The 125,436-nt window shown below is 44.3% G+C and overlaps 5 protein-coding genes across 10 annotated transcripts; 3 read left to right on the forward strand and 2 right to left on the reverse strand.

The window, feature by feature from the left end:
• Positions 1-615: 615 nt before the first annotated feature.
• RTF1 (RTF1 homolog, Paf1/RNA polymerase II complex component) lies at positions 616-49,301 on the forward strand. Its single transcript, XM_021009337.2, has 18 exons — positions 616-825; positions 12,376-12,486; positions 24,252-24,399; positions 25,119-25,323; positions 27,776-27,890; positions 30,222-30,333; positions 30,822-30,957; positions 31,918-32,095; positions 34,115-34,197; positions 41,991-42,078; positions 42,176-42,283; positions 42,891-42,968; positions 43,605-43,726; positions 43,882-43,939; positions 44,154-44,231; positions 44,651-44,746; positions 45,340-45,451; positions 46,301-49,301. The coding sequence occupies exons 1-18, from the start codon at positions 631-633 to the stop codon at positions 46,405-46,407; spliced, it is 2,130 nt and encodes a 709-aa protein (XP_020864996.1). The 5' UTR covers positions 616-630; the 3' UTR covers positions 46,408-49,301.
• A 4,967-nt stretch (positions 49,302-54,268) lies between these two features.
• On the forward strand, positions 54,269-56,368 carry LOC110223636 (carbohydrate sulfotransferase 8-like). The gene is made up of 4 exons (XM_078151641.1): positions 54,269-54,371; positions 54,510-54,629; positions 55,159-55,167; positions 55,289-56,368. The coding sequence occupies exons 1-4, from the start codon at positions 54,269-54,271 to the stop codon at positions 56,125-56,127; spliced, it is 1,071 nt and encodes a 356-aa protein (XP_078007767.1). The 3' UTR covers positions 56,128-56,368.
• A 6,244-nt stretch (positions 56,369-62,612) lies between these two features.
• On the forward strand, positions 62,613-78,097 carry ITPKA (inositol-trisphosphate 3-kinase A). 2 transcript variants are annotated; one of them, XM_078151350.1, is made up of 7 exons: positions 62,613-63,336; positions 71,996-72,092; positions 72,277-72,493; positions 72,644-72,848; positions 72,997-73,098; positions 73,235-73,306; positions 76,334-78,097. In XM_078151350.1, exons 1-7 carry the CDS (start codon positions 62,803-62,805, stop codon positions 76,358-76,360), a joined length of 1,254 nt encoding a protein of 417 aa, XP_078007476.1. In that variant the 5' UTR covers positions 62,613-62,802; the 3' UTR covers positions 76,361-78,097. The 2 variants fall into 2 exon arrangements, with proteins under 2 accessions (XP_078007476.1, XP_020865038.1); XM_021009379.2 differs by lacking the exon at positions 76,334-78,097 and adding an exon at positions 73,411-74,081 and having other exon boundaries at positions 62,623-63,336.
• LTK (leukocyte receptor tyrosine kinase) lies at positions 74,548-85,096 on the reverse strand. Its single transcript, XM_021009271.2, is given in 21 exon segments — positions 74,548-74,809; positions 74,811-75,194; positions 75,548-75,638; positions 75,749-75,883; positions 76,121-76,222; positions 76,355-76,447; positions 76,692-76,789; positions 76,992-77,121; positions 77,321-77,385; positions 77,728-77,818; positions 78,168-78,363; positions 78,564-78,662; positions 79,360-79,512; positions 80,428-80,526; positions 81,491-81,673; positions 81,779-81,935; positions 82,097-82,243; positions 82,387-82,537; positions 82,998-83,163; positions 83,505-83,651; positions 84,907-85,096. Coding segments are annotated over 21 exon segments (2,853 nt in total). The 5' UTR covers positions 84,950-85,096; the 3' UTR covers positions 74,548-74,686.
• Positions 85,097-90,053: 4,957 nt separating this feature from the next.
• RPAP1 (RNA polymerase II associated protein 1) lies at positions 90,054-119,468 on the reverse strand. 5 transcript variants are annotated; one of them, XM_021009323.2, is made up of 26 exons: positions 119,413-119,467; positions 118,726-118,943; positions 109,117-109,382; positions 108,529-108,677; positions 108,215-108,307; positions 107,864-107,984; positions 103,080-103,247; positions 102,555-102,731; positions 101,431-101,546; positions 100,956-101,057; positions 100,659-100,760; positions 100,256-100,423; positions 99,731-99,907; positions 99,420-99,554; positions 99,155-99,325; positions 97,792-97,949; positions 96,408-96,578; positions 96,021-96,222; positions 95,467-95,576; positions 93,744-93,939; positions 93,374-93,526; positions 92,933-93,075; positions 92,014-92,770; positions 91,018-91,194; positions 90,723-90,782; positions 90,054-90,591 (listed from the first exon to the last, which is right to left on the reverse strand). In XM_021009323.2, exons 3-26 carry the CDS (start codon positions 109,295-109,297, stop codon positions 90,442-90,444), a joined length of 4,137 nt encoding a protein of 1,378 aa, XP_020864982.1. In that variant the 5' UTR covers positions 109,298-109,382; positions 118,726-118,943; positions 119,413-119,467; the 3' UTR covers positions 90,054-90,441. The 5 variants fall into 5 exon arrangements, with proteins under 5 accessions (XP_020864982.1, XP_020864983.1, XP_020864984.1 ...); XM_021009324.2 differs by having other exon boundaries at positions 119,408-119,463; XM_021009325.2 differs by lacking the exon at positions 118,726-118,943 and having other exon boundaries at positions 119,413-119,468.
• Positions 119,469-125,436: the final 5,968 nt, after the last annotated feature.

Genomic DNA, 125,436 nt, shown 5'->3' on the forward strand with positions numbered 1-125,436 from the left:
GCCCACCTAGTTCCGGCCTCACCCCGCCCAACTGTGCTAACATGTGCATTCAGAAGTCAACTTTACACCCGCGACTCCGGTACACAAGTCTTCCTAGCTTTTTTCCCGAAATGTGAATTCAAAGGGGTCTCCCATGAATAAAAGACGCCTGCAGCGCGTCTGTCTTGCTATTCTCCCTAAGAGAAGCCCCGTGGATGGAGCAGCACGAGGGAGCACCGGCAGAGCTGACTCCCCACCCCGCCAGTCCCGCCCCTCGCTCTCCGCGCCTCCTCCTCCTCTCTCTCTCTTTCTCTTTCTCTCTCTCTCTCTCTCTCTCTCTCTCTCTCTCTCTCTCTCTCTCTCTCTCTCTCTCTCTCACACACACTCTCATTCTCTCTCTCTCTCTCTCTCTCTCTCTCTCTCTCTCTCTCTCTCTCTCTCGCTCTCTCTCTCTCTCTCTCTCTCTCTCTCTCTCTCTCTCTCTCTCTCTCTCTCTCTCTCTCTCTCTCTCTCTCTCTCTCTCTCTCTCCCCTCCCACCCCCGCCGCGTTCCGTCGGGTGAAGGGGGTGGATCTCACGGCGACAGTGGGGCGGGGCGAACGGCGTGCCTCGGCGGGGTGGGGGCGGGGCCTGGCGGCGGAGAGGAGCGCGCATGCGCGGTCGCCTTTGTGTGGGTCGAGCGGCGGCGGCGGCGGTGGCGGTCGCACTGGCTGGCGGGCAAGAAGGGAGTCCGGGCGGCGGCGTCCGGCGCGGGAGCCGGGGTGCCACCATGGTCAAGAAGCGGAAAGGCCGCGTCGTGATCGACTCGGACACGGAGGACAGCGGCAGTGATGAGAACCTGGATCAGGTAAAGGGGCAGGCCGCGGCGGGGGCGGGAAGGAAAGGGCTGAGCGGGGGGCGGCCGGGCCGGGGCCAGGGCCGGGCCGGGCCGGGCCGCGGGGCCTCCATCTCCGAGCGCCCGGCCCTCCCTCCCTTCTGCCGGCTTCCTCTCCCCCTACCCGCCCCAGCCCTTCCCCGGAGCTCCCGGGCCCGGAGGCGCCCGGCACGGGCCTGAAGCCGGAGTCCCCGAGTACTTGGCGCGGTGGACTTGGGTGGTGGGGCGGGGACGGGAGCGAAGCGCCCCGGGGCACCAGGGGCCGGGGGAGCTGGGGGAGGGGTCTGTGCCCGGGGTAGCGGAGGGCTGAGGGCGGCCAGCAGGCTAGAGGGGAGGCTGGCCCCCCGGATCCCTCCCTGGGGGGCTCTCTCTCTCTCCAGCCCAGAGGAGAGAGTTAGGAAGTAGCGCTGCCTCTTCCTCCCCGAGGCAGGGAGGTTTCTATGTGTGAGTGTTGTGAGTGTGAGAGTGTGTGTGTGCGTGTAGAGGATCGAGTTTGGCAGGCCGGGGACTTGGGGCACTCACGGCATACTCAAGACTGTTTCTGGGCAGGAGGTGTGTGTGGGGGGGTTCCTCTGCATGTGCCAGGTAGAGAGATGAGATGGGCTTGGTGGTGATTCCGGAGAGTTTTGGAGACCAGGGCCGTTTGTGGTTGGGAAGGCCGCCGAATGGGATGTCAAAACAAAGTTAACAGTAATGAGAGAAGGAAGCAGGTCAGATGCTGTGTACAGCCCTGGACAGTTTTGTAAGGTGGCATGGAGGGCCTGTGGCAGAGGCCTTATGGGAAGACCTTTTTACCCAGGCATCCCAGAATCCTTTCCTACTTAGGGTTTATGCAATAGACATTAAAAAACAACTTTTAGTTTAATGGCTTTGGAGTTACCTGAACTGTTTCTTTTTCTTGAAAGTGCTGTAGGGAGAAATCAGTCACTTAGGCACTTCCATTGCCAGCAGTGATGCCAGAAGTTAAGCTGTAGTAGGAAGAGTATTTTTTGTGTTTTATTAACAAAAGCTAGAAAGAAAGGGAAGCTGAAAAGTGGGCTTCCCTAGTGTATTTCCACAATGGAAGGTTGGTCTTGAAGTAGGGGTGGATAGTCTGTTTTGTCGAGGCCCAAACTCTCAGAACTAAGGAGAGGAAGCTCAGGGAATACAGGGCTATTGAAGAGAGGGAAGCAAGGACTGTTTTGGAATTGAAGGTGAAGGAATGAGAAAAAAAAAAAAGGTATTTTATTTGGAGACATAAATGGAAGGGAATCTCATATTCAAATAGAAAACAAGTCCTATTTTATTAGAAATTTTAGTGTTGTCAGCAGAAGTTTGGAAACGTTGGTAGATAGAACCTTAACTGGGTATCAGGAGGATTAAAATCTAATATATTCTCAAGTTGTAAAATAGGACTGTTTGGTTCAATGTCTGTAAAATATTCGAACCCTTTAGAGGAAACCAGCATAAAAATGAAAAAGATGGTTCTAAGACACGAAAGCCCCTTAATAAGCACTTGTTAGATACCTGTCCTTTTAGGTGAATGAACAGCACACTTGGCATGGGAAGTAAGGAGGAAGTGGCAATGATGTGGAAGTCCAGTTCTCTCTCTTTCTCTCTGTCTCTCTTTCATTTTTTTTTATTTGCAAAGTTTTGAAAAATTATATGAAAGATTCAACAATGTGGTAGTGGCACTAGTAGAGGTAAGAATTGTCCACAACATCCAGAAGATGGTCCTGAGCCACAGATAACTTCAGAGTGGACATCAATACTTAAAACTCATAGGAAGAGACCTTAGAAAGTTAACCCTAACCGCTCATTTTACAGATGAGGAAATTGAGACCCAGAGAAGTAAAATGATTTGTCCATCTGATTTAGTCTTCTGTACTTCTACCACTATTAACCTTCTCAAAAATCAGTGATCAGAATAAAATCAAAATTCCTTTCCCAGTACATGTATTCACTAACAGAGGTACTGATGATTAGTAAATCAGTAAGCATTTATTGAGTTCTTTACTGTGTACCCAGCAAAAAGCATTCATCAAAAAAGGCCTTGAGGAAGGAAAGAGTCTGAATAATCTTATTGGGAAAGTTCTATACAGTACAATTTAGAACTGTACTTGTAACAGTTTGGTACTTTACCTTATTTTGGTATCTTAGGCATTCTGGGTATTTCATTTGTTAGTGTAATACTCAGTTTAAATTTCTGTCCTGATGAACTGAACAGTTTGAGTAGCAGTTTTGTGTCCTGGTCCTTTTGGAAAAGGCAGTGAGCCATGAAGTATTACCAAGTATTTAGTGTCAAGATCAGAAATCTGTGCTTCATGAGGTAGGGCTAAGTTCTCTGGGTGAAGAATGGCTCCTTTGGGTGAATATTTCTCCAGTCATACTACTTCCACTTAATATCCTGCTTAATAAGGTCCTCCTAAGATTATCTCCAGTTTTTTTCGTCAGTACCTTGTTTGTATATAGTTGTATGTTGTTTTCCCCATTAGACTTCTTGAAGGCAGGGACTGTTTTTTACCTTCTTTGTATTCCCTGGTGCCTAGCACGGTGCCTGGAACATAGGTGCTTAATGGAATGCTTGTTGACTTGACTTTTATGAAAGGAAAGTGAATCGGGTGCTTTCTAAATTCTTTGATCTAGTTCGTGTCTTTTTGTTTGCTTATTCCGACCAGTAGGTTGAGTAGTTTTAGAAGGTTTTTGTAATCAAATTGGATTAGAAGGAAACTCATTCAACTTACTTTCTCAGCTCACATGCTTCAAGGTTGAAGGGACATCAAAGTGTGAACACTTAACCTGTAACCTGGCAAATGATGTTTACGGTTCTGTGGTTGTTGGTTCTTCTGTGACATCTCTAAGACCAGCTGAAGTCAGAGGAGGTTCTTGTTTGGGTAGAATCGAAGCATAATTGTAGGAACCATTTTTTACTTCAGATTCTTCTGTCTGTTCTATTTCAGGAGGGGGGAAGTGAAGCTTAAGTGTAGGATTAAGCCACGATAGCCTGAAAAACTTAAGATGAGGGGGGAGGTTCAGAAATCCCTGCTATATAGCTTGAAAAAACTAAGCACAGGAGCCTTAGAATCTGCCTTAGTAAGCAGTAATCAAATAGACTGCTTGTGTAGCCACATTTAAAATTAGGCAAATCTGTAAACTCTTTAGTTGGATTCTTTTCGAAGAACCTTCGCACTTTGAATAAAAACCCTTGGCCTTCTAACTTCTAGCTATACCAAAATGGTGTGCCTCCCTTTTGACTTGGCATTTTGGCTCCATGTCATTATGAAATAAATAGCATCAGAGGGGCTAGAAAAAAGAAGCCTCGGTTATTTATTTTAGAGATCAGTGCAGTTTCTGGTGGTGTTTTTATACATATGCTAAACTCTTTCCCAATATTTTTGAGTAAGAGACCTAAAATTTCACAGTTCTGAATGTACACATTCTTACACCCCTTGCACTAATTCCATGACATCTCTCCCCCACCCCTACCAGCCCTTCTAGGAGTCTGAAGCCCACAGGATGGAACCTGTCTTGTACTTTTATTTATAAATTTCTCATTTTCTTTATGGTTTTATTGCTGTTAGCCTGTTTTTCTGTACTCTTTGCTTCTGCTATGTGCCAGGCACTATTATGGGTCTACAAGATACAAAATAGACATAGGGCCTTTCCCTCAAGGAGTTTATAACTTGCTGTAGCTTCAGTTACATTTACATTTGAATACCATGAGTATTTTTAGAAAGTTTTCTTGGATACAAATACAAGAGTATTCTTGCCCTCAAGGAACTTATAACTTTATTAATTACATTTCCTTTAAGAGACTAGGCCCATAAGTATTTTTAAGAACCTGTCTTTTGGAATTATGTTAAAATTGTTACAAACTGGCCAAGAAAAAAGCCAGAAAATTTAAAAATCATATTTTTTATCAAATGTCATATTCACATTTTGAAGTGCAATGTGACCATGTTGTGTGTGAGAAGAGTCATGTTAGAGTTTTACATTTTAGTCTTAATGTTGCATTAGTGGAGCCTACTTGCTAATTTCATTTTTTTTTTCTTGAATAGCTGTGCAGGAGAAGGCTGCTTGGTTTTTGACATATAGGTATTTGGATGGTATCATGGCTGAATACAGTTTTGTTTTTAATCCATACATAGACCCTGTTTTAGTAAATGAATCCTAAACAAATGATTCTTTAATTAGGCTATATATTAGAGAAAGAAGGGTAATGAACAATGGTAGTCAATTGCTTATTTTTGTATTTTTCTCTTGGAGCTCGGTTTTCAATTTGTAGCTTCGCTGAAGAATGTTTCTGTGCAAGTTCAATTATCATATATGTTTTAAGCATCCATTATGTTAAAGATGCTGAATTAGATCCTAGCGATATAAAGGAAAAAAAATGAAAAGCCCCGTGCCTGTCTCCTGTCTGGATACAACATATGCCCCTATAAACAAATACAAATTAATTTCAAGAAAGAGAAAACACTAACAACTGGGCACTATCAGAAAAAGCAAGTAGGACAAAGCTATTACTTCTATCAGGCAGATTCTTATAAGAGGTAGTATTGTATGGGGAGGGGGATTAACCTCCAAATAAATGTATATAGTTTATAAATTCAACAACAGTTAGCTAAGTATACCCTAAAAGTCCTTTATAATCTGACACTACCTGTACTACCCATCACACTTTCAAATCAGGACAGTTTTTGTTGTCCCTAGTAAAGGAAATAATAGTCCTTCTATGTTTGCCCTGGTCAGAGCACATCTGGAAGTATTATTTTCAGATCTGAGAATGACATTTTAGGAAAGACATTGATAAGCTGGAAGACTTTCACAAGGCAAAAGCCAGGGTGGTAAGGGGCTGAAAGAAATTTAGTTAAAGGAATTGGCAGTATTTATTCTGGAGAATAGAAGACTTAAGGGGAACATAATAGTTGTCTTCAAGTACTTGAATGGTTATCTCATAGAAGAGGGATTGGATTTGTTCTGCTTGGCCTCTGATACCTCCCTCACCACTAGCACCTTCTGTATTACTATAGGGGGCAACACTATCCTTCCAGACCCTCAGTCTCACACCCACTCCTACCCCTCCCCCCATCCAATCTATTGCCAAAGTCTGTCAATTTCACTTTTGCAACATCTATGAAATCTACTGCTTTCTTTCCTTGGACACTGTTGTCAGCTCTGGTGCAGGCCCTTTATCACCTCATGCCATAATTATTGAAATAGCCTGCTGGTGGGTCTGCCTACCTCAAGTCTCTCACCATTCCCATCCATCCTCCATTTAGCCACTAAAGTGATTTTCTAAAAGTACAGGTTCAGTCATGTCACACACATCCCCACATTCCCCACCCTTCCACTCCATAAACATAAGTGGCTTCTTATTGCTTCTAGAATCAAATGCAAAATGCTCTGTTTGGTGTTCAAAACCCTTCGTAACCTAGCCCCCTCCTGTCTTTCCAGTCTTCCTATACCTGGCCTCCTGGCTATTCTCATAAAAAAAAAAATTTCCCCACCCTACCCCCCATGCCTAGAACTCTTCCCTCTTATATGCTGACTTATTTCACTGGCTTCCTTTAAAACCCAGCTAAAATCCCATCTTTTACTGGAAGCCTTCCCCAACCCCTTTTAATTCTAATGCTTTCCCACTGTTATTTCTTACTTATCCTGTATATAGCTTGCTTTGTACATATTTTTTTGCTTGTTGTCTCTCTCATTAAATTATCAGTTCCTTGAGTGCAGGGACTGTTTTTTTTTGCCTCTTTTTGTATCCCTAGCATTTAGCACAGTGCCTGGCACATAGTAGTTACTTAATAAATGTTTGTTGATTGATTGATTTTCCAATATACAAATAACAAAAAAAAGATTAGAGATGAAGCTGTAAATGTGAATACGCAAAGAAGACCAAAAAAGAATTGTGCATGAAACAATAATAAACTTCTCTTATCTATCCACAGTTTGTTAAAAGTGCATATTATATTTTACAAAGTAATAGCAAAATTTCTGTTTGATTCTGTGTCCCCTTCTGAGCTTTATTTTCTGTATATTTTTTGTCTCTCTTTTTTTTAAACATCTGTCACTTCACACTGACTCAATCCCTACTCTCTCTTATCTAACCAAATGGAACCCTCACTTAGAACAAATAAGTGTAGTTAGGCAAAACAAATAACACATTGAGTCTGTCTGAAAATATATGTTTCATTCTATCACCTTTATGCCAAGACATCCGATGAGAGGTATGCTTCACCATCAATGTCTTCTACAGCTTAGCATAGTGCCTGACAGATAGTAGGCACTTAGTAAATGCTTTTTGACTTGATTTCTGAAGTCTTTGCTACTGCTTTGAGCAGAATTCTGAAATCTTTTAAAGTTGTTAGAATTGTGGTTGCGGTATAAATTGTTCACCTGGTTTTACTTATTTTGTTCTGTATTCATTTAAGTCTTCTCAAATATCACAGAATTGTTCATATACATTATTTCTTAAAGTACTCTAATATTCCGTTACATTTGTATGCTTGTTTGGTGATTTCCCAATTGATGGGCACCTACTTTGTTTCTACTTTGTTTGCTACTACCTCTTACTTTACTAGCTCCTTTAGCCTGAATTCTTTTTTCGCTGAATTCCCATTGGTGCTTATATTCTGAATCACAATTTAACCCTTAATTATTTACTGTATTGTATTGTTATATACTTGCTTCATGTGTGTTCTTTTGACTCACCAACAAGATTGTAAATATTTGAAAGTTCACAATTTGTTGGATGTCAGGTCATGTCTAAATGTCTAAGGTAACTCCCTAAACCTGGAGCCCATAGAGGTTACGACTTGCCTAGGGTTACACCCATTTGTAACTGGGCTTTTAATATTTAAGTAGAACTTCTTTGTAGCATGGAGGTGGGATGCATTTCCATATTGCTGGCTAACCAGTAACAGAATTTTAGGATATGTTATGTTTTGGGGAAAATAGTTTGACTGGTATATACAAATCATTCAAGATCCAACAAGTGTTTCTTAAGAAACTATTGTGTGGGGGCAGCTAGGTAGCACAGTGGATAGAGCACCAGCCCTGAAGTCTAGAGGACCTGACTTCAAATCTGGCCTCAGATCAAACACTTGACACTTACTAGCTGTGTGACCCTGGGCAAGTCATTTACCCCCAATTGCCTAAAAAAAGGAAAAAAAAGACTATTGTGTGCAAAGTTCTGGGAAAAATAAAAGTTTAGATAAGATGAAGATCATCTAAATTCATCATATCTATCTGTATCATGATAGAATTTTACTATACTTGCATACCTCTTGGAAAGAATTATTTACTGGTTGCCATTTTTTCTACTTGCTTCCAAGGTTATTTGAGTTATTTCTCAGTAATATTAAAAATTACAATAATAGCTGAGAGCGATGCGCCTGGAGTCAGGAAGACCTGAGTTCAGATTCAGTCTCAGATATTTTGTGATTCTCAGCAAGTCATTTAGCCACAGCCTGCCTCAGCTTCCTCATCTGTAAAATGAGGATAATAATAGCACCTACCTCACAGGATCATTGTGATTACCAAATGAGATAATCTTTGTAAAGCCCTTTGCAGACTTTAAAGTACTGTATAGATGGTAGCTAGCAGTTATTATTTGCGGCCTTCCTGTAGAGACTGTATCCTTATACAGAATATTCTAAAGCTTTCAGGTATAGCAAAAGCCATAAACATCCTCAGACACTGCTCTGATTTTGATTTAGGTGTATAGGGATGATTTTGTGGTATGAGAAAGTGGAATATTCTTTAGGCCTGTTTCTTTCCGTGGAATTGGTATGCCAACTCTGTGATATTGTAGAGGGTAACATTTCAAGGCTTGTAGAAAAGGAAAGAGAGAGCAGGTGGTATTGACCTGAGAAGGTCATTTTATTACCTTCCTGGCCAAGAGGAAATGACCTCATAGTTAGGAGGCTACGAAGGAGGGAAAGAAATATATTGTCACAATTTATTATTTTTCATTTTATGTCACAAGATTTGACAAACAACCTGTATGGATAGCGCCAGAAGGACATATTAGTTGTGGTGAATTAATTGTAATACTCTCGGCATATCTGTGTTACATTTTTCCCTCTTTTATAGATGGATAAATTGAGGCATAAAATAGTCAATCATCTTTCTCCAACCATGAGTACAACAGAATTATATTTAAGCATGCTTTAGTAGCCTCTTTTTTGGTGCTTATGGAAGAAAGAGTAGAGAGTATGTAAGTGCTAATATCATTACCGAAAGTACCATTCCCCCAGTAAACTATATGTCTGTCACCTGAATTAAATCAGAGATATATGGTAAGAATGTTGAGGTTAGTAATAGAGTCATAGAATTTCAAAATTGAAAGAAACTTCAGAAATCATCTAATTCATCTTTTTAAAAAATATTTTTTACTGATAACTTTTTTTTTTAACATCACCTTCATTTAAAAAATCTCTTCCTCTTCTCTTGCCCATGGGGAGAACCATCTCTATTGTAACAAAAAATAAAGAAGGAGAAAAAAATAAAGCAGTTCAGCAAAACTAACCAACACATTGACTGAGCACATTATAAGTAATGTTTCATACCCGTTGTGCCCCACCTCTGCAGAAAAAGGAGGGAGGCACATTTTCTTACCTCTTTGGGCCAGGTTTGTTCATAATTAAACAGCCTTAAAGTATTTGTACTTTCCATTTTCATTGTTGTGACCATTGTATATATTATTTTCTTGGTTGTCCTTACCTCACTCTACATCAAATCACTTATCTTCTGATGCCTCTTCCAGTTCTTCATAGTTGTTGTTTTTTACCACTCAGTAATATTCCATTAATGTACCACATTTCTGTTTTACCATTATCCAGTTAATAGGTACTTGCTTTGTTCCTAGGTTTTTGCAAAAAAGGAATGCTATGGATATTTTGATATCTATGACACCTTTCTGTCTGGAATCTCTGGGTCTTCTCTCTCTCTCTTTCTCTCTCTCTGCAAATTACTTCTAGGATCCAGCTCATACTTGGAAAGAATCCCCTTTACAATACATTTAATAAATGTCTGTCTAGCCTTTGCTCAGAAAGCCCAAGTGAGAAGAAATCCATAGCTTTTAAAGGCAGCTTCGTCCATTTTGGGATAATTATTAATTGTTTGGAAATTTTTCCTCATACCAAACCTAAATTTACCTCTTTGTAACTTCTATCCATTGCTCTTTCTGCTCTCTGCAGCCAAACAGAACCAGTGTAATTCCTCTTCCAGCAGACATGCTTTCAAGTATTCTAAGACAGATATCATATATCACCTCCATTCCACCAAGCCACTCCCCTCCCCCTCCTCTCTTCTCCAGGTTAAACTTTCAGTTGATACTCAAGTGGCATGAACTTAAGGTCCAATGTCTTTGACTGTGTGGTGGCCAGAACTGAATACAAGATTCCTTATGTGGTCTGACCAGGGCAGAGTATGGTGGCATTATCACCTCCTTATTCCTGGAAGCTGTATGTCTCCTAAAGTCACTTAAGATGGGCTTAGCCTTTTTTGGCTGCTATACCATTCTTGGCACACATTGACCTTACAATCCACTAAACAACCAGGTATTTCTTAGATAAACCACTGTTTAACTTTCCCTCATCTAGTACTTGTGAATTCAGTTACTTGAACCCAAATGTAAGATTTACATGTAGGGATAGGAACTAGACCTGTGATTTCAATAGTATAGGGAACTCCCAGGGGGGAGGAAATTACCTCTACCAGTACAGGTTGGCACATTCTCACAACTTTGAGAACAATGAGAGTCTTTACATATATTCCTTTTAAATTTAATCTTATTAGAATTAGCCTAGGTTTCTAGCCTGTCAATGCCTTTTTGGAGCCTAACTCTGTTACTCATTATACTAGCCCTCCTTTCCCCCGCCTTTGTATTTCCCAGCTTTATGGTATCTGCAGATTTGATGAACTATACCATCTATGCCTTTCTCCAAATCATTGATAAAAGTATTAAATAACAGAGTCAGTCATAGGTCCCTGGGGAACACCACTGGAAAGAAACCCTGCCAGTTGACTTTGAATCATTCATGAATAATATTCGAGTTCCACCATTTAAACATGTCTAAATTCTAATTGCATTAATATCTAGCCTGTATCTCTCTTTTACACAATAATAGTATGAGATATTTTATCAAACACTTTGCTAAAATCTGGGTAAACTGTATAGCTTTCCTTTGGTCTGCCACTCTAGTAGCCTTGTCAGAAAAAAAAAAAAAAGGAAAATGGAGTTAATCTGTTCCTGATAAAGCCTTTTCTAGATATTCAGTGTCTCTTTTACATATTAGACTTTTTCCAGAAGTTAAAGTCAAGCTTACTGGCTTATTATTTGCAGTTTTCATTTTCTTCTCTTCTGTGCAAATTCATCAAGAGCAACTAAATCCTTGTTTACTATCTCCTTACTTATCTTGGGTATCAACTCCCTTTTGGCCATTTTGTTCTGTCATTTATAGTCAAAAGTCATTCTTCTTGGCAGAGAAAGCAGAAACTAAGTAAAAATTGAGTAGTCTTATACCTTTGATTCCTTTCTTTTCCTTATATATATATATACCTTACATAAGGTGTGTGTGTATATATATATATATATATATATATATATATATATATATATGTATGTATGTGTGATATAATAATATAATAATATATATATATATTATATATATATACCTTAAAATGAAACCACTACCATCACCACCCATCAAATTTCTTTTCTTACAGGATCATGCCATTTTTTATGTTTCTTCTTCTGTTTCCTGCTCTTTTATCTTCAGAAATGAACAGATCGTGAACACTGGTAAATTAGCAAATTCATCAGTTTAGTAAATACCTAGTATGTGTAATGCTGGAAAGAAGAGAATCTTGAAGTCCTGAGTCCTATGCCTCTGGTTTAATTACTACAAGATAAAGCAGCCTCAAACTTTATTAGATTTGTCAGTAAAGATAGCCCATTTGGAATAGAATTGACAAGTTATGAGCCCAGAGCATAAGATTACTATATGCCATGGGACTTTTCTGGCACAAGAAAAGAAGAATTCATCTAAAACCAAAGATCATCTTTGTGATTGTGGTTTACCAAAGTTCTAGGTTGTAATAAGATTAACAGTCGTGGAGGTCGTGGTCACTGTGCTACTTAGACTGTTGAGAACAGTTTTATGGTGAAGCTTGGTCCAATAAGATGTTGATTAACGCCATTAACTATGTGGTTCTCAGAAGAGGACATATTTGGAATAACTTCCAGCTTGGTTTCCCAACTGCTTTTTCTTTTTTAGATGTATAAGACACATATAAATATAGACATTAAGACATAAAAGACATATACAAATTGACTTAATAGAAACTTGATTGAAAGTATTTCTGTCCAATAGTTTGAAAACCTAGGAGCATGGCAACGTAGTTAGGTAGCAACTTCTAGGTGGTATTCTTGGATTAGAAGTATTTAAATATAAATAGTTCAGGTAATGCATATATTTTGCCATTTGCAGATATTTTTCTCCATTGAACAGAGCTCATTATTCTTTCTGTTCCGTCTAGGAGCTCTTGTCCCTAGCCAAACGGAAACGTAGTGACTCTGAAGAGAAGGAGCAACCTGTTAGTCAGCCTGCAGCTTCTTCAGACTCTGAAACCTCGGACAGCGATGATGAGGTAGGTTACAATGGTTATGATGCCAACGAAGTCCATTAATTTTAATAGAATCCTTACTGTCTGAGGTTCTCTTTTTTTGGTGGTCATGTAGTATATTCCTAAAATGGGAAGCATAGTCTTAGAACTAGGAGAGTGCTTTGGCAGAAAAGTTAAATGACTTGCTTATTAAACTTTTAAGCAAGCAAGGAGAAATTTGAACCTAGGTCCTCTGGCTCCAAATCTAGCAATCTTTGCAATGTAGATAACCGTCATGTCTTTTCTCCAGGTTAAACATTTCTAATTCCTTCAGCTCATCCTCCTGTGGGCTTATCTCGAGGTCATTGACTACCCTAGAATTCTTCCTCTGGACTCTCCAGTTTATTGGTGGCATCTAGTACTTAACATAGTGCTAGGAATCTTCTATAGAAAAGTGGGCCCAAGAGCTTGATAATCCTGTTCAGGATTATTCAGGCATCCAGTATATCACTAAGAAATAAATGAGAACATTTTCTAAAAATAATTTCTTTACTGAACCTCCCAGATCACTTTGGAGGAAGGAAAGGATAGAGTTGCTTAAATGATCCTCCCTATTTCCCCATGTAAAAGCTAAAGCAGTTCTTTTTATTTTAATTTTTTTGGGGAGTTGGTTTTTTGTTTGTTTGGTTTGGTTTTTTTTTTTTAGGCAATTGGGGTTAAGTGACTTTCCCAGGGTCGCACAGTTAGTAAGTGTCAAGTGTTTGGTCTGAGGCTGGATTTGAACTTGGGTCCTCTTGACTTCAGGGTTGGTGCTCTATTTACTGCGCCACCTTGCTGCCCCAGCAGTTCTTTTTATTAATTCATTCACTGGAAGCTCTGTTTCATCTCTAGGCCCCACAGATTGGGACAGTATACTTTTTTATTTTAAAAAATTCCATTAAAACAAGGTATTTTGATGTATTTGGAGTTTGTTGTAATGGGATTTTACAAATCAATCCTGTGCATATGCAAATAAAGACTACATTCTGATTAGGTGTAGTGTTCCAGTAATTTTGAATCATTTAACAAACAAAATTGCTTTTCATAGCGATGAATGTTTCCTAAACTTAAATAAGAAATAATTATATCTCTTAAATGAGCAAAATAATCCCATCTGTTAGGAAGATAATAAGGTTTGAGAAATCAGATACCATTACATTTTAATCCTCTGGCGATGTTTTTTATCTAAACTTTTGTGAGACATGTTTGAAGTCTTTTTTTTTAAAGTTATTTTTAAAAATACAGTTTAGCAAGTTGTATTACCAAAGGGGAAGGGTACCAAGGCAGGGTCTCTATGGGAACTGTGAGGGGGGCAAGGTGGAGGATCCAGCTGGTTCTCCTAACCCACCCCACAGACTCAGCTGCCACACAAATGATACCTATGTGTTCTGTTTGTGTGTTAAGTGTCTTTATTGTCCTACTGTTCTTCAAGAAGGTATGGAGTTTTGTCATTCCTATAAGCTATGGGTAAGCCAGGCAGGATAAGCAACCTGCTTTGACCTCCAGGAAAGCAGAGCTCCTGGGGAATGAAACTTCCCTTAGTGATTGAGATAGCCCTTTAGCCATATTAGGCCCCTGACTTTGCTGAGTTGTTTTTTTCTAGTAAAGGTGTTTCCTGACCTAACAGACAAACCACACCCTGCACTTTGTCGAATAAGCCCTGATCCCTTACCACCGTTACCAGTTCTGGCTGTGTTGACTTCTAGACACTCTCCTTATCCTCCCATCTCTCCATTCTCTCCTCCTCCACGCCAGTTGAGGCTTCAAGCTCTCATTTGCCTTAAGTTTCTGCAAAGTCAAGTTATTAACCATTTATTAAGTACCCGCTTTGTGCCAGGCTGTGTGCTAAGGATACAAGGGAAGGCAAAAACAGCTCTTCTCTCAAGAAACTTTCTAATCGAGGAGACTATGCAAATAACTATATACAAACAAGACATATAGAGTATGAAGGGAAGGAAATCTCAGAGAAAGCACTAGAATTAAGGGGGATGGGGAAAGGTTTCTTGCAGAAGGTGAAATTTTAGCTGAGACTTGAAAGGAAGCCAGGAGACAGCGATGAGGAGGGAGAACATTCCAGGCATTGGGGGACATCTAGTGAAAATCCATAGCTGGGAAATGGAGTGACTTGTTGGAGGAACCAGAGGGAGACCCATGTCATTAGATCATAGAACATGAGAAGGGAAGATGTAAGACTTGAAAGTGTTGGGGGAAGGGGCTAGATTATAAAGGGCTTTGAAAGACAAAGAGAGGGTTATATATTTAATGGAGTAGGCAGTAGGAAGCAACTGGAGTTTATTTGGGAGGGGGGGTGACTTAGACCTGCATCCTGTACCAAATCCCTTTTTGAAAGGTTGCTTACGCTTGGTCTATGCCATTTACCTCTGATCTAGTAACTACTGATTTAGCAAAGCGTACTTTAAAAATTGAGGATGTATCCCAGTCTCTTAAGCTATAAAGTGAGAAAGATAACTCAAGAGTTACTACTTTTAAAGCCCTTTACAACCAGTGAGGGTCTAAATGATTTTGTTAACACAAATTCTCTGCATCCTTGGAGACTTTCTGGGAGGGGAAGTTGCTTTCTGAAGGAGCCTCAAAATCTGAATCAGTATCTTGTTTGTTCCTTTCTCCCTTTTCATCCATCAATAACCATACTTTTCCATGTGGCTATGGTTGAGTCACTTAAATTCTCTGGGCCTCAGTTTCCTTATCTATAAAATGAAGAGTTTGGGTTAGATGAGCAGTGATGAAGGTTCCTTGCTAGGATAACAGTCTATGTATAGCAGAAACCTGGTTTCCAAAAGTGAAAGCATACTGAAGTTGTCATTTATACCTCTCATTTGTATATTTTAACCCATCTTCAAGACAGCTTATTAAAGCAGTTAGGTGTTAAAGGGTTAATGGATACTTTATCCTATGCTAGAGCAAGCAATCACTAGCAAATGGTTAAAATGGGCAAAGTAGGGGGAAAAACAAAAATTGTTTAACATTCTTTTCTTTAAGGATGAATAGATGCAAAGGGCATCATGTATCAGGTTTATCTAGAAAGCAAATAAGGATATCTTTCAAAAGCACATGTGTATGTATATATGTGTGTATATGTATAGATAGATGCTTGCAAAGAGGAAAGTTTGAGGATTATCATGAGTATTGTCATTAGAGAATGATAAATTTTTAAGTCTTGCTCTCTAGGCCCATTGGATTGTTTTGTTGGTTTTTTTTAAACGTACCTGAAAATACAAAATAAGAGTTCTAAGAAAGCCCTGAACCTCCTAAAATAGATGAAAGATTGAAATATTACAGCACTGTGTTTTGTATATTTGATAGAAACATTGTTTATAACTAGTAAGAGTGAGGTAGTCACAATCCTGGCAGTCACAATCACTTTATTAGGCACTTTGCTTAACTTTTTTGTGGGAAGGTTCTGTGGGGGAGTGCTTGGGAAATGACTGTGCCACAACAAAATGTATCACTAAAAAAGAAATGGCATGAGCAGCAAGGAGGAAAAGAGAATATACGCTGTTATAGCCGGAAGGAAACCTGAAGTGTTCTGATGCAGACCCCTCCCTTTCTGGAGGCTGGCAGAGGTAGGGTGACTGGCCCAAGGAGGAGCCTGCTGTTTGGTGGACTACAGTCCATGCAGCGCATTGAAACCAAATTTACTTGGTATTAAAATGCCAGCCTCTTATGACAGCAGGCTTGCAGACATCCAGCCCTTTTTTGAAGCTATGGTTATTTGCCTTGTGAGCTAAATAAGAGCCGAGCCTGGACTCTCACTCCATGCCCCTGGGACTTTCTATTAGCTGCAAAAGTTTTAGCTAAATAATGTTTAAAATGGAAAATATAAGCAGGGTGGAGTCTCTAGGCAAAATGGTTACATATATAGTCTGTCAGTGTTGATTCCCTGGGCTCCCAGCATTTTATTTTAAGGTAAAATTAATGGAAAGAGAAACTTTAATAACAGAATCCTGTAATGGAACAATCTGATCAGGTTTCTCTAATTCCTCTTCTTTTATGTCTTTGCCTCCTTGTGTCTTCCAGGCCCATTCTTTTCTCTTCTCTTATTCCTTTGGTAATTTACACTTTCTATTTCCCTCTCAATTTTACACCTCTCAGAATCTGCCTTTTCCTCCTGATTGCTCTACAGTTACTTTCCTGTTGTCCATATCTGTTCCAGGTGTCTACCAGCAATTGTCTTTGCTCAATGTTGTTGGCCTCAACATTTTTAGATTCAGTAAAGCCACAGTGATTTGACCTAATAGGGGATGGGAGTGGTGGTTGGGGGCGGGAGGGCAGCTAGTATAGAAGGTTCCATCTAAATTAATTACAATTATGAGTAATAGAACACTATTTTAGCTTTGTTATTTATTAATGATAACAATAACAATAATGTTGTTATAACATTATTGGGATAACAAAAATGTTGATGTAGGGAATAAGGCCATATGTAGTAAAAGAATCACCTAAGTACTTTTAATACCTTTATATTAACACATTGAAAGCAAATGCTGCTTCTAAAGACTTAACTCTTAATATTTTCCATTCTTCTGTTGAGTCAGCTTTTTTTTTTTAAAAGAAGTATTTACTGTAAGGTAATACCTTATTTATCCAGTTCCCATGAATTTAAACCAAATACATTTTTTTCAATAGCTGATACTCTTTTAAGTACCTAAACTTTTTTGTTTCCATAGTTTCAGGAGTAAATATTGAGACTATAAAGCTTTTTGCCCTAACCCTGAAATAGCTATGAATTGTTGTGCTTTTTGAGTTCTTACATCTAACTTTTGTGTTTTTAACTGTGTCCTGTCTCTTGTCTATTGGCATGGTTTGCTATTTATTATTAGTGTGCCTGCCTTCCCTCAAATTTGTTGTTTCTAATCTGCTTATAGTCTGAAGGAACAGATGATGAAGCTTGTTAAAAATTGTTTAAAGGTGAATAACCTCTGAGTAGGATCTGAGGGGGTCTCTCCTGAGCAAAATGTATTACCTTCTAGTAATGATAATGTAATTTGGCTCCCCATAAACCTTTTGCTTGTGGTTAGTCCCAGATAGTCAAGGTTGTGAGATAAGGGAGGTACTACTGTACCTAGATACTGACAAAATCCTATCACACATGTTTTGCATAATAAGGCTGCTTCATAGACCTTCTTACTTAATGCTGTTACTCTAGTTACAACAAATTTTAAACTACTATAGCATATTTATAATCTAGACTCTATACCAATCGGTTTAGCGTTTGATGGTATACTATCCTTTATCCTGTGGGTTTCATTTTATTAGTCTTTTTTTATCCAAGTAGGTTATAGGTGTCTTTTAAGAGCAGATATCATTACTTCTACTTTTCAGCTACCTCTGCCCTTTCTGAGCTCTGACTTATCCCTCCCAACCATTATTAAAACAATTATTAAATTGCTCTAAGTAGAATAATCATTAACACTACTTTCCTTACTTCCTCTATTTAGTTAATATCTTTGTAGGGGGTAAGTAACATTTCTCTATTACTCCTTACACCCTTCTCTAAATGACCACCCATTTCAAAGAAAGAAGAAATTTTGAAGCAGCAATAATGAACATGCAAACCCAGAACTTGAAAGAGTAAAACCCTTAGGGATGGTTATAGATAGAATTTGTTTTAAGGACTTTTCCATCTCATGAGACAGAATCGCAGTGATTTGAAGTTGCCTCACCTATAAGATGAGGAAGGTGCTTTGCAAAGCTTAAAGCACTACATAAATAGGAGTTATTAATCTCAAAAGATATGAATGAGGTGAATATAATTTTGTTTAAGAAATTCTACAGTACTCACAACATGACTAATATGGAAATATGTTTTTTATGACTGCACACATATAACCTGTATCAAATTGCATGCCATCTTAGGAAGGGAGGAGGTGAAGGAGAGAGGGAGAAAATTTGAAACTAAAATTTTTTTTAATGAATGTTAAAATTTGTCTTTACATGTAATTGAAAAAAATAAAATACTATTTTTTTTAAGAAAAAGAAATTCTGCAGTACTAGAATACACGCCTTGAAAATGGATTTTTAATCTAAAATGAACTGCCATTACACACTGCAGTTGATAAACTTAAGAGTTTTTATCCTGAGGTAGACAGTTTGAAAATATAGATATGGGGTTGAGAGAGGTAGATACATTCATTAAATAAATCCATAACATCTTATTTAAGGATTTTAGGGGTATTTGAGGAATATCCTTTTTGGTTAGGTTGTAGCAGAAGGCAGCCATGACCTCTCATAAACTTCAGTCAGTCAGTTAACATTTATTAAGGCCTTGCTGTGTTCCAAGTACTATGCTAAGCACTGGGAAGACCAAGACAATAGGTGCTCATGAGTACATACAAAACATGCAAAATGAATTCAGGGTAGTTCTGAGAGGGAGTACACTGGCAACTAGGGAGTGTAGAGAGAAAAGAGAAAAGGACCCTCCAGTTAGTAGGCATGGATAAGTGAATCAGCAAAGGACGTTAAAAAGGAGCAGTTGAACCAGGAAAGAGCCATCTCTCAAAAACCCAGAGTAGAGAAGTATTCAGGAGAAGGTGGTCAACAGTGTCCAAGTCAGCAGAGAAATCAAGGAAGATAAGGATTTCAAAGAGGCTATTGATTTTGGTGGTTACTGTCACTGATATAATGGACTTTATGTAGAATATTTGTGATATTGGTTTGTTTCAGTGTGCATTTTATCTCTTCTTATGATTAGCATCTCCTTTTCCCCCCAGTTTGGTCTGTGCTCTTCTTTTCACTTGCTCATAATGCACTATTGAGTAGGTAGACCACCTTCTGTTTCTTTCCACGTCCTTCAGACTGAGAATGCAATGCCTCTTGCCCAGTGATAGCAGGCTCCTATCTGGAGAGATTTCCTATCCTCTAACCTAAGACTATCTTAGGAAACCAAAACCTTCAAAACAGTGTTATGCCATGTGGCTTGCCTTTTCCATCAGGAGTAGAAAGGGCAGTAACCTTAATGAGTAGACAGCTGTTTAAGACTATCTCATGGTGAGTTCAGGGAGCTATTTTAATGTTCCACTCCCAATCCCAATTATGCTTTTGGATTATACCAAACACAAATGGGAGGGGGCAGGGAGAAGAAAGGACAGGAGAAGAGGGGGAAGTTGGCCTTGATAGTATGTGCACCAGTGACCCCAAACTGCTGTCTCTTTACTGTTTTCTCACATGATCCTGCAGTATTGTTGAGCCATTGTAGCTTCTATCTTTCCTGCCTTTTAATCATAGGCTGATTCTTTGAAAAACTAGTATACAGTAGCTGCCTCCGGTTCCTCATTACCACTTACTTTTAAGTCCCATGCAATTTGCCTTCCAAGACTACTGCTCTAAAACTGTTTTCTAGTGATCTCTTAAGTGCCGAACCAGGTGATCTTCCCTCCTGCTCATCCTCCTCCTTCTTCTTCTTCTTTTTTTTGGTGAGGCAGTCGGGGTTAAGTGACTTGCCCAGGGTCACACAACTAGTGAGTATCATGTGTCTGAGGTCAAATTTGAACTCAGGTCCTACTGACTTCAGGGCTAGTACTCTAGCCATTGTGCCACCCAGCTGCCCCAAATCCTCTTTTTTCTTTTTGGGTACCTTGGACCACTGTATCCTCCTCTCTTGGTTTCTGGGACACTATTCTCTGCTGGTTCTACTTTTGCCTATATGACCATTCTTTCTCAACCATCTTTGCTAAATAATAATAATGATAATAATAATAGCTAGCATTTATATAGTGTTTACCATGCGCCAGGCACTGTGCTAAGCACTTTACAATTACTATTTTATTTGGTCCTCACAACAGCCCTGGGATCTAGGTATTATTATTCCCATTTTACAGATGAGAAAACTGAGGCTAACAGTTTCAGTGATTTGCATAAGGTCACACAGTATTTGTCTGAGGCAGGATTTGAATTCTGACTTTAGGCCCAACATTTTATCCACCATGCCAACTAGTTGCCACCTAAATAAACATCCATCTCTTGCACTCTAAATGTAGGTGTTTCTCAAGGCTCTTATGAAGCCCCTTTTCTTCTCTCCTTTTACTCACTCAATTACTACCCCCCATACATCTTTGCTAGGGAAATGACTCCCAAATCTATGTACCCAGTTCTAATTGCTCTTCTGAATTTAATCTTTAATGCTACTCATTTCTAGCCAGATGTCCCATTAGCAGCTGGACCACACAACATCTCCAAAACCGAGTCATCTTTTCCCAAACTTCCATATTCCTCTTGGTGGTACCACCATCTTCCCATTTATATAATTCAGTCATCCTTGTACTTTATCTTCTCCACGCCACATTTAGTCAATCAGTCATTGCCAAATCATTCAATAATAGTTCCAGACTTTTCACTCCTGTTGCCTTCTTTTAACTTACAAGGTCATGGCCTTAGTTCAGCTCTCATCACCCGTTCCCTGGACTATTAAAATGATTTCCTGATTGGCGTCTAATCTTCCCTTTCTAACCCTTCCACAGAGTTGCCAAAGTAATCTTCTTAAGGCACAGAAATGACTGGGTAATATCGCTGCTCGGAAATCTTCAGTGGCTCCCTGTTTCCTCTAGGATAATATGTAGTTCCTTTCACTTGCATTCAAGGTCCTCCACAGGCATATCTCCAACTCTTCTATTTCAGCATTATTTTACATTGTTCCCTTCACAAACTCTGTTCTCGCTGAACTGGAGTACTAGTTGTTACCTGATCTCTACATTTCATTTCCTACAGTCTATATTATTGAAAATAACCCCCATGCTGTGGTCCACATCTCCTTCTCAGAATGTTTATCCTTCTTCAAGGATTAGCTCACATGCCAATTTCTTCCATGAAGCCCTTCATGATCCTCCCATGTAGAATCATAGAATTTAGAGTTGGGTGGGTCCTTGTTCCTCAGTCATGTCTGACCCTTCATGGACTGTAGCACACTAATACTGTTGATAGGGTTTTCTTGGCAAAGATACTGGAACAGTTTGCTATTTCCTAAGGCAAACAGAAGTTCAGTGACTTGCCCAGGGTCACACAGCTAGTAAGTGTCTGAGGCCGGATTTGAATTCAGGTCTTCCTGACTTGAGGCCCAGTACTCTAATCTACTGCACCATTTAGCTGTCTCTTAGGGTGGGTTTTTAGGTGTTGTCTAATGCAGAGGTTTGCATTTAGTGGTTCTTAGACATGTTTGAGACAATGGTCAAAGGTGTTTAATGCAAAAAAAAAAATTTTTTTAGTAGTGCCTTAAGCAACAAATAAATGGCCCAGTTATGTTATAAATATATTTTTTCTCTGTGACAAGAAGCATGTGTATGTTTTAAGCATTACAGGCGTGCTTCTGCCACAATTCAGAACTGTCATGACCATGTGCACAATGATTTTGGTGTTTATTCAGTGATTGCATCAGACTGTGATCACTTCTGACCAAGGGCAGCATGTTTTTGCAGTTTCTCAACCTGTCATCAAATTGTTTCCAAACTGCCACAGGGCTTTGACATTCAAGAGCAAACTGATTTCCAGAAGATTGTAAGATGCATATACATACTCTCATTTGTGTTCTGTATACTCCACCAGAGTATGAAATTTTATAATTGTATAATGTTAAGTTTTAATTTATCATTGTAGTTAATGTAAACACTTAATGAATAAATATGAAAAAATATTATGAGTAGTACATCAAGTTTTCCTGGGGATTTTCAATAAATTTTTTTTTGTTATTAAAAAGGTTCCACTGATCTAGTCCAAACTCCATCCTCATTTTACAGATGGTGAAACTGACACCCAGAGAGGTAGACCCACTTGCCCAAGGTCCACAGCTAATCAGTAGCAGAGCCCAGATGTGAACCCAGTTTCTCTGATTTGAAATCCTAAGCTTTTTCAGATATACTGTATTTGCCTTCAAGAGGTATCATGATATAGTAGATAGTGAACCAGCTTTGGAGTCAGAAGAATTGGCTTCAAATCCTGCCCCTGATAAGGACTAGGTGAGTCAGTTGACCTTCATGCCTCCAAGCAACTCTAAGACTGTAAACTATAAGACATTTGTAAATCTACACTGGCCTGATTCCCTAGGATTATTAAAGTCAAAGGGCAGAGTCAAAACCCCATACTTATTTACACATTGTGTCCCCAGTAGAATAGAAATTCCTTGAGTGTGAGACTGTTTGGCCCATCTTAAGCACTTAATAAATGTTTGTAGAATTAAATTCTGTATCAACTTTGAGGCAGCAGAATAAGCACCAAACTAGGACCCAGAATCAGATTCCAATTATAGCTTTGTCAGTTACTGAACTTCATTAGTAAACTTCTTTAACCCTCAGTTTTTTCATCTGCAGAATGGAGGTGATCCCTGCCTTTTAATTTTAGGGTTCTTGTGAGAATTAAATGAAGTAATGCATATGAAAGGACTATTTAAATATAAAGTTGTAGTAGTAGTAATACTATCGTTGGGGCCTTCTTCATAGAATATTAATATGGCCCAACATCTTTTGGTTTACCAGTTAAGAACCTTGCAGCCAGTCTGCTGCTTGAATTGCAGGCTTCGTGATTGTTCTTGGTATGTGCTTGTAAAACATGCCTTTTCTTGATGAATTTGGTACTCGCAAATATATATACACAGTAGGGCTGCTTATAGGAGTGCTTCATGAAAATTGTTCCCTCTCACTTTCCCAGGCTAATCCTGAGCAACCCCTATTTAATAATACTCTTTTGGGGCAGAGCCAAGATGTCAGAGTAAAAGCAGTGACTTGCTTGAGCTCTCCCCCAAGCCCCTCCAAATATCTGTAAAAAATGGCTCTAAACAAATTCTAGAGCAGCAGAACCCACAAAAAGACAGAGTGAAACAAATTTCCAGCCCAAGACAGCCTGGATGGTTGTTTGGAAAGGTCTTTTGTGCCAGGCTGGGAGAGGAACGCAGTTCATTGTGGGTGCACAGGCAAAGACTAGGCCTCAGGGGACTGAATGTTACTCTTCTCTTTTATCCCCTCCCTTTTATTTAGGGTTCAGGTACAAGCTGCACACAGTCTGATTTTTAAAAGAAATTTCACTCTCACTTTACTTAGGTTTGATGTCTTATAGATCTTATAAGTCTTCATCAGATTAGCAGTATAGGAGAATGTGTTAACGGCACAGACTATCCTAGGTAGTTTATTTCAGGATTGTTGTGACTTCTAATATCTCCTCCACAGTGAGAGGAGAAGAGCTTCCTTTCAGCCCTGTCCTAGATTCTCCAACTTCTCCACTTTGGCTGCTGTTGAATTTTGTTTCACTTCAAGTTAGCAAACTTTATCATACATTACTTCAGTTTGAGCACTCTGAAGTACAAGCTGGTCTAGCCTTGTTACTCCTCACACATGACACTCCATTTACCTTTGCATATGCTGTTCCTCATGCCTAGCATGCACTTGTGTCTCAGCCCTATCTCTTGGAATCCCTAGTTTCCTTCAGAACTCAGCTCAGGTGCCATCTTCTACACAGGGCCTTTCCTTATATCTCTCTCCTCCCTCTTTCTCTCTCGCCTTCTCTCAGCTTCCCTCTCAAAATTAGCCTGTGTTTATTTTAAAACTGTCATGCATATTTGTGTACATCATGTCTCCCCCCAGACAGTGGCAGCTTCTTGGGGGAAGGGCTTGTTTTGTTTTCTTTTTCTTGAATCCCCAGGATGTAGCACAGTGTTTGGCACACAGCAGGTATTTAATTCATGTTTCATTCTCTTGGGATAAACTACACATTTTTCTTCCTCCTTTGGAAATTTGAATCCTTCTGTCATGTTTTTCCCCTTCTCCTTGCAGTGGACAGTTGGAGGCTCAAAAAATAAGAAAAAAGGAAAAACTGGGAAGATAGAGAAGAAGGGAACCATGAAAAAACAGACAAACAAAGCTGCTTCCTCGGGTAGCTCCGACAAAGACAGCTCAGCTGAGAGTTCAGCCCCCGAAGAAGGTAAGACAAGAGTCTCCAGACCTAGCTGGAAGTTCATGTCTCCCCTTGAAAGTGCTAAAGTTGTTAAAAAGGTGAAGTTGGACCATCTATATATAGAGTAAGGTTTTATCTGTAGTTGATTAGAATTGCCATATCTTGTCATCTGCAAATACTAAGAAAATGTGTTAGCTGAGTTCCTTTTCTTGATCACTGAAGACCTGACAGAGAGGAAAAGTCCTTAAGTGACACACAAACACACATGCAGTTACTTTTAGAAATTCTTTCTTGTAAAACCAATTCCAGGAATCAGTTGTCATAACTAGATCTTCGTATGAAATTGCTAAGCTAGAATAATAAACTTTCCTTCAAAATAACTTTGCAACTTATAACTGACTTGGGCACAGACTTCATCTTGCTAAATTGCTAATTTAATTTGTGCCTTTTTTAATATCTACACTTTAGTTAATTAGATTCTCTCTTCCTTTTCCATGTGACTCTTCTCATCCTATTCGGTCTTAGTGTCTTTTAACGATGGCTCATTGAGAACTCAGGTTTGCTCTCCTGTGTTTAAACTTTCTTTTCTGTTTTTTCAATGAGCTAGAGCTGATGTTAGAGCTGTGAACCATTTTTATTTTGCATAGTAATGGACCGAAGGACAGCAAGTGGACATCCTATACATTTTGTGTGGTTTCATCAACTTCATTCATATTATACTCTTAACACCTAGGATTTTATTTCAGGTGAAGTGTCTGACTCAGACAGTAACAGTTCCTCCTCCAGCTCAGATTCGGATTCTTCTTCTGAGGATGAGGAATTCCATGATGGATATGGAGAAGACCTCATGGGAGATGAAGAAGATAGGGCCCGTTTAGAACAAATGACAGAGAAGGAGAGGGAACAGGAACTGTTTAACAGGATAGAAAAGAGAGAGGTGCTGAAGAGAAGGTAAAAGTTATGGTTATATGTCCTTTATTCTCTTTTTCTCCCTCTCTTCCCCCTCCCATCAAGCCCTACCTCCAAATAGCAACTAGTCTTGGGAAATGTGACTGTTGCTATAGAGCATTAGACTATACTTTGAATGGTAGCTATATCTCATAGGTCAGATATGGTCTGGAACCTTGTCTAAATTTCCTAACCATGTCTCTGAGAGGAAAGGCAAAGTTACGTCCTTCCTGCATGTCAGGGAATGTATTATAGCATCCTTGCTTTGTTCCTTCTCTTCTCTTCTGCTTTTCTTCGATAACAAATACTGTTCATAAAGATTCTTATACAGAAAACCAGTCTTCTGTTTAGAACAGATATTGGTGGATATATTTGATTTACTAAAGAAAGTCATGAGAAAATAATAAAACATATCTTAATTTTCAGGTATTAAAGCTTTAAAACCTAGAACTTATGAGGTGAATATGCAGGCAAGCTCATCAATGTATTCTGGGAATCTGATTGCCTTTGTGGCAATAATATATGATTTTATATTATTAATTGAAGAAAAACTTCCTATTAGGGCTGTCAAAAAATGAAATGCTTTCAGGAAATGGTAGTAGTTTGCAATAATAACAATTTTTATCAATGACTTTGAATGAAGATATAGATGGCATGCTTATCAGATTTACAGGTAACACAAATAACCAATCAGGAGTTGATCTATCAACCCACACAAGAGATCCGTGGATAGATTTCAAGAGGTTTGGGAGCTTTATGAGAGGGAAAAAATACATCTTTAATTTTCAGTAATCTCTAACTGGAATTTAGCATTCCTTTCAGTGAATATATGCAACTTACATTATCCTGAGAAGGGGTCTGTAGGCTTTACTAGACTGCTAAAAGGGATCTGTGGCACAAAAAAGGTGAAGAACCCTTGATTTAGAGGGATGCCGAACATGATAAATAACAGTGTCTAAAAAGATCTTGACAGGGTAGAGCATTAGACTGACTCTATCAAGGTGAGGTTTAATAGGAATAAATGCAAAATTGTTCACTCGGGTTCAAGAAATCAACTTCAGGTACAAACTAGGGGATATTTGGCTAGAAAATTCAGTCAAGAATGAATTGGGGCAGGCCTTTAGTGAGCTTCAAGTTCAGTATGGCAGCCCAAAAAAGCTAGTATATTCATAAGCTGCATTGAAAGGCATAGTGTCCAAGACTAAGGACATGATCCTTCTCTACAGGTTAGACCTCCATCTACTATGTTGTGTTCAGTTATGAGTACTACATTTTTAGGAAGGTTAGTGACAAGCTGGAAAATATCCAGAGAAAGGTACTAAAGAGGATGAAGAGCCTTAAGACCATGCCATATGAGAATCTGTTGATGTGATTAGGGTGTTTAACCCAGAAAAGAGAAGGGAAGACTGTTATAGCTGTCTGGGAGTAATTGGCAAAAGTTATAAAAATGCATATTTAAGCTTAATGTGAGGAAAAACTTCCTATCAGGGCTGTCAAAAAATGGAATGCTCTCAGGAAATGGTAGTAGTTTACAAGCAAAGGTTAGATGAAGATGTCAGGTTTGTTATGGAAGGGATTTGTGTTCAGGAACTAATAATGGGCAAGTGAAATCTTTTCCACCTTAGAGATTTTGTGAAATTATTTTAAAATAAGCAAAACTGTTTTCATAGCCATTTGGTTTTACAGATTGGCTTTTGAAGTGCTTGCGTTCTAAATTATAAATGTATTCTTTTCCAAAATTTAGGGGTTTAGCCCTGATGCTTGAATTAAAAGATTTGGTATTTCCCCTGTTGCTTATCTGTGGAATAGCTTACTGCCCTCCTGCCCCACTTTTCATTGTGTTTAAGAGCCAGGATGAAGTTTTTTTTTTATGTTAATTGAAAATTGATTAGCAAATGCTTAGCTGATTCCATGTCCCCATTTTTAAATTTGAAAGTATTGTCTCCTAGCAGGATTTTAAGGTAAGACTAGATTTAGATCTGGTCTTATTAATAATGGGATCATAGATTTAGAATAAATATAAGGGACTTTAGAGTTCAGTTACTTTATTTTACAGATGAGGAAACTAAAGCTCATAGGAGGTAAGGGACTTGCCCAGGGTTTTCAGTATTCCTTCTTATATGGTAATATCCTTGTCTATGACATTGAGTTGAAACTGGAAAGAACTAAGTGTTATAAAAATCTAAAGACTAGCACCTCCAGTTTCAGACTGCTTTGTTTTGTTTACTGGGATTTTTCTCTTTATTCTTCAAGTGACTTTTTTTTTTTAGTACAGCTCCCTTATTCACTAATTTGGGTAGAGTACAGGTATTTGAAACCCTTTTTTCAAAGGCCGAATGGCTTATTAGCATCACCCTCTCGTATCAAAATTTGCATTTCAGTTCATGAGCTTGTTTTATTAACCTTTATTTGTATTTCGTAGATTCTTAAAAATTCTTGAATATCTTTTTACCAGGTTTGAAATTAAGAAGAAATTAAAAACAGCCAAGAAAAAAGAAAAGAAAGAAAAAAAGAAAAAACAAGAAGAAGAACAAGAGAAGAAAAAACTCACACAGATTCAAGAATCCCAGGTAGGAAATTCATCCATTCTCTGTGTCCTCTGAAAGAGTGTCGGTATTGTCATGTAAAGACAGTTGCTGACAAACTTTTATTAAGCAAGATTAATGTTGTGCTCGTGGTATGCTCCATTTGGACCTGTTAAAGTATTTTATACCAATTCTGTCTTGAGTTTCATTTAACTCTGAGATGTTTGGGTTTTTTTCTCATTCTCATACTGTGTTAGTTCTGGCTTTGGAAGTGTCCTTTAGGATTTCCTAGGATAAATCTAGGGCTTAAGAAGGTATTATCTTTTCATTTTGGCCTTTCCTTAGAGCAAGATGGTATAAATTTTTCCCCACTTAACTTGAAAGAGTTTTGCCATCCTGGCTTAATGACAAAAAATCAGGAGTCAGCAAACTACAACTTGTAAGACAAATGTAGCCTACTGCCTGTTTTTATATGGCCTGAGAACTAAGAATGGTTTTTACATTTTTAAGTAAAGTTTTATTGGAACACAGCCACACTCACTTATTGGTTAATTGTCTGTGGCTGCTTTTGCACTGCAGTAGCAGAGTTGAGTAGTTGTGACAGATTGTATGTGGGGCTTTCATTGTATCACACTGCTGCTCAGTGCACCACAAATCCAAGTGACACAGTTGTAACTCAACTGTGTTTCAATGCCATGAGGATTGTCATTCCATGACATTTTAATTACTCATCCATACCCATCACGTCAAAACAAGAAAAGAAGCAGGGGGAACATTTTTTTTTTTAGGCACAGGTCCAAGATTGAAATTTATATGAATAGGAACCACCCTCCATCACTATCATTGAACCCTGATTTTGTAAATTATCTTTTGCTTCAGACTTGACGATGTCTCTTAATGAATTTAATCTACATGTTAACATCAAAACAGTACAGTTACCCCTTCTACATCAGGACTTTCCCCATTGCAGTTTCAATATTTCATGGATTAATATAAAAAATTAGATGGGAATTTGGGGAGTTTTGTGAAAGCTGCCAACAACACACAAAGGCCAGCAGATGGCACAGAAAAAGTTTAGAAACTCAGAAATGCATAAAATGTATGTGTGTTATTGTACAATGTCAACATATTTAATATTTTAATACCACAATAATTCAGATTTCTTCTCTGGTACAAAGGGAGGGCCAAAAATTTTTACATGAATTTTCCAGATTGTGAGGGTACCATACCCCTAGCCCCCTCAATGTGGAAGGGATAACTATACACATGCAAAATTTTTATTGAGGTAAAGTCAATTTGATGAGAACTAATATTTGGATCAAAAACAATGTTGAATTACTTTATACATTTCCCCTGCTGTTAAAAGTTAAAATAAGAACAAGCTCTCCATTCCCACAGATTATCAATGACTATATTTTCTAAGCTCAAATTACAGTTCTAGCAGCCATTTTTGAACCTCAATGCAAGTGCAAAAGAAATTTTCACATTTCAAAATCCTTTTAACTGTGTAATTGAGGATCTTTCACTCAACTTTCCATTGGAAGTTATTAATCTGAAACTTGATAAAAGGCAAATATCAAGAAAAGAATCTAACAGCATTCTATATATGCTGTTCAAATAATGAATATGGTCAATTAAAATCATATGCTTATGGGTTGATTGTCATGTATTTGACAATACCAGTCTCTGTGGAAAGATATTTTCAAAGTTGAAGTATGTAAAATCTCATTATAGATCAGCATTGGCTGATGAACTTTTGCAATCAATTTCAATGGTAGGGAATGCTGACTTTGAACCACAGTTTACTGAAAGGTTATCCCCAAGTAAAGAATTCTGTCCTCCTCATTACTACACCAGTATTACAAAAAAATTGTACATTATAATAGTAATTATTATATTTTAATTTTGTTAATAAAAACTCTGGAAATTTTTTATCTCATTATACAAGTACCTGTGTAATAACTTCAGTTTTGCCTCTTGACCTGCAAAGCCTAAAATATTAACTATCTGGCTCTTTACACATTGACTCCTGACATAGATCCATTTTTCCATTCACTTAACATTATCAGCACTCAGCAAGTCACAACTAGACTAGCTTTCTAATTCAAGTTTCTGTTTCATTCTAGAAGCTGTTTAGAAATCAGGAACAAAAAAAATGTCTTGTGAAACACAGCAGAATCTTTATTACTCTATCTTGTTTGTATATTTGGAGATGTACTTTCCATTCAGATAAATCTTAAATTTGAGAAAGAATAATAATAAACAATGATTTAAAGTAAAGGAATGTGATTGATGCTATGTATGTGGAAATTATCCAATGGGCTGCTAATTTAAAAGCAAAACACATTATGCATATTCACCCCATCAATCTCCTAGGTCATGTCCCATAACAAAGAGCGACGTTCCAAGAGGGATGAAAAACTAGACAAAAAGTCTCAGGCCATGGAAGAACTGAAAGCAGAGAGAGAAAAACGGAAGAATAGAACAGGTGAGACAAAGTCAGTGATGAGTTTGAGCCTGATTTGACTTTGTGTTAGGGATGGCATCTTTATGACTATTCCATCAGGGCATCATTTCCAAGAGCCTAGTTAATTTTCCTACTTCAGTTTCCCTAGACCCCAAAGGGGTCTTGAGACTCTTGGAATTTTTTACCTTAACTAAATTGTTGGTCAGTTTCAAGGAGAACACCAGTGTGAGATGATCAACTTATACTGCGGTGCATAGAGACTTACTAGATATTCATTAGTGTAGATAGTCCTCAGTGCCTAGCACAATACCATGGGATCCTTGCATCATATCCCGAGATGACAGAATCTGGACAGTTTTGAGAATCTGCCTCTTACTTTAATTTTGACATGCTGACCAAAACAGACATCTCCACTCCCTTCCCTGCTATGATTTTCTTGTAAGAATGAATGCTATTTCAGCCTCCAATGTCATTGAGAACCAAGCCAAAGATTCTCCTTTTCTTTGCAGCTGAGCTGCTTGCCAAAAAACAGCCATTAAAAACAAGTGAAGTCTACTCTGATGACGAAGAGGAGGAAGAGGATGATAAATCCAGTGAGAAGACTGATCGCTCATCTAGGACGACATCATCTGATGAAGAAGAGGAGTGAGTGGGCAATATCTTAATTTTATGGGCTCTGGTCAAGTGTGTCTGATCATGAGGAAGACCCAGGAGCTTCCCAGTATTGTGAAAAACCCCTTTCACCTGTAAACTTACTGTCTGAGCTTACTTAGGTTATCATTTCTGAGCTGAGGTCTCCCTCTGGTCCTGGCTAACACACCAAGCCACTTTGCCATCTGACTACTAATACATAAGAGAACAGATTCTAAATCATTTCAACAAGTTTCTGTACTTTCCTGACTCTATCAGATCATCATCTGTCTTAGAACAACCTGCTTTTTCTCTTTGTTTTGAGGCCCCCTACTGGTGCAATATGTGACAACTTGTCCTTTTTTATCCTTTCTTGTCATTTTCCTAAAGTTTGTGTTTTTACAAAGAATTGCAGGTTTCTCCTGAGTGTACATTCTATAAATTGAATTTATCTTTTAGTACTTGTTTTAACCTCTCCTATGTACTTAACATATTATAGTTTGCTTTACATTATTTATGTACTATCTAATCTCCCATTCCTTGAGGGCAAGACCTTGGCCTGTTTCAGTCTTGGGATCTCTAATGTCTAGCAGGGTGACTCAGTGGATAGAGCTCTGGACTTGGAGGCAGGAAGACCTGAGTTCAAATCCAGTGTCAGACACTCACTGGTTGTATGACCCTGGACAACTTACTTAACTTCTGCCTGCCTCATTTTCCTCATCTGTAAAATGGGGTTAATAATAAAACCAAACTTATAGTGGTGTTGTGAGGATCAAATAAGATAATATTTGTAAAGCACTTTGCAAAACTTAAAAGCGTTATGTCAATGCTAATTAGCTATTATTATTAACACAGTGTTTCACATGTAATAGGTACTTTTTTGTTTAATTAAATTTAGGGAGTTTGTGTACCTCATTACTTGTAATGCATGATCATAATGAATACTTTTATCCTATACTCCTTTATCCATCCCAGAAAGGAAGAGGTCCCTCCAAAGTCACAGCCAGTTTCTCTGCCTGAGGAGTTGAACCGGGTGCGGTTATCACGGCACAAGCTAGAACGGTGGTGTCACATGCCTTTCTTTGCTAAGACAGTCACAGGATGCTTTGTACGAATTGGCATTGGGAACCACAACAGTAAACCTGTCTATCGGGTGAGCATTTGTTTTCTTGGTTGCATGGAGTCAAGAAGCAATATCACAACATTGGAAATGGAGAGAGTTTTTTAGTCTGAAGAAAGGTGGGACATGTGCAGTGGATTAAGATGGTTGGTGACAAGTGGTATCCACATCACACAAAGGCTTTTATTTCCATCTAAACCAAATATAGGAAATGAGTTGTTGGTATTTGAATAAAGAACTGTGCAGCATTATCCCAGTGACTGCTCTTTTTGTTCAGTACTCAAAAAAAAAAAGATCAGAAGCTGTTGATACATTTGTGCCTTAGTTGGGATGGGTCATTTTATCCTTTCGTTGTAATCATAAACTAGATTTCAGAGTTGTTCTAGGCTACTATGCCTTATGTTCCCTTCTACTGCTTGACCTGACATGTGAGCACAGTAGAAGAAATTGGCTTTAGATTTATCCATAAACAAATTACAATAATAAAAAAAATTATTGGGTACTCAGGAGAGATGCCTAGAGACCTCTTTCTCTCTTGCTTGTTTAACCCATGCAGTTCATTATTATTATTAAACAATTTATTTATAAATTTTTATTTTTCAACATTCACTTCCTTAAGTTTTAGAGTTTCAAATTTTCTCCCCATTCTTCTCTTCCCCATTCCCCAAGATGTTGTGCAGTCTGATATAGGCTCTATTTATACATTCATATTAAGTATATTTTTACATTAGTCATGCTGTAAAGAATCAGAACCAATGAGAGGAACCATGAGAAAGAAGAATCAAAACAAAACAACAAAAGAAAAGGAGAGCAAATAATATACCTCCATCTACATTCAGATTCCATAGTTCTTTCTCTGGATGTGGATAGCTTTTTCCATCGTGAGTCTTTTGGAGTTGTCTTAGCATTGCTGAGAAGAGCTAAGTCTATCAAAGTCAGTCATCACTTGTGTACGGTGTTCTCCTGGTTTCGCTCTCATCACTCAGCATCAGTTCATTGAAATCTTTCCAGGTTTTTTTCTGAAAGGTGCCTGCTCATCATTTCTTATAGCACAGTGTTGTTCCATTACTTTCATATACCACAGCTTGTTCAGCCATTCTCCAGTTGATGGGCATCCCCTCAATTTCCAGTTCTTGGCCACCACAAAAAGAGCTGCTATAAATATTTTTGTATATGTGGGTCCTTTTCCCATTTTTATGATCTCTTTGGGATACAGACCTAGAAGTGATATTGATGGGTCAGAGGGTATGCACGTTTTTATAGCCCTTTGGTCTATTCCACATTGCTCTCCAGAATGGTTGCATCAGTTTACAACTCCACCAACAATCCATGACTTTAAGCCATGCAATTCTTGAGGAAATCCCTTTCTGCTAACCTAGGTACCACATATGACTCTTAGAACCCAGGGATAATTTCTTTAGAAAATGTTTCTTTTTTGTCTTCAGGGCAAGGAGGAGGTATGTCAGAAATGGGCAGTAAGGACTTTGACCATCTGAAAGGAAATAGAGATTTTTTTTTTCTTACACAAAACCACTTGGAGGAACAGTGTGCCATAATGTCTAAGAGGTTTGACTTTGGAGTCAAGAAGACCTGGGTTCAAGTGTGACCTTTAACATGTACTAACCCATCACTACCCTAGTCATCTCTTTTAAGGCTAAATTTCAGGTGAATTGGTGATCTGCATTAGTGGAGGGAGTTTCTGTACAGAGAGCTTCCTATAAAAATGAAATTGTAGGTCTAGACTCCTTTAAAATAAAATGATGAAAAATTTCCATATGATATAGACCAGATATCTGAGGCCCCGAATTAATCCCATCAGTAAAATAAAAATCACATTAGATCTGAAATACTCAAATCCCTGGAATTTGATACATTGGCATAATTAGATACATTTACCTTAAGTTTGTTTTCTATTCTTAGTAATTGAGAGATCCAACTCCATTATGTTCCTGTCAGAATGGAGTCAAGTAGCCACTTTCTTAGGTATACTATAGGAAAATTGGATATCTAGGCTTTTAAGTATATGTTTTTGGCTGATTTTTCTTCCCTTAGGTTGCTGAAATCACTGGTGTTGTGGAGACAGCCAAGGTTTACCAGCTGGGTGGCACCAGGACAAACAAAGGATTACAGCTGAGGTAAGAGAAATAGGATTCTTAAGAATTTCCCTTCTCTTGTCATGTAGTAGGTGCCTTTTGTCATTTGTTATGTTCTTCCTGTTTAATATTGGGGGTTAGAATTCAAGATAGAATAGTGGATAGTGTTCACACAGGCACACATTCATATATGGGTGTGGTAGACGACTTCTGCTTTTCCTTATCTACCTTTCTGTAAAGGTACATGAGAGAGCTCTTATTCACTGCTAGGGAAACTGAAGCATAGAGAAAAACTTGACCTATGATGGCATAGCAAGTCATTAGTAAAGATTAGAAATGACTCTTCCATTGCTTAGCTCAAAGTCTCAGTGTATTCTTGTCTTATTTCCCTGTCTGCCTAAAGAGAACTAATGTGGAGTGGGGTAAAGGAAATATAAAAGACTTTAAGGAAAATGGTGGACTGATCCACCTTAAGAGAGTCAGGCTCTTCATGAGCGGTCTCCCTATTAAAATAGCAACAGAAGTGCTGAAAAGAAGCAATTGCTAGAAATTTGTATAAGAAAATTAAAGCTCACCAGAAATATATTTAGCAAACCAAAAGAAAGCTTTGATATTTTTTAAATTATTGTTTAAGAGAGTAGAAAAGATGTCAGAAAAAATAACACTATTAGTATAAGAATAGCTTCAGCAGAAAGGAAATCCTGAGAGAGATGCTCAGATGGATAATGCAATGAAAGAATTAAGAGAAGAATCCAACTTATCCAAAGTAAATGATAAAAAGAATTAAAAGAAATGGATCCAGTTAAGAATCTTGAGAAGAGAGAGTTTGGCATTTTCATTGGGTATAACCAAAAAGCATAGGAAATTATGAAGTGGAAGAAGAAAACAAGCTCAGATAATAAGTTATCTACCAAAAGATTTAGAAACAATTCAGAAAGAAGTTAAATCTTTAAGAGAGAGATCCATGAAAGGGAACCTCAGAATTCTTGGTGTTCCAGAATACTTTTTTTTCTTAAGAGAATACTTACTATTATATATTACTATTATATTATTATATATTATAATTATATAATAATATATTATATAATTATAATATTATATTAAAAACAAATTATACTGTAGACTTTCCACAACTCATAAGGAGAGATTGAAATTGAACTTATCCAAAGTGCATTATCCTGAAACTTGAATGTAGGGATATGGCAAAAGATTCTTCAAACTGCCAGGAGTACAAAGATACTACATATCAGAAAAGATTCATCAAGATCTCACCAAAGTTAGGGGCAGCTAGGTGGCGCAGTGGATAGAGCACCGGCCCTAGAGTCAGGAGGACCTGAGTTCAAATCCAGTCTCAGACCAGACTTGACACTTACTAGCTGTGTGACCCTGGGCAAGTCACTTAACCCCAATTGCCGCGACAAAACAAAAAAAACAGCCAAGACCTCAGCAAAGTTTCTTTCAAAAAGCAGAAAATATTAAAGCATTCTTAAAATCAGAAAATGTGGGATTTGATCCTGAGATCACCTTCCCAGAAAACTTAATAATTATCCTCTTTGAAGGTAAAAGATGTACAGGTAACCCCAAAGGACTCCAAAGAATCCATGAACAAAAGTTCATACTTTAAAAGATCTGATTCAGAGACATAAGTACTTGGAACTGTTGATCCTTAATATTGATTAATCATATTTAAAAGTCTTAATGCAAGATCCTCCGTGGTAAAAAAAAATTGTTAGAAGATATTATTTTGTTTTCCAAATTACTGGACTTTGGAAGAAGAAAACTTTACAGAAAGGCTAAAGGAAATGAAATGCCTGAGAGTACAATTAGAAGTATGTCTCAGATAAAGAGACAGGCCTGGAAAAAAAGGAAATAGTATATAGGTAATCCTCAGGTGTAAATCCTATCTTTGACAAGATAGTCAAGTTTAGTTTTGAACCCAGCATCAAATAAAGGAATGTGTTTAGTTTTATTGAGTTTGGTTTGGCTATAGAAATAGAAAAATATGAAAGTTTATAATAGGAAATGAGTCAAGTCTCACCATCATAATGTAAATGGATAAACAGTAATATCAAAGGGTACGTACAGGCTTACCTGAAAATTTAAAATGATGTGTTTAACCCCCAGGTATTTTGTAATTCAGTATTCTAGTCTTGGCCATCCTCAGGCCAGTTCCTTGGTAGTTTAGATTCAACACTGGGACACTAAGAGACAGTTGTAGGTCATCCACCTGTTAACAAGAAGAGATTACTTGGTCTTAGCAGCAGAAAGACATGCAACAAGGATGGAGAGGTGGTATTGAGGATGCCTCAGTTGGTTTGGAAGAGCATATCTCCCTGGCCTGAGTTGCCCATCAGAGAATTTCTGGTGGTTCTTTGTCCTCTGTCATCAACAGCTTGAGCCTCTAGTCTCTCGAGCCAGCCGAGACTCCATGATGGTCTCAGTACTCTTTAAAGCCTAATTTAGATGAAGGATGGGGAGGAGTACGTGTTAGGCTGTTACTGCTGTTGCATTAGGCTGTTTGTAAATGAGAAAAATAAGTATTGCATGTCAGCTTCTACGGTATGCATCCAAAGAAGTACTTCAACACTTGAATTAATCCGGGTTTTTGTTAATGTAGAGGGACTGCCCTCCACTTTCCTCCCCCTCCAGTATACACACTGAGTACAGATCACAACCCATCCATGACTTCTCATCTTTTGTGTTTTTTGGCTATGTCTTGTTGTTTATCTTCAACTCGGGGTGCACATAACATGTAGGGGAACTTCCGCTACATCACATGATGATGTGCTAGGCTCTGTACTAAGTAAGGGCTGGGGATAGAGATAAAAAGAGACCCTACCTGCCCTCAAGGAGTTCCCATTCTAACAGGGTGAGATAACACATAATGGGATAGTGGTAACTAGGGAAGAGAGTCTAGGAACATCGTGAAGTTACCAATGGAGAAAGTAAACTATCAGTTATTCCTCATTTCAGCAACCATATCATCATCTTCTAGTCTTAAATATCTCTGATATTATCTTTTGTACCACTTCTGTGCACTGCAAATATGGTGCATTTTACTCATGTTCACCATGTAAACAATTGTACATGTGCCTATAGATGCTGGTTATTTACCACCAACCCTGCCCCCAGCCAAAAAAAAAAAGCTTTGTGTATTGATATTAACATAGTAATAACTAAATCATTCCGCTTGTTTCTGTGATTCCTTTTGAACTGCTTTCTTTTCTGTTTAATTACTGTTGTGGCATTTTTTTTATTCCGGTCAGTGTAGTTCTGCTCTCTTCGTGGACTTTATAACGAAGTATTGTCGTTCTTCTTTGACTTCTTCATATTCATTGCTTTTTATGGCTAAGTTATATTCTACGGCAGTCACAAGCCATAACTTGTTTAATCCTAGTTTGGGGCACTTAGTTGTTTGTCTGTTTGTCGTCAGTTTTTTCCTGTCATGGGTAGTGCTTCTAGCAGCGTTTTTGTACAGAACGAAGATAGACATAGCCGGAACAGACCAGTCTGCACAGCAGAGATCAGGGATGCCATCACTGAACTACCACGTGACAAGCCACCAAGGAAGATTGCCCAGATTCATGTGTTTTTCTATACCTTCAAAGAATAAGTCCTTTATTACGCAGACATGATAAAGATAGATGCTCCCTGTTTCTATGAGGCAAATCCTAATTATTAGTGATTTAAAATAGTAACTAAATATCCATCAGGGTACATTAAATGCTTAATTTTTTATTTTGTGTAGTTCTTATCCATGTCTTTCATAATTCTCCAAGAGGATCTGCTCAGTTGTCTAGAGGCGTTTACAAAGATCAGCCTTCTTTCCCTCCCAATTCCCTCCCCCTTAATCCCCATTGAGAACATAAGAAAAAGAAAAATACATTGCAAACTTGTAGCCAATCAAAACAAATTTCCACCTTTGGCCATTTCCTAAAAAATATTGATGTCATTCTCCACTCCTGAGTCCTTCATCTTTCTAAGGGAGGTAGATAGGATGTGTTTCACCATTAGTCCTCTGGTCATTAATGTTACTAAGAGTTCAAGCATAATAGTATTCCATCACATTTATCTACAATAACTTGTTCATCCATTCCCCAGTTTATGAGTATCCCCTCAAATTCCCAGGTATAAAATATTTTTGTACATCCTTAAAATTTGTTCTGCTTAGGGTCTAATCCTTCTCTTCATCTACTCTCCGAATATCCCACCCACCTGCCCCCCCATTTCTCTTTTAATTCCCTGTTGAGTAAAATATACTTCTGTACACCTAGAAAGTGCTCTCTCTCTCTCTCGCTCTCTCTCTCTTGCTCTCTCTTGCTCTCCTTCCTTTATTTCGACCAGTTCAGATGACAAGGAAGTTCACATGTAATTACCTACTACCCCCTCTTTATTTGTATAGATGTCTATTTCTGCATTCTGATTCTGTGAGATTATTCTCTCTAACCTTCCTTCCTTCCCTTTCCCTTCTCCTTCACTATATTCCTGTTCTTCTCTTTCCATTTTTAAGATCATCAGAGGGGCAGCTAGGTGGCACAGTTGATAGAGCACTGGCCCTGGATTCAGGAGGATCTGAGTTCAAATCTGGCCTCAGACACATAACACTTACTAGCTGTGTGACCCTGGGCAACTCACTTAACCCCACTGCCTAGACCAAAACAAACAAACAAACAAATAAAACCAAGACAAAACGAAAAAATCATCAGAATATAACACAGCCACTGCTAGGCCTTCTATCCTCTCTAACCCCCACTAAAGATTTGGTTCAGAGGGGACACATGTATCATCTTCTCATGTTTGAATATAAGTAGTTTATCCTTGTTCAGTCTCTTATTGTTCATTCATGTTTACTTTTATATGTTTCTCTTTGCTCTTGCATTTGAAATTCAGAGTTTCTCTGCAGCTATGGTCTTTTCATCAGGACTGTTAGAAGTCTTCTATTTCATTAAAGATCCATTTCTATCCCCATAATATTAAGCTCAGTTTTGATGGGTAAGTTATTCTTGGCTGTAAGCCCATATCCTTTGCCTTCTGGAATATCATAGTCAAGTTCTCTGTTCCTTTATAGTGGTGACTGCTAAATCATATGTGATCTTGTCTGTAGCTCCATGATACTTGAATTCCTTCTTTCTAGCTACTTACACTATTTTTCCTTTGACATGGAAGCTCTGGATTTTGGCTATGATGTTTTCATTTGAAGGTTTCTTTTAGGAGGCAACCAGTGGATTCTTTCTATTTCTCCTTTGCCTTCTGTTTCTAAGAGATCTGTGCAGTTTTATTTTTAAGTTTTTTTGAAATAGGATGTCTAAACTTTTTTGGATGTAGTGTTCCGTTAGTTCAATGATTCTTAATTTTTTTCCTCCTTAGTCTGTTTTATAGATCAGTTGTTTTTTTCTATGAGAGACACATTTTCTTCTGTTTTTTTGTTTTTGTTTCTTAGCCTTTTTGACTTTATTTTAATATTTTTTGTTACCTCTGGGACTCATTGACTTCCATTTGATCCTTTCTAATTTTGTTGCTTGGGCAAGGTTTTTGTGCCAAGCTACGAATTCCCTTTCCCATTCTTTCTTGCAGAGCTCTCATTTCTTTTTCAGGCTTTTTCCTCAAGCATCCTTATTCCATTTATAAAAGATCTTCTAATTCTTAAAAAAAAAAAAAACAACAACCAAAACTCTTCATCTCTCCCACGAATCCTAGTTGAGTGTGTGCTCAGTCTGTGGTTTTCTCTCATACTTTGCATGTAGATGCTTTAGAGTCATTCTCTTCTGCATTTGTGTGTTAAGCTTCCCTGCCATCATAATAGCTCATTATGATGTGGTTCTTTTTTTTTTTTTTGTCCATTCTTCCATCCTACTTCCCGGCTTTGGACTTGATGTTAGGGCCAGGCTCTGTGGAACTTCTGGAGGGAAGGTCTGAGCTGGTTCTGTCGCTGCTTTCTTGGGTTATTGAGGGTTGTGTTATTCCAGGATCTCAGGGACAGGCTGGAGAACTGAAAGATTTCAGTGCTCCCAGAGTGATCCAGTCCAGGGCAGAGTCTGATTGGTGCTCCCCTGATCTGAGCTCTGTAAGTTCCTGACTTGTGTTTGGGTCTGAGCAAGAGTAGCCTGCTGCTGGATTCATCAGCCCTTATCAGCCAGCAGGAAAGTCATGTTGGTTCACAGTGGCAGAATTATAGGCTTCCCTTTGGTCTGAGATTTCTGCCCTGGTTATTCTTCTGCAGGCAGGGCTAGATGCTGGAAGTGCTAGAAGTGCTAGAAGCCCTGCTTCTCTTGGGTCCTACGCCACACCAGCATTGCTTGCTGCAGCTGGTTTGGGATAGTGAAAAGAGGATTGGAATTGGAGTCAGAGAACCTGGCTTCCAGTCCCAGAATTGACACTTGCCACATATTGGCAGGTCATAGTCTCTGGACCTTGTTCTCCTTATCCATAAAAGGAGGGGTTGGACTTGAATGCTACTGACCCTTCCAGTTCCAAATTACCTTGGTATACATCAAATACAAAAGTTATCATTGGTAACATGCCTAAATCTACCTGTATCCACCATATGGTCTTTCCATTTTCTTTTGAGTCACCCATAATTTTGATTCTTCAAAGATTGTGTTGTTCTGTAATTCACAGCTCTGTAGTATCACCAGAAAAATAATAGATGTTAAAAAATGGATTTTTGTGTCTAGCTATATCTTATCATCAATCTAATAATAAACCCCCTTGCACTTAACTAGCTTGGTCTTCAGACACAAAAAACACATATTTCTTCACTTGTCTTGTACTTTTCCTTTTCAGATTTGTAGAACTTTCCCTGATGGCATAGGCTAAAGCCTTCAGGAAACCAAGATCACCTCTTCAGGATAAGGCATTGTGTTAGGTCTTCAGTGAAGATAAAAGAAAACTATAATAGCCTATCTCTCTTTGGCTTTATGTCTATATCTGTTTGTCTCTCTACTCAGAAATATATACATATATAATCATTCCATACTGGTTGTGGAATGAGTGAATAAACTGTAGTTTATTAATGTAGTGGGGCATTACTACACTATTAAAAATACTGGAATACTTTGATGGATCTGTGATTTCATCAAAATAGGTACTCCCTTCAGTAATGCAAATTACAATCCATCCATTTTTTTTTATCCTATACAATTCTTTATCTGTGTCCTTTTAAAAATCTTCCAATGCATGGATCCACCCAGCATGCTGAGGTGCTCCCTCTATATAATCTTGACATTTCATGAATTCCAGTGGAGCATATAGACTGTCCATTAGTTATCTTTTGTTATAGCTGTATGACCAGCCTGCTTCCTTTTTTTGCCCTTTCTTTCTCAGACTTACAGATACGAAGACTATATAAAATGTTGACGTAGTGTGAAGCAAAGAAAGCAAAACTAGAGTAATTACATTGACTAAACCACAACAAAACTTTGTGTGAATGTAAGAAATTGGGAGAAAATGCAAAGTAAATAAGTTCTTGTTCAAGGTGTTTCTTTAATGTAAATAGTTCTTTGGGTTTGATATTAAGCTTTTTTCCTCCTATTTTTATTTGTCAAGATGACCTTTTATGATAAACATTTTTTTAAAAAAAGCTGTTTTAGGCCTTACACCCAACTGTGGGTCATTTCCCATATAGTTTCCTGGGAGTCTTCACAAGAGATAGAGAACCTCTGTCCTCTCCATTGTTCATGCCACTCAGAAGGTGGATAGGTACTAAGAATGCTTGTTCTGGATTAACCAATGGAATTTATTGAAATGATGAGAATGGTATGTAACTGATATAACCATTAGGTGCCTTCCACAGTCACCATTTGTAGTTTGAATAGTGCTCAATTTTTTTGTCTTAGGCATGGCAATGACCAGCGAGTGTTCCGCCTGGAGTTTGTCTCAAACCAAGAGTTCACAGAAAGTGAATTCATGAAATGGAAAGAAGCGGTAAGTTGATAGACTTTAGGTAACTAAAGATGTAACATGGTCACATTTGGAGCCCTTCTTGACATTTTGTCTTTTTTTTTTTCGGGGGGATATTCAGATGTTTTCTGCTGGCATGCAGCTGCCTACCTTGGATGAAATCAACAAGAAGGAATTGTCCATTAAAGAAGCTTTGAATTATAAATTCAATGATCAGGATATTGAAGAGGTGAGAAGCTGATAACCCCAGGGACTGGCAGTTCATCAGGGACTGATGTCTAGTGAGGGTCAAGATTCTAGGCTCTGCTAGATTTTGAGGTCTGACACTTTTTTTTAGCTATTTTGTTTTCCTAATGAGTGGGGAAGAAGATTCCAAGAAGAAAGTTGTAGATGAAGGAAATAAACCCAGGGTTCGGGGGTTTGAGTGCCTGACTTTTCTGCCATGACTTGGTGCTTCAACGATTTTCCTTCTCCAAAGCATTTTGCTGAAGTTCATCCTCCATCTTCTGCTCCCGATAGTTCTGCAGATCTTCTATTTGTGTTCTTCAGTTTCTGTAAGTTTTCTCCTAGGCAGCAGTTAGCATTACAATCCTAGACCCAGAGGCTGCTGCAGAGCTTATTGGCATATACTGCTTTTTCAGACTGTCCCTGAAACTTCTCCATAGCTCAGTCAGCACCAGCCTATCCCTTGGAATGAACTCTTTCTGTGGGGCCTGGCTCAGCCCTAGGAAGAGAAGCTGCTTCCAGGAAGGACTTTGTTTATCTCATCTGCAAAGATATTTTTAAAATAACAAGACTCTTACCTCATTCCTGATGTCTCCTCCTCTCCGGTACAGATTGTAAAAGAGAAAGAGAGATTCAGAAAAGCTCCACCCAACTATGCCATGAAAAAAACGCAGCTTCTGAAGGAAAAGGTAAGGGATAGTCCTTAGGGCTGGGCCTCAGACTCCCCAGTGATGCTGTGTTAAGGTGATATGGAGGCAGAAACTGCTGGTGTTTTGTGGGGTGAGGGACTTGGGAAAGGCTAGGTTCCGCTTGGCCCTTTTCACTTCCACAAACTAATCGAGACTATTTTTCTTTTTACAAACAGTATTCCCTCTATTTTGCTCTCTGTTGAGATTCTGTTACTCTCAAGTTTCATGCCTATAAAACCAACCACTGAACCAGCAGGAGGTAATACTGATCATTAGACCTGGTAACATCAGTGGTATTGGCAAGCATTTTCTTTACGTTTCCCAGTGGTAACTACATATCTCTTGCTGGCATTTCATCCTTCTTAAGAATTGGCATAGGGATGTTGTTAATCGTCTCGATCACTAGGTGGCCCTGAGACGCCAAACAAGTGGGTAGGGAGGTTCATCATATTACAATAAAAATAACACTTTGCATTTTTAACAAACTTTTTCGGAGTACTTCCACTTCTGATTTTTATCTTGAGAACACCCATCCTCCAATAGGGATCGTTGTCTTGACTGTGCCTAGAGTGAGAGAATGTAATTGATCACCTGTAGTAGATGAGGACTGTCATACAGATGACTTTGTTTTTGCAGGCCATGGCAGAAGACTTGGGAGACCAAGACAAGGCCAAACAAATCCAAGATCAGCTCAATGAGCTGGAGGAAAGGGCAGAGGCCCTGGATCGGCAGCGAACAAAGAACATTTCTGCCATCAGGTGAGTTCATGAAGTAGTCACTCCACCTTCCCGTGCCCGGGCCACAGAGCTCAGAGCAAAATCAGCAAGGTGATGATGTCGTCTTCCTTCTGCCCCCTGGACTGCTGCTGTCTGGTTCCTTGCCTCTTGCTCATCATATTCTGCTTTCTCCACAGTTACATCAACCAACGAAATCGGGAATGGAACATTGTCGAGTCAGAGAAAGCCCTTGTGGTGAGTGCGGCTAAGATGATGCATTTCATTTTTGCAATGCAGGTTCTTTTTGTCACTTCTCTGACACTAAATACATTGAGTTCTGAAGTTCAGGAAAATGGGAACCTTGGAAGTGAGGGAACATAACTGATATTTCTGACTCATCTCAAACCAACACGAACTTACTGTGGGTAACAAGGAAAGGTAACAAGTGATTCATTGCTCTCTGTTTCAGGCTGAAAGTCACAACATGAAAAATCAGCAGATGGACCCCTTCACCAGGCGGCAATGCAAACCAACTATTGTCTCCAATGTAAGTGTAGGAGTCAGAGCCAAAGAAAGCTTTTCTTAGGGTTTGAGTACACCTTGGAGATTAAGGAAGAGATGGGCTCAGGAGTCAAACACTTTCCAATTTCTTTTAAGCCAAGGCCTCTGAAAGTCTGTCATAGAAGCAAAAGGGGATAGCTCTGCTGGGATTTAGTGTGCATTTCTCCCCTGTCACAGAACTAGAATGACAGCATAAGTTCTGAAAATCCTGCAGATTCAGTTACTTAGAACCTGACAGAATGTGACTTTGATAAAACCAGTGATTTCTGCCATCTTCTTCCATTGAGAAAGACTTGAGGGTGTTGGTGGTGGGTTGTTTAGGGGAAGGGAGTTAGAAAGGGGTAATCTTTCTGGCAGTTGGAGTGAGGGCTGAAGAGCCTTAAATGTAATATATTTTGTTCTCAGTCCAGAGACCCTGCGGTTCAAGCTGCCATCCTGGCTCAGCTGAATGCAAAGTATGGCTCTGGTGCATTACCAGATGCTCCAAAGGAGATGAACAAGGCAAGTACTCCCCAACCAGCCTCCTGGGCCAAGCAGCTCGCTTATGTGAATACATTTTCCCCTGCTTCACCATTTAAGTCACTACATGGAGGAAAAGTCACTCTTCTCTTGAAGCTCCAAACTTGCCCTACTAACCATTGTTTATGAAGTGAATAAATAACTTCTGTACCTCCTCATTAGGAAGAAAAGCAGCTTTTCTGCTTGAGCACCTATAAGAATTAAGTCTTATAAAGTACGTTTTTCACTCCCATTCTCAGTGCTGTCATCCAGATTGAAGGAACCCTCTCATGGAACAGTTGAAACCCTGAATGTTGAGAGGAACATACTTAAGTTCTCATGTCTGGAGTTCACTTATATCCCCCTCCTTTTGGGCTTTGGAGAAGTGACTTTCATGTCCCCCACTCTATATGCTCTTCTTGAGAATGGGTAACTATCTGGGAGAGTGTGATTAAGCAGGTTTTCTTTAGTACTTGGGTTAAAGGGAAGAATCATTACCAGAAACTGCTGCTTTTCTCCTTTTCTGTATGTCTTGCCAGGGGTTCTCAATTTTTCTTTAGCCTAGTTCAGTCTTCAGACATCTGTCTACCTTACAGGGTCAAGGAAAAGACAAAGACATCAACTCTAAGTCAGCCAGTGACCTCTCAGAGGACCTGTTCAAAGTGCATGACTTTGATGTGAAGATTGACTTGCAAGTTCCCAGTTCAGGTAGGCCAGGGTGATGAGCCTGAAGATGGTTTCTAGAAACGTCAGCAGGACTGTTTTAGGGGGCCCCTGGTGGTGTACGGATCTGGGGCAGTACTTAAAGACCGAAATGGATAGGATGATTTGAATGGGTGCAGATGGCATTCAGAAGGTAGTAAGTATACTTTTCTCATCTTAAAACTGTTTCCAAACCTGGGAAGACTTATATGATCTCATGTAAGATGAAGTGAGCAGAACCAGGAGAACATTACACACAGTAACAGCAACACTGTAAATATGATTAACTGTGAAAGACTTAGATCACTGTCTTGATTAGAGTAGCTAAGACAATTCCAAAGGAGCCATGATGAAAAACGCTGTCTACCTCCAGAGAGGGAACTGACAAACTCTGAATGCAGATTGAAGCATTTTTTTAAAAACTTTCTTTATTTTTATTATTTTATTTTGGTTTTGCTTTTTTTGGTGACCTAGTCAGGGTTAAGTGACTTGCCCAGGGTCACACAGCTAGTGTCAAGTGTCTGAGGCTGGATTTGAACTCAGGTCCTCCAGACTCCAAGGCTGGAGCACTAACCACTGCGCCACCTAGATGCCCCTATTATTTTATTTTGTTTGTGTTTTCTTCTGCAACATGGATATATGTTTTTCGTGACCTCACATGTATAATCAGAATCAAAGTGCTTGACTTCTCACAGGAGGGAAGGGTGGGAGGGAGGGGGAGAATTTGGAACTCAGAAGCTTAAAAAACGTTTTTAAAAATGTTTTCACCATGTGGCTGGGAAATATTTAATAAATAAAGGCTAAAAAAAAAACCTCCCAGTCACTCAAAATTCCCATGATGCTTTTTCCGCACAGAATCAAAGACTCTGGCCATCACCTCAAAGGCTCCCCCAGCCAAGGATGGTGCTCCAAGAAGGTCTCTGAACTTAGAAGATTATAAGAAACGACGAGGACTTATTTGAGCAAGCCCAGCCTGCTGCTTCTGACCCTGCATGCACCACGATGATGTCCCTCTTCTCCTCTTCTCCCTTGGTTTACCCTCTTTGGGCTGGAGCAGTAGGGGTGCTGGGAAGAGACTCTTTAAACTGCCAGTCATCTGTAACATAAAACCATTTCCTGTATAAATCTCCCTCATCCGCCCACCCTCCCTCCCCTCTTGCTGCCCCACACCTGTGTGGATTCAAGCTCTCTTGGCTTTTATCCATGTCTTTCTGTTTGCATTTTGCTTTTTATTTTGTCATCACCACAGATCATTGGGCCACTCTGCCTATGTTCAGTATTATAGCAGAGTCAGGATTCCTGCCAGAGCCTGTGGGTGGCAGCAGCAACCCTGGGCAAGCTTCTCCCTGTGCCACCTTGGGCATGGCCATTAGGCTTGGCACCTGGCCCATGTTGGCAGGGATGGGGACTGGTCACCTACAGTCTTCCTTCTCGACATCTTTCTCCTCTTTTTCCACCTCTGCAGAAGGGAGTGTTTGAAAACTGGTTTAGTTTCCAAAAAGCGTACATTTTAAGAGGGAGGTGCGTGTGTGTATGTGTGGGTGGGTGTGTGTACATGTGTGGGTGGGTATGCGTGTGTAAGTGTGCATATGTGTGTGTATACACACTTGTGTGTGTGGATTTTTTCCAGGTGTTTTTTTATCATTTTTAAGATGCAGTACTCTTTGTATCAGTCTGTTATGGTTCTCTACGGCTGTTTCAAATTTCTATCAGCTGTATTTGAGCATCTGAAACTACAAGAAAGAAACTTATTAAATGTGATTCTTCTTATTAAACAGGCCTGGCTACTATAGCTGTGTGACTCCCTCCCTGATTCCCTGTCACCTCTATGAACTCAGAAAAACTCCCTAGTAGATTCCTTACCCAGTGGATGGGGAAGGGTTGAGGGTGGGGGCAACAGTCCAGAGCCAGGGTTCAAGGGAGGGCAGTGAGACTTAACTCCTCACTGATCCATGGAACACAGGAAGCGGCTTCTCTGCTACAGTGTGGAGTCTCTGCCCTCGGCCTCATGCACACATCTGCTCTTTCTATGCCCTGTAACCCTAAGCTCCTAGAAATTGTTTTGCTTTTTGAGCAATTCTAAAGTTAGCTTTTTTTAAAAAAGAAAAAAAAAGAGAAATTGTTTAAGGTGAGTGTAAAGAAAGGACACAAAAAGGCAAATTGAAAATGTTACAAGCATGTGCAGTTGTGTGTGTGCATATATATATACATAAATGATATATATCAGATGTACACATATCTATATGTGTATGTACACATGCATATATATGCACATATGTGTGTATATGACTGACGTCACACATATGTGTGTGTGTATATATATCTTTATATATATAGTTGGTGCAGCTAATGTGATGCCAGCACAAAGGTGTGTGTGTCTTTATGGAATGTTTGAAAGGAGATAAGCCGACTGCTTGATAATCATTCTCAGGTGTAAAGCTCCAAATGTAAATAAAAGTGACATTTAACAAACCTTTTCAGAACAAAGTACAGCTAAGTATACTAAACCAAGAACTAAGCTAAAGGAACAACTGAGGGACTGATGATTTCTTTTGGAGGGAAGGGGAACTGGACGTTCTGCTTTGCACCTCTCTGAAGAGTCCCAGGTTGACAGCAGGGAGTTGGGGGAGAGGGGGAAGGAGAAAAGGTCAGGGTTAAGTTGTATTTAATCTTTGAAATGGAATGGATAGCTTTCCTGAGTTTATCAGATCCTCAGTGTTGTTTTAACTTAGTTTACATTTTTCCTTTAAAAAAAAAAAGCAGAGGATAATTTTAAAGAAAGAGTCCATTGCAATTGTATAAAATCAGCAAATGGACCATAAAACAGGGCTGCTGCAGCCGCAGCTCTGCTCTATTGCGTGAAGGAAATTGATGGGCTTATTAAGAAGTTTAAAAAAAAACTTATTTACTTGAATAGTCCATTAACTGAAACCCACCCTTTGTGGACTATTGTGTAAATATGGAATCACAGACTGTTAAACATTTTCTGGACTCTGTGCCTGAGTCACTGAGGCCACCGGGGCCTCTCACCTAACTATGTACTTGGACTTTTTTGTTTTTGTTTTTAAAAGAAGTGAATTTACAGAATCAACCAGAATTGCTGGAGTCATTTTGATCCACCATGTAGATCTGTATTTAGCAACATTTGGATTTGGAGAAGCGCGCCGATGATGTTACAGCTGTGTAATAAAATTTGTATTAAAAATAATTGCTATTTGCATCACAGTGTAGCTGGTTTGCCACCATCTCCCCACATACTACAGATGAAACCTTCAGCCTGAGACACTGAAGCACAGAGGGGCTCCCATTTGGACTGACTGCAATATAGTTAGAAAAAAAAAACCAACCAAAGAAGACCCAAGGGTGAACTTCACTCATCACCTGAACAGCCCACCTGTGGTTTGGCCTCCCTCCCCAAGACTGCTAACTCTTCTCCAGGCTTGTGCGAAGCAGGTGTATCACTTGGTTCCAAAAAAGTGGCATTGTCACAAAGCTGTGGTCTCTGGTGCTGTGCACAGTTGTTTCATGCCCAGAGTGAGAAGCAACAGAGTCCACTCAGCTTGCACTGTGGTGCTTCCGTGGTGATGATGGGAACATTGGCTGAGGGGCTGGTTTACACAAATTTTCTGTTTCTTCCAGGAAAGGTAACACCTTCCCTTCTGTCCATATGCTGAGCTCATGATGTACAGATCTGAATGTCTGTCGGTCTTGCTTTTCCTCTTCTGACAGGTGTGGGGTAAAGCCTCGTTTCCCTTCAGAAGGGATGATTTTATTTGCTTTTGTTTGTGTGGAGTCCTGACTTGTCACTCAAACTGTACAGAGATCTGTAAATAAACTTTATGCCCTGTTTTAACAAGGGGATCAGATTTAATCCGATGATTACATCCCAAGTGGCAAAGTGTGTCACAGGGCTGTGTCCTAAAAGCTTAAGAATTCATCTCCTTTTTCTCCTATTGCTTCACTTCCTTTTGCTCTTAGGCCAAAGGTGAGGGGCCCAGAAGCTTTCCCATTTTTCAACCCTTAAGCAACCTGGCTTCCTAAGATCCACTCCCATCATCCTTTCATTACCCTCAAAACAGTAAGGCAACTAGTTGGCTTGGAAAATAGTAAATGTCCTACCTTAGATATTCTGCAAAGGCTCTTCTCAGTATAGTGGGAGAGAACATAATACTGCTGCTTTCTTCACCAGCTGTATTGTGATGCCCCCTGACCCCCTCACACACTGCAGAGAGTATAAGCTTTGTGAGAGATGGCTCTCAAACTAAAAATTGCTGCCTTCCTCCCGTACTGTAAGATGGCTCCATTCCTCTCTCCAGTCTTACCAGCACACTGGTTTGCAGAACCTACATTTAATTAAAAGAGGAGAGTCTTTCCAGCCTTCAGCTGAGCTAAGCACCAAGAAAGCCCCGTTGGGTACCAGAGTCATCACCCATAGGCTATAGGATTATGAATCATACATTATATTCAAAGAAGGTATTAACTCGTTCCAAAGCTCTTAGAGGGAAGGACTATATAGTTCTAAGACCCAACCCTATTGTAAGGTGATAGTCCTGACGCGATTCTACAGAAATCACTTAGTCTGAATTTATCTAGGAAGTTGAGAAAATAGGTTCATTTGGACATCAGCCCTGGTGAGAGGAGATGGAGAGGTCACGGTGAGTGGCAGGTGGGACCCTGCCTAGTATTGTTTCTGCAGCCTCAAGCTATACTTGAGTTTAATGGACTGCATTTCTCGGTGTCAGGTTTTGTGAGAGAAAGTTTCCAGAGAACATCCTGTCCTGGGGGAGGGAATCCTTAATCCGGTCTGACACATACTAGCTTGGGAAGCTATGAGACTTGTTCTTTACCATGTTGCTCCAAAAAGCTGAGGCAATTTCCTAAGTTCCTGAATCCTTATTTTCCTCTTCGGAGGATTCCCTCCCTGCTTACATACACCCACAGCAGCCCAAATAGACTTATGAATATACCGGGCCTTGCACTAGCTCATTCTTACCCTCTTCTCAGTTGGTTTTTACTCCTTCAGCCCAAATGGGATAAGGAGGTTGAAGCCCATCCCTCTTCCCCTCCCTCTGCTGGAAGGGCTTGGCTCAGAAATAGGCACTGCCCCTATTGGTGGGGGAGCAGAAGCTGGCAGAGCTGGGAGCTGCAGGGTGCTTTTCCCAAGCATTGTTTTCAGCGGGGGATCTGGAAATTCCCAAGGTCAGGTTGGACCGGATCTGACTGACTTGAAGATGGGTTAGGGTTAGGGTGGTGGGTGGGATGAAGATGGGAAAGGAGGAAGGTCCTCAGGGCCATGGGGGAGCCAGCCAGGGCCCCAAAGTTAGGAGGCCAGGTATAAACAGCAAACATCCCTGCAGCCCAGACAAGAAGAGAAGACTTTGGTTCTGGACCAAACCCTCTAGATAGACAAAAGACAACCTGTGTTGCCAGCCCACACCTGGGAAGGTAACCCAGCAGTCAAATCCAAGGGACAAAGTTTTAAGGTCCCAGGGAATGTGTAAGTGGGAAAAGAAGAAAGGAGAAATAGTAAAATCAAAATAAAAAATAAAAAATCTCTGGCAAGAATTCCTGTTTCTACTATGAAGATTAGGATTCCAAGACAAAAAAGTAGTAAGAGTAAGGAAAGTCCTCTGGGTGAACAGTCTAACACGGGCTCTGAGGACCTGAAGGAACCCAAAAGTGGCTTGGGGGGTAGGAAGAAGAAATGTTGGGCTGAACATCTCAGAACAGGGTAATAGATGGAAGGGAGCTCGGAGATTATCTTGTCGGTTTGTTTGTTTTTTCCTCAGATAAATACACTGAGTTCTAGAGAAGGAAGGGCTTGCTCAAAGTCACAGAGTATAGTCACAGCTATGCCTAGAACTCAGGTGCGGGCTTTCATTTTGTTTACTGCCACATCACACTTCGTCCGTTGGCCCGGCAAAGGCCACAGGCTGAGGGTGCTAGCTAGGAAGTAAGTGGGGTCTGGGCTGAAAAGGCGTGTGGTGGTGTTGGATTCAAATGACCCATCTGGGTCGTATTCCATTTCTGCCACTTACTGTGTGGCTTGAGCAGTCATAACCTCTCTGGGCTTCTGTTTTCTCATCTATAAACGAAAAGTGTTAGGCTACAAGAGCATAGATTTGGAGCTAGAAAGGACCTTACAGGTTATATGTTCCAAACTCACCCCCTTCATTTTTACAGAGAGCGAAATGGAGGCCCAGAGAAATTAAGTGACTTGTCAAAAGTCACAGAGGGACTCAGTGGCTGAAGAGGGAGCTGAAAGCAGGTCTTCCTACTCTACTACCTCAGGCTACCCCTTTTCTCCACTTCTATAAAAAAAAATAGGCTAGATAATCTCTAAGGAGCAGCCAGAGCAGTTATGGGGTGGGGGGGGCAGGGAGCTCTGGGAGACAAGAAACATATCAAAGAAGTTTCCCTTCACATCCACATAACTTGGACTGATAAGGCTGAGGATTTGCACACACCCCCTTCCCCGAATCTGAGAGGGCAGAGCAGTGACTCTGCCTCGTCCTGCCAGAAGAGCCAGCTTGGTGGGCAGGGGAAGCAGAGGGGCTGAACCTCTAGCTAGGGAAGGTGATGTTCAGCCAGCTCCCAAGGCTGGGCTGGAGAGCCAGGGTGTGTCTGTCCAAGGTAGGGTGGGCTGTGATACAGTGTCCAGAGGAGATCCCTGCACTCGGTGGATCTCAAGACCCCTCCCAGACCTTTCTCCACATTCCCAGGGCAGGCTTCATTTTTTGATTCCTGGTCCCTTCCACTCACTTAGCCCCATCCAGGAGCTTCTTCAACTTCTCCCTTGAGAGCTTCCTGTGGCTACTCTGACATCACATTCCAGATGAGACTTGGGAATGCTCCAGAAACTCTTTCCTTGGGATACCTGAACCTAGAGCTGTGACTTGGCTTTTTTTTTTCCATCTGGGGCAAAAACATTTTTGGGGAGAGGGATGGGAAAGGAGTCTGAGTACAAAGTCTTAAACTGCCTGTGCAGCTGACTGGGAGAGAAGGCATCTTGTTCCACAATCTTCATCCTCCTCTGGTCTGAAACCTCACTCCTTTGCCCTCTCCTGAGTCTCCTTCACCCTCAAACTCCCCATCCTCTCCTTCCTCACCCACTCTCTGAGTGCAGAAGCCAAAACCTATGGATGCCTCAAGAAATGCTCCCCTCACCACCTCCATGTATCAGTCCTGGATCACAGCTCCCCCCCCTTCACTCCCCCCCCCATGATTCTGCCTAGGCCCAAGGCTATTTTGACCTCCTTCTCGTACTGCCTAGTCGGAGCCACCATTGGGGAGCCCACAAGGAGGGCACTTATGGAAAGGGAAGTTAATTAAGCCCTTAGGCTGAAACCCAGAACACAGGAGGAGTTCAGCGATTAGATTTAACCTAGCCACCACTGCAGTGCTGTTCCCAGCAGCCTGGAGGACCGGCTGTCAAGCTGGCCAAGAGTAAGGTGAAGTCCTGAGCTAGAAGTAGAGTTGAACCAGGAACTTAATTCTCCCAGGTAGAAAAGGCTTAGCAATAGCGGTGCTTTTTGTCCCCTCTGCTCAGTGTTTACTTTTCTCAGAGACAAAGCAACTCAGAGAGGTCTATGTGCAGGTACCGGGGTGCAAGTATGTATGTGCCAGAGCTTCCCAGTAAAATGTCAGCTCTTTGAGGACAGGGACTCTTCTTCCTTTGGTTCTTATATCTCCAGCACTTAGCATGTAGTAAGTGGTTTGGTTTTTTGCTTTTCACTTGTATTCCCAGGGAATAGCGTAGGGCCTGGCTGCATTCATAAATGTTTGTTGATTCATTAATCAAGGCTGGTTGGCTTGGATTGGATCCAGCTGCTGCCTTTAGAGGAGGCTCTGTTCTCTCTACTTCTCCAGGGCTAAGGGTGGTCCAAAAGCTCCTTCTATCTTCAAATCAATGGGGACAAGATTGACATTTTTCAAAAAGAGTTTTATTAGAAAGAGACAAATAGAGAGAAAGACAAAGAGACAGAAGAACAGACAGAGAGAGGAGAGGAGAGGAGGAGAGTGGAGGGGAAAGGAGAGGAGAGAAAGGGGAGAGATGTGAGGGGAGAGAGAAGAGGGAAAGGAGAAGAGAGAGGAGATAAAAGAGGAAAAAAGGAGAGAAGGTGGAAGGGGGAGGAGGAGAGAAGAGGGAGGCAGAAAAAGAGAGAAGAGAGGAGAGGAGAGGGAGAAAAGGGAGAGGAGAAGAGGAGGAAGAGGAGGAGGAGGGAGGGAGAGAGACAGAGAGATGGAGAGACAGAGATAGAGAAGATGATTTTCCAGAGCTCCAGAATTTTGTATTGTGTATTCACAGGTTGTCTTGTGGCAGCCACAGTTTAAGGAGGTTGTCCCTTTTATAATTCATCTCCCCCCCAAAAAAAACCCCTACTGCCTAAGGACCCTCTCCTCAATTCCCTCTTTCCCCCTAATAAAGTGAACCCTCAGGATAATAAACCTGTTAATAAGTGATCCTGGCTAGCTATGTGACCCGGGTCAAGTCTGTCTCAAGATTCCTCATCTGTAAAACTTGGATAACAATAGCACTTGCCTCTTACTTCCCAGAGTTGTGAGGACAGGTCCAGCCCTCAGAAAAAAAGGACAAGGGAGTGAAGTGTTTGGAGCCTGGACCAGTAGAGGAGTGCTTACTGAAGATATCTGTGCCAAGGTGGATTTGGAATCACAAGGGTTTGGGTTCAAATGCCATATCCACCATTTAGTCCCTGTGTGACCTCCAGTAAGTCTACAACTTCTCTGAGTCTCAATTTCCTTATCTCTAAAATGAGGGAAATTGGACTAGATAAGGCTCTTTCCAGTTCCCAATCTTATGAAATGCTCCCTACCACCGCCGCCGCCGCCGCCGCCGCGCCGCGAGAGAAACAAGCCCCTGGACATCAGCCTGAGTTGTTTGGCAGAAACTCTGGGGCACAAGGGAGTGGGGGAGACAGTGGAGAGGGAAGGAAAGGGCCAGGAGCAAAGCCCTGGAATCCCTGTAGCCCCGTGGGGGTAAGGAGGGAAGGAGAATGCATGGTGCTGACTCCCCATCTCTGGTCCTCCTGATTCCATTCTGTAGGTTCCCCAGAGCCCCTGAAAGTCAGGATGGGCCAACTGTCCTACAAACTGCAGTGTGTTTTTGGACTGTGTCTCCTGTTGCTCTGGATCTATTACCGCCAGCTGGAGACCCCCACAACTGGTAAGTAACTCAGGCGAAGGTTCGGTGGAGGGAAATAAGGGCCTAATCGGGTATATAGCCACATTTCTTTCCTTTCCTTTTTTTTTTTTGGAGGGTGGTAATAGAACTCCTTGTAAGGAAATCCCTTCTACTAACCAATTTATTTTCTAAGACTAAATTATAATTGCTTGAGGTCACTGAGAAGTTAATTAAGTGACTTGTCCGTCGTCACCCAGACTATGAGTCAAAAAAGGAATTTGAACCCACACCTTCCTGGCTTGACGGCTGGCTACACCCCAATGCTTCGCTAGCGAGATTGCTTATTTGTAAATTCCTTGAAAAGCAAGAGCCGTATTTGATTTCTGAGTTTCCTCTTCTGTAAAATGAGAAAATTGTGGAGTAAGCAGGCATCCCCCTAATAGTGATAGTAATATCGGTAGTAAAGTGTTTATATAGCGCTTTAAGGTTTGCAAAACGCTTTACGTATGGTTAACTCGTTTGATCGCCACAGCCCTGAGACGTAGGTGCTACTATTATCCTCATTTTACAGATGGGGAAACTAAGGCACGGAGGGGTTTAAATTACTTGCCTGGGGTCACCCAGCTAAATGACCGGGACAGCATTCGAACTCAGGACGTCCGGACTCCAGGTCCTGGGCTCTGATGCCACCCCATCCTTCCCTATCCGCACAGACACCTACAGCCCCTGGCAGCGCACGCAGCAGCTCCGCCAGGAGCATCTGAGCGCCGCCTGCAAGAAGCATGGACTCTGGAAGCCCCGCAGTCACCCCTTGCCCAAGCAAGTAGTCCGGCAGCTGCTGGTGGAGCCCAACCACCGCCTGCTGTTCTGCGAGGTGCCTAAGGCGGGCTGCTCCAACTGGAGGCGGGTGCTCCTGCTGCTCACCCTCAACCTGAGCCGCTGGGACCCGGCTGAGGTGGAGTCCGACAGCCTGCACCACACGCGCCTCCTGCAGCGGCTCAGCTCCTTCCAGCCCCGCGAGTGCGACCTCAGGTTGAAGCACTACACCCCGGTGCTGGTCACCCGCCACCCTCTGGAGCGCCTCGTCTCCGCCTACCGAGACAAGCTGCTGCACTCGGAGCCCTACTACATGCACCTGGCAGCCAGAATGCGCACGGCCGTCCGCGGGTCCCGAGACCCGGAGAACCAGCGCAACCTCACCTTCCCCGAGTTCGTGACTTTCGTGCTGCGGCAGTCGCCCGCCAAGCTGGACGTCCACTGGAAGCCCATAGAGCTGCTCTGCTCGCCTTGCAGCGTGCGCTACGGTGTGCTGATTCGGCACGAGAGCTTGAGCTCGGAGGCGGGTCACGCGCTGCGCTTCCTGGGAATCCCCGTCACGGGGCTCTTTCCCTCCATCAAGGTGCACCAGAGCGAGAAGCGCACGGACGGCCAGCTCACTCGCCACTACCTGGGTCAGCTCAGCTCCGAACAGCTAGGCGGCCTCTACACCCTCTACTTCCTCGACTTTACGCTCTTTGGGTACCATCCACTGAACCCCTGACTACTATCGTGCCCTGGATGGAAGCTGGAGGCTGACTCCTAAGAGTTAGGAGGAGTACAGAGATAAAATAAAACCAGACAGTCAGTGCCTGCCCTCAAGAAGCTTAAGTGCACCTGGGTGTAAAACAAAGATACATAGAAACGTAAATATAAGATAAATAAGAAATAAAGAAAAGGCAAATTTCGTTGGATCAAAACACTAAAAACTCGGGGTGGGGAGTGGATCTGGAAAGACCTTTGTAGGAGGCAGAATTCGAATCCTAACTATCCTTGAAGGAGTTAGGGATTCAAAGAAACAAAAAGGAAGGTGGGACTCGGGGGAAGGGCATTCCTCCTGTGGAAAGGCAAGATGTTGAGATGTGGAGTGTGATGAATGAGGGTGCCGCGAGGAGGCCAGTGTGGCTGGAACATAAAACCCATCTGAGGGTAAAGAAGTGGGATCCCAACTGGGCTTCGAAACCTCAAGGGGCTGGAGCTGCTCCCTCACGTAGGGAACTTGCTTTTCTGTGACTCAGTCAGTGAGTAACTCAGTCACACTGCAGTGGCTCGTAAATCTGCTACGGGTGGGGATAGCGAGGAGGAGTTTTACAGCCACAAACACCCAGGCACTAGATGTCAAACCACACACACCTTTCCCAAGCCCAAGTTATAACTCTGTTATACATACGTAGGAGAAAGTTTATTTACCTCCTATTACAGGAACGCCCTCTGGGAGGAGCAGAGGGTTGCTGTCAGCTTTCTTCCTGGATTAGTTCCTTGCTTCCTTTCTTCCCTCCTTCCTTCCTTCTCTCCCTCCCTCCTACTCTTTTTCCTTCCTTCCTCCCATCCTTCCCAAATCCTTGCTTTTGGGTTACCAATTATATCTGAACATTCTGTTCCTTTGGTACCTTCTCACCTGAACTTCTGCTAGGACAGCTGATTTTGCCAAAGGTTCTTTCCAGCTCCCATCTCCGTTAGGCTTCTGGGAAACTTGCACCTGAGACAGTTAGGAATTTTTTTTAACTGTGTCATAAGAATAAATGTTCTTGTTCTGCATCCACAGGAGTGGTGACACATTTTATTCATGGTAGATGAGAGTGACTTAGGGCCCTCAGGAACATAACTTTTCAGAGAGATGGATCTCCTCCAATTAAGGCGTCCTACCATCCCATCCTCACTTTATGCCCTCCTCCCATTCTATATGAAGGAGGTCCCTGGAAAACCCATGCTTCTGTTTGGGATTGGAAAGGTTAAAGTATTCCAGAGAAAAGAAAAATGGGTTTCAGTGTCAGAGCCTGAGAGACATCCTTACCTCTAAAGACAGGGAGAGGACACTCCGAGGCTAAAGAAGGGATTCTTCCTCATCTTTTGTATGTGTGTCATGGACCCTTCTGGTAGTCAAGCAAAGCGTATGGACCTCCTCCTCAGAATGCTTTTACATGCATAAAATGAAATATGTAGAATTACAAGGGAAACCAATGATATCAAATTATAGTAATTATAGTTACCTATATATATACACGCATGTACATGTTTAGGCCTTGAACTTGGACTGAAGGGGAATGGGGTGGGGACTACCAGCCAGGCTATAGAAATACCACTAAGGGCCTACAAATGTAATAGCACCATAGCACTACTGCTTTTAGCCTTTAGAAGGGTCTTGTGGTCTGATCCAGGCAACTCCCTGAATTTTTTCCAGAAAACACAGCTGCCTTGGATAAATGGATTATCAAGATTTCAATCACAGGGGATGTCCTGCATCAGTAGTAGAAATAGGCCAGTGTCTGGCACCACACAAGCAAGGCAAAGTTTACTTCTGTTTCAGAAGCCCTCCACTTACAGGTTTCCTCCAGCCTTCTCCTGGGTTAGTTTGCATCCTTCCTCCTCTCCCTCACAAAACCCTGCTTCTGGATAATCAGTTATACTCCTTTCCAGCCTCCAACTAGAATCACACTCCTAACTCAGCTTGTAAAGGGCAGGGATTACCCAAGTCTGGGGAATAGCTGAAAGTAACTATGAGGCCTGCCAGGGGTCTGGGGTCCAGCTGTATTTGGGCTATGCCTGCCCTCTGGTGGCTTTAGAGGAGATATTCAGCTCTTCGGTTGCCCACAAAAGTGCGTGCTTTGCCCCCTCTTCCTCACCCACAAAACTTAGTGGGGGCTAGGTGGCAAAATCAATAGAGCATTGGGCCTGGAGTCAGAAGGACCTGAATTCAAATCCAGTCCCAGACACTTACTAACTCTGTGATCCTGGGCATGTCACTTAACCTCTGTCTGCCTCAGTTTCCTCATCTGTAAAATGGGGATAATAATAGCAACTCTTTCACAAGGCTGTTGTGAAGATCAAATGAGATAATGCTTGTAAAGTGCTTAGCATAGTACCTGAAACATAATAGGCACTTAATAAATGTTTGTTTCTTTCCTTCCTTCTTTCTTCCCTCCATATCCTCCCTACCTGTCCCCTCATCTACAAGAGAAATCAATTTCAGAAAGGCTTAGAGACTGATAGATAGCCCATTCCTACTTGAAGCCTCTCATCCCCTATCCTAGGAATCATAGATTCAATCATTCAACAAACTTTTATAAGGACCTTGAATGTCAAGTTAAGTAATTTGGACCTTATTCTGTAGTCAACTGAGCAGTAATCAAAAGTTTCTGAGCAGTGGGTCAAATGCATTCATATTACAGCATTAAATAAATCATCCTAGTAATGGATGATAAGATGGAATGGAGGGGAAAGACTGAAGATCGGTTTGGAGGTTACTGCAATAGTTGAATGTAATAAGTGATAAGGTCCTGAAGTATGACAGATATCATGGGATGAGTGAAAAGGAGAAGGCAGAGATGATCCTAAGGCTGCAAGCAAAGATAGAGACAGGGCAGTCAGTTTTCAGATGGAAATGTTAATTCAGTTTTAGATTTTTTTTTAGCTTGAGCTAAACATACACTTGACCCTGTTTACCTTAATTTCCTCATCTGCAAAATGAGCTGGAGAAGGAAATGGCAAACCACTCCAGTATCTCTACCAAGAAAACCCAGATAGAGTCATGGAGAGTCAGACACAACTAAAAAATGACAATAACAATAAGCATACAGGTGGATATTTGTATAGAAAGTTGGAGGTGTGAATCTTTTTTTTTTCTGGTGAGGCAATTGAGGTTAAGTGACTTGCCCAGGGTCACACAGCTAGCATGTGCTATGTGTCAAGTGTCTGAGGCCGCATTTGAACTCAGGTCCTCCTGACTCCAAGGCCGGAGCTCTACCCACTGCACCACCTAGCTGCCCTTTGGAGCTGTGGATCTTGAGCTGGAGTTCTTAGCCCCCAAAGTGGTCTATGGTTAGATTTCAAGGGGTCCATGAACTTGGATGGGATGAAAACTGCATCTTTATCTTCACTGACCTCTAACTGAAATTTAGCATTTCCTTCATATGACTTCACTAGACTGCCAAAAGGGTCCATCTATCATATGCCAAAAATTGAAAAACTCTAGGTATAGAGCTTGGACGAGAGGTCTCAGATGAAGACATAGATGTGATCATTTGGGTAGAAGGAATAGTTGAAGTCATGAGAGTGAAGCCGAAGAAGAGGATGTGAAGGAAGGGGAGAAGAAATCCAATGTTAAGTCTTGTAGAAAACCTACAAGATTAGTCAGAAAGAGAATAAAATTAAGGGGGTGAGAGGACTATGTGGAGAGAAGGAGAAAGGGAGAGGTAGAATGGGATCAATTATCTCACATGAAACAGACGAGAAAAGGCTTTTACATTGGAGGGGAAATGGGGGAAGGTGAGAGGGAATGAGTGAATCTTATTCTCATCGGATTTGGCTTAAGGAGAGAATAACATACATATTCAATTGGGTATGGAAATCTATCTTACCCTACAGGAAAATAGGGGGGAAAGTGGACAAGAGAGCAGGAGGATGATAGAGGGGGAGGGCAGATTAGAGGAGAGGGTAATCAGAAGCAAACACTTCTAAGGAGGGTCAAGGTCAAAAGAGAGGATAGAATAAATTGGGGGCAGGATAGGATTAAGGGAAATATACTTAGTTTTTCACAACATGACTACTATGGAAGTGTTTTGCATGACTACACATGTATAACCTGTATCGAGGTGCTTGCCTTCTCAATGAGGGTGGGTAGGGAGGGAGGAAGGGAGAAAATTTGGAACCCAAAGTTTTAAAAACAAAAGTTAAAAAAAATTTTTTAAATTGTTTTCACACACACACACACACACACAAAAGATTAGCCAGAGACAGGAGTGCCAAGGAATAGTTAGGAAGAAGAGCCAGACGCATCATGTCCTGGAAGCTTTCTCTCTCTTCATTTCCTCCCTTTCATTCTTCTCCCTCAGTATTTCCTTTGCTTTCTCTTCCTATCAATTTCCATTTCTTTCTTTTCTTCCAATTTCCTTCCTCTTACACTCTGAGACTACATTGTTCACTTTGGTTCTATGTTGTCCCTATAAAGCTGATACAATGAGAGAACTTTCCTCTTTTTATCTTTATCAGTGTCTATCAGGTCTCTTTCCCTAATATAGAGTCTGCGTCCCTTTTATTTCCTTTAGTTCTGTCCACTTGCACAGCCAATTAATCTTTACACGTTGACTATCGGGGAAAGGGTGTGTGTGTGTGTGTGTGTGTGTGTGTAGATCAGGTAAAAGATGTGGTTTTTGCCCTTAGGGAACCTATAATTTAGATGTATTACGGGGTTAGGGTTAGTTCCTGGATCTGAGATTTCACTGGTATTGGGAACTGCCTGGTGAGGAAAGTCCCTCTATAACCAATGAAGATTGGCACCTTCTCCGCAATGGGGCGTTTCCTAGAATTCTGAGAGTTTAAGGGACTTGACCACCATCTTTATATAAATCCCTGTTGAATTTAACCTTATTAGAATTAGCCCAGTTTGGTTGTAATACACACAAGAAAAGACACAGAACACTTTCAAAGTCACAACCCCTTTCATTCCAGCTGTGTGGCCCTGAGCAAGTCACTTAACTTGCCTCAGATTCTGCATCTATAAAATGGATGATACTTGTACTTACCTCACCCAGAAAGTGATTTGTCAATAGTAAAGCTCTCCATAAATTTAAGTTGTTGTTGTTATTGTTGTTATTTTAGAGATGAAGACGCTGAGACCCAGAGAGGTTACAACCTCACTATCTTCATCTGTAAAATTGGATTCTCAAGGTCCCTTCCAGTACTCATATTCCATGACTTACTATATTTCATACAATAATAACAGCTTGAATTTATAGTCTTATACAATTGGTTTACATTTATTATCTCCATTGATCCTCATAACAATTCTGTGAGATAGGTGAGTGATCCTCATTTTATAGGTTAGGAAAAGGAGGCTCACAGAGCCTTGCCCAGTGTCACCCACGAAGTATCAGTGGCATGAACCCTGGTCTTTTTGAGGCCTGGTGTAGCTTCCTCTATCTACTACGTCAAGCATCTCCTAACATTTGCAAGGGTCTTTTAAAAGAGCTTTCATATTTTATCTTATTTTGTCTCACAACAGCTCTGTGAAGTAGATGCTGTATTTTTTTATTACAATTTATTTGTTAGATTAGGAAACTCCTTCAAGTGACTTGCCTCGGGTGACACAATTAGTTAATGGGAGATCTGGGACAAGAATATGGTGTACCCTGGGTTCCTGGGGCAAATACTGTATCTATATTGTATCTATATTGATTTAAAGATCAATCAGTGGGACCGCTTATCTGCCCTCTACAAGCCTGCCAGGGTCTCAAGCATGGGCCTATGCTCCCAGGCCACGGTGACGCTCTTGGTACCTGGGGAGGTAAGGTTTCCGCCCCCTGACCTTGTTCTATGCCAAAGGGAGGAGAAACCTAGCTGGAAAAGAGACCTTGGCTTAGGTAGCTCAGCACCTTCTCCAGGGCAGAGTCCCTTGCTTTCCTGCCCACGCCCACAGGGTGGGAGCTCTTTAAGGGAGTCGGGCGGCAGAGAACCTTGGGCAGAAAAGGGAGGGCAGCGAGGCTGCCTCGGAGCCTGGAAAAGCACTGGAGACAGTGAGGAATGGGAAACGATCTGCCCGAGGAATAGCCAAGGAATGCAAGAGATAAGGCGGGTGAAGGAATAGGTGGCCCGAGGAAGGTCTGGGCTCCTCCTCCTCCTCCGGCCCGGCCCGCCCCGCTCTCCTCGGGTACAGAAATAAAGGCACGTGGCCTTGAGCTGAGGGTTTGTGCAGGAATAAAAGCCCCCAGACCCCCCCCGCCCCCACCTCCCGGAATCGCTTCCAGCCCCGAAGCCTTGGAATGCAGTGCTAGGGACTGGGCAAGCTTCCAGGTACTCTCAGCCAAACGCCCGGAGGCGGAGACTGAGTGGCTGTGAAGTGGGCCTCTTCCCCACGGACGCCACGGAGGGCTGGGCCCCAGGTTTGGCGTCTCCTCCTGGGCCCCTCCCCCGAAGTCCCCCGCGGGGTTTCCCAGAGTCGGGGCGGAGCTGGGGCCCTAATTTCTGCCAGCCCCCCCCTCCACCCCGCGAAGAGCCCCGCCCTGCCCAGCCCGAGGGTTTCTCTGAAAATGAAAGGAGCGGGCCGGGGGTGGGGATCGTTCGGGGTGGCTCCGCCCCCACGCAGCCCCGCCCCCCGGGGCGACCGGAGCTGTGGGCGCCGAGAATCCCCAGTCCCCGCGGCGCCGCGGGCTGTGGGCTCGCCTTCTGCTGCTCCGCCCGGGACATGACACTCCCCGGTGGCCCGACGGGCATGGCGCAGCCGGGGGACCCCGGGCATGGCAGCCCAGCGCTGGCTCGGGCCCCGCGGCGGAGCGTCGGGGAGCTGCGCCTGCTCTTCGAGGCTCGGTGTGCCGCGGCCGCGGCGGCTGCAGCAGCCGGGGGCCCTCGGGCTCCCCGGGGTAAGCGGCGCGGAGGACGGGTCCCTAACGGGCTGTCGCATCCAGCCCCGGCCCCGGTCCCGGCCCCGGCCCCGGCTCCGGCCCCGGCCCCGGCCCCGGTGATGATCCCGCAGCTGACCGTGACGGCAGAGGAGCCGGATGGGGCTCCGTCGAGCCCCGGGCCGCCTGAGCCAGAGGGAGGCTGGCTCAAGACCGCGGGCTCCACGCACCTGCAGCAGCCCCGCCGCCTCTCCACCTCGTCGGTCTCCTCCACCGGTTCCTCGTCACTGCCCGAGGACTCCGAGGACGATCTGCTGAGCGACAGCGAGAGCCGGAGCCGCGGCAACGTACAGCTGGAGCAGAGCGAAGAAGTGGTCCAGGTACGGGGAGGTGGGGGAGAAGCGGCGACAGGAACCGGGGCGGGGCAGGGTCGACCTTGGGGGCGGGGTAGGGCAAGAAGAGGCGACAGCACTGGGGGCTGTTCCCGCGGGACTCATCACCTCCTTGGTAGGTGACTGGCAGAGAAAGGTCCTGGGAGTATCGGAGGGGAGACGAGGAAGCCAAGCCCTAGGGGGACCCTAAACCTGGGGTCTGGTCTACATTAGAAGGAGCCTTCAGCGCCCCTACTCTTTGGTCCCTATCCCGCTCCAGGTGCAGTCTGCTGCCCATACGCCCTAGAACTCGTGTTGGTAGAAGTAGGGGAAAATTAGAGATGGGCTCCCCAACTCAGGAGTGGGAGGGCCAGGCTAGGTGGACTAGTCCCTCTAGGTTTTGAGGGAGGACCCCAGAGCCCCTGGAAATGGGTGAAGTGACATTATGTCTCAGAAACTTCTTCAAGGGATGGGCCATCCTGGCAGCGCCTTAACTCCGGGACGGAGTATCTGGAGAATGAGTAGGTGGTCAGCAGCTTTTGCCCCAAGACTGATTCCCCGTAATATGCCTGTAGGCTCTGGGGAAAAAGAGCTTGAATTTGGAGCTACATCCTCAGTGCCTAAGCCAGGGCCTTACACCACAGTAGGCGTTTAATAAATGTTTATTACATTGAATTGAATGGGAGAAGCGTGACATAACACTCCAGTTCTGGCTCTCAGAGGAAGGGGTCTCAGGTACTGGCGAGGCTTACTTGTCCTATTCTGGCGAAGGGTTCAGGAGCTCTTGGAATGGAGGGTGCTACCTCCCCCACCCCAGGACGGCGTATTTCCCATCCTCCGCAGTTGCTACGGTTTCTTTCTCCCGAGTGGGTGTGGAGTGGCTCTCCTGGCTTCTGCTCTCAGAGCCGCCGCCGCCTGCTCTGGGCTCCCGGCAGGCATCTTGTTCCCTGACGTGGGAACAGGAGACCATTTGAGTTGGGGGAGGGCTTAGAATCTGCCCAGAGGAAAGGTGACCACCACCCCCCTTTTCCTCTCAGTCCAGGCCTTGGGACTCGACTTGCGAGAGTCGATGAAAGGGGAAGGGGTGAGGTGGGATGGTCATTCTGTAAGGAGGTAAATTGAGGCTTAGCAACTCTCCCTTGCTTCTCTTTGGCTGGAGGCTACAGGAAACGGAAAAACTCAGGAATCAAAGATTTCCCTTTCCATGGTACTGCTTGAGACACATTTAACCCTTCTCCATACCCAGGTCTTTTGTCCCTTTCTCTTTCTGATCAAAGCACCATAAAATACTTGAAATACGCGCCCATGTTTCCTGACTGAGGCCAGAATGAGAGAGCTGTTCCATCTTCGAACTTACATAAAAGCCCCATGGAGTAGAGTGTGGGGTTGGGGTGGGGAGAGAAAAGAGGAGGAGGGAAGCCAGGGGCACTCACTTAAACAAGGGAGGAGGGAGAAGTTAAGATCCTTCAGTTCAAAAGTAGCACCTTTGAACTTTTTTCTCAGTACCTGGTCTTTCTGGCTTTTCTGGACCAGGTGTCTCCTGGCCTACCCAGAGAATGGAGGGCCACCTTCTCTGGCCTCTTGGAAGCAGGAGTACACGAGCTGGGCCAAGGAATAGGACAGGGGTAGGAATAGTGGGGTGCAGTGGCGGATGACTGCTGAACCTATCCATGGAGAGGTTCCTGACTTTGCGACAAACTTGGTGTACGTAATCTCTCCGTGACTCAATTCCCCACCATCTAGAGCTAAAAATACCTGTCTCCTGGGAATTTTGAGGGGGTTAATGACAAGAGAAGGAATAAAAGTCTTCTTAGAGGGACGCGCGCGCGCATGCGCGCGCGTGCACACACACACACACACACACACACACACACACACACACACACACACACACGTGTTCCCTTTGCCAAGATGTGCCTGAGCACAAGACAGGTTGCTCTAGGGACTGAGGTAGGGCTAAAAACCTGGGAAGGCTTCAAGCTGCCTAGTCGGAATAGGAAACTAGGAGACCGAAGAAGGAATGTGTGTGGGTGGACGACCCCGGAATTGGGGCGATGGGACTCCTTAGGGCTCCTTCCCTCCTAGGCCTTAGTCTCGACTCATCTCCTCTTTCTATTCCCATCCCCCCTACTCGAAAAGCTGTAGCAGCAGTTCGGGGGCGGCCGCTGTGCCACTCAAATCCGACATCTGAGAGGCAGGCGGGGGCGCAGCTCGAGGTGTGAGGAGGGTCTCGCGGGGGCAGCTACTCGCTGCTCCCCCTCCCTCGTCTCCTGCCTCCTACCTGGACTCGATACGGTACTGGGGAGGCCTGGGTCAAGAGGGAGCAAGAGTCCTGGACTCTTTGTGGTGAAGGGGTTGCCTTTGGCTCGGGCCCTGGTTAAGTACGGACTAGGTGAAGCACAGAAAGGCCTATTATGGTCCCGGGACTTGGGAACTGTCCCCAATCTCTTACCATCCCCCAGCCTTGCAGTGGGCCTCCCCGAAGGCAAACAGCGGCGGCGGGAGATAAGCGAGCTGGGGACTGTTGACCGAAGCTGCCTGGGGGACGGGGGAGGGACACAAGCGGACTTTGCCTTCCTGCCCAGGAGTTTCGAGGCCTTTCTCCTGCCCCTGGCCTGACTCGAGACTGTGAGAATCCCTTCTGTCTTTTCTTACACCATGCCTTACCCTGGGACCCATCGACACTGAGCTCGGCTCAACATCACCCTGGCCACAGGCAGGAAGCGGCACCCGGGGAGGATGCACCTGCCAGGGGGAAGGGGCCGGATGCGCTTGGAGGCGGGGCCCACAGGTTCGGCCCGGCTTCCCCAACACCAGAAGGGCACGGGTTCCCCTGTTGACTCTAGCCCAATCTTGGTCAGGCTCCCAGAACAGCTGTACCTGCTCAGCCTGGTCCAGACTGAAGCTGGCTTTTGGCCAGTCCACTGGGCTGTGATTCAGGCAGGGGTTACCAACGACAGTCATCTCGGGTCCCCCGCCCCTTCCTTGTCCCAACTTGGGTTGTGCCAGGAAACTACTTTCAGGAGGGCGGGGAGCAGAGGCAAAGGCGAAGGCTTGCACAGGAGCAGGGGTGTAGATTTGCTTCTTTGCATATATGTGCCAGTCAAGGTGTATACCCCTACCTATACCTAAGGCCCCCGATCCTGGAAGATCCAGGAACCTGGGCATCTCTGACCTTTCAATACAATCTGGTCTGAGCGTAAAAGTTAGGATCAAGGGTGCAAAGCCAGCTTCTAACTTAGAAGAGGGGATAGTCTTTCCGAGAGTGGAATTGGGACTTGATAACTTTGGGGTCTTTTCCCAAACTTTGTTACTGTCTGGAGGCTGTGTTGAGGAACTAGGGACTGGGACTTGGATGGAGTCAGAGTAATAGATCAAGGAACAAGAGCGGGAAGGGAGATTGAAGATCACCTCCTCTAATCAACTCCTTTTATAGATGGGGAATTTAGAGGAAGTGACTTGCCCAAGGTCACATCATCGATAAATGGCAGAGCAAAGACTTGAACCCAAGTCCTCTACTCTCAGTCTTATGAACATTCCATCTCACCATGCAGTCTTGAACCTCTCTTTCCATCCCTACTTGCTTATGGGATAGCAATCAGCCTCATGAGGATACTTCAAACTCTTAGAAGTGCCTGTGTGCTTCTGTTCTGTCTTGGGTTGGGGGAGCACAGAGCTTGTGAAGAGGCAGGGAGCTTTCCAGGCTCAAAAATATCTCCTATATTCTCCCCCCCCTTTTGGGGGGGAGGTAGTTGGGCTTAAGTGACTTGCCCAGGGTCACGTAGCTAGTCTGAGGCTGAATTTAAACTCAGGTCCTCCTTACTTCAGGGCTGTACTCTATCCACTGCACCACATAGCTGCCTATGCCCCTGTTGCCCCTCCCCCCCACCTTTTTTAGGAAGGAAGCGCCCTCCCATAAATGCAGAGTGTCTTGGGGCATTAAAAGGTTAAGTGACTTGCCCAAGGTCACATCACCTTTTTGCGTCTTGGCTGGACTATAAAATTGCAGTCTTCCAGTCTCTACTGACTTTCTTAGCCTATAGACTGCCCTCAGTCTCCACACTTTTCCCACTTCCCAACAATTAAGAGATAAATCTGGATAGTCTAAAAGCTGCTTTTTTCAAATGCAAATACCCTCAAGGGAAGGTTAGGTCTGTGAAATGTGAATTACTTGATCTGATTAGGCAAATTACTTTCTCCTTACCTGTGGGAATGGAGGTTTTGATTTGATGGTGCAGTGGAAGCGCAGGTAATTTTAGAGTGGGGGGGTGGGGTGGGGAAGGGAGAGGGGGAAGGGCTGGCCCTGGTGGGGTCCTGGCTGGCCAATAAAGTTACTGGGGGAGAACCTGAACACTTAGAGGCTGCAAAGGGGAAGATATCCTGAGAGGTGGGACAGGCCTGAGACAAACTTCATCCATTTTGCTGAGGGTGGGGAGGAAATCGGGACTTGCAGTTACCTCCTTCTATGTCTGAAAATTCTCTCCAGGCAAAAGTGCAATATCTGACCCACATAATTGAGGGAACATTTAGAAGGGGTTCATTTTTATCTGATGGCAATGGAGTTAACCTAACTAGGCTTTTTCTTGCGGTATTTCTTTTGATCCCCACCCTAAGCATGTAAAATAAGTAAGGCAGGTGTGTTGTTAACCCCATTTTGCAGGTGAAGAAATCAAAGTAGTCTCTGAGAGATTGTTACTTGTGCCCAAGGTCACAGACTAGTAAATTAAAAAAATGAGGAGTAGAAGCTAAGTCTTAGGATCATAGATTCAGAGATAAGAAAGACTTCAAGAAGTAATGTAACCCAACCCCCTCATTTTACAGATGAGGAACCTCAGAGGCCTAGAGAGGATAGGAGACTTGCCCAGGGTCTCACATGGAGCAAGTGAGCTGAGTAAGAACTGGAACTCAGCTCCTCCAAACTTAAAGCTGCTCACCACGATTCCCACTGACTTCTATATGTTCTTAATATTATGCCACGCTATGTAATACTGCAAATTGAAGTGCCATCTCTGTATTTCCCAGGCTCGGAAGGCATCGCTAATCATGACAGGGAGGTTGAGGAGAGCTCCTCAAAAGGCCAAGGACTTCTATTTTCACCACACTTTAGTGGCCAGATCCCTCCCCCAAGAGTTACACAGGCAGTCAGTAAGCATTCAGTGAGTGCTTTCTACGAGCCAGGCACAGGGATAAGCACTGGAGATAGAAAGAATGACAAAAGACAGTCCTAGCCTTTGAGGAGCCCACAATCTAATGGTGAAGACATCATATAGACAAGCTATACATAAAGTAAATAGGAAATAATCGATAGAGAATTAAGCATCAGAATTGAATAATTGAGAAAAGCTTCCTATAGAACCTGGGATTTTTAGCTGGGCCTTGAAGGAAGTCAAGAAATTCTGGAGGCAGAGAAGAAGAGGGAGGCAGCTATCCAGGTGTGAGGCTCTGCCAGTGAAATTGCCCAGGGTCTTGTGTAAGGGCAGCTGGGAGGCCAGTGTCACTGGACCAAAAAGTACATGGGGTGGGGTGGTAGGGATTTGTATAAGGTGTAACAAGTGAGGAAAGGTAAGGGAGTGGGTTAGGTTATGAAAAGCTTTGAATGCCAAGGGATTTTTTTTTCAATATTTGATCCTGGGAATGATAGGGAGCTTATTGGAGTAAATTAAGCAGAGAATGGGGATTGTGACCTGGAAGTTCTTGTGCTTTAGGAAAGTCTCTGGTGGCCAAATGGAGAGAGGTTGGACTGGAATGGGGAGAGCTTTGTAGCACACATACCAACCAGCAGGCTCTTTCAGTAGCCCAGACTTGAGAAAATGAGGGCCTGAGCCAGGGTGGTGGCAGTATAAGAGGAGAGAAGGGGCTGTGTTGAGAGGATTACAAAGGTGTACTCCTCCAAGCCTTAGTTTATAGACTGTGTAGAGTGGCTAGGTTGCTAACTCTCTGAGCTAGCCTCCAGGGACTGGGTAATAGAGACCTCCCTGCCCAAAAGCGTTTTGAAACTGCTCCTTTCACCCCACACCAGCCCCTGGAGTAGCCATTCAATACTCTCCTCATTAGAAACACATTCCTATATGTTTTGCATGATTTCATATGTATACTTGCTATCATATTGCTTCTTAATGGGCAGGGGAGAAAGGGAGAGAATTTGGACTGCAAAAATTTTTAAATGAATGTTAAAAACAATACATTTACTTTTTATTTTAAAAGGAAATACTTTTCTTTAGATAAGGCAGTGATCCCTAGCCAGTAGATTGATTGTTCAACTCCCTTTGATCTCAGAGCATTATTTGATAGATCTCTGTGTGGTCTGATTGCTGATGCCATGGGATCAGCTTATTTGCTAAGATTACCACAGGAAGGGGACAGAAACTCCTCCCCTAAACACCTCACCCAGGTTCTACTTCCCACCTCCCAAAACTGACAATAATCATAGGATTTAACGCTGCATGGGACCTTAATTCCATCTCTAGTGCAACTCCATTATTTCACAGATAAGGAAACCAAGGCTCAGAAGGCTTTCTTTTAAGTGACTTACCCATGATCACACAGGTAGCAAATGGCAGAATGTGGAAAAGAACCCAGGTCCTCTGACTCCAGATAATAAATGACATTTTAAGGTTTATAAAGTACTTGAAAAAAAAAAGCATTTGGCATGATCATCTCATCTGATCTTTTCAACAGTCATGTAAGATCATTTCTTGTTCAGATAGTTCAGTGGTGTCCAACTCTCCTTGACCTCCTTTGCAGTCAACTAAGTAAAGGTTAAGTGACTTGCCCAGGGTCACACAGGTATCACGTGTCTGAGGCCGAATTTGAACTCAGGTCTTCCTGATTCTAGGCCCAAAGCCGTATCCACTGAGCCATCTAGATGCCTATAATACAGTTACTAAAGGTATATATGGTCATTGTTTCAAGGTTTATAAAGTGCTTGACATAATCATGTCAAGATTGGTTAAGTTGGGAGGAGGGGTCTGACCGCTAAGATAGTCATGTAAGATAGTGGTATTATTATTCTCATTTCACAGATGAGGAAACCAAGTTCACACAGGTAATGCCCGGAGTACAGTTCAAATTATGATCTCTCCGGGCTGCTGATCTAGCACTCCTTCCCTGTACCCCCAGGGCTGCTGATAAAGCATAGGACTCATACCTCATTTTCTTGCCCCTAGGTTCTCTGCTCTGAGGAAATGAAAGGGATGTCTCCCTCTCAAAAAGCCTGAGGATCCCTGGGTTAAGAAACTGCCCCATCCTCAGAGATTCTTTTTTAAAGGGCATAGATCGGTGGAACATGGAAACACACCATTAACCTTCAGGCCCTCTGCTTTTCGAGTTAGACCCGGCCCACTTACTATTGCTTGTAAATGACATGTCATTTTTCTTTTCCCTGTTTTTGTACTATCTATACCCCGGGCCAGGAACGCACTCCTTCCTCCCTTCTGCTCCTCAGAATCCTAGCTTCCTTCAAAAGTTAGCTCAAACGCCACCTGCATGAAGATTTTCCTAATCCTCCCAATTACTAGTGTCCACTCAATTACTACACACACACAGACACACACACACACACACACACACACACACACACACACACGCACATGCAGAGACGTCATTACATTGCAACTGTGTGACTCTGGGCCATTCAAACTCCATGATTGTCATGTGTGTATGTATATGCAAATTTTATGCTCTATATAAATGCTATTAGCCATTATCAGTACTCAGGCAACTTTCTAAGACTAAAATGAAGAGATGATATAGGAAATTCTTCCTACACCATGAAATCACAGGTCTGTCACATGTATGTGTGTTTGCATATCTATCTATATACGTGTAGTATTTACTTGTGTCTTTACTTCTTGTCCTTCCCCCCCCCCTCAAGCTCCTGGAAGGGACTATTTTTTGTCTTTCTATTCTTAGCGCCTAGCACTGTGCCTGCCGTTGTAATGTTTGTTTATTGATTAATTAGCTGATTGGATTAAATGGTTAACACCGTGCTGGGAATGTCTTTATAAATGTCCTAAGCGAACGAGACACTATATTTTTATGGAGAGAGATGTAGAGGTGTGGTGGGTGGGGTGGGGGTGGAGAAGGACGCTGATAACTAGGGTAGTAAGATCTGGGGCGGGGTGAATGGAGGGGGCAGGGGTGTTGGGGGGAGGACAAGTGAGACTGGTCAGACACTTGGGCACCGAGAGTCTGTCCCCAAACGTCCACTCTCCTTAATTTTCTGCCCCCTCTCTGATCATAATCTCATCCAGGTCTCAACCTGGGTATAGGAGGCTGGGTAGTTCGGTCTCTGTTGCTGCCCTACGGTCCCTAGCCACGTGGCAGAACCCCAATGTCCACAACTGCTGTCAGATAAGAAAGAGGCAAGGCCTTTAGCCGGGTGCTAAAGTGGGACCCAGTGCCCATGGTATAGTGCCAGGGTACTGCCTCCTTTCTAATCACCCATTGTCCCCCCCCCATGCTAAAGCTTGTAGGGCGGGTGAGACCTGTTCCTGTGTCCCGCCCCTAGCTTCAGAGCTCTCTGACTTGTGGACTGAAGGGGCCGGGAAGTTGACCCCAAGGGAAGGGACCGTGGGGCATTTCATTTAAGTGTATGAGGCTGAGAACTCCACCCTGGACAGTAAAGCTTATGAGACCCTACTTCTGTCCCCTTGTTTTTCTTCCTCAGAGAAACCCCTGGCAGAAGATCCGAACCATGGTGAACCTCCCGGTTATCAGCCCTTTCAAAAAGCGCTACGCCTGGGTGCAGCTGGCGGGTCACACGGGTAAGGAGCCTAAATGGGCCAGACGTGGGCGCTGAGTATAGAAGACCACTGGTCTCCGTCAGGGAAAGGAGAACTTCTGCCATCGAACTGGGTGCTGGAGGAGGGATGGGGAAAGTAACAATCGTCAGGGGCGGGGGGCCCTGACTGGAGCGGGGGACTGATCGATGATCCTCTCACTCTTCAGGAAGTTTCAAGGCTGCAGGAACAAACGGGATGATCCTGAAGCGCTCTTCGGAGCCCGAGCGCAGCTGCTTAGCGCGTCTGATGGGCGACGCGCTTCGAGACTGCGTGCCCACATTCCATGGCGTGGTGGAGCGAGACGGCGAAAGCTACCTGCAGCTTCAGGACCTGTTGGCCGGCTTCGACGGGCCCTGCGTGCTTGACTGCAAGATGGGTGTCAGGTGAGCGCCTTGCGGAGTGTCTGCGTGCCCCTTAGGGAGGGGAAGGGGCTGAGGGAGGCGGGCCATGTCTAGCGCCCGGGCTTAGTCTCAGACCTAGACCTGCCCACCTCCCCTCACTCCATGGTCTCCCACCCGTCGCCTTTACGACAGGACTTACCTGGAAGAAGAACTGACTAAGGCGCGAGAGCGGCCCAAGCTTCGCAAGGATATGTACAAGAAGATGGTGGCTGTGGACCCCTCTGCCCCGACCGATGAAGAACACGCGCAGCGCGCTGTTACCAAGCCACGCTACATGCAGTGGCGGGAGGGGATAAGCTCCAGCACCACGCTGGGCTTTCGCATCGAGGGCATCAAGGTGAGTGCCTTGGGCCCTCGTCTCCGGGCATCCCCTAATAGAGGGGCCAGTGCTTCTAAATAGCCATCAGAGGTACCTTTTGTCCCCTCAGCCCCCAGACTCTCCCCAGCCTGAACCCATTCACCTCTTCCTTTCCCGCTTCCTTTAGAAAGCCGATGGGTCCTGCAGCACCGACTTCAAGACGACCCGAAGCCGGGAGCAGGTAGTTCGGGTATTCGCCGAGTTTGTAGAAGAGGATGCCGAAGTGTTGGTAAGAGCCGGGGGTGGGAGTGGAAGTAGGAATGAGGATATTTAGAATCTGGAATCCCAGGTCATAACTTGGAGTGGACCCTCTGCTGTCTCCTTTCTAACCTCTTTTTAACCCTGTCTCTTTCTTTCCTGTCCAGAGGAAATATTTGAACCGACTACAACAGATCAGAGACACCCTAAGCGTGTCAGAGTTCTTCCGGAGACACGAGGTGAGGAGCATCCCGGGTAGGGTGGGCTGGGACGGGGTTGGGTGCATAGACTTTGTGGAGCACGGTCTGGTACCCTAGTGGCCGCTGAGCAAACTCCGTTTCAGGTAATCGGTAGCTCCCTTCTCTTCGTGCACGACCACAGCCGTCGCACAGGTGTGTGGCTCATTGACTTCGGCAAGACCACTCAGCTGCCTGATGGGCAGACCCTGGACCACAGGCGGCCCTGGGAAGAAGGCAACCGAGAGGATGGCTACCTACTGGGGCTGGACAATCTCATCAGCATCCTGGCGAGCTTGGCTGAGAGATGAGGCTGATCCCGTCCCCACCCCAGAGTTCCTCGGGCCACCATCGATAGGCCTTCCGGCTGCTGCTGCCCGGGTCTTGCATGCACAGGACTTAAGGAATACAGGCTTGCAATCCCGAGGATTCCAAGACAGAGACTGCAGTTCTCCCGGCCTCCACTGGGGGGGGCCTGCAGATTGACTGACGGCTAGGAGTGTACATATGCCAGAGCTCCGGCCCTCCTAAAGAGGAATGACACTAATTGAGAGGAAGGAGCAACAGTTTCATTTTTCCTCCTTTCCCTTGCCCATCCCTGGGAGAGAGGGATTGCTGCCGAGCCCTTTGGGTATGGGGAGGGGGGAGGAAGGGAGCCAATTTGGGAGTTTTATTTCCTAACTGACCTGTATGGTCTGGCCTTTCAACACTAGGGAGGAGGGGCGGGGTGCCTCTCTCCTTCCCTTCCCTCTCCAATAAAACTCACTGATGCAGGGTACTGTGTCTCCTTGCCCCATTTCCCTCCTATAGAATCCAACAATTTAGAATTTGAAAGGAACCTTCGCCATCATTGAGACCTGACCGGACCAGTATGGTGTAACACAGAGACTAATGGTGGTGGAGACATCCGGTCCATTTAGGTCTCAGACACTTGTTAGCTGTGTGACCCTGAGCAAGTTCCTTAACATCTCTGGGCTTTAGTTTCCTCATCTGTAAACTGAGGGAGGGAGCTCTGAGGTTCCATGCAACATCATCTATAATCCTATCGCCCCTTTCTCTCCCAGTCATCAGTACTATCTGTCCAAGCCCAGAAGCAAGGGTGAAGCCTTGGAAGTAAGAAAAGGATGGTAAAGTCTAAAGTCAGCCTGAAACAGCCAGATGGGGACTCAAACAACCTGTAGCCATTCACTTGGGCAGCAGCCTGGGCATCAGAGCCTACCTGATAATTTGGCTCTACCCAACCCTTCCAACACAATAACCTAGCTTTTTATTCCGGTGCACTATAGATACAAGTTCAGAGGGCAGATTCAGCAAAGGTAAAGGAACCCCCAGTTTGGAGTCTCAGGCCTGACACAACTTCAGGAAACAGGAGTTGCAGCGGGGTCAGGCTGAGATGACTGTGCTGGCATATGATGGGCTAGGTGCCTCCATGTCAGCCTGAGAGACTCCCCCTTTGTCTCCCAGCTCCCACCCTGACAAGTAGCATAACCCATCATCACATGTCAGGGAGGTGGTGAGTCAGGGGCAGGAGGGAATTGGGATTTGGGTGACCCGGGTAGCTAGGAAAGGTGGGGGAGGGACTGGGGGAGGAAGTGCTGCTCTCTTCAATGCCCGAGTCTTCACCCTCAGCCCAGGACCCATATGTGGGATTCCATAGACTCTGCCTCTTGTCCAGCAGCTGGAGCCCACCAGGCTTAGGGCGCTTAGAGCCAGGGCAACTCACTCCCCAAGTCTCAAGATTGTCAACCCGTAGCTCCTGAGGCTGGAGAGTGTTCATGCCCCCAGCAGCTAGCTGGGGGTTTGAGAGACCGCTCCCCAGCACAGAGACTCCCTCTTCTTCTTGGGCTGGCCCTAGGTCCACTGGCAGAGGTGTGGTCAGCACATCCGGGTCCTGGAATGGGAGATGCCTAACTTCACTGTTATGGAGAAATTTGGTTCAGAGGAACGGGATAAGTGTTACTCAGGGATCTGAGGAGGTCTCTCAGACCTCTCTTTTTCCAATAGTTTCCATTACATGTGACCTAAGACCTCCTCAGGAGAAGCATCATGGTATAGTGGAAAGAGCATTCATTGGCCCCAGAATCAGGAAACCTGGGTTTGAATCCCACCTGTGTGATGAACAAGTGCCACGACCTTCCTGAGTCTTGGTTTCCTTATCTGTAGTATGAAGGGGTTGGACTGAGTGGTTTCTGAGGTCCCTTCAAACTCTAAGTCTATGATCCTAGGACCCCTGTGCCATCCCACCTGGGTACAATACTGGAGCCGTTCCAGGACACTAGAAAAGTTGGGCCGGTGGTCAGGTTGATGTTGCCAGCACTGGGTCATGATCCGGTACCTGGAGTGAATCTTGGTATTACTGCCCTGGTGCAGTGCTCCCGCCCAGCGGGCCCCCTCCCCACCTCTCTGGGCACCATCATCCACTGGATGATAGCACCCATTACTCACACAGGACCAGGGCAGCTCCGAGGTGGGTCCATCCTGCCTCCTCCAGTGACAAAGTCCAGCACCTCCTGGTTGGTGCGACCAGGGTAAGGCATGTAGCCCAGTGAAAAGATCTCCCATAACAGGACCCCAAAAGACCTGTGCCATAGCCAGGAATCAGCCTGACATCACCTGGGCACAATAGCTACACCTTCAGACTTTCCTCCTCAGGCTATTGGATCCCATTGCCTCCCCCAAACCCCTCACTCCAGGTCCTGTTCAGACCCTGGACGGACAGCAGCTAGGGCTGCATTGCAATGAGCCCACCTTTGAAGCAAAGGAAAAGCCCAGCCCAGAACGCCTCTTCCCATGGTTGGGCTGATAGGATACTGTTACCAGGAGTCAGTCTTGGAGGTGAATATGCCCTCCAGGAAAGCCTCAGGGGGCATCCACTTGACAGGTAGCATAGCACGGCCTCCCTTTCGATAATAACTTGCTCTATAAAAAGGAAGCACGAAATTGGTGCCAACACAGCCTCCGCAGGACACGTGATCCCCTCTGTTCCTGCTATTCCAACATTTATAAGTACATTCTCCTTCCCTCCTTTAGGTATTATCCAACTCCTCTCACCGGTAGATGTCCCGAGCCATCCCGAAGTCACCAATCTTAGCTACTCGGCCAGGCCCACTGCAGGTCAGGAGGCAGTTCCGGGCTGCAATATCCCTGTAGAGACATTGCTTCAATTCCCAGGAAAGGAGGTACCTGACAGATATCCCCAACCTCCCTACCCATTATTGGTCCCTGGACTCAAGGACTTCTTGTCCTTCCTTCCTAAGATATTTCCTTCCTCTTTATCTGTCTTCCCCAACCTGTGATATATAAAGTTAGACTTGAAGGTTCCATGGGGCCTGGGGCTAAGGTACTGTGTCCCCTTGAGCCAATATTCCCTCCCCGTAGTCTCCCCAACCTGTGGATGAAGTGATTTTCCTCCAGGTAGTGGCAGCCCTGGGCCACATCACGGGCAAGGTGAAGTAGATCTTGCATGGCCAAAGGGGAAGGCTGGCCCTGGGAACCAAGGGAGGATGGAGGGTCACTCCATCTAAGAACCCAAAGGCCAGAGAGATAGGGACTTGGGATGGAGCCCAAGATGAGTCAGATTATTTGGGCTGGAAGGAGAATTTGGCGTCTCTAGGTGGGAGCAAGGGAGTAGTAAGGAGGTGACTCAGAAGATTTCATGGATACAGGTATTTTAGGGAAGGGTGCTCACCAGGTGAGGCCGGCTGTGCCTCAGGAAGGTCTTCATGTCCCCACCAGCCATCAACTCCAACAGGATGAGTCGAGGTGTAGCCCGGAGGCTAAGCCCAACACACCGCACAATGTTCTGGTGGCTGAACTTACTGAGGGCACACACAAACCCACACACAAGTGTGCAAACCAACACAACATAGCCAGACACAAAAATACAGTCACAGAGAGAGATGTGCATACTATCGCACATGCACGTACCCACATGTGCCAGTGTGCAACTTTCTAAGTCTTAGAAAAGATGGAGTGAGGGATGCCCCCTCTGTTTATCCCCCAAGCCCTAAAGGATACCTGATGATGAGAGCTTCCATCAGGAAATCCATTTCATCCTGTTGGGAGCAGAGTTCAGGGAGGGTCTAAGGAGAAGATGAAAGAGGAAAGAGATTGGATGAGAGAGACGTCATCACTCCATGATCTTCTTGGGGAGGGAGGTCCCCCTAATCCCCCTTTCTAGACCCTAGTACCCATATATGGCACCTCCCTCCCTCCAACATTGTTATCATTAAATGCTATATTTGTGTGTGTAATGGGTAGAGTACTAGACAAACACTAACTGTGACCCTGGGTTAGCTTGGGCTTCAGTTTCCTAAAGCATAAAATAATGAGGTTGGCTTCGAATGCTTCTAATATTCCTTCCAACTTTAAGTCTAGATCTTAGGATCATCTTGAGCATACTGAGTCTAGATTGCACTTCTCACCTTGATAGCCACCTGAAGTGGTGTGGGACCACCAGCAATACCTAGCACCAACCCCTCATACACCTCACCAAAGGCACCATGTCCCAATGCTCTGTAGGAAGACAAGTCAAAATCAGGGATCTTGGCCAGGGGTCTAGGAAGAATCTCAAAGGACTGGCAATTGCATAGATTGAACAAAAACCTGTATTTCATTTATTCATACAGACATTTGTTGAGCACCTACTGCATATCCATCTGGATGGACCTGGAGTAGCTGAGCTCTTAGTGGCCCCCTGAAACCTTCCCACTCTTTAAAACCCAAGTCCTGAAAAATAATTCTGTCTGGTGAGGAACAAGAACAGTGGAGGGTTTGAAGGAAGGAAAAGGGGATGGAAAGGAGGGTGGGGTGGGGTGGGGTGAGGTAGTAAGGGCCTTAGGAGAAGAGCTTTGAGGAGTCTCACCTGAGCAGAGTGATATTGCCTCTGGGAACCTCAAGAAGCCCTGGTGGGAGGGGCAAGGGCAGGGGTGGACAAAGCCCAACCTGGCAGTAGTTGGGGTTGGGGGCAGTTCTGATTGCTGAGGTGCGAAGTTTGCTGAGAGAGAACTCGGTGCCTGGCAGCCTTGTCCCCCACAAGCCCCACCACTTCTGCTGGTGTGCTGTAGACGGCAGGCATGGGATTGTACATGGCACATATACTACCAAACCCATCTCCCAGGCTCTTCCCTCCTCCACCAAGAACTCCACCTCCTACTGAAGGCCCTGCCCACCTGGGCTTGGCTCCTCGAGGCTCTTTTGCCTTCTCATGGCTCAGCCTCTGATGGAATCTTATATGGCCAGTCCAGTAGGTGCTCCTTACCTACTATCAGACCTCCACAGATCAAGAGTAGGCTCAAGATTGAAGCCACCACCACCACCACCATGGTCAGAATCAAACGACTCAGAGGAGTGGGCAGTTCTGTGAAGAGAAGCCCAATTATGGCTAGACCCCCTGACTATGTCTATATGAGAAACACTCCAGAAAGGAAAAGAGTTCCTCTCCCAGGCAACTGAATTTAAATCCTTCCAACCTGGAAGGTTATTCAAGGTCAGGTACCCTTACAGCCATAACCAGCAATTTCTTCATAACCAGCACTTGGGGGCAATTGGCCCAAAGTGTTTCCTGGAATGGGGTGCGGGGAGGGGGAGAACATGGCAGAGATCCTTGGACACTGTAAGTCCACTTCAAATCAAGAAAGGGCCAGGTTGGAGAAGAGCTTACCTGGTATGTCTGAGGGGTGGGGCAAAGCTGCCATCTGGTAGCTTCCTATTTTAACCAATTATTCTTGGCAGGTTCTAAGCATGCTTGTTCCTATGTTGCTGAAGGACTAAAAATGTTATCAGCACCTTTCTTCAAAATTTTGGTAGCTTGGGGCAAAGTCCCAGTCACTCTGCCATAATTAAGGTTCTGGACCCATCTAATCATTAATAGATCGTGCCTCACCCCAGCTGGAAGGAGGAGATGAGGAAATGCAGCTTTCCTTTCCTGTCCACCTTTCCTGTATTTTAGCCCTACCCTACCTTAGGCTTTGTGGGCTCTTGTCTGAAAGTGCTAGAAGAAGGATTGGGGTGAGATGATATACCTTGAGGAGAGGTAGGGAGAGGCAGTGTGGTACCTGTACAGGTAACGTTATCTCCAAACAACACGGTGCCTTCTGGGCACATGCAAACAGCCTCTCTGATCTCAGCCTTCCAATGACATTCTTTCAAAGGACAGTGGCTACAGTTAGGGTGCAGCTTGATATGGACCTCACCATGGTTCTCCGTGACTGTTGAGCACCAGAACAAGAAATGACAGGGTCAAGGGGAATCCGGGGAAGCCTCGCCACAAAGTAGAGAAGAAGAAGAGAGACAGAGACAGAGACAGAGACAGAGACAGAGACAGAGAGAGCCTAGTGTATCAGGTTTCTGTCAAAGTTTCGGGCAGAATAAGGGATTATCAGAACAGCCCTGAGAACGGGAAGCCTTGAAGGCCCCTGTCTCAGTTAACAAACAGCCTACACACCTATCAATGAAGCACTGCTCAGATCATATGCTCCATTTGGACCTCAGACCCAATATATGTGATGGGAGTACAGTGTGGCATAAGGGATAGAGCACAGGACCTGAAGTCAGTCAAAACTGTCTTAGGTGCATGAATGACCCAAGACAAGTCACTTAACTTTTCTCAGTAAAATGGGAATAATATGGGGTGAAAATTGGGAACTCAAAAACTTGTGGAAGTGAATGTTGAAAACTAAAAATAAATAAATTTATATTAAAAAAAATAAATAAAATGAGGATAATAATAGGACCTGTCTCAAAGGTAGGGTTATTGTGATGATCAAATGAGACAATGTATGTAAAGCTTTTTAAATGCAGGATAAATGCAGCTAAGGGCATCTAGGTGATGCAGTGGATAGGGCACTAGGCCTGGAGTCAAGAAGACCTAAGTTCAAATCCAGCCTCAGACACTTACTAGCTGTGTGACCTTGGGCAAGTTACTTAACCCTGTTTGCCTCAGTTTCCTCATCTGTAAAAATGAGCTGGAGAAGGAAATGGCAAGCCACTTCAGTATCTTTGCAAAGAAAACCCCAAAAGGGTTACAAAGAGTCAGACAGGACTGAACAACAACAATAAATACAACTGTTGTTATTACATTGAGCATGCAAAGGACTTCAGAGAAGGTTAAGGGAAATATATACCTGTCAAAGGGTGCAGGTAGAGCTCACTGTTGGGGTGTACAAAGGAAACACCATCTTCTCCATCTGTCCAAAGATCATCTGTCTCTGAAGTATCACCCCCTGGGGAGGGAGGGAGGGGTGGAGAGACATACGTTTGACATATGGCCCAAGACAGACACAGGATTTAAGCCAGTAAGGACCGTAGATGTCATGGAGTCCAACCTCTCCATTTTACAAGTGAGGATACTCAGAATCAGGGAGTTTAAGTGATATTTCCAGTGTCACACAGCTGGAATTCCAATCCAGGTCATTTGACTGCAAATCCATTGTTATTGAAATGACACAGTGGGACTTAGTCACAGAACTCAGGGGTCCCAAAGGCTAGGGCCCTTTCCATCTAGCACACATTTTTTGCAAGTCTGAGGAAAGGGAGCAGGGATATTGAGCAATGGCGAACTGAGAGAAGAATATGTAGTGAGTGCCATAACAATCCCATTGTCTGGTTATGAAGGGAGAAAGCAAATCACACTGGCCTCAACTCCAACATTTTCAGAGATTCTCGTTTATGAAACAAAGAATTTCTTGGCACCCCTGAAATCACACTACGCATGTTCATAAGTCTTTCCCTCGGATGCTTTTCTCATACTTCTCATACTTACTGGGCTTACAATATAAAAAGATGTGGTGTGATTTCAGGGGTGCCAAGAAAAAGCCCTGTCATATTCAAATGAACATCTATGGTAGGGATGAAGATAAACCGAAGGACGGTACATTAGGATTCTTTTGACTGCTGGAGGGGATGTCTATTTGCCTGGTAGATCCCAGAGCAGGGGCTTCAAAGGGAAAGTGGGGGAAATGGAAGAGTTTACAAGCTAATGCCAATATTTTTGCTGTTCATTTTACTGTTTGGTTGCTGTCTCCTCTCACCCTGCACCCCCAAATCACTGGGCAGCACTCCATCCTTGATCCCACAAATCATGGCCATGCCCGTGGTGCCCAAGGATAGGGCGAGCTACCGATTTTCCCCACTCCCAGAACTCAGGGAAACCTCTTTCTGCGCCAGCCCTGTTGGGGAGTCACCTACCCCGGTAGCCTCCGCCGCCGCCTCCTGCGGTGCAAGGTCCGCCCCCGCCCCCAAAGCCACCAGTTGGAGCCCAGCGGAGCGCAGCCCAGGCTCCGGGACAGCCTTGGCCGCCCTCCGCTCCCTCCAGCAGCGAGCGACCGCCCTGTGCCGAGGGAGCCCCCGATTTCCATCCGCCTCCTCCACCTGCAGAACGGACAAGAGCCTGAGCTGGAGCAGGCAGCCCCAAGGAAGTCGTGGGGACCCATGGCACGCTCCAGCCAGTCATTTAGGCAGCAGGCACCCTCTCACCTGCGGCCCCGCCCCTCCCGCCACTTCCAGGCGCAGAAGTCCGGTTCTCCAGCTTCTCCTCCGTGGCCCTCAGCGGGCCTCTCTGTAGCCTTCTCAGGTAGGCTCGGCCCCCACCGCCCGCAGCCACCAGCAGAGGCTCCAGTTCTCCGGACTGCAGCTGCTGAAAAGGTCATGGGCGCTGTCAGAGGGTCAGTCTCCCAAGGACCCTCCTTCACGTGGAGCGGGGAGGATGGAGAGCCCTTAGGTTCTGGGATGGAGACAAGAGCCAGAAGGATCCAGGCAGCCCTTGGGGGCGACGGGGAAGTAGATGGGACCTACCCGGAAGACGTAGGAGGCGCCCCCACCGCCCCCGCCCCCTCCAGCCCAGCGCCTGGGACCCAGGGACCCTGGGGCTCCAGCCGCCTTCTCTTCTTCCTCCGCCGCTGAAGACGTCCCGAGGCAAACATCTTGGCTCTCCGGGCTCCCCTGCCAGCACAGAGTGGAACAGGACAAGGAGGGAACAGACAGTGGGTTCCGACAGCTCTCCATCCTAGCCCCGCTTTCTAAACTTAACTCCAAGCGGCTTCCGTTCCCCTGCCCGTCCCCTTCCCATCCCCCCCATTGCTCACTCCGGGACAGGCATCCCCTCCCTGCTGCCCCACCAGGATGTAGAGCAGCTCCCCTTGGCGCAAGGTGAAGATGGACGAGACGAAGACCCCGTGGGCCCGGGAGTTGTGGTTCTTGGCGCCTTTGCCTCCAGCGGCCCCGTAGGCAGAGATCCTGTGGGCAGCCGGCCTTGGCTTCTTAGCCATCTCTATCCAGGGTTCAGATCCCTCCCCAGGAGAAAGTTAGGGTTCGGGTTAAGTGCCTATGCTGGTGACCTCAAAGTGATGAGTTTGCTCAGTAGACGTTATCTGTATCTCCATAAAGGTTTGGTGGTGGGTTTTTGTTTTTGTTTTTTCTTGGAGTCGGGAGCAGGGTGTGTGAGGCAGGGAGGAGAAGGGGGCAAGGTAAGGCCAGGGTTCGCTGGGATGGGTTTTCTAGCCAAAGATCCTAGGCTTGACGGGTCTGTAACCCCTGAAAGCTCTCAACCGGGAGGAATCCGTCCTCCGCTTATTTCTCTTTTCACCACTTATGTTTCCTAACCGCAGTTGGGGCAGTCCCTTGACCAGCACAGTATCTGGGCTGGCGTGAATCACTTTAAGCCTCCGCCCTGTACTCTTTCAGCTCTGGCACTTACAGATAACGATCGCGGGCCGGCACCTTCCAGAGCTGCACTCCTCGGAGTGAGCCCTCTGATCCCACGGTCACCGCCACGTTGCCACCCGCGTACGTCCCGTCGCACTGCGCCTGCGTGGGGCCGCGCCTCCCGCTAGCTCCGCAGGTGGAGAATAGCCACTGCCCGTCTAGTCCCGGGGACAGGGGAGACGGGGAGGGGGAGAGGGAGGAGAAAAGGGAGGGTCACTGAGGTTCGGACCTTTAGGCTTCGCGTCCCTCACTCACATCCTGTCCAGCCGCTCATAGCTGATGTCTAAAAAAGCTTGCAAGAGCGAGCTCAACGTGGCTTCCTTTTGGAGGCCCCAGGAGTTAGAGCAGTGAGACAGAGGTGGGGTGGTGGGGCTAGAAGTGTCTGGGCGTGGGATCAGGATTTTGAGACTAGGAGAACGGGAGTAGGAGGGAAGCTGTGGGGTTTGGGAGGGAGGGAGCTAGGGAGCTAGCTTGCAGCTAGGGAGACCCGAGGTCTCACCGGAAAGGCCATGGGAAGCTGCTGGCTCTTGAGTGCCACTCTGGGAGGCGACACCAGTCCTCTCGAGTCTGGGGACAGGAGGCGTCAGAGGCGGGAGTGGCAGGGTAGGGACCGGAGACTCGGAGCTCGAGGAGCAGAGAATGACACCTGCAGAAGAAATCCAGAGATGACAGGGGGAGGGGTGTGGTGTGGATTAGAAAAGTGTGGCAAATGGGTTTGGCTGGAGTTTCAGCCCTGGCACTAACGGCTGTGTGACCCTGGGCAAGAAAATGGGCCTCAGCTTCCTGGTCTGTAAAATTAGGTCTAGATCAGAGATGCTTAGCCTTTTTTGTCATAAACCCTCTGGCAGTCTCGTGAGGCCTATGGATGCTTTCTCAGAATAAAATAAAATACAGAGGATTACAAAGAAAACCAATGATAATGAAATAAAGATGTATTTTTCCCCCATACAAGTTAGCTGGACCTCATAAAATCTATCCACAGGTTTGTAGAACCCCTGTCTAGATGGCCTCATGTTCTTTCTCTCTCTAAAATCCCATAATCCCTGTGATTCTACGGCGTTAGTGGTTAAGCTTTAGGCTTAACCCCTCAAAACCTGCTTCCTAATTTTGGGTTAAAGAGTGCTCTGCCTTCAAAGCAAGGTGAGGAGTAGGGAGAGATAGAGATGCTTCACTAGGCAGGGAAGTAAGAATTAGGGGTTAGAAAGTTTTAGGCAGAACTCTCTTGACTCATTGCATTGGCAAAACCATGCAGACCCTTACCACAGGCGCACAAAGAGATACCTATCTGTATGGCCCCTTCTCACGTCACACACACCCCCTCTCCCTCTCCCGAGTGCTTGCCCTTTCTGTTGTTTCTGGTGGACAGAATCCAGAGCTCCGAGACGAGCTGCCTCTCCATCGGCTCAATGATCCACTGGGCTGGGCCCCCTTCCCTACCAATCCTCAGCTCCCCACATCATTCTCCCTTAGTTCCCCCCAAACCCAATCTCCCCCAGCTTTCCCAGGGTCTCAAATCTATTCCTAGTGAAAGGACCGGAACCAGACGTGCCCCTGATCTCCTGGGACTTGGATACAGGTGCACTACTCAGGGAGGGGCCCCCTGGAGGGCAGAGACATCACAGGAAAAGTGGAAGGGTCATCTGGGCCACGCTACCCACCCCCCACCGCCCCGCCACTGTAAGACGCCTATTGGGAACCTGGGAAGTGCAGGCTGTTCCCGGGTCCCTCCCAACGCCCCTGCCTACCCCCTTCCACCCTGACAGGCTGCAGGAGAGCTTCTGGGCTTGGGGGCCTGAAGACTCAGCTTGTCCTCAGTCCAGTCCCGACCTCCTGAAGGATGGGCGAGGTCGGGTGGGCCTCTCAGGTGCTGGATACAAGCGGTCAGTGGCAATGGCGCTTACCCCCAGAGCTGAGCCACAGCAGCAAGTGAAGCAGGCCTTCCATCACCCCGCCCGCCCAGGCCAGCCAGGTGCGGGCAAGGACTCCGCAGCAGCTGTGCTGGACTGTCAGACAGCCTGAGGCTTATAGGAGTGTCCAGCCGCCCCAAGGCCCCTCAGGGTCCTAGAGCCCGCCCTAGCCACACCCCGTCTCAGACCCGTGGCCAGAGCAGCTCAGGAACCAGGGAAGTGGAGGGTGCCTCTGCACCAGGGTCCTGCGTATGCCTCTAGTCAAGTCCTTACAGGAAATCTTTTGACCAAAAATCACGTTGGACTGGCCACTGGGTCTTTGGATTATTGGGTTAAGAATGGGGAGAGGCCAAACAGCAGCTCATAACGCCCTGGGTTTTTGTGCCCCAGTTACATGGATGCCCTAGGGAGCTAAGGGAGGAAATTCGTATGCAGAGTAATCGGACAACAGAGTCTGTCCTTTCCCTGCCACATTGATAGAGAGTTGTAAGGTGTGATGTGCGGTGCAGTTTTATCAGACATTGCCTGGGAGAGATGGAGTAGTGGAGATTTGTATGTCCACTGAGGTGTAATTTTTTTTTAACTTTCTGACTATTCTATCCAGTCTCTGGATTAAGGGTTAATGGGCCCAGAAACTAACATTGCATACTATACCTTCTTACATACCCACATCCCTACACACCCACGCCATAAACCCCTTTACTCACATTTCATGTACAAGGATTTGCTCCCTGGTGGGGGCACTAGATTAGGCAGTCAAACGACCTGAGTTCTAGTTTCTCCTGGTATGAGTTTGGGCAAATTCTTACTCTCTCTGAGTCATGTTTCCTCCACTGTAAAGTGGGGATACTACCCGCCTTGCTTATTTTTCAAGCTTATATGTCTGAAAGTTTTGTAAGTAAGACACAAATGTAAGACATGAAGTGGGATAATGCATAGAATGCTGGACTTGGAAGACTTGAGTTCAAATCCTGTCTCAGAAACTTATTAGCTACATGACTCTAAGAAGCAAGTCACATAACCTCTCTCAGCCTCAGCTTCCTCATCTGTAATGGCATAATAGATAATAATAGTACCTCCCTCACAGAGGTGTCCTGAGAATCAAATGATATGACACATGTAAAGTGCTTTGCAAACCTTAAAGCACTATAAAAATGCCATTAGCAATTAGGTAATTACTATTGTTGTTGTATTGCATCCCAAATTGTTATTGTAAACTCTTACAGGGCAAGGATTGTTGGGTGCACTTAACCTTAGAAAGTAAAAATATTCAGATAATATAGACCTTGTCACTGTTTACAAAGTGTGGGGAGAACTAATTTGATTGAACAGGAAGGGCAGCTAGCCATTGGCTGGGTAGAGATTGGCCATATCCCTGGAAGACTTTAAAAAGCCAACACTGAACCATATTAAAAAAAAATGTTTCAAATCACTATTAGAGAAACGAATATTTTAAGGAAATTCTGAGATTCCACCTTACACCCATCAGATTGGCAAAATTAACTAAAAAAAGAAAGAAATGACAAATTTTGAATGGGCTTTGGAAAAGAAACACATAAATGTACGGTTGGTGTCAAAATGGCACAGGCCATTCTGGAAAGCAATTTGGAAGTAGGTCCAGAAAGTTACCAAGCTCTCTGTATGCTCTTTTACCTAGTGATACCATTATTAGGCTTATGCCCAAAGAGACCAAGGAAAGAAGCAAAGGATTCATATGTACACAGGGACAGCTCTTTTTATAGTGGCAAAAAATTGGAAGTTAAAGGTGTGCTCATTATTTGGGGAATGGATGAACAAATTATGATATTTGAATATAATGAAAGACCATTATGTCATAATAAAAGATAAAAGGGATGGTTTCAGAGAAACCGGGGAGGATTTGTATGAATGGATACAGAGTGAAATAAACAAAACCAGGAAAACAATTTATACAATAACAACAGATGTAAAGACAAACATCTTTGCAAGACTTGAAAACTCTGATGGATGCATTGCCTGGCCATTATTCCAGGAAATGGATTCAAATTGCAGAATGACATGTACTTTTGGACAGAGCCAATGTAGGAATTAGTTTTGCTTTTTCTATGTGTGTTACAAGGGTTTTACTTTTTTTCTTAAAGGGGAGGAGAGAAAAATAAATGCTTCCTAATAGGAAAAATAAAAAATAAAATCATTTTTTAAAAAAGACTAAGTCGGCCGAGACCTGAGGACAGTTTGATTTAGTATGTAAGTTCTTGGAGGCAGGGAGCAGCTTTGGAATATACCTCTGAGCTCCTACCAGAGGTAAGTCAGGGATTTTTTTCCCCTCCCCCAAACCCATCATCATCCACGTCATCTAGTGTTGGGGCTACTTAATCAAAAGGGGCCACTCAAGGAAGAAGCAGTTGAGAGAGTTCAGTGGTTCAAGGTAGAAAACAGAAATTCATATGCTCCAGATAATCATAGACAGAGAGGCACATTCAAAACAAGAATTAGCTTCAAAAAGCGTGACCTCTGAGAGCAGAGAGCCGATGGGATTCAATCAAGAACTATCCCTGGTAGTTGAGAGTAAAGCTTTGGAAGGCAGCAGACCTAGGGATCCTGGTTGAACATCTTAACTCAGCAGAGATGCCGTGCCTTGGATGAAGCAGGACTCCATGAAGAAAAATGACATTAGGGCTCTGCAGTGCCAGAGGACATCAGATGCCCTGGTCATATGGGTCCTGATGGTGGTGCCTCAGGACCAGCATACTCTAAATTTGTTCCCCTTTTTTCCAGTGACGTGTGTATATGTGGGAGATTATCCCCTAGGCTCATGGGGGTGGGGTGGGAAGATATTCTGTAGCTATAGCTCTTATTTTGCTTTGGGCTCTATTGGCTATTAAACTCATCAGATGGGTCTTTTGAACTGTAGTTTTGGTAGACCTAGACCCTTCCCCAACCCTAAGAATCTGTGAGTGGTGGTTACAAGCTGAAGACCCAGTCTGCAAATTTGAGAGTACTGAATTTGAGAGGTAGCCCAGAGACACTTGAAAGAATGGGTCAATTGTGACTCCCTTACAGTTCCAGGCACTCATACCAAAATATTCCTCTTATGTATGTTGTCTCCCCCTATTAGAAAGAGAATGGAAGCTCCTTTAGGGCAGGGAAGCCTTTTTGTGTTCATATCTCCAGAACTTACCTTGGCATACAGTAATTAATATTCTCATATATTTATTCATTCATTCTAATTTTTTTTGTGCCTCAAAGCAATCATTTGATAAATACTAGTGTTACAGGTATTATCCTCCTTTTACACACAAGAGAAATGAGACTTAGATAGATTAATAGACCTGGTAGTTTCTTGGAGGAAGGAGACAAGCATTTATTGTCTGTTGTGTCAGGTGCGGTGCTAAGCACTTTACAAATCTTATCTCACTTGATCCTCACAACCCCACCTCAGTTGTGGGAAGTAGGTGCTATTATTACTCTCATTTTACAGTTGAGGAAACTGAGGCAGAGGTTAAGTGATTTGCCTAGGGTTACACAGCTAGAAAGTGTCTGAGGCTAGGTTTGAACTCAGGTCTTCCAGGCCTGATGCTCTATCAACTGCAAGTATATATACTGCTAGCATTAGAACAACCCAAGTCTGCCGTCTGTTTGACTATAAGCCCAACACTCCATCTACTTATGTGCTCAGAATCTTAGTTCAATGAAGACTGCATGGTGGTGTGGCTGGAGTTGGTCATGGAGAGACAAGACTTGGGGTCAAGTCCTCCCTCAGATTACACTAGCTAGGTGGCCACGGGCAAGTTACTCGGGTACCTCTGTAAGCCTAGAAGTTACTATAGAGAAAGGAATTGCCTACCAGGGGTGCCTACCAGCCTTGAGACCACTGCTAGGTCCTCGGGTGCGGCCTTTTGATTGAGTCCAAGTTTTACAGTACAAATCCTTTTATTAAGGGGATTTGTTCTGTGAAGTTTGGATTCACGCAAAAGGCCACACTTGAGGACCTAGAGGGCCACGTATGGCCTTGAGGCTGCAGGTTCCCCACCCCTGGCCCTACACTGATGAAATTAAACAACCCTTCCACCACCAAAACCCCCTTAAAGGACTTAAAAATTTCTTAAACAGGGTGATTTGGGGCACCTTGCCCAAAGGCACAGGAGGGATGGGATGGGCGTGTTGTTCTTGTATACGTGCCCAGGAAAAGGAATGTGTGCTGTTCAGTGCTCTAATATTATCACAGCTGTACAAGAGGTCTTTGCTTTATACAGTATTTATTGTTTTTGTTAACAAACCATTGGGTGTCTTGAGCCTTGATTTTATACGACAGAAAGTTCAAAGTTCAAATGGAAACCGAAGGAAGGATATGAAAAACCTGAGAACACTGATTGTCTCTATCTGAACGTGCAGATGGTGTGCTATCTCCCATTACTCCCTCTGAACCAATTTCCTTCCCTCCACTCCCAATCTCTGGATTAGAGGTTGATGGACACTGACACTGACTAACTGTTACTAAGGAGGCTGTTGATGACTCCAGCTGGGCTGCTGAGTCAGCTCATTTCAGGTAGGCCTGGGAAAAAGACCCAGAAGCAGTGATTTACACCTAAGAAGGCACTCTCGGTGCTCATCACAGCCACCACTGATCAGGACTGGCTTCCAATCCTGAGGGTGGGCTTATAGGGGCAATCAGCCTGCCACATGTTCTCGCTCTCCTCATTCCAGATGTGGCCCAAGTAACCCCTTATCTTACCTCCTGAGCAGTCCTTAACCTTCACTTGCATGGTTCCTAATGCATCCCAAATGCTGAGAAGCACAACTTACCCCTTATTGCTCATTACAACCTCCCACCACTTGCTTTTACTCATCCTTTGACCACCTTCCTAGGAACAAACACATCCGGCTAAGGTATCCACTTGGAAAAGACGTGGATGGAGATGGGCAACAACAGGAAATCTAAAACAGAGGTGTGGACAGGGCTGTCCCCAAACCCAGAGCCGACAGGACTTCTTTATCAATCAGAGAATGCAGGGCCAGAGATGCGCCTGTCCAAGCACAGGCTCATCCGGCTGTGGCGGACTGAGCTGAGCGATCTGCAGCCATCCCTAACTCTGAAATGATGCTGCACACATCACAGGCACCAACAATCACCATAAGAGGAAGTCACATGGCCAGAAGAGTATAAAAGAAGAGACTATTTATTTCAGTGCATACCCATAGTCACTGAACTATCAGACTGTGGTCTTAGAGGAGGTATAATGTGGCCGGCCTAGCCCTCACGGCTGCCCCAAGGCAGGGAATGCAGCTCAGTCATCCTCAGAGGAAAGGATGTCTGAGACCCAAGGCCGTGGAAGGGAGTTAAGTGCATCGGTCCATCAGGCTCCCAGCAGGGCCGGAGAGAGGCCTCCTGCTCTTGTTTCTGTAGGACAAGTTTTTCCGTTGGACTGACTTTTGGAGATGACCCCATCTCTCTAGGACATCGAGGACATCTGTACACACTTAGGAGAGTGAATCCCTCTTTGGGTCTGCAGGAGAGCATGGTCATCTGTCCATTTGCAGGCTGTGGCACTAAGACCCTGGCACCCCGTCCTTGAGTAGTCCACTGGTTACATCCTGAAGGCGGTTATGTCGCAAAGGAGGCAACTGAGAGTACAGCTCAAAGCCCTCAGTCACGGCCACATTGGGAAGCTTGTAGTAGAGAAGGTGCTGCTTGAGACACTGAGGAAAATGACAGAGACAGCCCCGTGAGCAGGAGGACACCACTCCCCTCCTGCCCGCTGCCTCCTAAAACCCTGCTTTCCCTCTGGGATGCTTCCTGGTTCTTTTGCCCCCACCTCTGCCTCACCCACCTCATTGGCCAGCAGCCACGTCTTCTGGAGCATCCACTTGCTGGCGGCTATCGCCACATCCTAGAAGAATGAAGATGCAGACAGAGCTGTGGAGGACCCCATCAGGACGCAGGAAGGGACATCTCCTCCCACCACCACCAAATACCAAATCCTTCTTCACCACCCAGCACTGCTCTTCCCCTCTGGAGCTGCACCCAATGCCTTCCTCAAAGGATCTGGACACTAAGTCATGGATGGCTGAGTCATCAGTTCCTTCCCCATCCTAACACCCTACTGAAATGAGGGCATAACCTACTGAGCTCTTTGGGTCCTGGGAGAAGATGAAGCTGTTGACGTGGGCCACAGCCACCGCATAGAGTACAGGACACCAGTGTGGGCATAGAGTCCCCATCACCAGGGCTTGGAAATAAAGTTTCAGGAGCTCCAGGTTGTCTTCTGGGGGTGCTGTATAGTTTTCCAGGGACACAGGCAACTGTAAGGGATAAAGAAAGCACTTGGCAACGAAGTTCTCTCTACGCAGCTGACCCCAATTCCCTCTCCTCTTCTGAAGGGAAGCACTTCAGGACCAGGGGCAAGTACTCAAAGCCAGGAAGGGAACTATACCTCTGACAAGAAAGCTAACAGCCACATGATACCCCATCCACAGGGACTCGGGCTCTGACATGGATGGAGAATGTGGCTGGAGTTGGTGCTGCCTTACAGAGCCTGAACAGGTAGTCCTAAGGGATGCAGTTATCAACTCCTTCTGTACGCCCCTGGCACAACACTCTTCCCAAAAGAAATACTCCCACACTCAGGAACGCACAGGTGGCTCCCTTGCTGCCTACAGGAGGGAGCAACTCAATCCAAGGCCCTTCCGAACCCAGCCCCCATTCCTTATTGTTCCCCAACCTTGGAACTTAGTTCTGATCCTCAAGACCCAGATCAAGCCCTAGGCAAGGTTTCCCCAAAGTCTTGGTGTAGTTTTGTTTCTGTTTTAAAGCTTTAGTAGCTTATGTCTGCACCAAGACCTTTGGGACACTCTGTATGACCCCTTCCTTGCCTACTGCAGCTTCCACTCATCTCTCTTACTCTGCAATCCCACAGCACTGACAGTCAGAACCATGTAATTCAGCGGCCCTGGATCATACAATGTATTCTATTGGCCTTCTGTCACATACTGTGTTCAGGTCTACTCTAAGCTCCTCAAGGGCAGGACTGCGCGTTTTGTGCTTCTTGGGACCTACAATGTTCCAAAGGGCTCAAACATGAGAGGAGCTCAACCACTGCTGGTGATTGGTCAGCTGATTACCTGGGCAAGGGGCAATCCAAGGGCTCGAAGGGCTCCCACGTGCTCCCCAAAAAGGGAAAGGCGTAAGGTGACACTGTATCGGCGCTGCAAGGGGAGCAGAACCAGCGTGCCAAAGAGAGAGTCCCCAAAGGAGACGGCTTCAAAATGCTCGAGGAAGCTGGTATAGAGGTCCGGGAAGGAGGCCAGGCCAGGCAAGGGACAGTCCAGCTTTAGGAGAGACAGTGCCCGGGGCTGGCAAAGCCGGGCAAGCAGGGCCGTGATGTAGCGCTGGATGGGGGCCTCACGGAACAGATCACTGTCCATCAGGAATACACACATGAGCCTTGCCAGGCGGGCAGCAGGAGGTACCACCTGGAGGCTGGAAGGGCGCCAGCTCTCCAGGACCAGCACCCACTGCAGGGCATGGATGGCTGTGCCCAAGGAGCTGGGGGGTAGGGCCTTAGAGACAGGGCCAGACGCCTGGTGGTAGAGGTGAATGAGAGGGAGGAAGGGCCAGTCCGCAGGCAGCAGTGGCCCCTTTGGCACAGGAAGTAGCAACGAAGGAATACGAAGGTGTTCTCCCTGGTACAGGGCTTGGGAATGCAGTAGGGCAGGGCAGGGCAGCATGCAATGTGCCAGGTAGCATCCCCGAATGCCTGGGAGGTCCCGACATGCTTCTGCCAGCAGGGCCCCTCGTCCTGATCCAGGCCTCCTGATGCTGCCCAGGTTTAGCTTGTCAGAAAAGTCAGCTGCCTCGGGCCCTCCTGAAGCTCTTTCCCTGCAGCACGATGAAACAAGGAGAGAAGATCAGAGTAGCCACCACCTCTATCAGCGAACAGCCCCCACCATCCCTGAGATAAAACCCAAAGAGGAACAGCTTCCTCAAGGCTCCCCAACTCCATCCCCAGTCATGCTCCTCTTCACCACGCCCCAGACTTACGGGAGAAATTCTGGCTGGAAGACAGAGCCCAACAACAGCTCATGGGCCAGGTACTCACTGCCTGGCAGCAGGCGACTCACAAGTGTCAGTGCCACAGTGTGATAGAGGACGGCGTCTGGGGTTGGATCTGTCCTGAGTCCAGCCTGCAGAGCAGAGGACACAAGAAAAGAGATGGCTGGGTAGTAACAGCAGAAGTAGAGGGGGCAAGGCTGATACAAACTTGGGGGTTTGGTTTCATACTGGAGAGAGGACAGGGAAAGGGTCTGATTGTACTGGAGCAAGGTAGAGAGAAGGATTCTGATAGGGCTGAGGAAGGGGAAAGCTAGCAAGAGGAACCAATGTAAACAGCAAAGTAGGTAGAGGTAGCAGGAAGGTTAAAATCATAGGTGAGATGAAGGTAAGAAAGGAGAAAGAACAAGGGGGAAAAAAACCTAGACCTACCGTTCTCTGTGCCAGGGTGAGCACCAGGTATTGGAGGTGGTATTCATGTCTCAGAGCCCATGCCAAGAATGGAGTGAGTCGGGAGGCACGAGAGGGTGCTCCACAATGAAGCAGGTAATCTTGGAGGCCTGGGGCAGCCAACACCAAAGCAAGCTGCGGAGGGAATGTGTTCAACCTCTGGGACCCAGCTGCTATGCTTCCCAAGGCTTCCTGCTATGCACCACTCCCTTCCGTCTAATCCCAAGAGACAGCAAGACAGAATGAAAATCTGTCTTACTTGCCCACTTGCCCTCTTCTTTTTCCCTCACTATCATCTACTGAGCTTGAGATCTAAAACCCCATCCAGAAAGCTCATTGTCCAAGGACTTACCTGGCCACAGAGCCCCTTGTGAATTCGGGCCAGGGTGTTGAGAAGAGAGAGAAGGGATGTGAGGAAAGCGAAGGCTGAAGATGATCCAGCCAGACTGAGTGGGGGACAGTCTCCCCCACAACCCAGGGAGACAAGGTTCGGGATGGACTCTGGAGCTGGGGCACAGGACAGCGGATTGCAGAGCGGGGAGCAGTGCCTGCCAAGAGCAGAACAAAGACCAAAATCAGACTCCATCAAAGCACTCCAAATGATGGTTGTCCCCGCAAGTTCTATCTGGACCTACTCCTCTCTCTCTCGTCTCTCCTCTGGTGACCTATCAGCTTCCATATGCACATGACTCTCAATTCTATATCCTCAGCCTAAATACTCTCCTGAACTCCAGTCTAGGATAACCAAATGCTTGTTGGACATGCCCTGTAGACATGCTGCAGGCATCTCAAAACTTTCCAGGTCTGCAATGAAACGGATTCATCTTCATCCTCCCAAGGACACCCTCCCGCAGAGTTCCCTTTTTCTGTGGAGCCCACCACCAATCTCTCAGGTACTTCCCAATCTGTGATTCATTCTTAATTGTCCTCTCTCTCACATCCCACACTGAACCTGTTACCAAGATGTGCTCATGCTACCTTTGTAGCTTCCCTTACATTCACCCCCTCTTCACGCACACTTCCCCTCACCACCTGTCACCCAGACAATTATTGCAACAGCTTCCCAACTCTTCTTTCTGATTCCAGTTTCTCCCCGTTCTAATGCATCCTTCATACAACTACCCAAAAAGCCTTCCTCAGGCCCAGATATGACCACGTTACTCTCCTGATCCAGAAATCCTCAGCAGTCCCCAATGCTTCTCCCAAAAGGCTTTTAAAGGCCTTTCCCAGGCTAGCCACTAACTATCTTACTAACCAATTTCACATTATTCCCGTTTCACAATACTCTCTATATTAAAAGTAACCTGAACTACAGTATGTCCCCCAAACTAGACAGTCTTTCTCCTGCCCACGTTTCTGTCTAAGCTTTGTCCCTCATACTTCAAAAGTACCTTCTCCTCCCCATCTCTGCTTTCACAATCCTTCTCTTCCAGGCTCTGCTCAGATGCCACCTTTATACAATCCTTCCCCCGCCCAAATGTTAATATTCTCTTCTCCTTCTTCTAATGACCTTTTCTCTACTTATCCATATACCTATCCCACTCCTCCAGTAGAATGTAAGTGCTTTGAGAGCAGAGACTCATATGTTTTTGGTGTTGTATTCCCAGCACCTAGCATGGTACCTTGGTGCTTAATAACTAAATATGTGTACAAATGCACTGAATTGAAAAAAAGGCAGGGAAGAGATAAGAAAGGGTTTGGTTTTGTTTTTCCTGGCATCTTCCCTTGAGAAGGGATGGATCTGGGACCAAGGCTGAAGCAGGAGCTTTTGTGAAGGAAGGCCATTTCTTCTTGGACTCGTGGCTAAGATCTACTAGGGGGTCATGTGGGCTCTGCTGAGACACACAAGGGCCTAAAATCTAGGCCTGCCCCCCAAAGCACACCCAGCTCCCTAGAGTAGGAACTCTTCAGGCAGTGTCTGGGGGCATAGTGAATATGTAGCCATGTTCCATATGTCTCTGCTCAGACTTCTTCCCAGAAGGTCTCAGCACTCCTAGCTGTCCTCAAAGGCAGGACAAGTGAGACAGGTGAAAGATACCACACAGGAGATAGGGCCTTGCTTCAGATAATTATACCTGAGTGAATCCCACAGGCCCTGAAAGGTAGGCTGACACAGCAGGGGCAATACCAACTCCTTTGAAAGCCGCTCCACATCCTGAAGACATTCCCCAGGGCACAGCTTTGGCTGGAAGGAACCAAGAGATACTAAAATTAGCTGAATAGAGAGGAAATCATCAACCCTGCTGGAAAGGCTGGTGTCCAAAGTTCCTTCTTCATCCTCAGTTCTACACCCTCAGCCTCCCTGGGTTGGTTGGTTGGTTGGTTGAAGAGGACAGGAATCAACCCTAGTCTACCAACAGAACAAAATAAAGTAGGGAGGAGTTCCAGGCTTTTCATCCTGAGAATGAAATATCCAGGGGCCTCTCTTGGCCCCAGGCCCCAAACATTCATAGAGTCTGAGAGAGCCAAACAGTTAGGAAATTGAGAAGATGACCCTGGTCTTCCAGGCATACCCAGCATGCTCCTTTAAAGTTCATTTGGCATAGGGGAGACAGAAGGAGGTAAGAGGGGGAAAAAAGGGGAACTACTCACAGGTGGAACACGGAGTTCAGCACAAGTAGGGGCTCACCTGCTGACTCCAGGCCTGATAGTGGGCTGCTAGGTACAGCAGGCAGGCAATGGGCAGAGGGGCCAGGGCCCTCCAAGTGTCAGGCTGGGGAAGTTCCTTCAGGACTTGTCGAAGAATTGGTTCTATGAGAGGACGGAGTCCAGATACTTGCACCCAAGTGACTGAGGGAGAGACAGGCGACAGGCTGGACTCAGCAGGGTTACTGTAAGGACAAAAGGAATAGGTGGGAAGTGAGGGTTCACAGTTCCTTCTTCTTCATCTCTACTCAAGTGCTCCAGGAATCTAGAAGCATTGGAGGGAAGCAGGTTCAGGGTGCAGGCAATGCACTGTAGACGGCACAGGGTCACAGGACCCACCCCCGGAGCAGGCTCATAGGTGCAGACTCACTTGCTGGCTGGGGCACAGAGCTCTGTGTTGCTGCTGCTTGATGCCTGGGTCAAGCAGGTGAGCAAGGTGATGAAAGCTGAGATTCGATGCATGGCCAGCTGGCTGTGGGGCCGGATGCTCAACTCCTGGGGTAGGGCCCGGAGGGCCCGAATCAGCACTGGGTAGAGTTCTCTGGTAAAGAAAGAATGGGAGAAGACACCATCCAATATTTATCTTTTTCTTTTTTTCGGCTAGGCAATGGGGTTAAGTGACTCGCCCAGGGTCATACAGCTAGTAAGCGTTATGTGTCTGAGGCCGCATTTGAACTCAGGTTCTCCTGAATCCAGGACCAGTGCTCTACCCACTGTGCCACCTAGCTGCCCCCCAATATTTATCAAATGCCTATTGTGTGAAGGGCTGTGTGTTTAGTTGTGGAAATACGAACTGGCAAAAGACCCAACATTTGCTATCCAGCTGGAAGGAAATGTACAGACTAAGCAGCAAGTGAGTGGTACAGAATAAGCTCTGCCGAGATTCGAGGGAGGGAAGGAGGGGCAGGAAGGAAGACTTCAGGAAGGAGGTGAGTCTTAACGTGGCCCTGAGGAAGGGCAAGAATTAACTGACTAGAAGAGAGAGCACAACAGGCACGGGGACCACACTCCTCAGGCTACACCTCTCCTTTTCTGTGACTTCTTTCCCAAGGCTTCCCTTCAACTCGACTTGACAAACATGTACTCAGCATTGACTACATGCAAAAAACAAAAAGGCATCATGCCTTCATGCTGGGATATTGCACCCACAGGCCGTGTGCAGGGGTGGCCCCAGGGCAGGATCCCCAGAGTGCAGAGTGCACTGGTTTTGGAGTCAGGAGACCTGGTCCAAATGCTGGCTCTCCTGGGGGACCTAGAGGAAGTCATTTCACTTCTCTGGGACTCCCTTTCCTCACCTGCAAAAGGGGGACAAACCAACAATGATAGGTAGCTAGCGTTTGGAGAGAGGGCTTTAAGGTGCACTAAGCACTTTACAAAGATTATCTCTTGATCCTCACAACAGTCCTGCAAGGTAGCTATTATCCCCATTTTACAGGTGGGGCAACTAAGTCAAAAGGAGGTGAAGTGACTTGCCTATGGTCCCACAGCCAGTAGGTGTCTAAGGCTGGTTTTTAACTCAAGCGTTCCTATCCACTGCACTACCTAGCCAATGTCTACTGTCTTTTCAGGCTCTAATTTCCATGATCCCCGCCATACATATGTAAATAGCTTTCCCAAATCTCACTCACACCCTCTAGATAATACCTGAGTATGACACAGACAGAGAAACTGGCTGGGGTCCCTAATATTCACACCAGACCTGTATGGCAGCAGCCAAAGATGATGTTCTCTGCCTGAAGCAGAATGTTTCTCACCTGTAAAGGTCTCCACCCTGGCCATAGGCAGCGGCTACTGCCCAGAGCCTAAAGGACTCAGTGTTCAGTTGCTCAGCCTCCTGGATGGGCATGGCCAATTCCTGGGGGGCCTCAGACACAAAGCGACACAGGCGACTTCGAAGATCAAAACCACTCATCTATGAAACAGCACCCAGAGGCAGATCAGAACTCCAATTCTTCCTTATCTCTGGATAACACACCCCTTGTACTCAGAGGGAATGCGACATTTGTGGTTCAAATAGGGCAAGAAGCTTGATTTCCATAGGAGAGCCTTGACTTTTCCTTTCTCCACTCTGGTGTGACATTTTAGGTGCAAGGGGCAAAGATTAATTCATTCATTCACATTTTTAGGGCTATATATGCACTATAGGGGCTATATAAGCACTATATATGGGGAGCATAAAGATCTATGCAAAGAAGTCCAGTAGCAAGGGAAGGGTATTTGCAGGACTTGATCTGGACAAAAGTTTTTAGCTCCAGGTGGGAGATAAGTATATATTTATATGTGCCTGACTTGACACCAAAGAACTGAAAACAAAATAGATGACTATCAGTAGGAAGATGGCTAAACAAACTGTGGTACATGAATGTTAGTGCTGCAAGAAATGATGTGTGTAATGAATACAGAGATGCACAGAAAGATCTGCATAAACTAATGAAGAGTGAAGTAAGCAGAGGCCAAGAAAACAATACACACAGTAACTACAATGTAAATGGAAAGAACACACCAAAAAATCAAAAGTGAACATAACAAAATTATAGAGATTAAGCAGGATTTGAAGAGACAGGAGAGGACAATCCCAAACAGGTCCACAGGTGTTAGACATTGCACCTTTTGGACCTTTTTCAATGTATTAATCAATTGCACTGATAAAAAAAATATCTGTCATATGGGATGGCTTCTGGGAGGAGGAGGAGGAGGAGGAAGGATACTGGGGATAACTCTGATGACTTTTCAGTCAACAAATGACATCAATAAAAACTTATTTAAAAAAATAAGAAGTGCCTGCTCCCTTCTGGTCTAGGGCTCTATAAGCCCACAAGGTAACCACCAGAAACAGCACCAATGGTCTTCCCATGAGTGGCCTCTTACATCTAATGTAGTTAGACTGATGGGTGGGCCTGAGAAAAGCTTTTGAATCTGCTCAATACGGTTCCTACTCAGAGGACCTTTTCAAGTTTTACAGGAGGAAGAGAGTGTAGGATCTGGGCCCTGGTTTAAATGACAGGGACGACTCTTACATTTTAATTGTTACACTCAGATGGGCTTTCTCAATCCTGTTTTTTCGGTGACCCATTCTCTGCTGTCTACTCCCAGTTTTGGCCTTCATGCCTTGCTTACCAGGCGGGCAGAAATATTCCTTCCAGCTGATGCCAGGACACGGAGCAGTTTCATAGCAGCAGCACAGGGCACGCCATGTAGGCGAGAAATCGGTCCTTCTCCCACAGGTGACCAGCTTGAGGGCAAGAACTCTCGAACCAGGGTGTCTATCAGCCGAGGGCACTCCAGGACCTAGAGGAGGGAGGACCAAGGCACTGGGAATCAAGGTAAAGATTCTGATTACATTCCTCCTTCTATGCTCCCCCCCACCTCTGCTTTTCATTACCTTTGTGGCTGACTCTAGAGAGTGCCGTGCCACTCGGATCAGCACAGCAAGAATGTCCTGGACCACAGTGGGTGAAGGGTAGGTCACTTCAAGTAGATATCGAAGTCTAGGCAGCAGCTGAGTAGCCAGGAGACCCTTGGTGGGGTCAAAGGAGATCGAAATACTGACAAAAACAGTAACTCAAGGAAGCCACAGCTTCCTAACTGTTGGGGACATCCATTTCCTCCTCAGCCCTTTACTGATGCATGCACCCCTAGAGCCTTGGGTCTACTGTTTGCACAGACACCAATGTGGCCCCCAGTCATCCATACCTTGAGAACATCACGTCGGGCCAGGTCTGGTGGCGGCCGGGTCTCTTGGGGATTCTTCTTTTTTGCTTTTTCTACAGGGGTTTCTTCATCTTCCTCCTCCTCTTCTTCTTCTTGGCATGGCATCAAGGGAAATACAGCTGCTCCTTGATACCAGGAGAAGGTGCTGTCCAGGAGTTCCTGCCAGAAGAGGAAATGTCTGAAGATGAGAGCAGTCCTTCCAATCTGGCCTCCAGAGCAAGGCTACTGTCCTGTGCTTTCCAGGGACATCTGAACTCAATGACTACTGTGTACAGGACTACTCACAAAGAAAGGCAAGGACAAGGCAGGGAACATGGAAGGAGGCAAATCCATTATGGAAAGAGTTCTGTGCCACCGACATGATGGAGGGGCTCAACCCATCTCTTCAGCCCAAGGACCACGGAGAAGGGAACACTGATATATCCTTGCTACCCTCCACCTATATCTGACTATTTCTTTTGCATCTCCTCCAAGTAAGGAGGAAGTGTTTCTCTAACCAAAGGTTACCTCATCTCCAGGGGCCACCAATAGGGCCCGTAGTGCCCACACAGCAGCTGCAGTAACACTGTCCACACTGTCATCCAGTGAAAAACGCAGCAGGAAGAGGAAACCAGCATCCAATAGGAGGCGCAGGACACTGTCTGTCAGCCGACCCCCAAATTCACCTGCCTGGGCCTGGAAAAGGTTGGGAAGGAGAGGAGAATTCTCAGAGAGGACAAACCACCTCAACAGGTCTTCAGTCTTTCCATTCGGCACCCTGGGCCCTGCTCCCCTCATTTCTCATGCTACCTCAATGAAGGAATTTTTCTGAATTAGTGAGATAGGATAAGAAGAGGCAGGACATTAGGGAGAGAAAAGAACTGAGAGAGAGAGAGGAAGTAGCAGGGGGAGGGAGAGGAGGCTCACTCACTTTAGAGATGATTCGGGCCAACACCTGCAGAGCCAGTGCTCTCTGCTGGGAGATCTGGCTACGGGCCAGATGGAATATCTCTTGAAGGGAGTATCCTGCTCTCTGGGAGGAAATGAATTGATGAGACTGATGCTCGGGCCCAGCCTGGGGCTTCTTGGCATCCCTCGCTCCCTGATGGCAGAGAACCAGAGGGTGCTTTCCCCCACACTATCAATGTTAAAAACCCTTGGCAAGGCTCCCCCAGGCACACCACCAGCATAGTTCCCATGATTCCATATCCCTGGGCCCGGGCTTCACCTCTGCCTCCTCGCCGTGATGATGCAGGCCTAGATGAGTGGGCAGGTCAGCATCAGGGGCCAGCAGCTCTCCCTGGAGACTGAAACGTGCCTGCTGCATTCCCTGATCCAAAGAAAAAAAGAAGGTTGTGGCCCTAGGTACCAGCACCCTCCTCCACCTCCTCCTCCTGACACCTAATACACTGTAATCCTCCACCTTCATCCTCTCAGTAAGTTAGGGATCAAACTCCTCTTCCAAGCCAGGACAGTGGCAGAAGAGACAAGAAACTTATCTTATCTTTTTTTTTTTTGCTTTTTGGTGAGGCAATTGGGATTAAGTGACTTGCCCAAGGTCACACGGCTATTAAGTGTTAAGTGTCTTAGGCTGGATTTGAACTCAGGTCTCCCAGGCTCCAAGGTCAAAGCTCTATTCACTGCACCACCTAGCTGCCCCTAGTCTTACCTTCCTGAGAAATCTCTTGGACCCCCCTCCTCACCTCCTGGGTTTTCTGCCGCTGGAGTGGGGGCAGATCCTGAGTCCACTGAAGCTTTTCCAACTCCACAGTATCCATGTGAAGCCATTCCTTGTGAGGGGTCACCGGCAATTCTGGAGCTGGGGAGGAGCACAGGGTTAGATCATCTCTTTAGGGTATTAGGGGCCAGACTCCAAGGTTTTACCTCACTCGAGGGGATTGAATCAGAAGTTGGAAAGTACTACACCCAGTTTCCCAACTAAGGCTCAGACAGCTTGTGTCGGCCAATGGTCTCATTCGTCTGGAGCTCCTGAGACTGCCTTATGGGAGAGCAAACACCAGGCTGAACAGCACTTCTTGCTGAACTCACTCTAAAGAGATCTAGCACCCCTTTGAGAAGAAGAAGAAGAAAATGGTGCTTGGAGAAATATGGCCCTCCTTCTCTCCATGCCAACTGACCCAAGTTCCTACCCAGGAGCCAGAATACAATATGGACACCAAGTGTGTATTGGAGGTGGGGGAAAGGAAGACATTGCACATTATAGCAGCAGGATAGTCACTCCCCTCCCCCACTCCCAAACCCACAGAGACATAATCTCTGTCTTCTCTCCATCCCTCAATCTCCTGCCAGTCCTGCCCAGCTGCCCTGGAGCTGTGCTAGGGGCAGGAGGTTCCCAGCGCCAGTAATTAGGTTTGTTCTTTTGTTAATCACTAATGAAATCATCCTGTTCCTGGAAAATGATTGCTCCCATCGGCCCCTCTGCTTCTGGTCTAGCATGCATGCACAGATCCAATCAGGCTCATGATGGCAACATCCTTTCCCCACCCCCACCAAAAGCAAGGGCAGAAGGGACCCCAGAGGTGGAACCAGTCCAGGCATCCAGCTCTAACGGGGATTAAAGACATCCCAAAAGATCGGATTCCTGGTCAGTGTCCTGGCTCTTATGCTGTGGTGATTCTTCCCAAGAAACTAGAGCGGGTAAAGCAGGAGAGACGCCACAGGAGGCAAAGCAAAGAGAACACAGAACGCACCTGCTAAGCACACTCTGTGGTGGGGCTGGGGCTGGACACTCACAACGGGCATGTTTTCTCTTTGCCCCTCTAACAGGCTTGGGATAGGGGGCGCTTTCTCCCTTACTCCTCCAAACCTGAGGTGGCCAGCTCCGGCTGTCTCCACGTGTACCCATTGGGAGGTGGTAGCCCCACTGGCTCCTCTTCAGGGGTCTTGTGAACAACAGTCCCCGACTTCTCTTCTTCCATACTCTCCACTCCCGCCTGACCACTGGTGTTACGTCGAGACTTCAGGAAAGCAATCAAGCCAGGATCTGGGAGGCACAGGGAAGGGCAGGCAAGGAGAGTGGAGAGACCACACATCTCTGGCTGACTTCTCTTAGATAACGTGGTCTCTTGTGTTTCTACCCATGAGTGCTGAGAATAAAATAATTCTCCACCCAGCAGCAGCCCCAGCCTTCTTATATTATGTGGGCTCCCTGTTCTTTCCCCATTCAGCTACCAATCCTGGACAAGGACAAGGGCTTTATGGAAGAAGTCATCATTAGCAGGATGAATGTCCCTCTCACTTCCTCCCAACTAATCAGTGTGACCAGTCTTTCAATACTACGAAAGCTGAGTTTCCAGGAGAGCTCCAGCCTAGAGGGCCCTGATCCCCATACCTAGCTGGGCCCACAGCCTCTGCTGCTCCTGAAGGATCTCCTCCGGGCCCAAGGCATGCAGCTTTGCCAAGTTCTCCTCATGGATGGTCTGGATCTCACGCCTGGCATCCTGACTCTGGAGGCCCTCTCCAGTGATGAGCTGGGGCCCCTGGGAACTCTTGCCAGCCTCTGGAACACACAAGCCCTCCACCCTAAGTCCTAGTGCCTCAGATGTCAGGGATCCTAAAAAATGTTGATGGTTCGATTCAATTCGATAAGCAGTTATTAAGCACCTACTGTGTTCCAGACACTGTACTAGGCAATGGGGCTTCAAGGACAAAAATAAGAACAACTCCTACCTTCAAAAAACCTTACATTCTACTAGGAGGAAACAACATGTAAACTAATAAGTAAATATAAAATAAATACAAATTAATCTGGGTGGAGGGACAGAGAAGAAATGATAACCAAAATGTCCTCTGCAAGAGACGGCATCTGACCTGAGTCTAGAAAGGGCGTCAGGGGCTCTGAGAGGCCTCAGAGAGGAGGGGCAGCATTATCACACTGCCCTTAGACCCACCCCCTTCTGTGAAACTGTCAGGTCCTCACATTCACTCAGCAGTTACTTATCTCCCTCTCACCCCTGACATGTCTCATTAGACACAGGGCTTCCTACAGGCTGGGACCACAGAATGGCTGCTTTTTAGGGGGCGGAGCCAAGATGGCAGAGTGAAAGCAGTGACTTGCTTGAGCTCTCCTCCAAACCCCTCCAAATACTCATAAAAAATGGCTCTAAACAAATTCTGAAGCAGCAGAACCCACAAAAAGACAGAGTGAGACAAATTTCCAGCCCAAGACAACCTGGATGGTTGATCAGAAAGGTGTATTGCACCGGGCTGGGAGCTCAGTGTAGTGCAGCATGGGTGCAGGCCACAACGTGGGCACAGCCGCAGCAAACCTAGAGCAGGCCTCAGAGGACTAAATCTCGGGCAGCTGTGGCAGTTTCCAGACTCCTCAATCCACCAATGCCAAAGACAACTTAGAAGGTCAGTGGGAAAAGTCTGTTTCTGTCGGTGCTGAGACAGGAAGGTGGGATTTCAGATCCATTCCCCAAAAGTGTGGCCCGGGGGGGGGGGGGCACAGCTGCTCCTGGGCTTCCAGCCCACAGACTGAGGGGGAATCCAGTGGCTGATCAGAGAGGGACTGCAGGGATCTCTTTGCTAGTGCTGAGGCAGGAATCTCTTGCTTTGCCTGTGGTTGGATCTGGGTCACAGTTCTGGGCAGTGGTGCTGGGGTGAGGAGGAGCACTGGCGTGGTGGAGCTTGTAGTGGTTGTGGAGAGGAACCCCTCCTCACACTTACAGGACAGAAAAGAGTACTTGTGGTCACAGGCCAGGAAAGGAGTAAACACCTCGCCCCTCATCATACCACCTTGGAAGAACTGAAAATTTACAGGTCCCTATAAGTATCTCTGAAAACAGCTATACAAACCCCTGAAGCTTGGGACAATACATTCTCCACATTGGAAGCAGACTCTTACCTTAACAAAGAGTTTAAAACTCAAGTAATTGGCTGGGATCATGAGCAAGCAGCACAAAAAGAGTCAGACTATAATCTTACTTTGGTGAAAAAGAAGATCAAAATATACAACCAGAAGAAGACAACAAAGTCAAAGCTCCTACATCCAAAGCCTCCAAGAAAAATATGAATCAGTCCCAGGCCTTGGAAGAGCTCAAAAGGGATTTTGAGAAGCAAGTAAGGAAGTAGAGGAAAAACTGAGAGTGATGCAAGAAAATCATGAAAAACAAGTCAACAGCTTGCTAAAGGAGACCCAAAAAAATACTGAAGAAAATAACACCTTAAAAAATAGCCTAACCCAAATGGCAAAAGAGGTCCAAAAAGCCAATGAGGAGAAAATGCCCTAAAAAGAAAAATTGGCCAAATGGAAAAGGAAGTCCAAAAGATTACTGAAGAAAATACTTCCTTAAAAATTAGAATAGAGCAATTGGAAGCTAGTGACTTTATGAGAAATCAACACAGTAGAACAAATCCAAAAGAATGAAAAATTAGAAAACAATGTGAAATATCTCATTGGAAAAACAACTGACCTGGAAAATAGATCCAGGAGAGAGAATTTAAAAATTATTGGACTATCTGAAAGCCATGATCAAAAAAAAGCCTAGACATCATCTTTCAAGAAATTATCAAGGAAAACTGCCCTGATATAGTAGAACCAGAGGGCAAAATAGAAATTGAAAGAATCCACAGATCTCCTCCTGAAAGAGATCCCCAAAGGAAAACTCCTAGGAATATTGCCAAATTCCAGAGTTCCCAGGTCAAGGAGAAAATATTACAAGCTGCCAGAAGGAAACAATTCAAGTACTGTGGAAACACAATCAGGATAACACAAGATTTAGCAGCTTCTACATTAAAGGACCACAGGGCATGGAATATAATATTCCGGAGGGCAAAGGAGATAGGATTACAACCAAGAATCACCTACCCAGCAAAACTGAGTATAATCCTTCAGGGGAAAAAATGGTCATTCAGTGAAATAGAGGACTTTCAAGCATTCTGATGAAAAGACCAGAGCTGAATAGAAAATTTGACTTTCAAATACAGGACTCAAGTGGAACATGAAGAGGTAAACAGGAAAGAGAAATCATAAGAGACTTATTAAGATTGAACTGTTTACATTCCTGCATGGAAAGATGATATTTATAACTCATGAGACCTTTGTCAGTATTAGGGTAGTTGGAAGGAAAAAAATTATATGTATGTATATGTAGATAGATAGATAGAGGGCACAGGGTGAGTTGAAGATTAAGGGGTCATATCTGGAGAATAAAATTAAGGGATGAGAGAGGATTATACTCGGAGAAGAAGAAAGGGAGAGGTAGAATGGGGTAAATTATCTCACAAAAAAAAACCAGAAAAGTCTCTATAGTGGAAGGGAAAGGGGAAGGTGAGAGAATGAGTGAATCTTATTCTCATAAGGATTTGGCTTAAGGAGGGAATAACATACACATTCAATTGGGTATGGAAATCTGTCTTACCCTACAGGAAAATAGGGGGAGAAGGGGACAAGAGAGCAGGGGATGATAGAGAGGAGGGCAGATTGGGAAAGGGGTAATCAGAAGTAAATACTTCTGAGGAGGGACAGGGTCAAAAGAAAGAATAGAATAAATGGGAGGCAGGATAGGATTAAGGGAAATAGAGTTAGTTTTTCACAACATGTCTACTATGGAGTGTTTTGCATAACTGCACATGTACAACCTATATTGAGTTGCTTGCCTTTTCAATGAGGGTGGGTGGGGAGGGAGGAAGAGAGAAAATTTGAAACCTAAAGTTTTAAAAACATATGTTTAAAAAAAATGTTTTCACATGCTACTGGGAAATAAGAAATACAGGAAATGGGGTACAAAAGTCTATCCTGCCCTACAGGAAAACAGAAGGGGAAGGGAATAAGAGAAGTGGAGAGACATAGAAGAGAGGACAGACTAGGGGAACAGATATTCAGAATGCATGCCATCTTGGGGTGGAAGGAGGGGGGAGATGGGGTATAAATTTGGAATTCAAAAACTTGTGGGAGTGTATGTTGAAAGCTAAAAAGAAATAAATTTATATTAAAAAAAAAAAGAATGGCTGCTTTTTATACAGTGCATGAAAAGGTGCTTCGAAAGCATCTCCTAGACACTCTCTCAACGGATAACCCAGTGAGGTAAGTACTTCAGACAGCATTAGGCCCAACTCACAGATGAGGAACCAAGAACTTTAGTGATAGCTGGGGTCACAGAGGTGTCAGTGCCATAGGCAAGATTTCAACCCTGGTCTCTGCCACCTCAAAGTCCAGTACACATTTCTTTCTTTAAAAAAATATTAATTGATGCCTTTTGACTTAACATCCTGTTTATTTTTTAATCTTCAAGGGGTACAAGCTGCAGCAAGCCTTGCCTTGTGGCAAAGATTTAAAAAGAAAAAAACAGTTCAGGAAATACAACAACAATGCCAACTGTGTCTGACTGTAATGTACTGTTCCATGCCCATCTTCTGAGCCACTCTGCGTCAGCATCACCCACAGCACTCAGTTTCATCTTACTGTGTTTACACTGGCACAGTCGGCTTACTTCACTTTCCATCAGCTCATTGTGTCTTTCCATGTCCAGCTCCCCCTTCACCCTGCCACACTGGCTGGCTCTCAGCTCATCCTGTTTCTGGATGTTTGTCCCCCACACCTTTCGGGCTGAAATCTGACCCCAGATTGCTGCCAGCAGTTTGGGGGATGAAGGAAGAAATCCTTCTCTCACATCGCTGTCACTACAATTTTGGAAAGAGGTTCACTTATTCCCTTAGTCTTCTCCAATAGCCAGATGATTTCTCGCCTCTTCTTTTTTTAGGACCCAATACTGAACCCACACCCAGAGCTATTACCTCCCTTGTGCATACGTGTTTAAGCAGGGACAGGGAGACAATTCCTTACTGAGATCCAACCCCTGTCCCAGGGCTGTTTTTTCTGACCTGGGCAGGGTCACCTTTCCTTAAGTAGCTTGGTAGCCCTCTGTTCCCAGTACACACCATATTTATGTCAACTTGACACAGAAACCTGATCTGCTGTAGCCCTACTAGAGCTCAGAACTCCCAAACTGAAGTGATCCATCCATCTCAGACACCATAGTTGTAAGGATTAAGGCATATGCCACAATGGCTGGTCCCAAAGCACTTTCCAAATGGGAAGGGAAAAGAGTATAGCCACAAATATATCCTGGAAAGTTCTCATTCTAAAGAGCGTTATAGATGGAAACTCACCTTCCTGTTGGCCCTGGGTAGGTACGGACGTCTCCATCGGTGTGCTGTTTGCCTCAGCCTTCCTCCTCGCTGCAATCTCCTGGGCAAAAATGCTTCTCTTTCCAGATGTTGCTGTTTTCCCCTGGGGAGCAGGGAAAAGAAGCTAGGTTAATAGTGGCTACCATGCTTCCACTAAGGTGTCTCTAGGACAAAGTATAAGAAGCTGTACTCAGCCTAGGACGACCACAACTATAGCCCGTGGAGAAGGCAGGGTAGTCTAAAGAAATGTCTTCCTAGCCTAGCTTCCCACAGAAGTTCAACCATCTCCCTCACCTATTCCTACCATCTGCCTGGGATCCCATCTTTGTTTACCTGGGAGCCTTTCTGTGAGCGATGGAAAACAGAGGGGAAAGCCACTCCACTGGGAAGAGGCATGGTCACAGCCATTGCACTGGTATCACGTTCCTGGGGAAGCAAAACAAAATGTACTAAAGAGGTAAAGACTCCACTGGTGATCTCTAATCCCATTGAAAAGCAGGACCACAGATGAGAAGCAAATTCTCACCCTTCACCCTTGCAAATAACCCTGTATTCTGCCTGGCAGGAGAAAAAAATATATACTCCCTTCCTAGCATTGCCCCCAGTCCACATTCTTTTTTCCCAACAAAGGCAGGGGCAAGACGCACAATAATTTTGGTGAAGACAGCGGTGATATGCCGGTCATGCTGATCTAGCCTGTCCTCAGGGTCTTGGTCCTCAGGCACCGTGAAGCGTGGACTGGGCCTGGCCCTCTTTGGAGGAGCAGGGATTAGAGTGGGGGATAAATCTGGAAGCTCTGACAAGACAAAAAACAAACATGAGGATCCCTAGCCATTCCCAAAAAATCAGGGCTGAGAGAAGATTATAATGCAAATTAACAAACTAAGAGTTCAGAGCAAGAAAAGGGACAGTTGTCTACAGTAGTCAGAAGCACTGTGGGACCCAGAAGGAAAGAGGTATAGTAACAAAGAATGTGGTGAGTCTGATGGAAGGGGGTAAGAGGAGAGGAAAGGAGAAAAAGAGACGGGAGAGATGGGGAGAAGAGAAGAGAGTGGAAGAGAAGAGAGGAGAAGAGAAGAGAAGAGAAGAGAAGAGAAGAGAAGAGAAGAGAAGAGAAGAGAAGAGAAGAGAAGAGAAGAGAAGAGAAGAGAAAAGTAAGTATTCAGGAAACAGAGTCCCAAAGGATGAACTCTAACCTCATCCATCCACTCCATCCCTGTGACATGACAACTTACTGTCTAATGTTACCACATCCCGCTGATCCTGCAGAACGGGCGGTTCCTCATCAATACATCTGTCCTTCTTGTTTACCTTCTTTGCTATTCGTACAGCTGGGGTGGCCCCTGAAGAAAGGAACTGATTCTGGAATCGCAGTAAGTCCACCTCGGACTCTCCTGGCTTTGGTCTCGACAGCATTTTGTCACTGCAGAGTCCTCCCCACTGAGATCTGTTCCAGACTATAGGGTTCTCTTATTCCCTTCCAGGGGCCACACAAGAGTCCCTGTGAGGATTTCAACACAATGGATATAATTTAGCCGGCTTCCTCAAGGTCCACTTCACTTGACCCTTGCTTCTCCGCATGCTACTTTGGGCACACTGTCCCAACACGGGTCTATGTCAACTAAATCCTTCTTGTATCACTTTCTTTTCACTCCATTCTACTGTGCTTGTACATTTATGTAGGACTTCTTAGTGTACAAAGTTTTTTCTCCCTAAGAAACTGTGAGACAGCTAACAGATTTCCCAGAGCTTCAAGGTCTTACCCATGGCTGTGAGGCTACTTCTCACTTGAGTTGGGACTTGGACCCTTCTGCTCTTTTATGTTTGTTATGTCATTTTAAGTTATGATACTGTGCCTTTATCATCATTCAACAAGTATTTACTTAACCCCTCATGTCCTCAGAACTGTGCTAACTACTATGAAGATTATAAAAAAACATAAGCCATAGTTTTGGTGCTTGAAAATCTGAAAAGATAAAACTAATATACATAAAATAACTGGAGAACAATTGTATGGTGACGAATAGGAGTATAACAGGTAAAATGACTACATTTTCCAAAACCAAAAAATTGGGACACAGGATCTTCCTCTTGCAAAGCCTCACTAAAAGTACACTTTCTTTTCAGAATTAGGTCTGTCCTGGAAAATCCAGGGCATGTGGCTGCTAAAGATAGAAATTCAAAGAAGGAAGAGATCAGAGCAGGTTCAGAGCAGGTGCTTCTTGGAGGGGACAAGTGAGGCAACGAAGGATCACTGAAGGGAATACTAGGATCTTGTAATTTCTGTGCAGATGATGATAATAATAGCTAACATTTATATAGCACTTACTATGTGCCAGGCACTGTGCTGTGCTTTACAAAAACCTTTTGAAAGATGACTTTCAAAGCTAAACACAGTTGTAATCTCTCTCCTGATTCTCCAACTTCCCATCACTTATTGCTTGTTAGACACCTCCTACTGGATGTCCCATAGACACCTCAAACCAACATGTTCAAAATGGAACTCCCAATTTAGTTATTTTGGTTGAGGGGGCTGCTACCCTTTCAGTCACATGGATTTGCAAACCTCCATGTCACTTCCTCTATATTCCCCTCTAGGTCTGCTCTTTCCTGACTCTCCTGTCTTATCTTGCCATGCCTTCTTAGTCTCCTTTGTTGGCTCTCCATACACATCATGTTCATTAACAGCGAGCATCCCCAATTTGGAATTACGTCCAAAGGGTTATAAAACTGTGCACACCCTCTGACCCAGCAAGACCACTACTAGGGCTGTATCTCAAAGAAATTATAAAAAAGGAAAAAGGACCCACATGTACAAAAATATTTATTGCAGCTCTTTTTGTGGTGGCAAAGAACTTGGAAATCGAGGGGATACCCACCAACTGGGGAATGGCTGAACAAGTTGTGGTATATGAATGTAATGGAATACTATTGTGCTACAAGAAATAATGAGCAGGCAGATTTTAGAAAAACCTGGAAAGACTTATATGAACTGATGCTGAGTGAAGTGAGCAGAACCAGATGAACACTGTACACAGTAATAGCAACACTGTTCTGTTTAAACTATGTCTGACTTAATTTGACTCATTAAACTATGATTGACTTAGTTCTCAGCAATACAATGATCCAAGACAATTCCAAAAGACTCATGATAGAAAATACCATCCACATCCATAGAAGAACTATGGAGTCTGAATGCAGATTGAAGCACACTATTTTCACCTTTTTTTTTTGTTTTTCTTGGTTTTTCCTTTTTGTTCTGATTTTTCTTTCACAACATGCCTAATGTGGAAATATGTTTACATGGTTGTACATGTATAATCTATATCAGATTACTTGCCATCTTGGGGAGAAAGGATGGAAGGAGGAAGGGAGAAAAAATTTGGAACTCAAAATCTTATAAAAAATGAATGCTGAAAACTATCTTTACATGTAATTGGGAAAAAAATAAAATATTATTTACAAAAAAAAATGGTAAGCATCCCCAAAGCTCTTTTTGCCCCATATTTTCTCACTTATATTTTCATGGGTCCAATCTTTATATAGATGACCCCCAGATCTATATATCCAACCCTAGTCTTTCTCCTGAATTATAATCTCATATCACCACCTCCTTTTAGACATCTTGCAATGGATGAAATGGCTGCCCCCTAAACATCTCAAATGCAATATGTTCAAAACTAAATTTATCTTTTCCCCAAACTCTTCTTTCTTCTTACTTATAACTGTCAAGAGTACCACCCATATGACTCATTCATGAGGCAAGCAAAGCTGGAGATGAGACCCTGAGAATGAATTCCAGATCAGACAAGACAGTTGGGCTATCTCGAAGGATTACTGAGGAAACACAGTGTTGGCAGAACCAGTTCCTGGGATAAAAGACGAACCAGATAAAAGCAGGCCATATCATTTTCATGTGGTTCTGTAGGCCCACAGGATTCCTCCTTTGAGGAAGGGACTTTTAAATCTGAACTATTTCTTCCAAAAAGAACACCCAATGGCAGCTCCTAAAGTATATTTCATGACCAAAATTTAACACTGCAATGTAAACAAGTTGGGAAGAAAATGTTTAGATGAGACATTTTGAAAGATAAATGGTCTCCATCGTTGCAGATCTGTACAGGGCTGCACTCAATCCAAGCTTTGTTAAGTGCTCCCAATCCAAAAGACCCATTAGCAAATGACGCAGCAGAGCAAAGGAAGAGCAAAGAAGCCCAGGCCATAGAAACAGCCACGACGCACACACCATGAAAACCATGTAAATTCAATCTCAGCATCAAGCGTGCACCACTTCTCCTGTTCTGTCAAGACCTCTTCCTTTTCTGTTTGCATTTAACGGACAGTCTAGGAAACATTTTACAGAATAAAAACACAGACCACCTTCAGTCCTCTAGTGATTAAACGCACATGAGCAAGTCTATGTCTTGTCTGGATTCACTGCTGCAACATAGGAGAGGCTAGAAGTATCATCTGGATTGTTGTGAAATTATTTTAAAACAGTGACACAGCTCTGCCTTTATTCATTTCTCTCACCATGATATAAGTACAAGCATTGTGAATGAACGGAGTTGTTAGTTAACTTCTGTGTGTCATTTTTTTCTTCCAGTTTTGTGGGTTCCTTTTCCCTTTTTACGGTGACGCTAACTGCACTGGTTAAAGCAACTAACCAGTTGTACTTCAGAATCTGCCCTCTAGCCAAGTCTAACTTCTTAGACACTACAGATGGATAAGTTTGGTGGTTTGAACAAAAAAAGGGAACATTAAACATCACAGCCCTTACTAATATCCTGATTCTGCTATCAAGTGTAGAAACCTCCCTTCAGGAAAAATTTGTGACCATTTTGTATAGCTTGTCTGGAAACTTCTGTAAATCTTGTATTTTAGTAAAATGTTTTTTGTTACTTAAAAAAAAAGTTACTCCTAGTTACTCAGGCTTTCAAACTGAGTGTCATCTTCACCTCCTTACTCCACAATTACCCCACACATCTACTGCCCGATCTTGTCATTCCTCCCTTCACAACATGTCACAGAGACATAACATTTCCTCTACTCACACAGCTACCACTCTAGTTCAGGCCATAATTGTCTTGTACCTGAACCAGCCTTCTGGGGGGCCTCTTAGCCTTAAGACTCCGAGTCAATCCATCTTCCACTCAGCTGCCAAGGGCAATTTCCTAAAATGCAGGTGTGACCACATCACCCCCATAATCAATACATTCCAATGGCTCCCTATTACCTCCAGGATCAAACACAGAGTCCTTTGTTTTGCACTGAAAGTTCTTTGTAACTGTTCCTTTCCTAAAACTTTTCCAGCTTTTTTATACATTACTCTCCTCTATGCACTCTACAATCTATGTACACCGACCTGCTTGTTGTTCCTTGCACACACTGGTTTGGTTCTAAAACATCTCAAAATAAAACAAAAAATATCTCACCTATCTTCTATCTGCTCCCACAAGTACTAATCTAATTTAGGCTCTCCTCACCTCTTGCCTGGATTACTATAAAACTCTTTCCCATTACCAATATATCCTTTACACAGTTGTCAAAATATCTTCTTTTAACTTTTTTTTTTTGCTGAGGCAATTGGGGTTAAGTGACTTGCCCAGGGTCACACTGCTAGTAAGTGTCAAGTGTCTGAGGCCATATTTGAACTCAGGTCCTCCTGACTCCAAGGCCAGAGCTCTATCTACTGAGCCACCTCGCTGCCCCCAAAACATTTTCTTAAATAAAGCATAAGCTTGATCATGTCAGTGACCTTCTCAATAATTTTCAGTGGTTCTTATTACTTTTTTTTTTTTGGTGAACGCAATTGGGGTTAAGTGACTTGCCCAGGGTCACACAACTAGCAACTGTCATGTGTCTGAGGCCGGATTTGAACTCAGGTCCTCCTGACTCCAGGGCCAGTGCTCTATCCACTGTGCCCCCTAGCTGCCCCATCTTACCACCTTAGAATAAAATACAAACTCCCTGATTGGTATTTAAAATCTTTCACAACCATGCTTCAGCCAGCTTTTTCAGGCTTATACCACATTACTTCACTTTACATACTCTATGTTTCAATCATACTGGACTTACTTTTACCTGAACTTAGTATCTGGTTCTCCTATTTCAATGCCGTTGATTTGTGTATTATAAGACTTGCCCTGATGGTCTTGAGACCGTGACAGTCTCCCCTTAAGGAAGGCTGTAAGCTTATAGAACACACTCGTGGAAAAATACTGACAATAACATTTTTTTGAAGGTTGGTACAGCTATGTCCTTCAAAAATATTTCATCTACCACCAGCTTGTTTTTCTCCCTGATAATCCCTCAAAATAATATTTTGTCTACTACCAGTTTGTTTTTTTTCCCTAATAAAAAACCTTCCAAAATAATATTTTGCCTTGACCCCAAGAGGGCCACCCAAAATCAGAGTATAAGAACTTCACTCCTGCTGGAGTCCCCTCCAGCAGGAACATACCTTCCTGCTGAGCATCCCCCTCCTGCTCAATAGACCCATGTCTATATGCTTCCTAATGGAAAGCTGCTCTTAACATGAGTTATGCTCTATGTTAATGTGTATATGTGTTATGTGTGGGTATCCTTTTCCTCTCTTCCCTCTCCTCTCTTCCCCACTGCTTGCAATAAAGCTTTGCATTGGACTGACTCCCACCATTTTCATATGCTATTCTCAGCACACAAACTCATTAAAGGGTTGTTTCCCCCCATGTCTCTGCCTGGCCCATGCACCTTTCCTTAAGGCATAAACTGGGTATCCAGACAAGGACTTAACCTACTAACAGTAGCACCTACACTGGGAGAGGAGGGGCACAGAGAACTCAATTACAGAAAGCAAGGGTCAACAGGGGAGTCCTACATCTTCCCAGAAGAGACTCCCTTATGCCAGAGGACTGTTACAAAACAAGGTGCCTTCCACATTTCTACCTCTCTAGTTTCATTTAAGGCTCACGTCAGGGGCTACCGCCTACCCCCAGCTATTAATGCCTTTTCTTCCCTCAAATTATCATCTATGTATTTATACATGTTGTATTCTGCTGCAGACTGTTTTTCTTCTTGACTTTGCACCCCCAGCTACTAACCCAGCACTTTGCACATAGTTGGCACTTAATACACCTTGGACTGGACAGGATACAGAATGAATAAAGGTATACAAACAGGACTCAGCATGGTTAATTTATAAGCAATAGTGAGGAGACTTGACTTACTAGAGCAGATGTATAATTGGGAAGGATTTAGGAAGACCGTTGGATAAGCAGGATGGAGGGTACAGGAAATTTAGAAAGGCAGGCAGAGGAGACTAAAGCTCTTTTTCACAATGCCTAATTCTTGTTAATTCTGTTCTCCATAAAACCGAAACCAGAACTAGAAACAATTTTAAAAAATTTTTAAAGGGGAGAAAAATACCAAAACAAGTTCAGGGGGTGGGAGAAAAAAAAACGTTTTACGATCAAAGAGGATGGAAGATTATTAGCAGTATTACCTCATAAAGCAAAGAAAACAGTGGAGATTAAAATCATTTTAAAGAAAGCTTTGTAAGAGACGAAACCAAGCCGTTACTCAGGGGAATTTAAGGACAAAAATGAAGGAGAACAACACAAAATAAAAATGGAAAAGAACTGCAAAGATTTTTATAACAAACTTTTCTGTTTGTTATTAAAGGATATTACGGGCCAGTATAGCTACCACAGTCAGACTCTAACATCACAGTCTCAGATTAGTTTAGAGAGGAGGTAGAAATAACACTGAAGGGGAACAAAGCTGAAAAAACCAGCCAAAATCTGACCAAGTGCTCATAAAGGAGAGCTGTGCTGAAGGTGACACCATTGTGAGGGCACTGATAAAATCACAAGGTGTCTGAAGGAGAAGATACCAATGGTGTAGTAAAAAATCTTGTTAATAAGGGGAAAAAAAGATAAGAGAGAGAACATTGACAGCCATGAACCTATCTGTCCTACTTTCCCTTCTATATAAAATTTTTATGAGAATCATCTTCACACACATTGAAGACGTGTTCAATGAGGATATTAACCAGGAAACAGGCTTTCACAAGTGACGGACCACATCTTTACCAATACACAACTGCCCAAAAGATCCAGGGAACATAAGATCCCACTGCTCTTAATCCTTATTATTTAAAAATCATTTGACTCAGTAGAGCAAAGTGCTACCCTTTACTATCATCCCCCAAAATTGTTTTGGTATTTTTATCCCTTTTAAAAAGTTTTTAGGTTGTTTCCATTTCTGGCTTTGGTTTTATGGAGAACAGAATTAATAAGGATAGGGTATTTTGGAAAAAGAGTTCTATTCTCCTTTGACTGGTCTTCAAAATGGATGGGTTCTCTTCCCACCCACACAATAAAATCATTTAAGATTTCTTGAAAGATATAACAATAGAGACAACCATGTTCAATAACTCTCTAATCATTAGTATATTAATAACAGGGAGATTATGAAAGCCAAAGGTATGATGAAGGTCTAGCACAGAACCCATGGTGAAGAACAGTGAGGTTTTCTCCAGCAGGGGTTGTTAACTTAGGGGTCTGTGAGAGATACACACACATACACACACAAACACAATATATACATATATATGTGCATGTATACACACACACTGTATTTCAGTATAATTGGTTTCTTTTGTCATCCTATGTATTTAATTTTATGTACTTAAAAACATTTTCCTGAGAAGGGGTCCATAGGCTTCACCAGACTTCAAAAGGTGTCCATGAAACAAAAAAAATTTAAGAAACCTGTGTTCTAGAGGTTCCTGTTTTTATGCTGGTTGTATCAAGCTCCAGAACAATGCAGAGCCCCCTGCAAGAGAGACACTAAAAAATGCCTGGTCTGACCATCTAGAAAGGACTTCAAAACCAGAATTCTTTCCACTACAACAACATGCTTCTAGGAGAAAAATGGGGGTAGGGGGTGGAGGAAGGTTGGGAGGGCAGGTAATTAGCAACAAATTTCACAAGGCCTTAAATGCCAGAAAAAAAGTTTGACTGCTCTGATCTATCCACTTGGTCCAAAATGTATAGAGTTTGGGATTCTAAATTCTTATTTGGTAAGGACCATATCTTTCCAGGGCTTGTATTTTGTAAAGCAGCTTGCTCACTGTAAGCATTAAATGAATATTTATAGATCAACTGAACAAAACACCCACAGGTAGGTAGGCTGCTTACTTCAGAAAAGGCAGGCATCCCAAGCTGGTCCTACATAAGTGGGGAAAAAAGGCACTGTTTGCTATTATATAACTGCATGGTACCGTGAAAAGAACACCCACTTTCCAGTCATCTTCCTCCTATGCCTCCTTGCCTCTGACCTGGCTCTCCAAGTTGCACCCTGGTGCTCCTTCAATCTTGATTGGTTGAAGTTCTCCATAACTACACAAACCCATAGTGCTGCTGCTCACTGGACATCTTCACAGAATGCTGCTCAGTGGATACCTTTTCTCCCTCTCCGCTTCCCCTTACAATGAACATTCCATATTAATCAATTCTAAGGCTCCTCTCAGTCGCCCTGTGACTCCCCTAACCAAAACAACCATAAAGGCCATAACTCTCAGATTAAAATACGAGCAACTTGAGGGTAGGGTCTTTGTCTTTGTCTTTGTATCCCCAGCAGCTAACGGGCCCACTGGATAGACGCCAGGCCTGGAGTCAGGAAGACATGAGTTCAAATCAAGCGTCAGACACACTTACTAGCTGTGTGACCCTGGGCAAGTCACTTAAACCCTGTTTGCCTCAGTTTCTTTTTCTGTAAGATAAGCTGGAGAAAGAAATGGCAAACCAATATTTTTGCCAAGAAAATGCCAAATGACTTTCACTAAGAGTCAGACATGAATGAACCAACACAGAAACAACAAAACCCCCAGGATTTCGCATAGTGCCTGCCACACAGTAAACACAACCAATTTTTATTGTTGGGACAAAACTACAAACGTAGTATATATTTCAACAACAAAAACCCAAGTGTTGACAAGTCTTTCGTGTATCCTCCCCCATAAAAGTACAACTCTAACTTGGGAAATTTAAATCAGAAGAGATGTTAAATCTTGTTATTTTTTGTTTTGTTTTTAGGCGATTGGGGTTAAGTGACTTGCCCAAGGTCACACAGCCACTGTCAAGTGTTTGGTCTGAGGCCAGATTTGAACTCATGGACTCCTGACTTCAGGCTGGTGCTCTATCCACTGTACCACCTAGCTGCTCTCAAGACACTAAACCTTGAAGCAACCACAGAGATAAAGTATCTTTTCTCTCCCTGACTACGTCCTCACTCCATTCTGCTGAGAAACTGAAGCTCAGAGAAGGGACTAGACTAGACCAAGATCACATGGCTTATAAATGCCAGTGCCAAGACTTGAATCTCACCCCAGTAATCCAATACCCATTACACCACACTGCAATAACATAAGCTATTTTCCTTAATTTTCAAAGGAGCCTAAGTGATCCGAAATTGAGTTCCAACTGCCTTAATAGAGACTGTCCAGACAGCACTCTGCAAATTACAAGCTGCCCACAAATTCTAACTCTAAGGTTTGGCTCATGATAACTCCCAGAATAAAAAGAATTACAATTTACTCCTTGAGGTTGGAGACTTTCACTTTTTTATATTTATCTTCACGTCTAGCCCAACACCGGCACACGGTTGACTCAGAACAGGCAAGTGGAGCAGCAAAATGTTAGGTCTTTAGTCAGAAGACTTTCTTTGACTTCAGACACCAACTAAGCTACATGATCCAGGGCAAGTCACTTAACTCATCTGCCTCAGATTCCTCAGCTGTAAAACGGGGATAAGAGCAGGGCCAAAGGAGGTTAATATCTGTAAAGCACTTAGCACAGTACCTGGCACAAAATGAGACGTTAATAAATGGTTCTTCTTAATCAATGTTTGTTGATTGGGTGTTAAAAATCGTTTCTCTTTGTTTCTTTTTTCAAGTCGTTTTTAGTGAAAGAAAAGCTCCTAGGGTCCAGAAATCGATCGTTCTGTTTTTATATGTACTATCAGTCGTTCCACAAATATTTATGAAGCGTTTCCTATGAGGTAGGCACTATGCCAAGTGCTGGGGAAGCAACAACAAAAAAGAAGATAAAAACACAGTCCCTGCCCTAAAGTAGGGGACACGCATATAGTAAGCGCTCACTAAATGCTTGCTCAATTGAACTGGGGCTTTATCTTGCAAAAGATTAACTCTAGGCGGTGTAGACCAGAAAACTCAAAAGGAAATAATGGGATTAATGCAAATCCCATGGGGCGGAAGAGCCGCAGAACGCCACGAGCCGTAGGGGCGAGCTCCCAGGCTTCTCCTTCCCACCCGGAGTCCCGGAGGTCTCCGCTGGCTCTCCACGCTTCCCGGGCGGGGAAGGCGCTCTCACCCCCCACTCTCCCTTGCGGACCCGCGGGTGTCCCAAAAAGAAGGCGCCAGAATCGGGCAAATGAGCCAGGTAGTGGATGCCCAGCTCTGCACCAGAGCCGGGGACCGAGGCTGAAGTTCCACCCGGGAAACAGACCGCTTGAGATGCCCACCTAACCTGCTTCAGGCCCCGCTGGGTGCCGCCATCTTGCCCCACAGTAGCAATCACTTCCGCTGCCAAGGAAGTACTTCCGCCCCGCAGCCCCGGGCTCCTCCCCTCTCGGAAACAGATCCGCCCGGGAGGCGTGGCGAGGCTAGCGATAACGACATGATGGGCGGGACCGGGAGTTGTGCTCTCCAGCAACGCAGGAGTAGGCGGCCTTCGTGCTGCAGCTCTTCAGTGCCCTTGGAATGAATCTGGAGGGATCAGGAGCCGCCTAGATATAGATGTACATAGAGATAGAGATAGAGATAGAGATAGAGATAGAGATAGAGATAGAGATAGAGATAGAGATAGAGATAGAGATAGAGATAGAGATAGATAGGAATATACACACATATATGTACATATACATGTAAATATATACATAGACATACATATACCTGTGTGTATACATATATAGGTATATGTGTGTGTATGTATACCTATATAGGTACACACACACACACACACACATACATGTCACACATGAGTTTGCACTCAGCTACCTGCATATGCCATGTCCTTCCTTAAACATCCTGGCTTCAGCTTTGTTGACTCCCCCTCCCACAGCCAAACTGGCCTTTTCTCTCTTTTTTAACGCTCACCATCCATTTCTCATCTCCATCCTTTTGCACTGCCCCTACCTCATGCCTGGAACATACTTTCCTTACCTCCACATCAAAGAGTCCCAGGCATCATCTCCTGCTTGAAGCCTTTCCTGCTCCCTCCAACTGCTAGTTAGATGATGCAGTGGATAAAACACTGGACCTGGAGTCAGGAAGACCTGAATTCAAATCTCGCCTTAGACATTTATTAGCTGTGTGACCTGGTTAAGTCACTTAACTTCTGTCTGCCTCAGTTTCCTCAGGTGCAAATAGTAACACTTACCTCCTAGGGGGGTTTTGTGGGTCAAATGAGATATTTGTAAAACACTTAGTGTGGTGCCTGTCAGTTTCCTTATCTGTAAAAGGAGTATAACAGGGCTCTCTATCCATAGGATCTCAGATTTCGGGCTGGATTCTGCCTACAGGCATCTCTCCTTGGATCTTCCTGGGAAATTCTCTATACCCATGAAATTACAGGTCTGGCACCCCAACAGTCTTCTCTACTCCAAATGTGCCAAGTCCTGGAAGTGCAAATACCAAGGTGATATATTCCTGGCTCTTAAAGACAGTATCCCCAAGCTTGATAACACCTTGATGTACATGTGCATTTTCATCAGTACCTATGCATTTCCATGGATGACACCACTGGTTACACTGAATCTCAGATGGATTCAGACATCCACTCGCTTTCCCAAATCTATACCTCTACTGTCATCCCCCCCAATATAAATAACCATGACCATTAACAACTCACCTTATTCACACAGACCCACCTGAGTTTTTGTGAAAAAAGATTTTTGTAGCTGAAAAAGCACTGTATAAATGTGATCTATATAATTCTTTCTGTTATATTATTGAGTATGAGAGGGGATGGGAGAGAGGGAGGTTGGGGAAATAGGGCAGCCCCCATCAGTCAATCTGCATCCTTAGGGTCAAGGTGTGTGGATCCGAGGAAGATGACTGTGGCCAAAGTATTTTAGAAGCACCTTAGGTAAGTTCAAGGTTTTCCTTAGGATCTGGGTGTAGTCTGATTCTACCCTCAGTGGGACCCCAAGTCCTATTTTTCCCAGTAATGAAACAGAACCATATCTTAAAAATCCTAAAGGACAAGTCCTTGGGCCATAGAGATGAGGGGCCCAGACAAATGTATATGCATTATACAAAATAACTACATTTTCAGATATAAGTAAATCATTCAGCATCTCCAGTACCCTCTTTCTTTCTCTTTGTAAAGCCACATCTACTCAGGTGCTAGGGGAAAAAATCAACCCATAGCTACAAGATGTCCCCAAAGTCTTAGAATAGTTTTAGGCTTTAATAGGCTTTGAAACTGCATTAAGATTTTGGGAACATTTTGTATTTTGTCTATACCTATACATGTTCAGGTTGTCATATGCTCACATGGACCTAAGACTACTGAGTTCAAATCCAGCATCAGACACTAACTAGCCATGTGACCCTAGGTGAGTCACTTTCCTTCTGTCTGTATCAATTTCCTCATCTGTAAGATAGGGATAATAATAGCACCTGCCTCGGAGGCCAGGGCTGTTGTGAGGATCAAAGAAGAGAACAGGAAACATTTTGGAAAGCTTAAAGTGCTATATAAATGATAGTTATTATTATTTAGCTTTTTGTCTTTGTATTCTCAGAGACTAACACAGTACTTGGCACATATTAGACAATTAATAAACGATTAATTGATTGGAACACATCTGGTCTCAGTCTCTCCAGTCCCCAGGAGTATTTGCATTTTAAGTCTTACTCTTAATTGTAAAATGAAGTCAAGCCAAATCAAGTCTGCAATCATTTTTTTGTTGTTATTTTTCAGTCATTTTTCAATCGTGTCCAACTCTTCGTGACCCTATTTGGGGTTTTCTTGGTAAAGATACTGGGGTGGTTTGCCATTCCTTCTCCGGTTTATTTTACAAATGAGGAACGGAGGCAAACAGGGTTAAGTGACTTGCCCACAGTCACACAGCTAGTAAAGTGTTTGTTAACTGCCTACTATGTGCCAGGCACCGTACTAAGCACTGATGACACAAAGAAAGGCAAAAGACAATCCTTGTTCTCAAGGAGCTCGAGGGAGACAAAGAGTAAATAGCTCTGTATAAAAGGGCTATAGACAGGATAAATTATAGATAATCAACTCACAATTCTATTTTTTTAAGGGCAATTGGGGTTAAGTGACTTGCCCAGGGTCACACAGCTAGTAAGTGTCAAGTGTTTGGTCTGAGGCTGGATTTGAACTCAGGTCCTCCTGCCTCTAAGGCCATTGTTCTATCCACTTCGCCACCTAGCTGCCCCTAATTGTAGATAATCAACAGAAGAAAGGCACTAACATTAAGATCCATTGGGAAAAGCTTCTTGTAGAAGGTGGAATTTTAGCTGGGACTTGAAGAAAGCCAGGGAAGTCAGAAAGTGGAGATGAGGCAGGAGGACATCTAGGCATAAGGGCCACCCTGTGAAAATGCACAGTCAGGAGGTAGGGTGTTGTGAGAGAAAAATAGCAAGAAGGTTAATGTCACTGGATCATAAAGTACACTGAAGGGAGTAAAGTAGAAAAAGACTAGAAAGTTAGAAAGGAGACATTTTATAAAGGGCTTTGAAAGCCTAAAAAGAGATTTTACAATTGGTCCTGGAGCTAATAAGGAGCCACTAGAGTTGAATGAATTAGAGTCAGACTTAAGCTTCAGATGCTGTTTTTGTTGGTCCTTCATTTTTGAAGAGGACCAACGACATCACGATGCTGGGGTCAGCATACAGAAAATAGCGGATGGTTGGTGATGCCTTGGCTTTTGAGTGAGCTGGATTTAAGTGAGGTGGAGCTGCACAAAGTCATCAGCCTCACTCTCTCTTCCAGGGCCCCCAAAGTCCAGGGGCAAGACAAAAATCAAGACAACTAGTGATGGCTGGGTGGCAGTGGATGACCCTGGCATCTTCAATGTCTAACCAAGCTCGAAGCTCACCACAGTGGCTACTTCAGCCTCCTTCATGGCCACCATTGGAATAAATTGTTCTCATCCACCCGTTCTTCTGGGGCATGTCTTCATATGCTTGGGGTAGACATCTCCCTAACTCACTGACAGTTTTAGGGCCTGTCAGTTACCCTCCACCTGGTTAAGCCCATCTGCTGCAGTGGTTTTTACCAGGCTGGCATGCTGCAACTTCTTGGAGCCACAGGTGAGAGTTGGGTGACAGGTAGACACCAAAGGTGGATGAGCAGTCCTGAAAAAAGGTGCTCGGGGAGGACTAGCACCTCTGGTATAAACTTTAGTAAGACCAGTGTGATAGCTGAGGGGAGGATGGATTGTAGAGGGGAGAGACTTGAGGTAGGGAGAACAACCAGCAGGTTATTGCAATAGTCCAGGTGTGAGGTGATGAGGGCCTGAGCCAGAGTGGTGGCAGAGTCTGAGGAGAGAAGAGGGAGCATATGAGGGATGTTGTGAAGGCAGAATCTGCTGGACTTGGCAAGTGATTGGATAGGTGGAATAAGAGAGAGTGAGGAGTCAAGGATGATGCCCAAATTGTACACCGGGGGGATTGGGAGAATGACTCGACAATAATAGGAAAGTTGGGAAACGGAGCAGATTTGGGGGTTTGGTTCTTGGACACGTCAAAGACATCCAGTTCAAGATGTCCAATGGGCACTTTGGATATTTGAGACTGAAGGTCAGAAGAAAGGTTAGGGTTGGATAAGAAGATATGAGAATCATCTTTCAGAGAGACGATCATCGGATCGACAGGAACAGATAAGTTCACCAACCAAAATAGTATAGATGGAGAGGAGAACGAAAAATTTGGTCTCTTGTTTTGCCATTTCATCAATGAGCAGGTGAAAGTTGCAGATTCTAAAATCACAGAATGGGTGGCTGCTGACTTTGGCTAGCCTTGCCGTGAGCATAGGTTTCATTGTTGTTCGATCATTTTTCAGTTGTGTTCTACTCTTTGTGACTACATTTCCTTAGCAAAGATACTGGAATGGTTTGCCATTTCCTTCATCAACTCATTTTCCAGATGAGAAAACTGAGGCAAACAGGATTAAGTGACTTGCCCAGGGTCACACAACTAGTAGGTGTGACCTACTAGATTTGACCTACTAGACCTAGTAGATTTGAATTTAGGAAGATGAATCTTCCTGACTCCAGGCCTGGCACTCTATCCACTGAGCCTCCTATCTGCCTCATGAACAAAAGTGCCTTGCATTATGAGGACCTGTCCTCCCTAATAGAGAAGTCCTTAATTCTCACTCCTTAGTGAGATAGGGCAAGATAAATGTGGACTGAGGCAAACCCAAACCCTAATGGAGAATACACTCTGTCTTAGCCTCTCAGGGTACCAGGATAGGGTGTGGTTCCCCATTGACCTGGCAACTGAAGGGTAGACATTAACACTGAGAACATTAAACAGATACCCTAGTACCTGCTGGAAGCTTGCTATTAGAAAACCAGCAAATCCTGCTATTCTGAAACATTGGTTTCTATGTCCAACTTTTTCTCTGTTCCTTTCAGAGCCTTATATTAACTGAGACACAATCTGTTTCATTCTGGGACAAAAAGCCCACCAGAACAGCAGATGGGAGAGAAGAGCAGTAACTCGGGTGGGACATCAGCTCCTTTATCCCAGAGCCCCTATTTAGAAGAAGCCAAGATTAGAGGGCACTGGCAGTGCTTCTAGTCCTTCAGCACGTAGAAACAACAGAACTTAGTAACTAATTAGTAAAATAATTAGCTAAAATAGGAAGTCTTACTGCTCCATAAGATAAGCATAGGATCATATGTGGACTGACGCAAAGGGAAGGAGAAGGAAGAAAATAATGCACACTTCGCTGTAATGGAAACACCAATGACAACAAAAATTGAAACCAAATTCTGTAATTATAATGACCAAACTTGGACCCCGGAGAAGAGATAAGAAAATGTAACTCCCTCCCTTCTTTCTAGAAGTGGGGATTGATGGGTGGGGAGCAGTGTGTACACTACAGATTCATCATTTTTACTGATTTTTCTTTCTTTTTCATTTTTTTGATACAAGGGTGAGGTCTGGCTCTCTGGGAAAGAAGAAAGAACTGTATTAGGAAATATAAATGATGTAAGAATCAAAGATATCAAGAATATATTTAGAAATAAAAGAAAATGTGCAGCAACCCACCTTGCTCTGTCCCCTTCCATATAATCTCTCCAGGGTCCCAGAGCCTCTATTCTCCCCTTCCCACATGGGACAGTATTCTCCATGACCCCCAACTAAAGTTTCATATGACTTGACTCAGGAGCTATTTGTAGTAGTTGTCTCAAGTAAGACCTGTGGCAGAGTCAGGACCCCTTGGATTAGAAAGGAGAGACATAGAGCTGCCCAGCAGTCTAGCATGGTTTCTGAGTTTGGTTCTAAGCTTTAAAAG

The sequence above is a fragment of the Phascolarctos cinereus genome, unplaced genomic scaffold (assembly GCF_003287225.1).
Source record: "Phascolarctos cinereus isolate Bilbo 61053 unplaced genomic scaffold, phaCin_HiC Scaffold_3;HRSCAF=262, whole genome shotgun sequence".
NCBI lineage: Eukaryota > Metazoa > Chordata > Mammalia > Diprotodontia > Phascolarctidae > Phascolarctos > Phascolarctos cinereus.

Coding starts and splice junctions, on each gene's coding strand:
- RTF1 (XM_021009337.2), top strand. CDS start 631: ATGCGCGGTCGCCTTTGTGTGGGTCGAGCGGCGGCGGCGGCGGTGGCG. Junction 12,487..24,251: donor CCTCGGACAGCGATGATGAG/GTAGGTTACAAT, acceptor TTCTCCTTGCAG/TGGACAGTTGGAGGCTCAAA. Junction 44,747..45,339: donor CTCCAAAGGAGATGAACAAG/GCAAGTACTCCC, acceptor TCTACCTTACAG/GGTCAAGGAAAAGACAAAGA.
- LOC110223636 (XM_078151641.1), top strand. CDS start 54,269: ATGCTCCCTACCACCGCCGCCGCCGCCGCCGCCGCGCCGCGAGAGAAA. Junction 54,372..54,509: donor AAACTCTGGGGCACAAGGGA/GTGGGGGAGACA, acceptor TCCATTCTGTAG/GTTCCCCAGAGCCCCTGAAA.
- ITPKA (XM_021009379.2), top strand. CDS start 62,803: ATGACACTCCCCGGTGGCCCGACGGGCATGGCGCAGCCGGGGGACCCC. Junction 72,849..72,996: donor TTCGCATCGAGGGCATCAAG/GTGAGTGCCTTG, acceptor CGCTTCCTTTAG/AAAGCCGATGGGTCCTGCAG. Junction 73,307..73,410: donor AGTTCTTCCGGAGACACGAG/GTGAGGAGCATC, acceptor ACTCCGTTTCAG/GTAATCGGTAGCTCCCTTCT.
- RPAP1 (XM_021009325.2), bottom strand. CDS start 109,297: ATGCTGTCGAGACCAAAGCCAGGAGAGTCCGAGGTGGACTTACTGCGA. Junction 96,223..96,407: donor CTCTGTGCCCCAGCCAGCAA/GTGAGTCTGCAC, acceptor TTGTCCTTACAG/TAACCCTGCTGAGTCCAGCC. Junction 92,771..92,932: donor TTCCAGCCAGAATTTCTCCC/GTAAGTCTGGGG, acceptor ATCGTGCTGCAG/GGAAAGAGCTTCAGGAGGGC.